Source organism: Phyllobates terribilis, unplaced genomic scaffold (assembly GCF_046119375.1).
Source record: "Phyllobates terribilis strain yellow unplaced genomic scaffold, ASM4611937v1 Scaffold_2__4_contigs__length_985480577, whole genome shotgun sequence".
NCBI classification, from domain to species: domain Eukaryota; kingdom Metazoa; phylum Chordata; class Amphibia; order Anura; family Dendrobatidae; genus Phyllobates; species Phyllobates terribilis.
The window spans coordinates 976244116-976364141 of NW_027362762.1; the positions used below are offsets into that span (position 1 = coordinate 976244116).

The window sequence follows — 120026 nt, forward strand, 5'->3', positions numbered from 1 at the left end:
CTCGCTATCACAGGATGTGACGGACGTCTCGCTATCACAGTAGGTGACGGACATCTTGCTATCACAGTAGGTGACGGACGTCTCGCTATCACAGTAGGTGACGGAAGTCTCGCTATCACAGGAGGTGACCGACATCTTGCTATCACAGAAGGTGACGGACGTCTCGCTATCACAGGAGATAACGGACTTCTCGCTATCACAGGAGGTGACGGACGTCTCGCTATCACAGGAGGTGACGGATGTCTCGCTATCACAGGAGATGACAGACATCTTATCACAGGAGGTGATGGACGTCTCGCTATCACAGGAGGTAACGGACGTCTTGCTATCACAGGAGGTGACGCATGTCTCGCTATCACAGGAGGTGACGGACATCTCGCTATCACAGGAGATGACAGACATCTTATCACAGGAGGTGACGGACGTCTCGCTATCACAGGAGGCGACGGACGTCTCGCTATCACAGGAGGTGACGGACATCTCGCTATCACAGGAGGTGACGGATGTCTCACTGTCACAGGAGATGACAGACATCTTATCACAGGAGGTGATGGATGTCTTGCTATCACAGGAGGTGATGGAAATTCTGTGCCTGGGATCTCTCCATACCAGGCACCACTGGGCAGAATAGGATCACTGGTTGGGAGGAGATTTACCGTGATACAGCCTGGAGCAGAGACAATGACTGGACTGGTACCAGTACTTCTCCTCCTTCTGAGTCTTGACATCACACCACAGGTCTCTGAACATCGAGACATTAAAGCGGAGAAACCCGGATAGAAGAGGCAATGAGGAGGAGCAAAAGAGAGGGAAAAGGAAAGAACACCAGGTACATCTGAATACAACCGTATACACCTGCCTCACATCAGGCCACCTGTAGACCCCTGTACACACTCACTTGGATCGGCGTGACGGTGGCATTACTGCTGGAGACCTCATTACTGGCGATACACCACAAGGTCTGCGGCTTATCCCCCATGGACACGTTGAGGTTCTGCTGGACGGACAGGCGGTGACTGACGTTTCGCCATTCATACTGCGCGGGTTCAGCACCATCCGAGGAGCAGGAGCACCGCAGCGTAACGTTGTTCCCCACAGTCGTGTTCTGTACAGAGATGTTACACACCGGATCTGGAGAAGACAAGAAAAGAAAGGGATCAGCTACTGCTAACCACAAGTACCGCGCCCGGCGGATATGCCGCAATAATATCCACACCAGATACTGACATATAGACAACATGCGCTTTATACTCAGAACACGTACAGGCGACTACATCACATACTGAGAAGCCGTCAGACCACAGCTCCTGTCCCTGGAATTTCGAGGGACGTGTGAGTCCATAGAATCGAGGCTGACCACTAACTTACTGGAGGTTATCGGTAGTGGAGCTGAGGTTAGAACACCATCCAAGAGGTTCATCTCACTCTGTGTCCATGATGATGCACTCCTACACAATCAGTGGGGGAGTCTCCATAGTGTCATAAGGAAGGTCCTCACCCCGCATAGAACTCGTCTCCAAAAAGAGCGCTCTTTCAGCACTGAAAATTCCAGATCCAGATCTGCAGATCACAGTCATCACAAAAAGCCTTGTAGGAAAGCAGGATTGAAAGTCCTGGATGGGAGATAAATGTCACTGTGGTGGCTAGCCTTGGCAATGTAAGTTCTGGAAGTGAAGGCTCCAGCAATAGTAGGTAGACTAGGGTTAAATCCTAGTACTACAGGTCCTGAGTAGGTGCACCTGGACAGTCATGACTAGAACCAGGCCATGTGATCACTGGTCAGTCAGCTGGAGGAGCTGAGCAGTGTCGGTTGTGTAGGAGCTGGAGAGAGACAAGCCAAAATTTCTCTGAGAAGAGACTGCACTGGCAGTGTGCATCAAAATGGCTGTTTTGTGTGACCGAACCGTGTATGAGTAGCCAGGGCCTGTTCTGTTTAGTTAGCGCCTGGACAAGGTCGGGATTTATGTATATGGTTTTGTTTTCGGTGCTGTCCAACCTGTTGATATAAACATCATTCCGTTTTCAGATACGAACTCAGTGGCTTCATGTTCAAGTGGCTGCCCGAGAGCATGAATCCCTACAGCCTCTTCTTTGGGGTCTGGCAGCTTTGAGACAATTTGATGGGCATTTATAACAGTCAAAAATTGAGAATAAGCATTTCTAAATTTTGTCCCTTTGCTGCGGACCTGCTGCCAGGATGGAGGTTTCACCGAACCCCCTCTGTTCCTTCTTTACTGCCATTGGCACAAGCCAGAGGACTCCATTGTCCCCCCGGCTGGTGATGGGACTTCTGACCTTAACCCTACAGGCCAACACGGACATAAAAGAGAAGAAAAATCAGCCCTCGACACTGTACATTGGCTTTCCACGACGATGACCCATTACTGTATCGTACAGATGCAAAAATATCGTTCCTGTGATCACTTCAGTCAATTCATCCATAACCGAAGTCTCAGTGTAACCTCCTGTCCAGCATGGAGAACCGACCTCAGACGCCCTCCACCTTCTCACTCTTGTACTATTCAACTTCTGCTCATAACCATGCGCCCGAATGCACAGAACAAAGCGTTCCCTGAACCCTTTCCTCCTGGACAATTTTCGGTTCTGCATGTTCTGTTTTTCTCTTCTTCCAGGAGCCATAACTTTTTCTCTCTCCCATAGTAATAGCTCTGCTTTCCGTCACCTGTCTCATCTATTGCATTATTTCTGTGCCCTATTGTGTATAAATATGTGACTCTTCAGATTATTCTATGCCTGATGAAGAGACCTGAGTAGCCTCGATGGCTTGGAACTTGTTACCATCTTTTCAGTTAGCCATTAAAAGGTATCAACCACTGAGGACTCTCAAATCTAAATATTTTTCTATGTACTGGCTTACACGGTACACAGATATATTTTTTCCCTGTCTTTCTCCATCTACATTGATTACATTCCAGGTACATATAATATTTGGATCCATTTTTTGTGCATTTTTTGGAGAGAGGTGCAAGGATCGGAAAAAACATTTCTTATAGTTCTTACTGAGGGGTCAATGTTCTACTTTGATAGATCAGACTTTTATGGATGGTGTGATCCCAAATAGGTTCATTTTTATAGGGGGTGAATTTATTTCTCATTTTAGAAAACCTTTTTTTTAACATTTTATTCCTTCTGTGATACTCTGATCACTAGTTGTTCTATACAGCACTGCAGGTCATAGTGTAAATCGCAGCCTCCAATGAAGCCCAAACTGTGACATTCCAGGAGGACCAAGATGGCAGCTGTGGGTGCATGATATAGAAACCAATGGTGCGGCTGCCGCTGTGTGCTACTGTGACCCCAGGATATGGGGCTGACGGTAATGTATTGATTGTGGTGTTTGTCCCAAATATGTGTGCAGCTGTACAACCGAGCTGGGGTGACCGCATGTGGGGGGCTATGAGCCGAGGTCCCTCCACACGCGGCTGGGGTCACATCTGTCTCTAACAGCCGCGGCCGCAGCTGAATTCTGTCTCTGGCGTCTCTGATAGCAGCATTTAAACAACGTCACAGCCAGTGCGAGCGTGCGCCAACACAATCGAAGGGGCGACAATGGGTCACCATGATAATAGGGAGCCGCCATCATGTTGCAATACTTGGTATTGCCGCGCATTGTACAAGTGTTCGGGTGCTCGCAGGTTCAGGTTTCCTGAGGGGACTAACAAAGGAAAAAATAGATATTTTTAAAAATTAAAAAATATAAACACTCAAATCAATCACCTTGGACCCCATTAAAAATAAAGAAAAAATTACAAATGTTTGTAAAAGTCTGATTAGTAAAATATAAAACTTTGCCTCATTCTTCAAGCAGAAGATTGACACCATCAGACAAAGCTTTTGCTACTGTCCTCCCACCTCTCCTCCTGCTCCCTCTTCGACCGCTTACAATCTGGCTTCCAACCGCACCATTCTACTGAAACTGCCCTGACTAAAGTCACCAACGACCTACTAACTATCAAATCCAAGCGACACTACTCTGTCCTCCTCCTCCTAGACCTGTCCTCCTCCTCCTGGACCTGTCATCTGCCTTCGACACAGTGGACCATTCCCTCTTACTACAGACTCTCTCATCTATCGGCATCACAGACTTGGCCCTATCCTGGATCTCCTCATACCTAACAGACAGGACATTCAGTGTCTCCCGCTCACACACCACCTCCTCATCTCGCCCCCTATCTGTCGGTGTCCCCCAAGGTTCAGTCCTAGGACCAGTGCTCTTCTCCATCTACACCTTCGGCCTGCAACAGCTCAGAGAGTCTCACGGCTTTTAGTATCACCTCTATGCTGACGACACACAGATCTACCTCTCTGGACCTGATATCTCCTCCCTACTAACCAGAATCCCACAATGTCTGTCCGCCATCTCATCCTTCTTCTCAGCTAGATTTCTAAAACTTAACATGGGCAAAACAGAATTCATCATCTTTCCACTGTCTTATTCAACCAACCCAACTGACCGATCTATCAACGTCAATGGCTGCCCACTCTCCCCAGTCCCTCAAGCTCACTGCCACGGGGTAACCCTGGACTTTGAACTCTCTTTCAAACCACATATCCAAGCCCTTTCCACTTCCTGCCGACTCCAACTTAAAAATATCTCACGGATCCGCACATTCCTCAGCCACGAATCTGCAAAAACACCAGTGCATGCCCTCATCATCTCCCGCCTTGACTACTGCAACCTCCAGCTCTGTTGCCTCCCTTCCAACACTCTCGCACCCCTCCAATCTATCCTAAACTCTGCTGCCCGACTAATCCACCTGTCCCCCCGCTTTTCCTCGGCCTCTGTCAATCCCTTCACTGGCTCCCCATTGCCCAGAGACTCCAGTTCAAAACCCTAACCATGGCATACAAAGCCATCCACAACCTGTCTCCTCCATACATCTGTGACCTAGTCTCCCGGTACTTACCTGCATGCAACCTCCGATCCTCACAAGATCTCCTTCTCTGCTCCCCTCTTATCTTCTCTTCCTACAATCACATACAAGATTTCTCCCGTGCTTCCCCCATACTCTGGAACTCTATCCCAACATACCAGACTCTCGCCTACCGTGGAAACCTTCAAAAGGAACCTGAAGACCTACCTCTTCCGACAAGCCTACAACCTGCATTAACCATCGGTCCACCATACCGCTGCACGACCAGCTCTACCCTCACCTACTGTATTCTCACCCATCCCCTGTAGATTGTGAGCCCTCGGGGGCAGGGTCCTCGCTCCACCATAACGCTGCATGACTCTACCCTCACCTACTGTATCCTCACCCATCCCTTGCAGATTGTGAGCCCTCGCGGGCAGGGTCCTGGCTCCACCATACCACTGCACCACCAGCTCTACCCTCACCTACTGTATCCTCACCCATCCCTTGCAGATTGTGAGCCCTCGCGGGCAGGGTCCTGGCTCCACCATACCACTGCACGACCAGCTCTACCCTCACCTACTGTATCCTCACCCATCCCCTGTAGACTGTGAGCGCTCGCAGGCAGGGTCCTCGCTCCACCATACCACTGCATTACCAGCTCTACCCTCACCTACTGTATCCTCACCCATCCCCTGTAGACTGTGATCCCTCGCGGGCAGGGTCCTCGCTCCACCATACCGCTGCACGACCAGCTCTACCCTCACCTACTGTATCCTCACCCATCCCCTGTAGACTGTGAGCCCTCGCGGGCAGGGTCCTCGCTCCACCATACCGCTGCACGACCAGCTCTACCCTCACCTACTGTATCCTCACCCATTCCTTGTAGACTGTGAGCCCTCGCGGGCAGGGTCCTCGCTCCTCCATACCGCTGCACGACCAGCTCTACCCTCACCTACTGTATCCTCATCCATCCCTTGTAGATTGTGAGCCTCGCGGGCAGGGTCCTCGCTCCACCATACCGCTGCATGACCAGCTCTACCCTCACCTACTGTATCCTCACCCATCCCCTGTAGACTGTGAGCCCTCGCGGGCAGGGTCCTCCCTCCAGCATACCACTGCACCACCAGCTCTACCCTCACCTACTGTATCCTCACCCATCCCTTGCAGATTGTGAGCCCTCGCGGGCAGGGTCCTCGCTCCACCATACCGCTCCACGACCAGCTCTACCCTCACCTACTGTATCCTCACCCATCCCTTGTAGATTGTGAGCCCTCGCGGGCAGGGTCCTCGCTCCACCATACCGCTCCACGACCAGCTCTACCCCCACCTACTGTATCCTCACCCATCCCCTGTAGACTGTGAGCCCTCGCGGGCAGGGTCCTCCCTCCAGCATACCACTGCACCACCAGCTCTACCCTCACCTACTGTATCCTCACCCATCCCTTGCAGATTGTGAGCCCTCGCGGGCAGGGTCCTCGCTCCACCATACCGCTGCACGACCAGCTCTACCCTCACCTACTGTATCCTCACCCATCCCCTGTAGATTGTGAGCCCTCGCGGGCAGGGTCCTCGCTCCACCATACCGCTGCACGACCAGCTCTACCCTCACCTACTGTATCCTCACCCATCCCCTGTAGACTGTGAGCCCTCGCGGGCAGGGTCCTCGCTCCACCATACCGCTCCACGACCAGCTCTACCCCTCACCTACTGTATCCTCACCCATCCCTTGTAGACTGTGAGCCCTCGCAGGCAGGGTCCTCTCTCCTCCTGTACCAGTCGCCGTCATGTTTTGTTCAAGATTATTGTAATTGTTCTTGTATTATACCCCTTTTTTCACATGTAAAGCGCTATGGAATAAATGGCACTATAATAATAAATAATAATAATATAAAAGTAACTAATCCCAATGGTGAACACTGCCAAAAAAATACAACAAAAAGTGATGAAGATGCTGTAAGTGGCCAAAACGGCATCAATGAGAAGGTCAGATCGACCTTCAGAGAACAAGGAACCAGCAAGCATCCCTCACAGAGCTCCAGTGATGGGAAGTAAAATGTTATGGGTGTCAGAAAATGGCGACACAAAACAATTCTCTGCTGCCAGTGGGCCCCGGTCCTCCTGCCATACTCTGCAATACCCAGAGGTGGAGTTACCGAGCCTTCTGCACCGCCATCTGACGCCTCCCCTGTCCTCTCTGCGTCACCATCATGGGTGCGTCACTGACTGTCCAGCCACGAGGGAACAGTAATGCCGGCATCACCCGACACATCCAGCACCATGTGCCCATCAGTGTGCCGGGAACCACGGAGATCCCACCCACACCAAGGATCCCACCCACATCAGGAATCTCACCCACACCAAGGATCCCACCCACATCAAGAATCTCACCCACACCAAGGATCCCACCCACACCAAGGATCCCACCCGCACCAAGGATCTCACCCACATCAGGAATCTCACCCGCACCAAGGATCCCACCCACATCAAGAATCTCACCCACACCAAGGATCTCACCCACACCAAGGATCCCACCCGCACCAAGGATCCCACCCACATCAGGAATCTCACCCACACCAAGGATCCCACCCACACCAAGGATCCCACCCGCACCAAGGATCCCACCCACATCAGGAATCTCACCCACACCAAGGATCCCACCCACAACAAGGATCCCACCCGCACCAAGGATCCCAACCACATCAGGAACCTCACCCATACCAAGGATCCCACTCACATCAGGGATCTCACCCACATCAGGGATCCCACCCACACTAAGGATCCCACACAGGGCACTGCGGGGATCCCACACACAACAGGCATTGGGCACCACGGGGATCCCACCCACACCCGATGTGAAGTGTGCAGTGCCATCCTGCTGCATATACAGTGACGGCACCAAATGCACACCACACAGCTCTTAATTCTGAGGATGTATAACCCCTTAGCGACCAGGGATATTTTTGTGGTTTCATTCATTTCCCCCCCTTCTTCTGAGAGCCATTACTTTTTTCTTTTCGTCCCCATCGCCGCGTCAGGATTGTTTTTTATGGGGCGAGTTGTAGTTTTGACTCCATTCATTTTACCATATAATGCACTGAAAATAAGGGAAAAAATCCAAGTGTGCTTTTATGGTAAAAACCGCAGTTCGGCCATTGTTTTTTGGGTTCTGTTTTTACATTGTCCATTGTGCGTTGAACATGAGCCGGGAAGGAGATTGTCAGAAGGGTTCCGGCGACACCACGGCGGCACCACGGCGGCATCTGTGTCACCCTGGCCTGGATGCCACAAAATGTAAATAAAGCTGTGTCTGAGAGCAAGGGGGAGGTTCTCTAGTCAGGGGAACATTAGCATGCAATGCCTCCTGTCTCAGGCCAGTAGGGGGAGCAGGCTGCCCCTATAAAAGCTGGTACTGGGGGCAGGGTTAGAGAGAACTTGATGGCCTGTCTCAGGACTGAGACTTGTCCCAGAGCAGAGCAGGGACAGACAGTTGCACTGCACCTAAGAGGAAGTGTGGCAGGAGGAGAGCCACAAGCCAGAGAGAAGAGGCGAAGAGAGCCTGTCTTGGCAGATAAGAGACTGACTTTACCAGACTTTGGTGTCTGAGGCTGGGAGGATTCCACATTCCCCAGCAGATAACCAGTCCGCAAGGGACTGTATATTCCTTGGCCTAAGAAGCCTGGAGGCCCTGCCACAACAGAAGGGACCAGCAGAGCCGTACAAGGCCGGGAGCAGAAAGGAACCCACGTCGCAGGCCATACAGGCGAGAATACACGGAAAGCTCGGAAACGTGGGCTGCTACCCTATAACGAGGAGATAGCCAGAAGGAGCATAGAAAGCACGGTAGGCCTACACCCTCACCCTGACCAGGGCCAATTTCCCCGTTTGCTCTCAGACATCCAGGTCCCCTCCTAGCCGGGACTGTTTGTGGGTCAGTTTACTTGTTCTAGTAAAGACCCTGGACTGCAACCTGTTGTCTGTGTGCTGCTTGCTCCTCCAGCACTATTAGCACTGGGACTCTCACTACCATCACTCCCACCATCCATTATACTGCCCTGGGGCCGCACCCTTCCCGTGGGGAGTCACACTACCCTAGCTGCACACCTCATCAGCCCCAGCGGTCTGCATGCAGCGGCGGTTCCTAATAACCGCAATCCACGGGTGGCGTAGTCGGACATTATCAGCAGAACGTAGCAGACTACCATTGGCCTGACCACCCTGAGCCACGGAACCGGGTCGCCACTGCTACACCCATCATCTCCCTATTGCCCGGATCCGAGTGCCCCACGGCCCAGGGGGCGAGTCAGCTTTGGCGTAGTCGGCAGGATTTCGTGCCCGCAACCACCGGGTACTGCGTGCCTGAAAAAGACTTTTGTAACTTACCTGTGGCGAAGTTTCTCGCCGTCCGGAGTCGTTTCCCGCCATCCGGAGCCGATTCCCGCCATCAGACGCCATCTTGGACCGTTTCCCGCCGTCTTCTGCCGTCTTCCCGCCATCCGCAGCTGCTTCCCGCCATCGGACGCCATCTTCAGGACGCCGAGCAGGAAGAAGAGGGGCGTGGACGTCAAAACCGCGCGAGATCCGAAGCTCCGCCCCACGCACCGACGCTGCGCAAGGTCCTGGAAGGGAGAGAGAGCAACGCTGACGTCATCAGGACGCGACGCAAGGTCCTCGTCCAGAGCAGCAGCAGCGGAGCCGCGGCCTACAGAAGAGGATCGTCGGAAGGTAGGCCACGCTTAACTAGGGGGGAGGAAGATGTCGGACACAGAGGCGCCCACTACCACCAACGCAGCTGCTGCAGCGGTGATGCCCTTTTCCCTGCCCTACATCCCTGGAGCGGCCTGGCTGCCCAAGTACTCAGGGGAGCCCCATGCCCTAACTGACTTCAAGGAAAGGCTGTACAGTTTGTTCCAGGTTTACCCCCTGACAGAGGAACAGAAGGTCAGCATACTGACAGGGCAGTTAACAGGCGCAGCCCAAAGGGAGGTAAAATCATGGCCCACTGAGGAGAAAAGGACTATGAAGGGTATTCTGGCCTGGCTGCGGGGTACCTTTGATACACGTACCTCCGCTGAGATTAAAATGAGGTTCTATGGATGTAAGCAGCGGGCACAGGACAGCATCAGAGACTATGCCCTAAATTTGCAGGAAGCCTTGAGAGCCATCAAACAAGCTGACCCTGGCAGTGTGCAGGAAACGGATAAGCTGCTAACAGAACAGTTTATAGAGGGTCTGCTGTCCAGCGCCCACAGGGCCCAGCTGCGCCTCATGTTCTTCCAGAACCCTGACCTGACCTTTGCCCAATTTAAGGACAGGGCCATAAGGGTGAATCTGCAACCAGTGGCGCTATAAACCCCCGGCGCCCTGCTCTCACCTACCACCAGGAGGCGGTGCCCTCCTCTATGGACCCCGTGGGGGCTGATGCACAGGCCCTGAACCAAGCCCCGTCGAAAGACCTGCACCACCAAGTCCAGGAGCTGACCAGGAGCGTTGCGGCGTTGACCAGGACCGTCCAGGCGTTACAAGTGGACCCGTCAAGACCCATCGAGCTGGCTTCAAGTCCGGAGGATGTCCCGTGGCGTCGACAGAGGAGGATCCCGTCGTTCCGAGGGAGGCCCACAGACCGCTACGCAGAGGATGGACAGCCCATTTGCCGTCGATGCAACCAGCCCGGACACATTTCCAGGTACTGTAATTTAAACGGGTCCAACCTGGGGCAGAGGGCCGACCCCCAGGCATAAGATCACCAGGCCCTTATAATTGGCGTGATAAGTACGTTGGGGGACGCCCGGTTTTACCCGTGGTGCTGGACGGTATCCCCATGAGCGCCTTGCTGGATACTGGGTCGCAAGTAACCACAATCCCTTATGTACTTTTTAAGCAGTATTGGACTGATGCTGATATCACACGGTATCCAGACAGTGACTTGAGCATCATCGCCAGTAATGGCTTGCCCGTGCCGCAGATGGGGTTCAAGGAGATGACCATTAAAATTGGTAAAGTTGAACTGCCGGCACAGGGAGTGATTATTGTGGACATTGACCGTTGTGAAAGTCACCCTAAAATAACTGTGGGTACTAATGTAATTGAAAATTGTCTTTCAGAGGTAAATGTAATTCTACAACAGGTGGCGGTGAATGCTAGTTCCAGCCAACAGAGAGTCCTCAACAAAGAGATAAAAGCCCTGATGAGACGGCAGCAGGTAGAACTGTCTGGTGGTGAGATCGGTAGCGTAAGACTGAGTGACTGTTAGAACCTTGCTCTTAGGTTTTTTCCTTTGCTGGTCACATGACCTTGTTGGCCTATTTAATCCTGCTCCGCCCTTCTGGCTTTGCTGGACTTCATTGTATATCTACTTTCTAGCTAGCCTGTGCTCTGTATCTTACTCTGTTAGTTTGCTTGGTCTACGGACCTCTATGTTCTATATATTTTGTTTGTTCGTCTGTCTGCTACTATTTCTGTTAGGAGGTGTCCCATTTTCCTCCCAATCCTTAGTACTTGTAGGGATTCCTTCCCCACATCTATAGGTCTCCGTACAGACTAGCTTAGGACTTTAGCAGGTCTGATCGCAGGATCAGGTTCCCTGTTACATCGTAGGGATTCAGGTGAGTTCTATCATAGGGACAGATCTCCTCTCTTTCCTTAGCTCTGGTAGCAGAACATAACAGTAAGTCCAGCCTGCAAATTCTCTAAGGAAAGATTTTTCTGTTCCATCATGGTGTCGGTTCAGGATTTGGCTCATCGCCTGCAGGGACTCTCTCTGGAGGTGGCCGAGCTCCGTCAGCACGTGAGTAACTGTCCTGGAGCACATTTCTTGGAGCCTAAGGTATGTTTGCCGGATTTATTTTTTGGTGAACACCGAGAATTTTTTTCATTTAAAAATGCTTGCTTATTGTATTTTCGTTTGAGACCCAAGTCCTCTGGGGATGAATCCCAGCGCATAGGGTTCATTATGTCACTTTTGCGCAAAGAGCCTCAGGAGTGGGCCTTTTCTTTGCAACCTAGTGATACATGCTTCAGATCAGTGGATAGTTTTTTTTCTGCTTTGGGGCTATTATATGATGATCCTGACCGTGTCTCATCAGCTGAGACTGAGTTGAGACGTTTGAAACAGGGATCAGGTAATGTGGAAAAATATTGTACTCATTTCCGTCGTTGGTCTACTCAAACAGGGTGGAACGATTCTGCTCTGAAAAGTCTATTTCTTGCTGGGCTCAATGAAAGGGTTAAAGACCTGCTAATTGCTTATCCTACACCTGAAGATTTGCAACAGGCTATGCAATTAGCTATACGGGTGGATAGGAGACTGCGTGCAAGGGTTAATGAGAGCAAAACCTCTGCTATGTCAGTTTCTGGTCATGAGAATGTGTGTACTAACAGTGGTGAACCGATGGAGATTGGAGCGATGGCACCTCGCTCTCAAGAAAAAGACCGTAGATTTTCTGAAGGCTTGTGTTTCTATTGCGGAAAATCTGGTCATTTGATTAAAGGCTGTGAGCTTCGTATGAAGAAAGAAAAAAAAATGGTCAGTCATGCCCGTATTGCCTGTTTAAATTCCAAGGGTGTATTTTTAGCTGCTTCCACGATTGCTCAGGAAAAATTAATGGAATTTCGGGTGTTTGTTGATTGTGGGTCTACTCTGAATGTAATTGATGGGGGATTCTTGGAAAGACTCAATTTAAAACCCGAACCTTTATCATCCCCCATTGCTGTGGTTTCGGTGGATGGTTCCCCTTTGAAGAATATTACTCTCAAGGTCTGTGAATTTCCCCTCACTATTAATGGTGTTCACCATGAGAAATTGGATTTGGTAGTGTTGAATAACTTGCCTTCTCCAGTAATATTGGGATTGCCCTGGTTAAAATTGCACAATCCTGTACTGGATTGGTCTACCAGTGAAATTAAATCCTGGAGCCATAAATGTTATGACAAGTGTTGTAACGGGCGTATTGCAGCTTTGGATAGGGGAGAATTGCCTGTTCCTATTCAGGATTTTTGGAGAGTTTTTTCTGAGAAGGAATCGCAGGTTTTGCCTCCCCATAGAGACTATGATTGTTCTATTGAATTTGTCCCTGGAGCGACTCTTCCTAAAAGTCGTTTATTTAACCTTACTATTCCTGAGAGGAAGGCTTTGGAGGAATACATACAGACAAGTTTGGCCGCCGGTCACATTAGGCCCTCTAAGTCTCCTGTGGCGGTTGGATTTTTTTTTGTAAAAAAAAAGGACGGCGGTTTACGTCCTTGTCTGGATTTTCGTGAGATTAACAAAATTACGGTACGCAATCCTTACCCACTGCCATTGATTCCTGATCTGTTTAACCAGTTAATGGGGGCCAAGTGGTTCTCTAAAATTGACCTTAAGGGGGCATACAATCTGTTGCGCATGAAGGAGGGTGATGAATGGAAGACTGCTTTTAACACTCCTGTGGGTCATTTTGAGAATCTGGTTATGCCTTTTGGTCTTACTAATGCTCCAGCATTTTTTCAGAATCTTATTAATGACATCCTTAGACCTTTGATCGGTAAAAATGTGGTTGTGTATTTGGATGACATTTTGATTTATTCGCCTGATCTGGAGTCTCATTGGCGGAGCGTGCGTGAGGTATTACAGTTATTAATGGACAATTCGCTTTTTGCTAAGCTGGAGAAATGTGAGTTCGCTGTACAGAGAATTAGTTTTTTGGGCTACATTATCTCCAGCGAAGGTTTTGAGATGGACCCGGTTAAAGTTCAGGCTGTGCAGGAATGGCCTAGGCCTATTGGTTTGAAATCGATACAGAGGTTTTTGGGTTTCGCCAATTACTACAGAAAATTCATAAAAAATTTTTCTAGTATTGTCAAACCTCTGACTGATCTCACCAGGAAAGGTGCTGATGCGGTTCAGTGGTCTTCTGAGGCCATTGAAGCTTTTGTGTATCTCAAGGAGAGGTTCACCTCTGCTCCCATCCTTATGCAGCCTGATGTTACTAGGCCGTTTTTGGTTGAGGTTGATGCTTCCTCTGTGGGGGTTGGCGCAGTATTGTCTCAGGATAACGGGGATGGATTACATCCCTGTGCCTTTTTTTCAAAAAAATTTTCGGAGACTGAATTGAATTACGATATTGGTAATCGGGAATTATTGGCTATTAAACTCGCATTTGAACACTGGCGCCACTTCTTGGAAGGTGCGGAATTTCCCGTTCAGGTTCTTACGGATCATAAAAATCTGATATATCTTGATGCTGCCAAGCGCCTGAATGCCCGTCAGGCTAGGTGGGCACTGTTTTTCTCGCGGTTTAATTTCTCCGTTACTTACATCCCTGGTACTAAGAATGTTAAGGCGGATGCCTTGTCTCGCAGTTTTTCTCCCATAGTCGGTGCTGAGAAAGAGGAGAACATTTTACAAGAAGGTGTTGTGATAGCTGCTTTGGACTCCGTTTTGGAAGATGAGATTCTTAAAGCACAGGAGAATGCCCCATCTAACACTCCTCATGGGAGGTTGTTTGTGCCTGGGACCTTTAGGAGAGATTTGTTTGTTGAGTGTCACGAATCTCGGTTGGCAGGTCATCCCGGAATCTCTGAGACCAAGAGACTGGTGGGTCGCAGTTTTTGGTGGCCTGGATGGCAGAAGGAAGTCATTAAGTGGGTGCGCCAATGTACTATATGTGCTAGATCTAAGTCCTCACATACTCCTGCTGCGGGGTTGCTTTGTCCTTTGGAGGTCCCCAGTGCTCCTTGGACACATTTGGCTATGGACTTTATAACTGACCTTCCCCCCTCTGAGGGTTTTACTGTCATCTGGGTGGTTGTGGACCGTTTTAGCAAGATGTGTCACTTGGTTCCCTTCGTCAAACTGCCCTGCGCTAAAACTCTCGCTAAGGCCTTTGTCAAAGAAATTGTCAGACTTCATGGCGTTCCTACTGACATTGTTTCTGATAGGGGTCCTCAGTTCGTGGCTCGTTTTTGGCGTGCCTTTTGTGACAGGTTGGGAGTTCATTTGTCGTTCTCGTCCGGATATCATCCTGAATCTAATGGCCAGAGAGAAAGGAAAAACCAGGATGTTGAGCAGTTCTTGCGTTGTTTTGTGGCAGACAATCAAGAGGGGTGGTCTGAGTTTCTGCCACTTGCTGAATTTGCTCTGAACAATCATACATCTTCTTCTGCTGGTTGTTCGCCTTTTTTTGTTGTTCTGGGAGACATCCGTCGTTTGGGTCGTTCTCCAAGTTGGGATCTGCCGTGCCTGAGGAGGAGAATTTTTCCGGTGATTTGGAAAGAGTTTGGACGGATGTGCGTGGTAATCTTCAGGAGGCCAACAGAAAATCTAAAGACTACTTTGATAGGAAACGACAGGAGGTTTTGTTCGCTGTTGGTGACATGGTTTGGTTGTCCTCTAGGAATCTGCGGTTGAGGATTCCTTCTAAGAAATTGGGTCCCAAGTTTGTAGGGCCCTTTAAGGTGCTTCAGGTTGTCAACCAATCTGCTGTTAGGTTGGAGGTTCCTACCTCCTGGAGAATTAATCCGGTCTTTTATGTCTCTCTGTTAAAAAAAGCTGTTGTGTCGGATGGTGACGCCTCTGCCTCTGTTCCTCCGGTGGTGGAGGACGGGGAATATGAAATTTCTCGCATCCTTGACTCTAGACGGTATAGAGGTAGTTTGCAGTATCTTGTGGCCTGGAAAGGTTTCGGTCCCGAGGATAACTCTTGGGTGAGGTCAGATGATGTTTCCGCGTCCAGACTTATCAGAGCGTTTCACAGGAGATTTCCTGATAAGCCTGGTCCTAGGGGATCCGGAGGATCCTCTTAGAAGGGGGGGTACTGTTAGAACCTTGCTGTTAGGTTTTTTTTCCTTTGCTGGTCACATGACCTTGTTGGCCTATTTAATCCTGCTCCGCCCTTCTGGCTTTGCTGGACTTCATTGTATATCTACTTTCTAGCTAGCCTGTGCTCTGTATCTATCTCTGTTAGTTTGCTTGGTCTTCGGACCTCTATGTTCTATCTATTTTGTTTGTTCGTCTGTCTGCTACTATTTCTGTTAGGAGGTGTCCCATATTCCTTCCAGTCCTTAGTACTTGTAGGGATTCCCTCCCCACATCTATAGGTCTTCGTACAGACTAGATTAGGACTTTAGCAGGTCTGATCGCAGGATCAGGTTCCCTGTTACATCGTAGGGATTCAGCTGAGTCCTATAGTAGGGACAGATCTCCTCTCTTTCCTTAGCTTTGGTAGCAGAACATAACAACTTCAGGCAGTGGCTGCTCAGAGACAGCAGGTAGGTGAGAGGTTTCTGCCTTCATGACCTCAAGGCAATCATGGTCACTCGAATCAGGGTACTCAAGGTCTTCTGAGGACCCCCCTAAGTCTTCAGAGCAGTCCCCCCCTTGACAGAGGAAGCAGAGTGGAGGGGTTCAAGACAGTACATCGCCGAAGAGCTATATTTTCTGGTAAAAGGAGCTCACATTGGATTCTGACACGACGTTGCATAGATAGATGGTTGTACTGGGTTTGTGCAAGGATAGCTTTCAAATCATGAGGGGCTAGTATAGTTGTAGGATGGCCAAGTACAACATCTGATGTTCTGTGGAGGAGTTCTGTAGCTGCCAGAACTGCTTTAAGACATGTTGGAGCTGTTTGCGCCACTGGATCCAATTTACTGGAATAATATTCGATGGGTCTCATGCGGCCTCCATGTTTTTTTATGCCAGAACTCCTGAGGCATGGCCACACGCTTCAGAGACGAATAGAAATAATGGAAATTCATAGTTGGGAATCCCCAGTGCAGGGGCTGAAATGATGAGTTATTTCAACTGGTCCATTGCATCTTCAGCTTCTTGGTCAAAATGCTGGTCAAGCTCAGAAGAGTGGACCTGATCATATAGAGGTTGCATGAGAGCTGACACATTAGGGATCCACTGCTTGCAGTATGTGACCAGGAAAGCTTGGAGATGGCACGGATGACAGTTTTCCGCTATTCAGTGAGATGCTTGGTACCTTGGGATATGCAATGACCTAAAAACACAACTTTGGTACAACACCATTGTAGCTTTCGCAGAGTAACTTTGCATCCGATGGTGACCAGAAATTGGAGCAAAGAATAGTTGAACCTGTGGCAAGTTTGGTCATTGGGACAACAGAGGAGTAGATCATCGACATATTGTATCAACGTGACTTCAGGGTTCTCACTCTTCCAGGGTTGGAGACAGGTAGTTAAGGCCAGTGTGAAGTGATGAGTAGCGTTCTGAGCATCTTGAGGCATAACGGTCCAGGTGTACTGTACTCCTCTGTGTGTAAAAGCAAAAATATACTGACAGTCTGGATGCAGAGGCACACTGAACAAGGCGTTTGCCAAGTTGATTACTGTAAAATGCGTTGCCTCAGGGGGAATTTCACTGAGTAATGTATGTGGATTTGGCACCACTGGGGCCTCCAGGATTGTAACTGCATTCACAGCTCTCAGATCTTGCACCATCCTAAATATATCCGGTTCTCCTCTTGCAGTTTTCTTCTTCACTGGAAACAATGGAATATTAGCAGGAGAAACACAGGGAATTAATGCTCCTTTCTTGAGTAATTCTTGGATCTGGGCATCTAATGATGCTTCTTGGGCTGCTTTCATTGGGTACTGTGGGAGTCTGGGAATCCGTGCACCTTCTTTCAGGAAAACTTGGACTGGCGGGACAGGCAGCCGGCCTATATCATCAGGACCTCGAGACCAGAGTTCAGGCAGTATCCAGTCAAGATAATACTGTGGTATGGCGGTTGTTGTTGTAAATTGGATGACACACAATGGGAGGGCATGTACCTCTGTTTGTTCCTCTAATGATAATGGAGTAGAGACATCTAGATGCATTCCATTCTCATCATATAATATCTGAGCATTTAACTTCTGGAGTAGATCTGCTCCCAACAAATTAAGCGGGCAGGTGTCTGAAACGAGCAATCTGGCCAGCGGCTTCTGTTCTTTCCCAATAGGCAATGGAAATGTTAGTCGGGACGAGTGTGGTTTTCCATCCACTCCCACACATGAAAGGAAATCATCAGATATAAGCGATTCATAGGGTAAATCTCTTGACCGTATTACTGATCTGGCTGCACCCGTGTCTACTAGGAAAGGTAAAGTTCTGTCCTTTACATCAATTTTGACAGTAGAAATCAGTCCAGATTTAGTGGGGAAGTTTTCAACTGAGGTCAAGGTGAGCACGGGTTTGCCACTGTCCTATGCGGGGTAATTCTGATCTTCCCCCGGTATGGTGGTGGGTCCCTGTTATTTTGGTACATCTGTTGCGGTGGCTGGTCTCTGTAATTCTGCACAGGTTCTCTTGGCGTTGTCTCATACTCTCTCTGTGGTGGCTGTCGTGATGGCTGTCTATACTCTTGGCGGGAGTACCGTGGATTCCCTTGGTAGCGTGGAGAATCTCTTCTTTCAAATTGCGGGTTGTAGGAGAGTGGCATCGAGCCTTAGAAAGGATTCCCTCTTTTCTCTGGACATCCTCTTCTGAAATGACCCGGTTGGTTACAACGGTAACAGATTGGTTCTCTTAGTCTTAAACTCGGTCCTAAGCTTTAGCAATGAGCAGTACCATTCGCGGGGACATGTCCACATATTCTGGTCTGGAGTCTGTAAGCATCGCTGAGATTTCCTCTCTGAGTCCTCTATAACAAATAAAATGACTAGCAGATTCTGTTGGATCCTCTGACCTTCATCGAACCCTTGATCCTTGAACAGAGTATAGATTCTGGTGTAAAAAAAATTTGACATTCTACCCTGATTCTTGAGTACAGTCCGATACACTGGTAGATGAGTCTGTGAGCCGCTCCTTGGCCCATTGCTGAAGTTGTTGACAAAAAGCTCCTCCTGATTGGTAAGTCTCCTTGTCTGAAACTTGGCTGTCATTCAGAACTACTTGAATTATTGGCCAGAAGGCATCTCCCGCTTTAATGCTAGTGATTTCATGAAGATCTTTCCAAGAGGCTGAATAAGTTTGTTGAATTTGTCTGATTCTTCTGTAGAACGCCATAGGGTGTCTGTCTGGGTCAGGTAGTTGTCTAATCACTCGATAAACTTGTGAAGGTGTGAATGCCACATATCTATTATGGTGATCTGGCACTGGAGATTCTGACTGAGAAGATGTTGAGGGAGATACTGGCAACACAGCAACTGGAGGGGAGTTAGTTTGTCCAGGAAATAGTTCATTCGGGTTATCTTGTGAGGTCATCTGGCGGCTGAGTGAGTCTGATCTAGCTGTGGCACTTTCCACAGCTCGGGTGAGAATTTGAGATTTATGATAGTCATTGCTGATTAGTCTTATCTCCTCCAACATAGTTAATCTTCTATACTCCCGTATAGCTTGGACTATCGCTTGGGCACAGGCTTGCATAGGAAATCCATACATTCCAGAACTTATAGCAGGAAGAGCAACAGAAGTAAGGTTCCTTGTTCCAACATAGTTCAGAATATTGTTGATTGTAGCTCTAAGTTGTGTCACACACTGATCATGATGATCGTCATCATACACATTCCAGGTGTAGTGTGTATTGCAGCCTGTATTCTGGGTGTGCCAAGATGGCCGCCACCAGAAGGAAGCACCCTACAGGAAGGGTGCGTTCCACTGGGAAGAAGCACACCCACTGACATCTGGTCAAAGGCCGGAGGTGATGTAATGGGTGTAGTAACATGGCCGCTGCAGGATGAGGATGGGGCACTAGTAGTGGCTTGGGTAGTAGCGAGGGGTGGGCCTCTTGGACGGGGCACGTGACATGCAACATAATCTGTTGACAATGGATTCTGCTGGCCACAATTAGAACACACCCAACAACAATTCATTATTGGGCAGTGGCGGAGGCATGGTGGTGGAGGGGAGGAACAGTGTGAGGTCTGGGACGTGGTGCCCCACATGCAAGAGAAGTATCTCTATTATCAGGATTCTGCTGACTGTAATTTGTACAGGTCCATCCCCCCCCCGTCCGCCATTATCGGGCGGTGGCTGAAGAACAGTATCTTTGTAATACACATAACATGGCGTCTTTCCCTTATTGTCTGTATTTTCTTCCTCCACCCACCCTTCTTTTGACAAATTCTCTGCTGTTCTGTATCAAGCCAAAGCTGTTTGTAACAATCCTTTATCTTTTAGCTTGCCCTTTTTCTTCTGCCATTCTAGTGGCTGTACCTTATCTGGTAGCTCGCATATTTTAGTTAACTGTTTAAGTTTCTGCACATACTTTTTCCCTTCTTTCGATAAACTCAGCGCAGCCTTTTTCCACATGTATTCACTTTGCAATGACCCATTATCTTCCAGTTTTCCCGTTTTCGCAAATTGCTGCATTCAACATCTCGTACTGTAATCTACCCCCCCGGGTACAACCCACACAATGACATTACTTTTTTGGTTTTCTCTATATATTTCCTTCCTTCTCTTCTAGCAACTATATCTTTGGGGTCCTGTCGTTCCTGATCGAGCGACCCCTGCGACACAAACAATGTCTTCAGTTTTTTCATGATTTTGGCTCCAAGCGTCCCGTCTCCTTAGACTTAGGATCAGACCAGGTAGTTGATACACAAATAGAATGGTAACAAGTCCCTACACTCCCTAACAAGCACTGAATTGATTCTTTTATGACTTAATGAAGCACTGAGCACCCGTGTCCTAGTGACGTCTTAATATACGACTTAACGTTGCAGTTGGCTCCCCGCGTATTCCACGTCTTAATAGAGGATTGGTTAACCCCGCGTGCCCGCGTCCTAATGACGTCTTAATACACGACTTATCAGTAACTTCACTCCCCGCGTGTCCCACGACTTAATACACGTCTTAATAGAGGATTGGTCTGCCCCGCGTGCCTGCATCCTAATGACGACTTAATACATGACTTATCAGCAACAACGTCACTCCCCGCGTGCCCGCGTTATAAGCAAAGAAATTTTCCTAAATTCTCAAGTGTATACGTGTACACCCCTGCATACAAAGATCGTTCTAATGGGACGGGACCCCTGATATACCACAGAGCAGCAGTTAGCCAGGAGCGACTACAAACCAGAGTTCTTGGAATCACACAGCCGGGACCCACCCAGTCACACGGGGCTGTCCGTAAGGGCCAATCTAGACACCATAAACTCACCAGAGACCGCTCAAAATATGAGTAAGTACTACGAATTCATTAAATCTGCAGACTTACCGTATTCAATGATGAGAGTTGATCAGGCTCTCGCTTTGAGCAGTCCCGGCTCGTCCGTAGGTGGTCCGGTGATGGGCACCCCGAGACCTAGAGTTCCCCTCGAGTATGATCTGAGTCACGGCACCATTTGTGAAGGTTTCACCAATTTAAGATACACCAGGTAACTGCTCTCCTCCAAATTAAAGATGTCCGAGTGCATGCAAAGAAGCTAATTAACCAAATCTGCTAATCTGGTTGAAAAACTTCACTCAGAGACTGAACCACGCAAATGCCGTACTTTATTACTTAGACATGGGGTTAAATAGCATTCTCCTTCTAGGTGGGATTAGTAACATTTATTGCTCTTTTCTGATAACTCGGCACACTGTAATTTGTTCATCTATGTATCTCCTGGCCTTAGTAACGCCTTAGGAATTCCGATGGTAGGGGGTGAGTTCGTCTCTCAGCGCCATCTTTGCCAACTCAACATGTATCTCTCTGTTATCAGCCATGAACATGCATACGTCATTCCCAGGAAATCATTTAGTTGTTCATGTCTACAATAAGAATAGAAGCTATTACTTATATATTCATTAACTACTAACATAATCCATGTGCATATACACATTTGCATACATACGTAAACATAGATTATTCCATCATCTCTATATTGATTCACACTGATTAGGTAAGCTATTAAAAGAAACTAATTGATTTTCTATAATATATATATTTTACCTTGACACTATGCTAATGACATATTATACTAAAGCCAGCTAGTTGTTGATTTACAAGAGCCCCCTGCTTTACCCACTATGTAAATTAATTAAATGCACAAACAATGAGACCTGAGCCCTGTGGAATAATACCCTCCCTAACCCTTGACCTGTGGATGTGTACTTGAAAAGGACAATTGTAACTACTTAAGGGACATATGCCTCTGTAGCAGTGAGAATTGAAAGAGAGACTGTACAAGGAGAATTAGTGATCAGTCAGACTCTTCGGGACATCAGCTTGGTAGCAAGGCTTGATCCAGAGAGACACAGATTTGGATTCTATATGATTCTGGCCTAAGGGTATATGGCCCTGACTGGAAGGATACAGATCTGTTCCATTGACCATCAGAGAACCCATGGATACATTCGGGGAGACCAAGTTGGGACGATGAAATCACCTGTCCCTGTGGATATGTTGTTTGGGGTTGCCAGGTGGGACACTCACAGAAAAAATCACACTAAGAAGAATTAAAATTCCCCCAAAAATTCAAGAAAAACCAGCAAAAAAGGGCAGCAGTGTTTATTTGCCCAGATCTTCAAAGCCAAATGTACTAACAGATGCAGCAGACCCACATAAAGATGGCGGATACACAGGTGCAAAATACTGATGAAACAATCACTCACAACCTACCATTTCATGGAGGGGGTGACTGCCTAGTATTAGAATTGCACAAAGATAGGCTTGTATAGGGTGCTGTTCACACTAGAGTAGTGCACAGTATCCGGCTTACAGCCTATTAGTTACGCCCATACTATTCGACTAGGCGGGCTGCCCGGTACTATCCAAGTGCACCCCTTGGGAACAGACACCCTAGTTTACAATGTGTGCATTAATGGGCTTGGGTGCACCCTGGAATAAAAGTGTGCAAAATTACATATATATACACTGTGTTCCAAATTATTATGCAAAAAGTGTTTCGGAGTGATAAGGGAAGAATTTTTTTGTTTGTCAGTTAAACTCATTGATGGTGATGTGTGTCAGGGCTCTTTATATCACTGTAAGCAATTGCAGACACCTGTGCTAATTAGTTTGGCAGGTGTGTCCAATGAAAGGCAAGACTACTTAAGAAGGCTGTCTCACATTATTAAGCAGCCTACATTTTCTGCCAAAATGGGAAAGAAAAAGGATGTGTCGGCTGCTGAGAAGCAACAAATTGTGGAGTGTTTAGGTCAAGGCATGACTACAATCAACATTGTGCGATGATCAGGATGAAGTGTCTTGGCAATCAAGAAGTATGTAGCTGATTCACAGTACACATGTGTGCGTGCTGATAAGGGAAAATTGAGGACTCTTTCCTACAGGCAATTACGTCAGGTTAAAAGAGCAGCGGCAAAAAAGCCTTGTCATAGCAGCAGACAAGTTTTTGAAGCTGCTGGTGCCTCCAAAGTCCCCCGAACAACAAGATGCAGGGTCCTTCAGAGGTTTGCAGCTGTGCATACGCCATCCTGTCGACCTCTATCCACTGCACACAAGCAGAAACGGCTCCAGTGGGACAAACAATACATGAAGACTGATTTCAAAACTGTTTTGTTCACAGATGAGTGCCGTGCAGCGCTCGATGGTCCAGATGGATGGAGTGGAGGATGGCTGGTTGATGGACACCCCACGCAAACACGGCTACAGCGCCAACAAGGAGGAGGTGGAGTAATGTTTTGGGCTGGAATCATGGGGAGAGAGATTGTCGGCCCCTTTAGGATCCCTGAAGGCGCTAAAGATGAACTCCATAATGTATGTGGATTTTCTCAAACAGCACTTCCTGCCATGGTTCAAGAAGAAGAACCGTGTATTTCACAGCAAGATCATTTTTCTGCATGATAATGCACCATCTCATGCTGCACATAAAACATCTGCATCTCTGGCTGATATGGGCATAAAAGGGGACAAACTTATGGTGTGACCCCCATGCTCCCCTGACCTCAACCCCATTCAGAACCTTTGGAGCATCATTAAAAGGAGTGTCTATGATGGCGGGAGGCAGTTCACATCTAAGCAACAGCTCTGGGAGGGTATTCTGCCCTCATGCAAAACAATTGAAGCAGAAACCATCCAAAACCTGACAAATTCAATGGACGAGAGAGTTCAGAAGCTCCTTTCGAACAAGGGGTCCTATGTGAAAATGTAACATCACCTAGAATAAAGTTTTGAGTTGAAAACTGTTTGATTTCAGTGTGTAATAACCGGCTAATGCTTATAATTTCACAAATGACCATTTTTTTGTTCTTTATTAAAATGAAAAGGTTGAAAACTCTGCTGTGCAGAATAATGTGGAACATGCATTGTGAGTGCAGTTTGAGTGTTTTATTTTTTTAAGAATATCCTGTTATCATCGGCAGTTTATACAAAAATCTTTCAATTGTACTCGAATAGTTATTGGACTGGAAAATTACAATGACTGCAATTCATATAGGTAATTTGGGAAAATCTGAGAAAATAGTATTTGCATAATAATTTGGAACACAGTGTAATATATGAGGCATTAGTTGATATTTTGGCCAAAATACGTAAGCTCATAACCCGCGTCAAGAGTCATTATGCGTATGAGTCCTACTCTAAACACTCACAGCAAAAACCACACTAAGAAGAATTAAAATTCCCCCCAAAAAGCACTACCCTAGTGTGAACAACACCCTATACAAGCCTATCTTTGTGCAATTCTAATACTAGGCAGTCACCCCCTCCATGAAATGGTAGGTTGTGAGTGATTGCTTCATCAGTATTTTACACCTGTGTATCCGCCATCTTTATATGGGTTTGCTGCATCTGTGGGTGCATTTGGCTTTGAAGATCTGGGCAGGTAAACACTGCTGCCCTTTTTTGCTGGTTGCAAGGTGGGATCCTCAGGTCGCCTGGAACCATGGAGACATTTGGAGAAGCCAGAATAGGACCAGCCGGTCATCTGCCCCATGGAAACTCTCGGAGAGGCCAGGGTGGGACCCTCGGGTCTCCTGGCCTTGTACGGTGATGGACTGTCCGCTTCCTAAGCTTGCTGCTACCTCCTCTCTGTGGGGGCCTGCCAGAAGCGGGGGGCCCCACTGGTTGAGGTATTCGGCCCTGGAAGTCCCAAAGTCTCAGCTGTTCTATCCCAGGCGGGCGGAGAAGGAAGGATGAGACTGTGTAATGTTCCACCATCTTGGTTATTTGCTGGGACTGTTCTATATGTTTATTGTCCGTTTGGTGGTTCAGTAAAGTATTACCGCGCTGTTTTACCCTCACCCTGTGCTGTCTGAAAAGTATTACACCCACAGACGATCCCGGGGCTTCACAGAAGTCGAGAGAAGTGACAGAGGAGGCAGAGAGGAGTCAGAGGGAAATGACAGAGGAGGCACATCTGAATACAGCCGTATACACCTGCCTCACATCAGGCCACCTGTAGACCCCCGTACACACTCACCTGGTGTTCGGGGGGGCACAGTGATGGTGACATTACTGCTGGAGACCTCATTACTGGCGATACACCACAAAGTCTGCGGCTTTTCCCCCATGGACACGGTGAGGTTCTGCTGGACGGACAGGCGGTGACTGACGTTTCGCCATTCATACTGCGCGGGTTCAGCGCCATCCGAGGAGCAGAAGCACCGCAGCGTAACGTTGTTCCCCACAGTCGTGTTCAGTACAGAGACGTTACACACCGGATCTGGAGAAGACAAGGAAAGAAAGGGATCAGCTCCTGCTAACCACATGTCCCGCGGCCGGCGGATGTTCGGTACTAATATCCACAAAAGAGAGCACAGCGGCTGGACACTGAATGCGGGGGTCTATGGGAATAGCGGAATTACTGCCGTATAGACGACATGTGCTTTATACTCCGCGCAGAACACGTACAGGTGACTACATCACATACTGAGGTGCCGTCGCACACGCTCCTGCCACCATGTCTCTTCTGAAAGTTCTCACGCTGCGAGCGGTGATGTCAGTAAGGTCACCGCCATTCAGAGGCCGTGAACTGCAGTAACCTTTGTGACATCACCGCTCGCAGCGTGAGATCCAGCAGTGGCTGCTGCTCCAGTTTATGGAGCTACGGTCTCTGAACGGGGCTCCATAGTCTGGACGAAGAAGACTGGGATCGCTGTGAGACCTCCATTTGGATTACAGCGGACCCTCTGGATTATTTATTTTTTTGGTAATAAATGGGTAAAAGAGGGTAATTGTCGGGAAATTCTTTTTACAAATAGAGGACTTTACTCTGTGTGTTTATTACTTTTGACTACATGGTTAGTAATGGGGGTGTCTTATAGACCCCTCTTCATTACTAACCCCTGGGCTTGATGTCAGCAAACATTACACAGGGCAAGTGGGAAGAGCGAGGCCAAGTGTCTGAATTGGCTAATCTAATGGATGCAATATTTCTGGAGCAGCTGAGGGCTGGTGTTATTATTCTGGGAAGGGGCCAATATCCATGGACCTTCCCAGCCTATTAATATCAGCCCCCAGCTGTCTGCTTAGTCTTTGCTGGTTATTAAAAAAGGGGGGACCCCATGTATTTTTTTTAGGATGCCCCCTTTTTAATAACCAGTAAAGGCAAAGCAGACTGCTGGGGGCTGATATTAATAGGCTGGGAAGTCCCATGGATATTGGCCCCTTCCCAGCATAATAAGACCAGCTCATAGCTGTCTGCTTTCTCTTGGCTGGTTATTAAAAATAAGGGGACCCTTTTTTACATTTATTCCAAAAATCTGTCGGATAAGCTGCACAGATCTTATTAAATGCCTGACGGCTATCTATCTCTCTCTGTCTGTCTCATTCTATCTATCTAGCCCATGTCTATCTATCTATATCTGTATATAACATTGCTTTATTAGTTTGAATATTAGCTTCAAATATCATAGAAAATGACAGTATGTAAAAGATGTTAAATACACCATGTATACAGATGTCATACGGATGCCAGCTGAGAAATATCGCATTGTCCTCGCCTGACACTCGTCCTACTTTTCTGAATCAGCATCAGAGCGAATGTTTATACGCCGGTGTGACTCCATCTTACAGTCGTTCCCTCATGATCCCGTGTCACCAGTGTGGGCTGTCAGGAACACGATGTGCTGGGCACACGATTACCAATCCGCATCTGCACTTCTACATCCTTGGGGGTCAACGGACTCTTCCGTGAATCCCACCGCTGTCATCAGACTCCACCGAGGCCAACTCCATAGAAAAGAGATTCTCAGAACCAGAACTGACAATGGCCTTACAAGCCCCCAAGCACAGACCCTTAATGTTTTACTGTCCACTCCTAGATTGCATTCTCGGATATGCTTCCGCCATCCAGGATGCCTAATGCCATCTCTGAAAGCTGCCCACCTGCGTTCCCTCATTACAAGACATATTGTGCTCATTACAAACCCGAACAAAGACCCCACGTAATGCTCAAACTTTAACCTAATTTTATTAGTTAACGGAGACATGAAAGCTTTTCACAAACTTATATTGAGCAGATTAACTCCAGAACTAACGTGAGTGAATACACTGGGACCAGGGGAGGATGGTGATAAGCCCAGACGAAGGCCAATGGTCTTTAATACGCATAAAAGAGAAAATCCTACTTGTGTTGTGGCGCCCCTGAAGGTTCGATCGCCACAGGGGTACTGCATCTCTTTAATGGGGTGTGGTATCTCTCCTTCGAGGTAAGGATGGTGCCGCTGTCAGGACCCCACCTTCGCACCCAACACTACACTTCTCCCACCTGCAGAGGGGGCTAATAGGCACCAGTGTGCTGCCCCATCCGGGATAAGTGGAGATGGGGGAACCAAAAGATAGGGGGAACCATGTAGTGGGTGAGGGTGGAGGACGCACATTTAGGTTACACTTAATAATTCATATTTTATAAACTGCCATCTTGGGCTCATGGTCTTTTGATTGTGATCTTCATCACTGAACGTGGCTTTCTGTGTGAACCTGCAGTTGATGGGGACACGGCCCTCGTACTCTGGCCTTGAGTCGAGGAGCGGGCAAGAGTCAACGGTTGTCTCTACCTGGTCAAGGTCCCTGCCCAAGAAGGCCTGGAGGGGAGCAGAGTAGTCAAGCTCCACAGGCAAAAGGATCCCAGGGGGATGCAGACGGAGTGGTATACGCCACCTGTCCTCACTATTCTGGCCCTGCCAGAGGGATTCCTGCTGCAAAAAGGGGTACCGGCCCCCGATATCTGACTTTGCTACTCTATGTCCCAGTCGGAGAAGCCCGGAGGCTCAGTGGATCCCACCGGGTAACGGAGAGGAGTCGCCACCCGTACCCTTGCTCTGAGCATAGTCCAGAGGGAGACCCGGCCATTCTACACACACGGACAGGAGACGACTTTGTTAGAACCCTCCTGTTAGTTTTTGCCATCTTGTGTTTTGCTGTCACGTGACCACCTGCCTTTATATTCCAGCTCCGCCCTTTTGGCTGTGCTGGACTTCAGTGTTATTTGCCTGTCTCTCTAGCCAGGTGCTTCGGTGCCTTTCTCTGTCAGTTTGCTTGGTCCTCTGGAACCTCTAGTACTTTTTGTCAGTTTGTCTTTTGTGTTCTGCAACAACTTCTGTTAGGAGGTGTCCTATTTTTGTCCCAGTCCTTAGTTCTTTTAGGGACCCCTCCCTTTATTCTATAGGTCTCCGTTCAGACTAGCCGAGGACGGAGGAGGGTCTGTTCACAAGGAACAGGCAGCCCGCTACATCGTAGGGATTCAGCTTAGTCTTACTGTAGGGACAGCTTTCCCCTATCTTTCCTTAGTGCATGTTGCAAATCATAATAGTAAGTCCAGCCCAAAAAAAACCAAAAGGAAAGAAATTCGGGGATCAGTATGCTTTCCATCCAGGAGTTGGCTCAACGCCTGCAGGGATTGTCTCTGGAGGTGGCCGACGTTCAGCAACACGTGAGTAGATGTCCTGGAGCGCATTTTGTGGAACCGATGGTAGGGCTGCCTGATATTTTTTATGGTAAACAGCAAGATTTTTTTCCTTTAAAAATGCTTGTTTGTTATATTTTCGTTTGAGACCGAGGTCCTCTGGGAATGAATCACAGCGCATTGGTTTTATTATGTCACTTTTGCGCAAAGAACCACAGGGGTGGGCCTTTCCTCTCCAACCTAATGATCCGTGTTTAAGTTCTGTTGAGGAATTTTTTTCTGCTATGGGGCTATTATATGACGATCCTGATCAAATCTCATCTGCTGAATCAGAACTTAGACGTTTGAATCAGGGGTCAGATGATGTTGAAATTTATAGCACACACTTCAGGAGATGGGCTTCAGAAGTTAAGTGGAATGATTCGGCGCTGAAAAGTTTATTTCTTGCTGGTCTGAGTGAAAGGGTTAAGGATTTGCTAATTGCATTCCCTGCACCTGAGACTCTGCAGGATGCTATGCAGTTAGCTGTTCATGTGGACAGGAGAATAAGGTCCAGGGTCAATGATGTAAAAACTCCTGTAACTTCAGGTCCTAGTTTCCAGAAAATCTGCTCTGACAGCGGAGAACCAATGGAGGTTGGGGAAATGTCACTCAGCTCTCAAGAAAGAGACCGGAGGTTCGCCGAAGGTTTGTGTCTTTATTGTGGTAAAGATGATCATTTAATTAAGTATTGTGAGCGTCGTTTAAGTAAAGAAAAAAAAAAAGGTCAGTTACGCCCGTATAGCTTGTTTACGCTCTGCAGGAGTATTTCTTTCTGGGAGTACTACTTTGCAGGGAGATTTGATTGAATTTCAGGTATTTGTGGATTGTGGTTTAACACTTAATGTGATTGATAAAGGGTTTTTGGAAAACCTTAAATTGAAATTCAAACCTTTGTCATCACCTATTTCTGTGGTTGCAATTGATAACACTCCCTTGAAATGTATTACTCACAAGGTTGCTGCATTTCCCCTCACTATCAATGGAGGTCACCAAGAAATGTTGGACTTTGTTGTATTAGATAATTTACCCTCTCCGGTCGTTCTAGGTTTGCCTTGGTTAAAACTGCACAATCCTTTACTGGACTGGTCTACTAATGTGATTAAGTCTTGGAGTCCGAAGTGCTATGATAAATGTTGCAATGGTCGCATTGCGGCGGTGGATAAAGGGGAATTGCCTGTACCTATTCAGGATTTTTGGAGGGTTTTTTCAGAGGAGGAGTCGCAGGTTTTACCTCCTCATAGGGATTATGATTGCGCCATTGAGTTTGTCCCTGGAGCTACTCTTCCCAAGAGTCGCTTGTTTAATCTGACTATCCCTGAGAGAAAAGCCTTGGAGGAGTACATACAGACTAGCCTGGCTGCTGGTCACATTAGACCTTCTAAGTCTCCTGTGGCAGTCTGATTCTTCTTTGTTAAAAAAAAGGACGGGGGTTTACGTCCATGTCTGGATTTTCGTGAAATTAATAAGATTACAGTAATCAATTCCTACCCATTGCCGTTAATTCCTGACTTGTTTAACCAGTTAGTGGGAGCCAAGTGGTTCTCTAAGATTGATCTCCGGGGGGCATACAATTTGTTACGTATAAAGGAGGGTGATGAATGGAAGACTGCTTTTAACACTCCGGTAGGTCATTTTGAGAATCTGGTTATGCCTTTTGGTCTTACTAATGCTCCCGTGTTTTTTCAGAATCTGATTAATGACATCCTGAGACCTCTGATTGGTAAGAATGTGGTTGTGTATTTGGATGACATTTTGATTTATTCGCCGGATCTGGAGTCTCATTGGTGGAGCGTGCGTGAGGTATTACAGTTATTAATGGACAATTCGCTTTTTGCTAAGCTGGAGAAATGTGAGTTCGCTGTACAGAGAATTAGTTTTTTGGGCTACATTATCTCCAGTGAGGGCTTTGAGATGGACCCGGTGAAGGTTCAGGCTGTACAGGAATGGCCTAGGCCTATTGGTTTGAAATCGATACAGAGGTTTTTGGGTTTTGCCAATTATTACAGGAAATTCACTAAGAATTTTTCTGTAATTGTTAAACCTCTAACCGATCTCACCAGGAAAGGTGCGAATACGGTCCAGTGGACTACTGAGACCATTGAAGCTTTTGTGTATCTCAAGGAGAAGTTCAGTTCTTCCCCCATCCTTATGCAGCCTGATGAGACCAAGCCTTTTTTAGTTGAGGTTGATGCTTCATCGGTGGGGATCGGAGCAGTTTTGTCTCAGGAGAACAAGGGTGGAGTACATCCCTGTGCCATCTTTTCAAAAAAAAATTCGGAAACCAAACTGAATTACGATGTTGGTAATCAGGAATTGCTGGCGATTAAACTCGCATTTGAACACTGGCGTCATCTCTTGGAAGGCGCTAGATTTCCTATTCAGGTTTTCACTGATCATAAGAATCTGATCAATCTTGATGCTGCCAAGCGCTTGAATGCCCGTCAGGCTAGGTGGGCACTTTTTTTTTGCGGTTTAATTTTTCTGTTACCTATATCCCTGGTACTAAGAATGTAAAAGCCGATGCTTTATCTCTCAGCTTTTCTCCTGCAGTCGGTGCCGAGGAGGAGGAGAGCATTTTACAGAAAGGAGTTGTGGTCGCGGCATTGGACTCCGTTTTGGAGAATGGGATTCTGAAAGCTCAGGAGAATGCCCCATCTAACACTCCTCATGGGAGGTTGTTCATGCCTAGAACCTTTAGGAGAGATTTGTTTGTGGAGTGTCATGAGTCTCGGTTGGCAGGTCATCCCGGAATTTCGGAGACAAGGAGACTGATCAGTCGCAGTTTTTGGTGGCCTGGATGGCAGAAGGAAGTCATTAAGTGGGTGCGTCAATGTACTATATGTGCTAGATCCAAGTCTTCGCATGCTCCTGCTGCGGGGTTGCTTTGCCCTCTGGAGGTTCCTAGTGCGCCTTGGACGCATCTCACTATGGATTTTATTACTGATCTTCCTGTGTCTGAGGGTTTTACTGTCATCTGGGTGGTCGTGGACAGTTTTAGTAAGATGTGTCATTTGGTTCCATTCATTAAGTTGCCCTGCTCCAAGACTCTCGCTAAGGCATTTGTTAAGGAGGTTGTCAAGCTCCATGGCGTTCCCACGGATATTGTTTCTGATAGGGGACCTCAGTTTGTGGCTCGTTTTTGGCGTGCCTTTTGTGACAGGTTGGGAGTCCATTTGTCATTTTCATCTGGGTATCATCCTGAGTCTAATGGACAGACTGAAAGAAAGAACCAGGATGTTGAGCAGTTCTTGCGTTGTTTTGTGGCGGACAATCAAGAGGGGTGGTCTGAGTTTCTGCCTCTCGCAGAATTTGCTCTTAACAATCATACATCCTCCTCTGCTGGGTGTTCTCCTTTTTTTTGTTGTACTGGGAGACATCCGTCTTTTGGTTCGTTCTCCAAATTGGGGTCGGCGGTGCCGGAGGAGGAGAATTTTTCCAGTGATTTGGAGAGAGTTTGGACTAATGTACGCTCGCAACCTTCAAGAGGCTAACAAGAAGTCCAAGAAGTATTTTGGCAGGAAACGTAAAGAGGTTTTGTTTACTGTGGGTGACATGGTTTGGTTGTCCTCGAAGAACCTGCGGTTGAGGATTCCCTCTAAAAAACTGGGTCCTAAGTTTGTGGGTCCATTTAAGGTGCTTCAGGTTGTTAACCCTTCTGCGGTTAGGTTGGAGGTCCCCACCTCCTGGAAGATTAATCCTGTGTTTCATGTTTCCTTGTTGGAAAAGGCTGACGTATCTGATAGGGACGCCACTGTCACTGTTCCCCCTGTGGTGGAAGACGGAGAATATGAAATTTCTCGTATCTTGAATTCTAGATGGCATAGAGGGAGATTACAGTATCTTGTCTCCTGGAAGGGTTTCGGTCCCGAAGACAACTCCTGGGTAAGGACGGATGATGTCTCTACTCCTAGGCTTGTTAAAGCTTTCCACAGGAGGTTTCCGGATAGGCCTGGGCCTGGAGGATCCTCATAGAAGAGGGGGTACTGTTAGAACCCTCCTGTTTGTTTTTCCCATCTTGTGTTTTGCTGTCACGTGACCATCTGCCTTTATTTTCCTGCTCCGCCCTTTTGGCTGTGCTGGACTTCAGTGTTTGACTGTTTCTCTAGACAGGTGCTTCGGTGCCTTTCTCTGTCAGTTTGCTTGGTTCTTCTGGGACCTCTAGTACTTTTTGTCAGTTTGTCTTTTTGTGTTCTGCAACAACTTCTGTTTAGGGGGTGTCCCATTTTTGTCCCAGTCCTTAGTTCTTTTAGGGACCCCTCCCTTAATTCTATAGGTCTCCGTTCAGACTAGCCGAGGACTAAGGCGGGTCTGTGCACTAGGAACAGGCAGCCCGCTACATCGTAGGGATTCAGCTTAGTCTTACTGTAGGGACAGTTCTCCCCTATCTTTCCTTAGTTTATGTTGCAGATCATAACAGACTTAATGTGAAGTCTAGGAACACTTTGGTGCGGGGTCCTGACTAAAACACCTGAATTACTCGGAGGTTGTCGGACCCCCGGTCCTGGTGGCCGCAGAGCCCCGTGAGGAGCAGGGTGAAGCCTTGCAGCTGCATGCTCTACCGTGAGTAAAAACCTTGGAAGTCGACCCCTATGGCCTCCGGTCCCTTTATTTCTGCACAGCACAGCACCAGAACTCCTCCACTACAACTCCCTCCATCCGCCTCTCTGCCCTGAGGCCCTGCTCCGCCTGTGGGGAGTAGCACCATCTCCGGCTGCCACTATGTCCCGCCTCAGAGGACTGCCGCAGCGCTGGTGGCCATCACCAGACACCACAGGTGGCGTAGTCAATATCACCACTCGATGAACACTAACCCTGAAAGCCCATTACACCCTTATAAATGTGACCGCCCTGGGCACGGAACGGGTCCAGGCCACGGCTACAACCCCCAATATCTGACCCGGCTCCGAGTAACCCCACTTCCCAGGGTGAGGGCTGTGAGCGTCACACAGTGTGATCTCTGATGAACAAACCTTCTACTGTCATGTGTCTGTGACTCCCATTCACTACTATGAGGACAGCGCAGCTCAGCGGTTCTGTACCTGCCGGCATGAGAGGATGGAATGGAGAAAAACTGCTAAACGACTCATCCTGTCCCCGTCTGTATCGCCCGGTGTAAGAGGGTCACTCACTGACCATCGATTGTCACTGGATATGTGCCACAATGTGCCAGTGTAATACCAGCTCCGGCCAGGAGCCATCACCGCGGCCCCGCACTCACCGAGCACCCGCACTCACCGAGCACCCGCACTCACCGCAGCCCCGCACTCACCGAGCACCCGCACTCACCGCAGCCCCGCACTCACCGAGCACCCGCACTCACCGCAGCCCCGCACTCACCGAGCACCCGCACTCACCGAGCACCGGCACTCACCGCAGCCCCGCACTCACCGAGCACCCGCACTCACCGAGCACCCGCCCTCACCGCAGCCCCGCACTCACCGAGCACCCGCACTCACCGAGCACCCGCACTCACCGCAGCCCCGCACTCACCGAGCACCCGCACTCACCGAGCACCCGCACTCACCGCAGCCCCGCACTCACCGCAGCCCCGCACTCACCGAGCACCGGCACTCACCGCAGCCCCGCACTCACCGAGCACCCGCACTCACCGAGCACCCGCACTCACCGCAGCCCCGCACTCACCGAGCACCCGCACTCACCGAGCACCCGCACTCACCGCAGCCCCGCACTCACCGAGCACCCGCACTCACCGAGCACCCGCACTCACAGAGCACCCGCACTCACCGAGCACTCACCGAGCACTCGCACTCACCGCAGCCCCGCACTCACCGCAGCCCCGCACTGACCGAGCACCCGCACTCACCGCAGCCCCGCACTCACCGAGCACCCGCACTCACCGAGCACCTGCACTCACCGCAGCCCCGCACTCACCGAGCACCCGCACTCACCGCGGCCCCGCACTCACCGCGGCCCCGCACTCACCGAGCACCCGCACTCACCGAGCACCCTCACTCATCGAGCACCCGCACTCACCGAGCACCCTCACTCATCGAGCACCCGCACTCACCGAGCACCCTCACTCATCGAGCACCCGCACTCACCGAGCACCCGCACTCACCGCAGCCCCGCACTCACCGAGCACCCGCACTCACCGAGCACCCGCACTCACAGAGCACCCGCACTCACCGAGCACTCACCGAGCACTCGCACTCACCGCAGCCCCGCACTCACCGCAGCCCCGCACTCACCGCAGCCCCGCACTCACCGAGCACCCGCACTCACCGCAGCCCCGCACTCACCGAGCACCCGCACTCACCGAGCACCCGCACTCACCGAGCACCTGCACTCACCGCAGCCCCGCACTCACCGAGCACCCGCACTCACCGCGGCCCCGCACTCACCGCGGCCCCGCACTCACCGAGCACCCGCACTCACCGAGCACCCTCACTCATCGAGCACCCACACTTACCGAGCACCCACACTCACCGCAACCCCACACTCAACGAGCACCCGCACTGACCTAGCATCCGCACTCACCACTGCCCCGCAATCACCGAGCACACGCACTCACCGCTGCCCCGCAATCACCGAGCACCCGCACTCACCGAGCACCCGCACTCACCACTGCCCCGCAATCACCGAGCACCCGCACTCACCGCTGCCCCGCAATCACCGAGCACCCGCACTCACCTAGCATCCGCACTCACCACTGCCCCGCAATCACCGAGCACCCGCACTCACCGCTGCCCCGCAATCACCGAGCACCTGCACTCACTGAGCACCCGCACTCAGTGAGCACCCGCACTCACCGTGGACCAGCACTCACCGAGCACCCGCACTCACTGAGCACCCGCACTCACCGTGGACCAGCACTTACCGAGCACCCGTACTCACTGAGCACCCGCACTCACCGTGGACCAGCACTCACCGAGCACCCGCACTCACCGAGCACCCGCACTCACCGAGCACCCGCACTCACCGAGCACCCGCACTCACTGAGCACCCGCAGACTGAAGAAGAGGTTCTGATATGTCCCATCGACCAGGAGCATGGCCTTGTATCTCCCGCTGTCCCCCGGAATCACGTCCAGGAGGGTGAAGGTCTTCTCCGCCAGATTTACGATAACCCTTTCCTTAATGTTATAGAACCTGTAGAAGTCCGGCTCCTTCCCCTCCTCCAGGTCCACGATCTTTATCTCATTCTTCAGCCAGTTGATCTCCGAAGGACGAACATTTACACTCGCTCTGAAGGTCACATTGCTGCCGGTGACTCCTGTAATCTGCTCGTCACCTAAAAGAAGAACATACAAGAGATCACAAATGTATCGACAAGCGACCATGGATGACCCCAGACTGTATGTGCGGATCTGACATTACTGATCCCGAGCTACATCCTGTATTATACCCCAGAGCTGCGCTCACTATTCTGCTGGTGCAGTCACTGTGTACATACATTACATTACTGATCCCGAGCTACATCCTGTATTATACTCCAGAGCTGCACTCACTATTCTGCTGGTGCAGTCACTGTGTACATACATTACATTACTGATCCTGAGTTACATCCTGTATTATACCCCAGAGCTGCACTCACTATTCTGCTGGTGCAGTCACTGTGTACATACATTACATTACTGATCCCGAGCTACATCCTGTATTATACCCCAGAGCTGCACTCACTATTCTGCTGGTGCAGTCACTGTGTACATACATTACATTACTGATCCTGAGTTACCTCCTGTATTATATTCCAGAGCTGCGCTCACTATTCTGCTGGTGCAGTCACTGTGTACATACATTACATTACTGATCCTGAGTTACATCCTGTATTATACTCCAGAGCTGCACTCACTATTCTGCTGGTGCAGTCACTGTGTACATACATTACATTACTGATCCTGAGTTACATCCTGTATTATACTCCAGAGCTGCACTCACTATTCTGCTGGTGCAGTCACTGTGTACATACATTACATTACTGATCCTGAGTTACATCCTGTATTATACTCAGGAGCTGCGCTCACTATTCTGCTGGTGCAGTCACTGTGTACATACATTACATTACTGATCCTGAGTTACATCCTGTATTATACTCCAGAGCTGCACTCACTATTCTGCTGGTGGAGTCACTGTGTACATACATTACATTACTGATCCTGAGATACATCCTGTATTATACTCCAGAGCTGCACTCACTATTCTGCTGGTGGAGTCACTGTGTACATACATTACATTACTGATCCTGAGTTACATCCTGTATTATACTCCAGAGCTGCACTCACTATTCTGCTGGTGCAGTCACTGTGTACATACATTACATTACTGATCCCGAGCTACATCCTGTATTATACCCCAGAGCTGCACTCACTATTCTGCTGGTGCAGTCACTGTGTACATACATTACATTACCGATACTGAGTTACCTCCTGTATTATATTCCAGAGCCGCACTCACTATTCTGCTGGTGCAGTCACTGTGTACATACATTACATTACTGATCCTGAGTTACATCCTGTATTATACTCCAGAGCTGCACTCACTATTCTGCTGGTGCAGTCACTGTGTATATACATTACATTACTGATCCTGAGTTACCTCCTGTATTATATTCCAGAGCTGCACTCACTATTCTGCTGGTGCAGTCACTGTGTACATACATTACATTACTGATCCTGAGTTACATCCTGTATTATACTCCGGAGCTGCACTCACTATTCTGCTGGTGCAGTCACTGTGTACATACATTACATTACTGATCCTGAGTTACCTCCTGTATTATACTCCAGAGCTGCACTCACTATTCTGCTGGTGCAGTCACTGTGTATATACATTACATTACTGATCCTGAGTTACCTCCTGTATTATACTCCAGAGCTGCACTCACTATTCTGCTGGTGCAGTCACTGTACATACATTATATTACTGATCCTGAGTTACATCCTGTATTATACTCCAGAGCTGCGCTCACTATTCTGCTGGTGTAGTCACTGTGTACATACATTACATTACTGATCCTGAGTTACATCCTGTATTATACCCCAGAGCTGCACTCATTATTCTGCTGGTGCAGTCACTGTGTACATACATTACATTACTGATCCTGAGTTACCTCCTGTATTATACTCCAGAGCTGCACTCACTATTCTGCTGGTGCAGTCACTGTGTACATACATTACATTATTGATCCTGAGTTACATCCTGTATTATACTCCAGAGCTGCACTCACTATTCTGCTGCTGCAGTCACTGTGTACATACATTATATTACTGATCCTGAGTTACATCCCGTATTATACTCCAGAGCTGCGCTCACTATTCTGCTGGTGCAGTCACTGTGTACATATATTACATTACTGATCCTGAGTTACATCCTGTATTATACCCCAGAGCTGCACTCACTATTCTGCTGGTGCAGTCACTGTGTACATACATTACATTACTGATCCTGAGTTACATCCTGTATTATACCCCAGAGCTGCACTCACTATTCTGCTGGTGCAGTCACTGTGTACATACATTATATTACTGATCCTGAGTTACATCCTGTATTATACCCCAGAGCTGCACTCACTATTCTGCTGGAGCAGTCACTGTGTACATACATTACATTACTGATCCTGAGTTACATCCTGTATTATACTCCAGAGCTGCACTCACTATTCTGCTGGTGCAGTCACTGTGTACATACATTACATTACTGATCCTGAGTTACCTCCTGTATTATACTCCAGAGCTGCACTCACTATTCTGCTGGTGCAGTCACTGTGTACATACATTACATTACTGATCCTGAGTTACCTCCTGTATTATACTCCGGAGCTGCGCTCACTATTCTGCTGGTGCAGTCACTGTGTACATACATTACATTACTGATCCTGAGTTACATCCTGTATTATACTCCAGAGCTGCACTCACTATTCTGCTGCTGCAGTCACTGTGTATATACATTACATTACTGATCCTGAGTTACCTCCTGTATTATACTCCAGAGCTGCACTCACTATTCTGCTGCTGCAGTCACTGTGTACATACATTACATTACTGATCATGAGTTACATCCTGTATTATACTCCAGAGCTGCACTCACTATTCTGCTGGTGCAGTCACTGTGTACATACATTACATTACTGATCCTGAGTTACCTCCTGCATTATACTCCAGAGCTGCACTCACTATTCTGCTGGTGCAGTCACTGTGTACATACATTACATTACTGATCCTGAGTTACATCCTGTATTATACTTCAGAGCTGCACTCACTATTCTGTTGGTGCAGTCACTGTGTACATACATTACATTACTGATCCTGAGTTACCTCCTGTATTATACTCCAGAGCTGCACTCACTATTCTGCTGGTGCAGTCACTGTGCACATACATTACATTACTGATCCTGAGTTACATCCTGTATTATACTCCAGAGCTGCACTCACTATTCTGCTGGTGCAGTCACTGTGTACATACATTACATTACTGATCCTGAGTTACCTCCTGTATTATACTCCAGAGCTGCACTCACTATTCTGTTGGTGCAGTCACTGTGTACATACATTACATTACTGATCCTGAGTTACCTCCTGCATTATACTCCAGAGCTGCACTCACTATTCTGCTGGTGCAGTCACTGTGTACATACATTATATTACTGATCCTGAGTTACCTCCTGTATTATACTCCAGAGCTGCACTCACTATTCTGCTGGTGCAGTCACTGTGTACATACATTACATTACTGATCCTGAGTTACATCCTGTATTATACTCCAGAGCTGCACTCACTATTCTGCTGGTGCAGTCACTGTGTACATACATTACATTACTGATCCTGAGTTACATCCTGTATTATATTCCAGAGCTGCACTCACTATTCTGCTGGTGCAGTCACTGTGTACATACATTACATTACTGATCCTGAGTTACCTCCTGTATTATACTCCAGAGCTGCACTCACTATTCTGTTGGTGCAGTCACTGTGTACATACATTACATTACTGATCCTGAGTTACCTCCTGTATTATACTCCAGAGCTGCACTCACTATTCTGCTGGTGCAGTCACTGTACATACATTACATTACTGATCCTGAGTTACATCCTGTATTATACTCCAGAGCTGCACTCACTATTCTGCTGGTGCAGTCACTGTGTACATACATTACATTACTGATCCTGAGTTACCTCCTGTATTATACTTCAGAGCTGCACTCACTATTCTGTTGGTGCAGTCACTGTGTACATACATTACATTACTGATCTGAGTTACCTCCTGTATTATCCCCCAGAGCTGCACTCACTATTCTGCTGGTGCAGTCACTGTGTACATACATTACATTACTGATCCTGAGTTACATCCTGTATTATACTCCAGAGCTGCGCTCACTATTCTGCTGGTGCAGTCAGTGTGTACATACATTACATTACTGATCCTGAGTTACATCCTGTATTATACCCCAGAGCTGCACTCACTATTCTGCTGGTGCAGTCACTGTGTACATACATTACATTACTGATCCTGAGTTACCTCCTGTATTATACTCCAGAGCTGCGCTCACTATTCTGCTGGTGCAGTCACTGTGTACATACATTACATTACTGATCCTGAGTTACATCCTGTATTATACTCCAGAGCTGCACTCACTATTCTGCTGGTGCAGTCACTGTGTACATACATTACATTACTGATCCTGAGTTACATCCTGTATTATACTCCAGAGCTGCGCTCACTATTCTGCTGGTGCAGTCACTGTACATACATTATATTACTGATCCTGAGTTACATCCCGTATTATACTCCAGAGCTGCGCTCACTATTCTGCTGGTGCAGTCACTGTGTACGTACATTACATTACTGATCCTGAGTTACATCCTGTATTATACTCCAGAGCTGCGCTCACTATTCTGCTGGTGCAGTCACTGTGTACATACATTATATTACTGATCCTGAGTTACATCCTGTATTATACCCCAGAGCTGCACTCACTATTCTGCTGGAGCAGTCACTGTGTACATACATTACATTACTGATCCTGAGTTACCTCCTGTATTATACTCCAGAGCTGAACTCACTATTCTGCTGGAGCAGTCACTGTGTACATACATTACATTACTGATCCTGAGTTACATCCTGTATTATACCCCAGAGCTGCACTCACTATTCTGCTGGAGCAGTCACTGTGTACATACATTACATTACTGATCCTGAGTTACCTCCTGTATTATACTCCAGAGCTGAACTCACTATTCTGCTGGAGCTGTCACTGTGTACATACATTACATTACTGATCCTGAGTTACATCCTGTATTATACTCCAGAGCTGCACTCACTATTCTGCTGGTGCAGTCACTGTGTACATACATTACATTACTGATCCTGAGTTACATCCTGTATTATACCCCAGAGCTGCACTCACTATTCTGCTGGTGCAGTCACTGTGTACATACATTACATTACTGATTCTGAGTTACATCCTGTATTATACTCCAGAGCTGCAATCACTATTCTGCTGGTGCTGTCACTGTGTACATACATTACATTACTGATCCTGAGTTACATCCAGTATTATACTGCAGAGCTGCACTCACTATTCTGCTGGTGCAGTCACTGTGTACATACATTACATTACTGATCCTGAGTTACATCCTGTATTATACCCCAGAGCTGCACTCACTATTCTGCTGGTGCAGTCACTGTGTACATACATTACATTACTGATCCTGAGTTACATCCAGTATTATACTGCAGAGCTGCACTCACTATTCTGCTGGTGCAGTCACTGTGTACATACATTATATTACTGATCCTGAGTTACATCCTGTATTATACCCCAGAGCTGCACTCACTATTCTGCTGGTGCAGTCACTGTGTACATACATTACATTACTGATCCTGAGTTACCTCCTGTATTATACTCCAGAGCTGCACTCACTATTCTGCTGGTGGAGTCACTGTGTACATACATTACATTACTGATCCTGAGTTACATCCTGTATTATACTCCAGAGCTGCACTCACTATTCTGCTGGTGCAGTCACTGTGTACATACATTACATTACTGATCCTGAGTTACCTCCTGTATTATACTCCAGAGCTGCACTCACTATTCTGCTGGTGCAGTCACTGTGTACATACATTACATTACAGATCCTGAGTTACATCCTGTATTATACTCCAGAGCTGCACTCACTATTCTGCTGGTGCAGTCACTGTGTACATACATTACATTACTGATCCTGAGTTACATCCTGTATTATACTCCAGAGCTGCACTCACTATTCTGCTGCTGCAGTCACTGGGTACATACATTACATTACTGATCCCGAGTTACCTCCTGTATTATACCCCAGAGCTGCACTCACTATTCTGCTGGTGCAGTCACTGTGTACATACATTACATTACTGATCCTGAGTTACCTCCTGTATTATACCCCAGAGCTGCACTCACTATTCTGCTGGTGCAGTCACTGTGTACATACATTACATTACTGATCCTGAGTTACATCCTGTATTATACTCCGGAGCTGCACTCACTATTCTGCTGGTGCAGTCACTGTGTACATACATTACATTACTGATCCTGAGTTACATCCTGTATTATACTCTGGAGCTGCACTCACTATTCTGCTGGTGCAATCACTGTGTACATACATTACATTACTGATCCTGAGTTACATCCTGTATTATACTCCAGAGCTGCACTCACTATTCTGCTGGTGCAGTCACTGTGTACATACATTACATTACTGATCCTGAGTTACATCCTGTATTATACTCAGGAGCTGCGCTCACTATTCTGCTGGTGCAGTCACTGTGTAAATACATTACATTACTGATCCTGAGTTACATCCTGTATTATACTCCAGAGCTGCACTCACTATTCTGCTGGTGCAGTCACTGTGTACATACATTACATTACTGATCCTGAGTTACATCCTGTATTATACTCCAGAGCTGCACTCACAATTCTGCTGGTGCAGTCACTGTGTACATACATTAGATTACTGATCCTGAGTTACCTCCTGTATTATACTCCAGAGCTGCACTCACTATTCTGCTGGTGCAGTCACCGTGTACATACATTACATTACTGATCCTGAGTTACCTCCTGTATTATACTCCAGAGCTGCACTCACTATTCTGCTGGTGCAGTCACTGTGTACATACATTACATTACTGATCCTGAGTTACATGCAGTATTATCCTCCAGAGCTGCGCTCACTATTCTGCTGGTGCAGTCCCTGTGTACATACATTACATTACTGATCCTGAGTTACCTCCTGATTATACTCCAGAGCTGCACTCACTATTCTGCTGGTGCAGTCACTGTGTACATACATTACATTACTGATCCTGAGTTACATCCTGTATTATACTCCAGAGCTGCACTCACTATTCTGCTGGTGCAGTCACTGTGTACATACATTACATTACTGATCATGAGTTACATCCTGTATTATGCTCCAGAGCTGCACTCACTATTCTGCTGGTGCAGTCACTGTGTACATACATTACATTACTGATCCTGAGTTACCTCCTGTATTATACTCCAGAGCTGCAATCACTATTCTGCTGGTGCTGTCACTGTGTACATACATTACATTACTGATCCTGAGTTACATCCTGTATTATACCCCAGAGCTGCACTCACTATTCTGCTGGTGCTGTCACTGTGTACATACATTACATTACTGATCCTGAGTTACATCCTATATTATACTCCAGAGCTGCACTCACTATTCTGCTGGTGCAGTCACTGTGTACATACATTACATTACTGATCCTGAGTTACCTCCTGTATTATACTCCAGAGCTGCAATCACTATTCTGCTGGTGCTGTCACTGTGTACATACATTACATTACTGATCCTGAGTTACCTCCTGTATTATACTCCAGAGCTGCACTCACTATTCTGCTGGTGCAGTCACTGTGTACACACATTACATTACTGATCCTGAGTTACATCCTGTATTATACCCCAGAGCTGCACTCACTATTCTGCTGGTGCTGTCACTGTGTACATACATTACATTACTGATCCTGAGTTACCTCCTGTATTATACTCCAGAGCTGCACTCACTATTCTGCTTTTGCAGTCACTGTGTACATACATTACATTACTGATCCTGAGTTACATCCTGTATTATACCCCAGAGCTGCACTCACTATTCTGCTGGCGCAGTCACTGTGTACATACATTACATTACTGATCCTGAGTTACATCCTGTATTATATTCCAGAGTTGCACTCACTATTCTGCTGGAGCAGTCACTGTGTACATACATTACATTACTGATCCTGAGATACATCCTGTATTATACCCCAGAGCTGCACTCACTATTCTGCTGGCGCAGTCACTGTGTACATACATTACATTACTGATCCTGAGTTACATCCTGTATTATATTCCAGAGTTGCACTCACTATTCTGCTGGAGCAGTCACTGTGTACATACATTACATTACTGATCCTGAGATACATCCTGTATTATACCCCAGAGCTGCACTCACTATTCTGCTGGTGCAGTCACTGTGTACATACATTACATTACTGATCCTGAGTTACCTCCTGTATTATACCCCAGAGCTGCACTCACTATTCTGCTGGTGCAGTCACTGTGTACATACATTACATTACTGATCCTGAGTCACATCCTGTATTATACTCCAGAGCTGCACTCACTATTCTGCTGGTGCAGTCACTGTGTACATACATTACATTACTGATCCTGAGTTACATCCTGTATTATACTCCAGAGCTGCAGTCACTATTCTGCTGGTGCAGTCACTGTGTACATACATTACATTACTGATCCTGAGTTACATCCTGTATTATACTGCAGAGCTGCACTCACTATTCTGCTGGTGGAGTCACTGTGTACATACATTACATTACTGATCCTGAGTTACATCCTGTATTATACTCCAGAGCTGCACTCACTATTCTGCTGGTGCAGTCACTGTGTACATACATTACATTACTGATCCTGAATTACATCCTGTATTATACTCCAGAGCTGCACTCACTATTCTGCTGGTGCAGTCACTGTGTACATACATTACATTACTGATCCTGAGTTACATCCTGTATTATACTCCAGAGCTGCACTCACTATTCTGCTGGTGCAGTCACTGTGTACATACATTACATTACTGATCCTGAGATACCTCCTGTATTATACCCCAGAGCTGCACTCACTATTCTGCTGGTGCAGTCACTGTGTACATACATTACATTACTGATCCTGAGTTACATCCTGTATTATACTCCAGAGCTGCACTCACTATTCTGCTGGTGCAGTCCCTGTGTACATACATTACATTACTGATCCTGAGTCACATCCTGTATTATACTCCAGAGCTGCACTCACTATTCTGCTGGTGCAGTCACTGTGTACATACATTACATTACTGATCCTGAGTCACATCCTGTATTATACTCCAGAGCTGCACTCACTATTCTGCTGGTGCAGTCACTGTGTACATACATTACATTACTGATCCTGAGTTACATCCTGTATTATACCCCAGAGCTGCAATCACTATTCTGCTGGTGCAGTCACTGTGTACATACATTACTGATCCTGAGTTACATCCTGTATTATACTCCAGAGCTGCACTCACTATTCTTCTGGTGCAGTCACTGTGTACATACATTACATTACTGATCCTGAGTTACATCCTGTATTATACTCCAGAGCTGCACTCACTATTCTGCTGGTGCAGTCACTGTGTACATACATTTCATTACTGATCCTGAATTACATCCTGTATTATACTCCAGAGCTGCACTCACTATTCTGCTGGTGCAGTCACTGTGTACATACATTACATTACTGATCCTGAGTTACATCCTGTATTATACTCCAGAGCTGCACTCACTATTCTGCTGGTGCAGTCACTGTGTACATACATTACATTACTGATCCTGAGTCACATCCTGTATTATACTCCAGAGCTGCACTCACTATTCTGCTGGTGCAGTCACTGTGTACATACATTACATTACTGATCCTGAGTTACATCCTGTATTATACCCCAGAGCTGCAATCACTATTCTGCTGGTGCAGTCACTGTGTACATACATTACTGATCCTGAGTTACATCCTGTATTATACTCCAGAGCTGCACTCACTATTCTTCTGGTGCAGTCACTGTGTACATACATTACATTACTGATCCTGAGTTACATCCTGTATTATACTCCAGAGCTGCACTCACTATTCTGCTGGTGCAGTCACTGTGTACATACATTTCATTACTGATCCTGAATTACATCCTGTATTATACTCCAGAGCTGCACTCACTATTCTGCTGGTGCAGTCACTGTGTACATACATTACATTACTGATCCTGAGTTACATCCTGTATTATACTCCAGAGCTGCACTCACTATTCTGCTGGTGCAGTCACTGTGTACATACATTTCATTACTGATCCTGAATTACATCCTGTATTATACTCCAGAGCTGCACTCACTATTCTGCTGGTGCAGTCACTGTGTACATACATTACATTACTGATCCTGAGTTACATCCTGTATTATACTCCAGAGCTGCACTCACTATTCTGCTGGTGCAGTCACTGTGTACATACATTACATTACTGATCCTGAGTTACCTCCTGTATTATACTGCAGAGCTGCACTCACTATTCTGCTGGTGGAGTCACTGTGTACATACATTACATTACTGATCCTGAGTTACATCCTGTATTATACTCCAGAGCTGCAGTCACTATTCTGCTGGTGCAGTCACTGTGTACATACATTACATTACTGATCCTGAGTTACCTTCTGTATTATACTCCAGAGCTGCACTCACTATTCTGCTGGTGCAGTCACTGTGTACATACATTACATTACTGATCCTGAGTTACCTTCTGTATTATACTCCAGAGCTGCACTCACTATTCTGCTGGTGCAGTCACTGTGTACATACATTACATTACTGATCCTGAGTTACATCCTGTATTATACTCCAGAGCTGCACTCACTATTCTGCTGGTGCAGTCACTGTGTACATACATTACATTACTGATCCTGAGTTACCTCCTGTATTATACCCCAGAGCTGCACTCACTATTCTGCTGGTGCAGTCACTGTGTACATACATTACATTACTGATCCTGAGTTACATCCTGTATTATACTCCAGAGCTGCACTCACTATTCTGCTGGTGCAGTCCCTGTGTACATACATTACATTACTGATCCTGAGTCACATCCTGTATTATACTCCAGAGCTGCACTCACTATTCTGCTGGTGCAGTCACTGTGTACATACATTACATTACTGATCCTGAGTCACATCCTGTATTATACTCCAGAGCTGCACTCACTATTCTGCTGGTGCAGTCACTGTGTACATACATTACATTACTGATCCTGAGTTACATCCTGTATTATACTCCAGAGCTGCACTCACTATTCTGCTGGTGCAGTCACTGTGTACATACATTACATTACTGATCCTGAGTTACCTCCTGTATTATACCCCAGAGCTGCACTCACTATTCTGCTGGTGCAGTCACTGTGTACATACATTACATTACTGATCCTGAGTTACATCCTGTATTATACTCCAGAGCTGCACTCACTATTCTGCTGGTGCAGTCCCTGTGTACATACATTACATTACTGATCCTGAGTCACATCCTGTATTATACTCCAGAGCAGCACTCACTATTCTGCTGGTGCAGTCACTGTGTACATACATTACATTACTGATCCTGAGTTACATCCTGTATTATACTCCAGAGCTGCACTCACTATTCTGCTGGTGCAGTCACTGTGTACATACATTATATTACTTATCCTGAGTTACCTCCTGTATTATATTCCAGAGCTGCACTCACTATTCTGCTGGTGCAGTCACTGTGTACATACATTACTGATCCTGAGTTACATCCTGTATTATACCCCAGAGCTGCACTCACTATTCTGCTGGTGCAGTCACTGTGTACATACATTACATTACTGATCCTGAGTTACATCCTGTATTATACTCCAGAGCTGCAATCACTATTCTGCTGGTGCAGTCACTGTGTACATACATTACATTACTGATCCTGAGTTACATCCTGTATTATATTCCAGAGCTGCACTCACTATTCTGCTGGTGCAGTCACTGTGTACATACATTACTGATCCTGAGTTACATCCTGTATTATACCCCAGAGCTGCACTCACTATTCTGCTGGTGCAGTCACTGTGTACATACATTACATTACTGATCCTGAGTTACATCCTGTATTATACTCCAGAGCTGCACTCACTATTCTGCTAGTGCAGTCACTGTGTACATACATTACATTACTGATCCTGAGATACATCCTGTATTATACTCCAGAGCTGCACTCACTATTCTGCTGGTGCAGTCACTGTGTACATACATTACATTACTGATCCTGAGTTACATCCTGTATTATACTCCAGAGCTGCACTCACTATTCTGCTGGTGCAGTCACTGTGTACATACATTACATTACTGATACTGAGTTACATCCTGTATCATACTCCAGAGCTGCACTCACTATTCTGCTGGTGCAGTCACTGTGTACATACATTACATTACTGATCCTGAGTTACCTCCTGTATTATACTCCAGAGCTGCACTCACTATTCTGCTGGTGCAGTCACTGTGTACATACATTACTGATCCTGAGTTACATCCTGTATTATACTCCAGAGCTGCACTCACTATTCTCCTGGTGCAGTCACTGTGTACATACATTACATTACTGATCCTGAGTTACATCCTGTATTATACTCCAGAGCTGCACTCACTATTCTGCTGGTGCAGTCACTGTGTACATACATTACATTACTGATCCTGAGTTACCTCCTGTATTATATTCCAGAGCTGCGCTCACTATTCTGCTGGTGCAGTCACTGTGTACATAGATTACATTACTGATCCTGAGTTACCTCCTGTATTATATTCCAGAGCTGCGCTCACTATTCTGCTGGTGCAGTCACTGTGTATATACATTACATTACTGATCCTGAGTTACCTCCTGCATTATACTCCAGAGCTGCGCTCACTATTCTGCTGGTGCAGTCACTGTGTACATACATTACATTACTGATCCTGAGTTACATCCTGTATTATACTCCAGAGCTGCACTCACTATTCTGCTGGTGCAGTCACTGTGTACATACATTACATTACTGATCCTGAGTTACATCCTGTATTATACTCCAGAGCTGCACTCACTATTCTGCTGGTGCAGTCCCTGTGTACATACATTACATTACTGATCCTGAGTCACATCCTGTATTATACTCCAGAGCTGCACTCACTATTCTGCTGGTGCAGTCACTGTGTACATACATTACATTACTGATCCTGAGTTACATCCTGTATTATACTCCAGAGCTGCACTCACTATTCTGCTGGTGCAGTCACTGTGTACATACATTACATTACTGATCCTGAGTTACCTCCTGTATTATACTCCAGAGCTGCACTCACTATTCTGCTGGTGCAGTCACTGTGTACATACATTACATTACTGATCCTGAGTTACCTCCTGCATTATACTCCAGAGCTGCACTCACTATTCTGCTGGTGCAGTCACTGTGTACATACATTACATTACTGATCCTGAGTTACATCCTGTATTATACTTCAGAGCTGCACTCACTATTCTGCTGGTGCAGTCACTGTGTACATACATTACATTACTGATCCTGAGTTACCTCCTGCATTATACTCCAGAGCTGCACTCACTATTCTGCTGGTGCAGTCACTGTGTACATACATTACATTACTGATCCTGAGTTACATCCTGTATTATACTCCAGAGCTGCACTCACTATTCTGCTGGTGCAGTCACTGTGTACATACATTACATTACTGATCCTGAGTTACATCCTGTATTATACTCCAGAGCTGCACTCACTATTCTGCTGGTGCAGTCACTGTGTACATACATTACATTACTGATCCTGAGTTACCTCCTGTATTATACTCCAGAGCTGCACTCACTATTCTGCTGGTGCAGCCACTGTGTACATACATTTCATTACTGATCCTGAATTACATCCTGTATTATACTCCAGAGCTGCACTCACTATTCTGCTGGTGCAGTCACTGTGTACATACATTACATTACTGATCCTGAGTTACATCCTGTATTATACTCCAGAGCTGCACTCACTATTCTGCTGGTGCAGTCACTGTGTACATACATTTCATTACTGATCCTGAATTACATCCTGTATTATACTCCAGAGCTGCACTCACTATTCTGCTGGTGCAGTCACTGTGTACATACATTACTGATCCCGAGTTACCTCCTGCATTATACTCCAGAGCTGCACTCACTATTCTGCTGGTGCAGTCACTGTGTACATACATTACATTACTGATCCTGAGTCACATCCTGTATTATACTCCAGAGCTGCACTCACTATTCTGCTGGTGCAGTCACTGTGTACATACATTACATTACTGATCCTGAGTTACATCCTGTATTATACTCCAGAGCTGCACTCACTATTCTGCTGGTGCAGTCACTGTGTACATACATTACATTACTGATCCTGAGTTACATCCAGTATTATACTGCAGAGCTGCACTCACTATTCTGCTGGTGCAGTCACTGTGTACATACATTACTGATCCTGAGTTACATCCTGTATTATACTCCAGAGCTGCACTCACTATTCTGCTGGTGCAGTCACTGTGTACATACATTACTGATCCTGAGTTACATCCTGTATTATACTCCAGAGCTGCACTCACTATTCTGCTGGTGCAGTCACTGTGTACATACATTACATTACTGATCCTGAGTTACATCCTGTATTATACCCCAGAGCTGCAATCACTATTCTGCTGGTGCAGTCACTGTGTACATACATTACTGATCCTGAGTTACATCCTGTATTATACTCCAGAGCTGCACTCACTATTCTGCTGGTGCAGTCACTGTGTACATACATTACATTACTGATCCTGAGTTACATCCTGTATTATACTCCAGAGCTGCACTCACTATTCTGCTGGTGCAGTCACTGTGTACATACATTTCATTACTGATCCTGAATTACATCCTGTATTATACTCCAGAGCTGCACTCACTATTCTGCTGGTGCAGTCACTGTGTACATACATTACATTACTGATCCTGAGTTACATCCTGTATTATACTCCAGAGCTGCACTCACTATTCTGCTGGTGCAGTCACTGTGTACATACATTTCATTACTGATCCTGAATTACATCCTGTATTATACTCCAGAGCTGCACTCACTATTCTGCAGGTGCAGTCACTGTGTACATACATTACATTACTGATCCTGAGTTACATCCTGTATTATACTGCAGAGCTGCACTCACTATTCTGCTGGTGCAGTCACTGTGTACATACATTACATTACTGATCCTGAGTTACATCCTGTATTATACTCCAGAGCTGCAGTCACTATTCTGCTGGTGCAGTCACTGTGTACATACATTACATTACTGATCCTGAGTTACATCCTGTATTATACTGCAGAGCTGCACTCACTATTCTGCTGGTGGAGTCACTGTGTACATACATTACATTACTGATCCTGAGTTACATCCTGTATTATACTCCAGAGCTGCAGTCACTATTCTGCTGGTGCAGTCACTGTGTACATACATTACATTACTGATCCTGAGTTACCTTCTGTATTATACTCCAGAGCTGCACTCACTATTCTGCTGGTGCAGTCACTGTGTACATACATTACATTACTGATCCTGAATTACATCCTGTATTATACTCCAGAGCTGCACTCACTATTCTGCTGGTGCAGTCACTGTGTACATACATTACATTACTGATCCTGAGTTACCTCCTGTATTATACCCCAGAGCTGCACTCACTATTCTGCTGGTGCAGTCACTGTGTACATACATTACATTACTGATCCTGAGTTACATCCTGTATTATACTCCAGAGCTGCACTCACTATTCTGCTGGTGCAGTCCCTGTGTACATACATTACATTACTGATCCTGAGTCACATCCTGTATTATACTCCAGAGCTGCACTCACTATTCTGCTGGTGCAGTCACTGTGTACATACATTACATTACTGATCCTGAGTTACATCCTGTATTATACTCCAGAGCTGCACTCACTATTCTGCTGGTGCAGTCACTGTGTACATACATTACATTACTGATCCTGAGTTACATCCTGTATTATACCCCAGAGCTGCACTCACTATTCTGCTGGTGCAGTCACTGTGTACATACATTACATTACTGATCCTGAGTTACATCCTGTATTATACTCCAGAGCTGCACTCACTATTCTGCTGGTGCAGTCACTGTGTACATACATTATATTACTGATCCTGAGTTACCTCCTGTATTATACTCCAGAGCTGCAATCACTATTCTGCTGGTGCAGTCACTGTGTACATACACTACATTACTGATCCTGAGTTACATCCTGTATTATACTCCAGAGCTGCACTCACTATTCTGCTGGTGCAGTCACTGTGTACATACATTACTGATCCTGAGTTACATCCTGTATTATACCCCAGAGCTGCACTCACTATTCTGCTGGTGCAGTCACTGTGTACATACATTACATTACTGATCCTGAGTTACATCCTGTATTATACTCCAGAGCTGCACTCACTATTCTGCTGGTGCAGTCACTGTGTACATACATTACATTACTGATCCTGAGATACATCCTGTATTATACTCCAGAGCTGCACTCACTATTCTGCTGGTGCAGTCACTGTGTACATACATTACATTACTGATCCTGAGTTACATCCTGTATTATACTCCAGAGCTGCACTCACTATTCTGCTGGTGCAGTCACTGTGTACATACATTACATTACTGATACTGAGTTACATCCTGTATCATACTCCAGAGCTGCACTCACTATTCTGCTGGTGCAGTCACTGTGTACATACATTACATTACTGATCCTGAGTTACCTCCTGTATTATACTCCAGAGCTGCACTCACTATTCTGCTGGTGCAGTCACTGTGTACATACATTACTGATCCTGAGTTACATCCTGTATTATACTCCAGAGCTGCACTCACTATTCTCCTGGTGCAGTCACTGTGTACATACATTACATTACTGATCCTGAGTTACATCCTGTATTATACTCCAGAGCTGCACTCACTATTCTGCTGGTGCAGTCACTGTGTACATACATTACATTACTGATCTTGAGTTACATCCTGTATTATACTCCAGAGCTGCACTCACTATTCTGCTGGTGCAGTCACTGTGTACATACATTACATTACTGATCCTGAGTTACCTCCTGTATTATATTCCAGAGCTGCGCTCACTATTCTGCTGGTGCAGTCACTGTGTATATACATTACATTACTGATCCTGAGTTACCTCCTGCATTATACTCCAGAGCTGCGCTCACTATTCTGCTGGTGCAGTCACTGTGTACATACATTACATTACTGATCCGGAGTTACATCCTGTATTATCCTCCAGAGCTGCACTCACTATTCTGCTGGTGCAGTAACTGTGTACATACATTACATTACTGATTCTGAGTTATATCCTGTATTATACTCCAGAGCTGCGCTCACTATTCTGCTGGTGCAGTCACTGTGTACATACATTACATTACTGATCCTGAGTTACATCCTGTATTATACTCCGGAGCTGCGCTCACTATTCTGCTGGTGCAGTCACTGTGTACATACATTACATTACTGATCCTGAGTTACATCCTGTATTATCCTCCAGAGCTGCACTCACTATTCTGCTGGTGCAGTCACTGTGTACATACATTACATTACTGATCCTGAGTTACCTCCTGCATTATACTCCAGAGCTGCGCTCACTATTCTGCTGGTGCAGTCACTGTGTACATACATTACATTACTGATCCTGAGTTACATCCTGTATTATACTCCAGAGCTGCACTCACTATTCTGCTGGTGCAGTCACTGTGTACATACATTACATTACTGATCCTGAGTTACATCCTGTATTATACCCCAGAGCTGCACTCACTATTCTGCTGGTGCAGTCACTGTGTATATATATTACATTACTGATCCTGAGTTACATCCTGTATTATACCCCAGAGCAGCACTCACTATTCTGCTGGTGCAGTCACTGGGTACATACATTACATTACTGATCCTGAGTTACCTCCTGTATTATACCCCAGAGCTGCACTCACTATTCTGCTGGTGCAGTCACTGTGTACATACATTACATTACTGATCCTGAGTTAATTTCTGTATTATACTCCAGAGCTTCGCTCACTATTCTGCTGGTGCAGTCACTGTGTACATACATTACATTACTGATCCTGAGTTATATCCTGTATTATACTCCAGAGCTGTACTCACTATTCTGCTGGTGCAGTCACTGTGTACATACATTACATTACTGATCCTGAGTTACATCCTCTATTATACTCCAGAGCTGCACTCACTATTCTGCTGGTGCAGTCACTGTGTACATACATTACATTACTGATCCTGAGTTACCTCTTGTATTATATTCCGGAGCTGCGCTCGCTATTCTGCTGGTGCAGTCACTGTGTACATACATTACATTACTGATCCTGAGTTACCTCCTGTATTATACTCCAGAGCTGCACTCACTATTCTGCTGGTGCAGTCACTGTATACATATATTACATTACTGATCCTGAGTTACATCCTGTATTATACTCCAGAGCTGCAATCACTATTCTGCTGGTGCAGTCACTGTGTACATACATTACATTACTGATCCTGAGTTACCTCCTGTATTATACTCCAGAGCTGCACTCACTATTCTGCTGGTGCAGTCACTGTGTACATACATTACATTACTGATCCTGAGTTACTTCCTGTATTATACTCCAGAGCTGCGCTCGCTATTCTGCTGGTGCAGTCACTGTGTACATACATTACATTACTGATCCTGAGTTACCTCCTGTATTATACTCCAGAGCTGCAATCACTATTTTGCTGGTGCAGTCACTGTATACATATATTACATTACTGATCCTGAGTTACATCCTGTATTATACTCCAGAGCTGCAATCACTATTCTGCTGGTGCAGTCACTGTGTACATACATTACATTACTGATCCTGAGTTACCTCCTGTATTATACTCCAGAGCTGCACTCACTATTCTGCTGGTGCAGTCACTGTGTACATACATTACATTACTGATCCTGAGTTACTTCCTGTATTATACCCCAGAGCTGCACTCACTATTCTGCTGGTGCAGTCACTGTATACATACATTATATTACTGATCCTGAGTTACATCCTGTATTATACTACAGAGCTGCACTCACTATTCTGCTGGAGCAGTCACTGTGTACATACATTACATTACTGATCCTGAGTTACTTCCTGTATTATACTCCAGAGCTGCACTCACTATTCTGCTGGTGCAGTCACTGTGTACATACATTATATTACTGATCCTGAGTTACATCCTGTATTATACTCCAGAGCTGCACTCACCATTCTGCTGGTGCAGTCACTGTGTACATACATTACATTACTGATCCTGAGTTACTTCCTGTATTATACTCCAGAGCTGCACTCACTATTCTGTTGGTGCAGTCACTGTATACATACATTATATTACTGATCCTGAGTTACATCCTGTATTATACTACAGAGCTGCACTCACTATTCTGCTGGTGCAGTCACTGTGTACATACATTACATTACTGATCCTGAGTTACCTCCTGTATTATACTCCAGAGCTGCACTCACTATTCTGCTGGTGCAGTCACTGTGTACATACATTACATTACTGATCCTGAGTTACCTCCTGTATTATACTCCAGAGCTGCACTCACTATTCTGCTGGTGCAGTCACTGTGTACATACATTACATTACTGATCCTGAGTTACATCCTGTATTATACCCCAGAGCTGCACTCACTATTCTGCTGGTGCAGTCACTGTGTATATATATTACATTACTGATCCTGAGTTACATCCTGTATTATACCCCAGAGCTGCACTCACTATTCTGCTGGTGCAGTCACTGTGTACATACATTACATTACTGATCCTGAGTTACATCCTGTATTATGCTCCAGAGCTGCACTCACTATTCTGCAGGTGGAGTCACTGTGTACATGCATTACATTACTGATTCTGAGTTACATCCTGTATTATACTCCAGAGCTGCACTCACTATTCTGCTGGTGCAGTCAATGTGTAGATACATTACATTACTGATCCTGAGTTACCTCCTGTATTATACTCCAGAGCTGCACTCACTATTCTGCTGGTGCAATCACTGTGTACATACATTACATTACTGATCCTGAGTTACATCCTGTATTATACTCCAGAGCTGCACTCACTATTCTGCTGGTGCAGTCACTGTGTACATACATTACTTTACTGATCCTGAGTTACATCCTGTATTATACTCCAGAGCTGCACTCACTATTCTCCTGGTGCAGTCACTGTGTACATACATTACATTACTGATCCTGAGTTACCTCCTGTATTATACTCCAGAGCTGCACTCACTATTCTGCTGGTGCAGTCACTGTGTACATACATTACATTACTGATCCTGAGTTACCTCCTGTATTATATTCCAGAGCTGCGCTCACTATTCTGCTGGTGCAGTCACTGTGTATATACATTACATTATTGATCCTGAGTTACCTCCTGCATTATACTCCAGAGCTGCGCTCACTATTCTGCTGGTGCAGTCACTGTGTGCATACATTACATTACTGATCCTGAGTTACATCCTGTATTATACTCCAGAGCTGCGCTCACTATTCTGCTGGTGCAGTCACTGTGTACATACATTACATTACTGATCCTGAGTTACATCCTGTATTATACTCCAGAGCTGCACTCACTATTCTGCTGGTGCAGTCACTGTATACATACATTACATTACTGATCCTGAGTTACCTCCTGCATTATACTCCAGAGCTGCGCTCACTATTCTGCTGGTGCAGTCACTGTGTACATACATTACATTACTGATCCTGAGTTACATCCTGTATTATACTCCAGAGCTGCACTCACTATTCTGCTGGTGCAGTCACTGTATACATATATTACATTACTGATCCTGAGTTACATCCTGTATTATACTCCAGAGCTGCGCTCACTATTCTGCTCGTGCAGTCACTGTGTACATACATTACATTACTGATCCTGAGTTACATCCTGTATTATACTCCAGAGCTGCACTCACTATTCTGCTGGTGCAGTCACTGTGTACATACATTACATTACTGATCCTGAGTTACATCCTGTATTATACTCCAGAGCTGCACTCACTATTCTGCTGGTGCAGTCACTGTGTACATACATTACATTACTGATCCTGAGTTACATCCTGTATTATACTCCAGAGCTGCACTCACTATTCTGCTGGTGCAGTCACTGTGTATATACATTACATTACTGATCCTGAGTTACATCCTGTATTATACTCCGGAGCTGCGCTCACTATTCTGCTGGTGCAGTCACTGTGTACATACATTACATTACTGATCCTGAGTTACATCCTGTATTATACTCCGGAGCTGCGCTCACTATTCTGCTGGTGCAGTCACTGTGTACATACATTACATTACTGATCCTGAGTTACATCCTGTATTATACTCCAGAGCTGCACTCACTATTCTGCTGGTGCAGTCACTGTGTACATACATTACATTACTGATCCTGAGTTACATCCTGTATTATACTCCAGAGCTGCACTCACTATTCTGCTGGTGCAGTCACTGTGTATATACATTACATTACTGATCCTGAGTTATATCCTGTATTATACTCCAGAGCTGCGCTCACTATTCTGCTGGTGCAGTCACTGTGTACATACATTACATTACTGATCCTGAGTTATATCCTGTATTATACTTCAGAGCTGCGCTCACTATTCTGCTGGTGCAGTCACTGTGTACATACATTACATTACTGATCCTGAGTTACATCCTGTATTATCCTCCAGAGCTGCACTCACTATTCTGCTGGTGCAGTCACTGTGTACATACATTACATTACTGATCCTGAGTTACCTCCTGCATTATACTCCAGAGCTGCGCTCACTATTCTGCTGGTGCAGTCACTGTGTACATACATTACATTACTGATCCTGAGTTACATCCTGTATTATACTCCAGAGCTGCACTCACTATTCTGCTGGTGCAGTCACTGTGTACATACATTACATTACTGATCCTGAGTTACATCCTGTATTATACTCCAGAGCTGCGCTCACTATTCTGCTGGTGCAGTCACTGTGTACATATATTACATTACTGATCCTGAGTTACCTCCTGCATTATACTCCAGAGCTGCGCTCACTATTCTGCTGGTGCAGTCACTGTATACATACATTACATTACTGATCCTGAGTTACATCCTCTATTATATTCCAGAGCTGCACTCACTATTCTGCTGGTGCAGTAACTGTGTACATATATTACATTACTGATCCTGAGTTACATCCTGTATTATACTCCAGAGCTGCACTCACTATTCTGCTGGTGCAGTCACTGTGTACATACATTACATTACTGATCCTGAGTTACATCCTGTATTATACTCCAGAGCTGCACTCACTATTCTGCTGGTGCAGTCACTGTGTATATACATTACATTACTGATCCTGAGTTACATCCTGTATTATACTCCAGAGCAGCACTCACTATTCTGCTGGTGCAGTCACTGGGTACATACATTACATTACTGATCCTGAGTTACCTCCTGTATTATACCCCAGAGCTGCACTCACTATTCTGCTGGTGCAGTCACTGTGTACATACATTACATTACTGATCCTGAGTTAATTTCTGTATTATACTCCAGAGCTTCGCTCACTATTCTGCTGGCGCAGTCACTGTGTACATACATTACATTACTGATCCTGACTCACATCCTGTATTATACTCCAGAGCTGTACTCACTATTCTGCTGGTGCAGTCAGTGTGTACATACATTACATTACTGATCCTGAGTTACATCCTGTATTATACTCCAGAGCTGCACTCACTATTCTGCTGGTGTAGTCACTGTGTACACACATTACATTACTGATCCTGAGTTACCTCCTGTATTATACTCCAGAGCTGCACTCACTATTCTGCTGGTGCAGTCACTGTGTACATATATTACATTACTGATCCTGAGTTACATCCTGTATTATACCCCAGAGCTGCACTCACTATTCTGCTGGTGCAGTCACTGTGTACATACATTACATTACTGATCCTGAGTTACATCCTGTATTATACTCCAGAGCTGCACTCACTATTCTGCTGGTGCAGTCACTGTGTACATATATTACATTACTGATCCTGAGTTACATCCTGTATTATACCCCAGAGCTGCACTCACTATTCTGCTGGTGCAGTCACTGTGTACATACATTACATTACTGATCCTGAGTTACCTCTTGTATTATATTCCGGAGCTGCGCTCGCTATTCTGCTGGTGCAGTCACTGTGTACATACATTACATTACTGATCCTGAGTTACCTCCTGTATTATACTCCAGAGCTGCACTCACTATTCTGCTGGTGCAGTCACTGTATACATATATTACATTACTGATCCTGAGTTACATCCTGTATTATACCCCAGAGCTGCACTCACTATTCTGTTGGTGCAGTCACTGTGTACATACATTACATTACTGATCCTGAGTTACATCCTGTATTATACTCCAGAGCTGCACTCACTATTCTGCTGGTGCAGTCACTGTATACATATATTACATTACTGATCCTGAGTTACATCCTGTATTATACTCCAGAGCTGCACTCACTATTCTGCTGGTGCAGTCACTGTGTACATACATTACATTACTGATCCGGAGTTACCTCCTGTATTATACTCCAGAGCTGCACTCACTATTCTGCTGGTGCAGTCACTGTGTACATACATTACATTACTGATCCTGAGTTACTTCCTGTATTATACTCCAGAGCTGCACTCACTATTCTGCTGGAGCAGTCACTGTGTGTATACATTACATTACTGATCCTGAGTTATATCCTGTATTATACTCCAGAGCTGCACTCACCATTCTGCTGGTGCAGTCACTGTGTACATACATTACATTACTGATCCTGAGTTACCTCCTCTATTATACTCCAGAGCTGCACTCACTATTCTGCTGGTGCAGTCACTGTGTTCATACATTACATTACTGATCCGGAGTTACATCCTGTATTATACTCCAGAGCTGCACTCACTATTCTGCTGGTGCAGTCACTGTGTACATACATTACATTACTGATCCTGAGTTACTTCCTGTATTATACTCCAGAGCTGCACTCACTATTCTGCTGGAGCAGTCACTGTGTGTATACATTACATTACTGATCCTGAGTTATATCCTGTATTATACTCCAGAGCTGCACTCACCATTCTGCTAGTGCAGTCACTGTGTACATACATTACATTACTGATCCTGAGTTACCTCCTGTATTATACTCCAGAGCTGCACTCACTATTCTGCTGGTGCAGTCACTGTGTACATACATTACATTACTGATCCTGAGTTACATCCTGTATTATACCCCAGAGCTGCACTCACTATTCTGCTGGTGCAGTCACTGTGTATATATATTACATTACTGATCCTGAGTTACATCCTGTATTATACCCCAGAGCTGCACTCACTATTCTGCTGGTGCAGTCACTGTGTACATACATTACATTACTGATCCTGAGTTACATCCTGTATTATGCTCCAGAGCTGCACTCACTATTCTGCAGGTGGAGTCACTGTGTACATACATTACATTACTGATCCTGAGTTACATCCTGTATTATACTTCAGAGCTGCACTCACTATTCTGCTGGTGCAGTCACTGTGTACATACATTACATTACTGATCCTGAGTTACATCCTGTATTATATTCCAGAGCTGCACTCACTATTCTGCTGGTGCAGTCACTGTGTACATACATTACATTACTGATCCTGAGTAACATCCTGTATTATACTCCAGAGCTGCACTCACTATTCTGCTGGTGCAGTCACTGTGTACATACATTACATTACTGATCCTGAGTTACCTCCTGTATTATTCTCCAGAGCTGCACTCACTATTCTGCTGGTGCAGTCACTGTGTACATACATTACATTACTGATCCTGAGTTACATCCTGTATTATACTCCAGAGCTGCACTCTCTATTCTGCTGGTGCAGTCACTGTGTACATACATTACATTACTGATCCTGAGTTACCTCCTGTATTATACTCCAGAGCTGCACTCACTATTCTGCTGGTGCAGTCACTGTGTACATACATTACATTACTGATCCTGAGTTACATCCTGTATTATACTCCAGAGCTGCACTCACTATTCTGCTGGTGCAGTCACTGTGTACATACATTATATTACTGATCCTGAGTTACGTCCTGTAACTCCAGAGCTGCACTCAACTTTATTTCTTGCTGGTTGCAGTCCACTGTGTACATACATTATATTACTGATCCTGAGTTACGTCTGTAGTGATACTCAGAGCTGCACTCACTATTCTGCTGGTGCAGTCACTGTGTACATACATTACATTACTGATCCTGAGTTACATCCTGTATTATACTCCAGAGCTGCACTCACTATTCTGCTGGTGCAGTCACTGTGTACATACATTACATTACTGATCCCTGAGCTACCTCCTGTATTATACTCCAGAGCTGCACTCACTATTCTGCTGGTGCAGTCACTGTGTACATACATTACATTACTGATCCTGAGTTACCTCCTTATTATACCCCAGAGCTGCACTCACTATTCTGCTGGTGCAGTCACTGTGTACATACATTACATTACTGATCCTGAGTTACATCCTGTATTATACTCTGGAGCTGCACTCACTATTCTGCTGGTGCAGTCACTGTGTACATGCATTACATTACTGATCCTGAGTTACATCCTGTATTATACTCCAGAGCTGCACTCACTATTCTGCTGGTGCAGGTCACTGTGTACATACATTACATACTGATCCTGAGTTACATCCTGTATGATACTCCAGAGCTGCACTCACTATTCTGCTGGTGCAGTCACTGTGTACATACATTACATTACTGATCCTGAGTTACATCCTGTTATTATACTCCAGAGCTGCACTCACTATTCTGCTGGTGCAGTCACTGTGTACATACATTACATTACTGATCCTGAGTTACATCCTGTATTATACTCCCAGAGCTGCACTCACTATTCTGCTGGTGCAGTCACTGTGTACATACATTACATTACTGATCCTGAGTTACATCCTGTATTATACCCCAGAGCTGCACTCACTATTCTGCTGGTGTAGTCACTGTGTACATACATTACATTACTGATCCTGAGTTACCTCCTGTATTATACTCCAGAGCTGCACTCACTATTCTGCTGGTGCAGTCACTGTGTACATACATTACATTACTGATCCTGAGTTACCTCCTGCATTATACTCCAGAGCTGCACTCACTATTCTGCTGGTGCAGTCACTGTGTACATACATTACATTACTGATCCTGAGTTACATCCTGTATTATACTTCAGAGCTGCACTCACTATTCTGCTGGTGCAGTCACTGTGTACATACATTACATTTCTGATCCTGAGTTACCTCCTGCATTATACTCCAGAGCTGCACTCACTATTCTGCTGGTGCAGTCACTGTGTACATACATTACATTACTGATCCTGAGTTACCTCCTGTATTATACTTCAGAGCTGCACTCTATTCTGTTGGTGCAGTCACTGTGTACATACATTACATTACTGATCCTGAGTTACCTCCTGCATTATACTTCAGAGCTGCACTCACTATTCTGCTGGTGCAGTCACTGTGTACGTACATTACATTACTGATCCTGAGTTACCTCCTGCATTATACTCCAGAGCTGCACTCACTTTCTGCTGGTGCAGTCACTGTGTACATACATTACATTACTGATCCTGAGTTACATCCTGTATTATACTCCAGAGCTGCACTCACTATTCTGCTGGTGCAGTCACTGTGTACATACATTACATTACTGATCCTGAGTTACATCCTGTATTATACTCCAGAGCTGCACTCTCTATTCTGCTGGTGCAGTCACTGTGTACATACATTACATTACTGATCCTGAGTTACCTCTGTATTATACTCCAGAGCTGCACTCACTATTCTGCTGGTGCAGTCACTGTGTACATACATTACATTACTGATCCTGAGTTACATCCTGTATTATACTCCAGAGCTGCACTCACTATTCTGCTGGTGCAGTCACTGTGTACATACATTACATTACTGATCCTGAGCTACCTCCTGTATTATACTCCAGAGCTGCACTCACTATTCTGCTGGTGCAGTCACTGTGTACATACATTACATTACTGATCCTGAGTTACCTCCTTTATTATACCCCAGAGCTGCACTCACTATTCTGCTGGTGCAGTCACTGTGTACATACATTACATTACTGATCCTGAGTTACATCCTGTATTATACTCCGGAGCTGCACTCTCTATTCTGCTGGTGCAGTCACTGTGTACATACATTACATTACTGATCCTGAGTTACATCCTGTATTATACTCCAGAGCTGCACTCACTATTCTGCTGGTGCAGTCACTGTGTACATGCATTACATTACTGATCCTGAGTTACATCCTGTATTATACTCCAGAGCTGCACTCACTATTCTGCTGGTGCAGTCACTGTGTACATACATTACATTACTGATCCTGAGTTACATCCTGTATTATACTCCAGAGCTGCACTCACTATTCTGCTGGTGCAGTCACTGTGTACATACATTACATTACTGATCCTGAGTTACATCCTGTATTATACCCCAGAGCTGCACTCACTATTCTGCTGGTGTAGTCACTGTGTACATACATTACATTACTGATCCTGAGTTACCTCCTGTATTATACTCCAGAGCTGCACTCACTATTCTGCTGGTGCAGTCACTGTGTACATACATTACATTACTGATCCTGAGTTACCTCCTGCATTATACTCCAGAGCTGCACTCACTATTCTGCTGGTGCAGTCACTGTGTACATACATTACATTACTGATCCTGAGTTACATCCTGTATTATACTTCAGAGCTGCACTCACTATTCTGCTGGTGCAGTCACTGTGTACATACATTACATTACTGATCCTGAGTTACCTCCTGTATTATACTCCAGAGCTGTACTCACTATTCTGCTGGTGCAGTCACTGTGTACATACATTACATTACTGATCCTGAGTTACATCCTGTATTATACTTCAGAGCTGCACTCACTATTCTGCTGGTGCAGTCACTGTGTACATACATTACATTACTGATCCTGAGTTACATCCTGTATTATACTCCAGAGCTGCACTCACTATTCTGCTGGTGCAGTCACTGTGTACATACATTACATTACTGATCCTGAGTTACATCCTGTATTATACTCCAGAGCTGCACTCACTATTCTGCTGGTGCAGTCACTGTGTACATACATTACATTACTGATCCTGAGTTACATCCTGTATTATACCCCAGAGCTGCACTCACTATTCTGCTGGTGTAGTCACTGTGTACATACATTACATTACTGATCCTGAGTTACCTCCTGTATTATACTCCAGAGCTGCACTCACTATTCTGCTGGTGCAGTCACTGTGTACATACATTACATTACTGATCCTGAGTTACCTCCTGCATTATACTCCAGAGCTGCACTCACTATTCTGCTGGTGCAGTCACTGTGTACATACATTACATTACTGATCCTGAGTTACATCCTGTATTATACTTCAGAGCTGCACTCACTATTCTGCTGGTGCAGTCACTGTGTACATACATTACATTTCTGATCCTGAGTTACCTCCTGCATTATACTCCAGAGCTGCACTCACTATTCTGCTGGTGCAGTCACTGTGTACATACATTACATTACTGATCCTGAGTTACCTCCTGTATTATACTTCAGAGCTGCACTCACTATTCTGTTGGTGCAGTCACTGTGTACATACATTACATTACTGATCCTGAGTTACCTCCTGCATTATACTTCAGAGCTGCACTCACTATTCTGCTGGTGCAGTCACTGTGTACGTACATTACATTACTGATCCTGAGTTACCTCCTGCATTATACTCCAGAGCTGCACTCACTATTCTGCTGGTGCAGTCACTGTGTACATACATTACATTACTGATCCTGAGTTACATCCTGTATTATACTCCAGAGCTGCACTCACTATTCTGCTGGTGCAGTCACTGTGTACATACATTACATTACTGATCCTGAGTTACATCCTGTATTATACTCCAGAGCTGCACTCTCTATTCTGCTGGTGCAGTCACTGTGTACATACATTACATTACTGATCCTGAGTTACCTCCTGTATTATACTCCAGAGCTGCACTCACTATTCTGCTGGTGCAGTCACTGTGTACATACATTACATTACTGATCCTGAGTTACATCCTGTATTATACTCCAGAGCTGCACTCACTATTCTGCTGGTGCAGTCACTGTGTACATACATTACATTACTGATCCTGAGCTACCTCCTGTATTATACTCCAGAGCTGCACTCACTATTCTGCTGGTGCAGTCACTGTGTACATACATTACATTACTGATCCTGAGTTACCTCCTTTATTATACCCCAGAGCTGCACTCACTATTCTGCTGGAGCAGTCACTGTGTACATACATTACATTACTGATCCTGAGTTACCTCCTTTATTATACCCCAGAGCTGCACTCACTATTCTGCTGGTGCAGTCACTGTGTACATACATTACATTACTGATCCTGAGTTACATCCTGTATTATACTCCGGAGCTGCACTCTCTATTCTGCTGGTGCAGTCACTGTGTACATACATTACATTACTGATCCTGAGTTACATCCTGTATTATACTCCAGAGCTGCACTCACTATTCTGCTGGTGCAGTCACTGTGTACATGCATTACATTACTGATCCTGAGTTACATCCTGTATTATACTCCAGAGCTGCACTCACTATTCTGCTGGTGCAGTCACTGTGTACATACATTACATTACTGATCCTGAGTTACATCCTGTATTATACTCCAGAGCTGCACTCACTATTCTGCTGGTGCAGTCACTGTGTACATACATTACATTACTGATCCTGAGTTACATCCTGTATTATACCCCAGAGCTGCACTCACTATTCTGCTGGTGTAGTCACTGTGTACATACATTACATTACTGATCCTGAGTTACCTCCTGTATTATACTCCAGAGCTGCACTCACTATTCTGCTGGTGCAGTCACTGTGTACATACATTACATTACTGATCCTGAGTTACCTCCTGCATTATACTCCAGAGCTGCACTCACTATTCTGCTGGTGCAGTCACTGTGTACATACATTACATTACTGATCCTGAGTTACATCCTGTATTATACTTCAGAGCTGCACTCACTATTCTGCTGGTGCAGTCACTGTGTACATACATTACATTACTGATCCTGAGTTACCTCCTGTATTATACTCCAGAGCTGTACTCACTATTCTGCTGGTGCAGTCACTGTGTACATACATTACATTACTGATCCTGAGTTACCTCCTGCATTATACTCCAGAGCTGCGCTCACTATTCTGCTGGGGCAGTCACTGTGTACATACATTACATTTCTGATCCTGAGTTACCTCCTGCATTATACTCCAGAGCTGCACTCACTATTCTGCTGGTGCAGTCACTGTGTACATACATTACATTACTGATCCTGAGTTACCTCCTGTATTATACTTCAGAGCTGCACTCACTATTCTGTTGGTGCAGTCACTGTGTACATACATTACATTACTGATCCTGAGTTACCTCCTGCATTATACTTCAGAGCTGCACTCACTATTCTGCTGGTGCAGTCACTGTGTACGTACATTACATTACTGATCCTGAGTTACCTCCTGCATTATACTCCAGAGCTGCACTCACTATTCTGCTGGTGCAGTCACTGTGTACATACATTACATTACTGATCCTGAGTTACATCCTGTATTATACTTCAGAGCTGCACTCACTATTCTGTTGGTGCAGTCACTGTGTACATACATTACATTACTGATCCTGAGTTACCTCCTGCATTATACTCCAGAGCTGCACTCACTATTCTGCTGGTGCAGTCACTGTGTACATACATTACATTACTGATCCTGAGTTACATCCTGTATTATACTTCAGAGCTGCACTCACTATTCTGTTGGTGCAGTCACTGTGTACATACATTACATTACTGATCCTGAGTTACCTCCTGTATTATACTCCAGAGCTGCACTCACTATTCTGCTGGTGCAGTCACTGTGTACATACATTACATTACTGATCCTGAGTTACATCCTGTATTATACTTCAGAGCTGCACTCACTATTCTGCTGGTGCAGTCACTGTGTACATACATTACATTACTGATCCTGAGTTACCTCCTGCATTATACTCCAGAGCTGCACTCACTATTCTGCTGGTGCAGTCACTGTGTATATACATTACATTACTGATCCTGAGTTACCTCCTGTATTATACTTCAGAGCTGCACTCACTATTCTGTTGGTGCAGTCACTGTGTACATACATTACATTACTGATCCTGAGTTACCTCCTGCATTATACTTCAGAGCTGCACTCACTATTCTGCTGGTGCAGTCACTGTGTACATACATTACATTACTGATCCTGAGTTACCTCCTGCATTATACTCCAGAGCTGCACTCACTATTCTGCTGGTGCAGTCACTGTGTACATACATTACATTACTGATCCTGAGTTACATCCTGTATTATACTTCAGAGCTGCACTCACTATTCTGTTGGTGCAGTCACTGTGTACATACATTACATTACTGATCCTGAGTTACCTCCTGCATTATACTCCAGAGCTGCACTCACTATTCTGCTGGTGCAGTCACTGTGTACATACATTACATTACTGATCCTGAGTTACCTCCTGCATTATACTCCAGAGCTGCACTCACTATTCTGCTGGTGCAGTCACTGTGTACATACATTACATTACTGATCCTGAGTTACATCCTGTATTATACTCCAGAGCTGCACTCACTATTCTGCTGGTGCAGTCACTGTGTACATACATTACATTACGGATCCTGAGTTACATCCTGTATTATCCTCCAGAGCTGCACTCACTATTCTGCTGGTGCAGTCACTGTGTACATACATTACATTACTGATCCTGAGTTACCTCCTGCATTATACTCCAGAGCTGCACTCACTATTCTGCTGGTGCAGTCACTGTGTACATACATTACATTACTGATCCTGAGTTACATTCTGTATTATACTCCAGAGCTGCACTCACTATTCTGCTGGTGCAGTCACTGTGTACATACATTACATTACTGATCCTGAGTTACATTCTGTATTATACTCCAGAGCTGCACTCACTATTCTGCTGGTGCAGTCACTGTGTACATACATTACATTACGGATCCTGAGTTACATCCTGTATTATCCTCCAGAGCTGCACTCACTATTCTGCTGGTGCAGTCACTGTGTACATACATTACATTACTGATCCTGAGTTACATCCTGTATTATACTCCAGAGCTGCACTCACTATTCTGCTGGTGCAGTCACTGTGTACATACATTACATTACTGATCCTGAGTTACATCCTGTATTATACTCCAGAGCTGCACTCACTATTCTGCTGGTGCAGTCACTGTGTACATACATTACATTACGGATCCTGAGTTACATCCTGTATTATCCTCCAGAGCTGCACTCACTATTCTGCTGGTGCAGTCACTGTGTACATACATTACATTACTGATCCTGACTTACCTCCTGCATTATACTCCAGAGCTGCACTCACTATTCTGCTGGTGCAGTCACTGTGTACATACATTACATTACTGATCCTGAGTTACATCCTGTATTATACTCCAGAGCTGCACTCACTATCTGCTGGTGCAGTCACTGTGTACATACATTACATTACTGATCCTGAGTTACATTCTGTATTATACTCCAGAGCTGCACTCACTATTCTGCTGGTGCAGTCACTGTGTACATACATTACATTACGGATCCTGAGTTACATCCTGTATTATCCTCCAGAGCTGCACTCACTATTCTGTTGGTGCAGTCACTGTGTACATACATTACATTACTGATCCTGAGTTACATCCTGTATTATTCTCCAGAGCTGCACTCACTATTCTGCTGGTGCAGTCACTGTGTACATACATTACATTACTGATCCTGAGTTACCTCCTGTATTATACTCCAGAGCTGCACTCACTATTCTGCTGGTGCAGTCACTGTGTACATACATTACATTACTGATCCTGAGTTACCTCCTGTATTATACTCCAGAGCTGCACTCACTATTCTGCTGGTGCAGTCACTGTGTACATACATTACATTACTGATCCTGAGTTACATCCTGTATTATACTCCAGAGCTGCACTCACTATTCTGCTGGTGCAGTCACTGTGTACATACATTACATTACTGATCCTGAGTTACCTCCTGCATTATACTCCAGAGCTGCACTCACTATTCTGCTGGTGCATTCACTGTGTACATGCATTACATTACTGATCCTGAGTTACCTCCTGTATTATACTCCAGAGCTGCACTCACTATTCTGCTGGTGCAGTCACTGTGTACATACATTACATTACTGATCCTGAGTTACATCCTGTATTATACTCCAGAGCTGCACTCACTATTCTGCTGGTGCAGTCACTGTGTACATACATTACATTACTGATCCTGAGTTACCTCCTGTATTATACTCCAGAGCTGCACTCACTATTCTGCTGGTTCAGTCACTGTGTACATACATTACATTACTGATCCTGAGTTCCCTCCTGTATTATACTCCACAGCTGCGCTCACTATTCTGTTGGTGCAGTCACTGTGTACATACATTACATTACTGATCCTGAGTTACATCCTGTATTATACTCCAGAGCTGCACTCACTATTCTGCTGGTGCAGTCACTGTGTACATACATTACATTACTGATCCTGAGTTACATCCTGTATTATACTCCAGAGCTGCACTCACTATTCTGCTGGTGCAGTCACTGTGTACATACATTACATTACTGATCCTGAGTTACATCCTGTATTATACTGCAGAGCTGCACTCACTATTCTGCTGGTGCAGTCACTGTGTACATACATTACATTACTGATCCTGAGTTACCTCCTGTATTATCCTCCAGAGCTGCGCTCACTATTCTGCTGGTTCAGTCACTGTGTACATACATTACATTACGGATCCTGAGTTCCCTCCTGTATTATACTCCAGAGCTGCGCTCACTATTCTGTTGGTGCAGTCACTGTGTACATACATTACATTACTGATCCTGAGTTACATCCTGTATTATACTCCAGAGCTGCACTCACTATTCTGCTGGTGCAGTCACTGTGTACATACATTACATTACTGATCCTGAGTTACATCCTGTATTATACTCCAGAGCTGCACTCACTATTCTGCTGGTGCAGTCACTGTGTACATACAATACATTACTGATCCTGAGTCACCTCCTGTATTATACTGCAGAGCTGCACTCACTATTCTGCTGGTGCAGTCACTGTGTACATACATTACATTACTGATCCTGAGTTACATCCTGTATTATACTCCAGAGCTGCACTCACTATTCTGCTGGTGCAGTCACTGTGTACATACATTACATTACTGATCCTGAGTTACATCCTGTATTATACTCCAGAGCTGCACTCACTATTCTGCTGGTGCAGTCACTGTGTACATACATTACATTACTGATCCTGAGTTACCTCCTGCATTATACTCCAGAGCTGCACTCACTATTCTGCTGGTGCATTCACTGTGTACATGCATTACATTACTGATCCTGAGTTACCTCCTGTATTATACTCCAGAGCTGCACTCACTATTCTGCTGGTGCAGTCACTGTGTACATACATTACATTACTGATCCTGAGTTACATCCTGTATTATACTCCAGAGCTGCACTCACTATTCTGCTGGTGCAGTCACTGTGTGCATACATTACATTACTGATCCTGAGTTACCTCCTGTATTATACTCCAGAGCTGCACTCACTATTCTGCTGGTGCAGTCACTGTGTGCATACATTACATTACTGATCCTGAGTTACATCCTGTATTATACTCCAGAGCTGCACTCACTATTCTGCTGGTGCAGTCACTGTGTACATACATTACATTACTGATCCTGAGTTACCTCCTGTATTATACTCCAGAGCTGCGCTCACTATTCTGCTGGTGGAGTCACTGTGTACATACATTACATTACTGATCCTTAGTTACCTCCTGTATTATATTCCAGAGCTGCACTCACTATTCTGCTGGTGCAGTCACTGTGTACATACATTACATTACTGATCCTGAGTTACCTCCTGTATTATACTCCAGAGCTGCACTCACTATTCTGCTGGTGCAGTCACTGTGTACATACATTACATTACTGATCCTGAGTTACATCCTGTATTATACTCCAGAGCTGCACTCACTATTCTGCTGGTGCAGTCACTGTGTACATACATTACATTACGGATCCTGAGTTACATCCTGTATTATCCTCCAGAGCTGCACTCACTATTCTGCTGGTGCAGTCACTGTGTACATACATTACATTACTGATCCTGACTTACCTCCTGCATTATACTCCAGAGCTGCACTCACTATTCTGCTGGTGCAGTCACTGTGTACATACATTACATTACTGATCCTGAGTTACATCCTGTATTATACTCCAGAGCTGCACTCACTATCTGCTGGTGCAGTCACTGTGTACATACATTACATTACTGATCCTGAGTTACATTCTGTATTATACTCCAGAGCTGCACTCACTATTCTGCTGGTGCAGTCACTGTGTACATACATTACATTACTGATCCTGAGTTACATTCTGTATTATACTCCAGAGCTGCACTCACTATTCTGCTGGTGCAGTCACTGTGTACATACATTACATTACGGATCCTGAGTTACATCCTGTATTATCCTCCAGAGCTGCACTCACTATTCTGTTGGTGCAGTCACTGTGTACATACATTACATTACTGATCCTGAGTTACATCCTGTATTATTCTCCAGAGCTGCACTCACTATTCTGCTGGTGCAGTCACTGTGTACATACATTACATTACTGATCCTGAGTTACCTCCTGTATTATACTCCAGAGCTGCACTCACTATTCTGCTGGTGCAGTCACTGTGTACATACATTACATTACTGATCCTGAGTTACCTCCTGTATTATACTCCAGAGCTGCACTCACTATTCTGCTGGTGCAGTCACTGTGTACATACATTACATTACTGATCCTGAGTTACATCCTGTATTATACTCCAGAGCTGCACTCACTATTCTGCTGGTGCAGTCACTGTGTACATACATTACATTACTGATCCTGAGTTACCTCCTGCATTATACTAAAGAGCTGCACTCACTATTCTGCTGGTGCATTCACTGTGTACATGCATTACATTACTGATCCTGAGTTACCTCCTGTATTATACTCCAGAGCTGCACTCACTATTCTGCTGGTGCAGTCACTGTGTACATACATTACATTACTGATCCTGAGTTACATCCTGTATTATACTCCAGAGCTGCACTCACTATTCTGCTGGTGCAGTCACTGTGTACATACATTACATTACTGATCCTGAGTTACCTCCTGTATTATACTCCAGAGCTGCGCTCACTATTCTGCTGGTGGAGTCACTGTGTACATACATTACATTACTGATCCTTAGTTACCTCCTGTATTATATTCCAGAGCTGCACTCACTATTCTGCTGGTGCAGTCACTGTGTACATACATTACATTACTGATCCTGAGTTACCTCCTGTATTATACTCCAGAGCTGCACTCACTATTCTGCTGGTGCAGTCACTGTGTACATACATTACATTACTGATCCTGAGTTACATCCTGTATTATACCCCAGAGCTGCACTCACTATTCTGCTGGTGCAGTCACTGTGTACATACATTACATTACTGATCCTGAGTTACATCCTGTATTATCCTCCAGAGCTGCACTCACTATTCTGCTGGTGCAGTCACTGTGTACATACATTACATTACTGATCCTGGGTTACCTCCTGTATTATACTGCAGAGCTGCACTCACTATTCTGCTGGTGTAGTCACTGTGTACATACATTACATTACTGTTCCTGAGTTACATCCTGTATTATACTCCAGAGCTGCACTCACTATTCTGCTGGTGCAGTCACTGTGTACATACATTACATTACTGATCCTGAGTTACATCCTGTATTATCCTCCAGAGCTGCACTCACTATTCTGCTGGTGCAGTCACTGTGTACATACATTACATTACTGATCCTGGGTTACCTCCTGTATTATACTGCAGAGCTGCACTCACTATTCTGCTGGTGTAGTCACTGTGTACATACATTACATTACTGTTCCTGAGTTACCTCCTGTATTATACTCCAGAGCTGCTCTCACTATTCTGCTGGTGCAGTCACTGTGTACATACATTACATTACTGATCCTGAGTTACATCCTGTATTATACTCCAGAGCTGCTCTCACTATTCTGCTGGTGCAGTCACTGTGTGCATACATTACATTACTGATCCTGAGTTACCTCCTGTATTATACCCCAGAGCTGCACTCACTATTCTGCTGGTGCAGTCACTGTGTACATACATTACATTACTGATCCTGATTTACCTCCTGTATTATACTCCAGAGCTGCACTCACTATTCTGCTGGTGCAGTCACTGTGTACATACATTACATTACTGATCCTGAGTTACCTCCTGTATTATACCCCAGAGCTGCACTCACTATTCTGCTGGTGCAGTCACTGTGTACATACATTACATTACTGATCCTGAGTTACCTCCTGTATTATACTCGAGCTGCACTCACTATTCTGCTGGTGCAGTCACTGTGTACATACATTACATTACTGATCCTGAGTTACATCCTGTATTATACTCCAGAGCTGCACTCACTATTCTGCTGGTGCAGTCACTGTGTACATACATTACATTACTGATCCTGAGTTACCTCCTGTATTATACCCCAGAGCTGCACTCACTATTCTGCTGGTGCAGTCACTGTGTACATACATTACATTACTGATCCTGATTTACCTCCTGTATTATACTCCAGAGCTGCACTCACTATTCTGCTGGTGCAGTCACTGTGTACATACATTACATTACTGATCCTGAGTTACCTCCTGTATTATACCCCAGAGCTGCACTCACTATTCTGCTGGTGCAGTCACTGTGTACATACATTACATTACTGATCCTGAGTTACCTCCTGTATTATACTCCAGAGCTGCACTCACTATTCTGCTGGTGCAGTCACTGTGTACATACATTACATTACTGATCCTGATTTACCTCCTGTATTATACTCCAGAGCTGCACTCACTATTCTGCTGGTACAGTCACTGTGTACATACATTACATTACTGATCCTGAGTTACCTCCTGTATTATACTCCAGAGCTGCACTCACTATTCTGCTGGTGCAGTCACTGTGTACATACATTACATTACTGATCCTGAGTTACCTCCTGTATTATACTCCAGAGCTGCACTCACTATTCTGCTGGTGGAGTCACTGTGTACATACATTACATTACTGATCCTGAGTTACATCCTGTATTATACTCCAGAGCTGCGCTCACTATTCTGCTGGTGCAGTCACTGTGTACATACATTACATTACTGATCCTGAGTTACCTCCTGTATTATACTCCAGAGCTGCGCTCACTATTCTGCTGGTGCAGTCACTGTGTACATACATTACATTACTGATCCTGAGTTACCTCCTGTATTATCCTCCAGAGCTGCGCTCACTATTCTGCTGGTGCAGTCACTGTGTACATACATTACATTACTGATCCTGAGTTCCCTCCTGTATTATACTCCAGAGCTGCGCTCACTATTCTGTTGGTGCAGTCACTGTGTACATACATTACATTACTGATCCTGAGTTACATCCTGTATTATACTCCAGAGCTGCACTCACTATTCTGCTGGTGCAGTCACTGTGTACATACATTACATTACTGATCCTGAGTTACCTCCTGTATTATACTCCAGAGCTGCACTCACTATTCTGCTGGTGCAGTCACTGTGTATATACATTACATTACTGATCCTGAGTTACCTCCTGTATTATACTCCAGAGCTGCGCTCACTATTCTGCTGGTGCAGTCACTGTGTACATACATTACATTACTGATCCTGAGTTACATCCTGTATTATACTCCAGAGCTGTACTCACTATTCTGCTGGTGCAGTCACTGTGTACATACATTACATTACTGATCCTGAGTTACATCCTGTATTATACTCCAGAGCTGCACTCACTATTCTGCTGGTGCAGTCACTGTGTAAATACATTACATTACTGATCCTGAGTTACCTCCTGTATTATCCTCCAGAGCTGCGCTCACTATTCTGTTGGTGCAGTCACTGTGTACATACATTACATTACTGATCCTGAGTTACATCCTGTATTATACTCCAGAGCTGCACTCACTATTCTGCTGGTGCAGTCACTGTGTACATACATTACATTACTGATCCTGAGTTACCTCCTGTATTATACTCCAGAGCTGCACTCACTATTCTGCTGGTTCAGTCACTGTGTACATACATTACATTACTGATCCTGAGTTCCCTCCTGTATTATACTCCAGAGCTGCGCTCACTATTCTGTTGGTGCAGTCACTGTGTACATACATTACATTACTGATCCTGAGTTACATCCTGTATTATACTCCAGAGCTGCACTCACTATTCTGCTGGTGCAGTCACTGTGTACATACATTACATTACTGATCCTGAGTTACATCCTGTATTATACTCCAGAGCTGCACTCACTATTCTGCTGGTGCAGTCACTGTGTACATACATTACATTACTGATCCTGAGTTACATCCTGTATTATACTGCAGAGCTGCACTCACTATTCTGCTGGTGCAGTCACTGTGTACATACATTACATTACTGATCCTGAGTTACCTCCTGTATTATCCTCCAGAGCTGCGCTCACTATTCTGCTGGTTCAGTCACTGTGTACATACATTACATTACGGATCCTGAGTTCCCTCCTGTATTATACTCCAGAGCTGCGCTCACTATTCTGTTGGTGCAGTCACTGTGTACATACATTACATTACTGATCCTGAGTTACATCCTGTATTATACTCCAGAGCTGCACTCACTATTCTGCTGGTGCAGTCACTGTGTACATACATTACATTACTGATCCTGAGTTACATCCTGTATTATACTCCAGAGCTGCACTCACTATTCTGCTGTTGCAGTCACTGTGTACATACAATACATTACTGATCCTGAGTCACCTCCTGTATTATACTGCAGAGCTGCACTCACTATTCTGCTGGTGCAGTCACTGTGTACATACATTACATTACTGATCCTGAGTTACATCCTGTATTATACTCCAGAGCTGCACTCACTATTCTGCTGGTGCAGTCACTGTGTACATACATTACATTACTGATCCTGAGTTACATCCTGTATTATACTCCAGAGCTGCACTCACTATTCTGCTGGTGCAGTCACTGTGTACATACATTACATTACTGATCCTGAGTTACCTCCTGCATTATACTCCAGAGCTGCACTCACTATTCTGCTGGTGCATTCACTGTGTACATGCATTACATTACTGATCCTGAGTTACCTCCTGTATTATACTCCAGAGCTGCACTCACTATTCTGCTGGTGCAGTCACTGTGTACATACATTACATTACTGATCCTGAGTTACATCCTGTATTATACTCCAGAGCTGCACTCACTATTCTGCTGGTGCAGTCACTGTGTGCATACATTACATTACTGATCCTGAGTTACCTCCTGTATTATACTCCAGAGCTGCACTCACTATTCTGCTGGTGCAGTCACTGTGTGCATACATTACATTACTGATCCTGAGTTACATCCTGTATTATACTCCAGAGCTGCACTCACTATTCTGCTGGTGCAGTCACTGTGTACATACATTACATTACTGATCCTGAGTTACCTCCTGTATTATACTCCAGAGCTGCGCTCACTATTCTGCTGGTGGAGTCACTGTGTACATACATTACATTACTGATCCTTAGTTACCTCCTGTATTATATTCCAGAGCTGCACTCACTATTCTGCTGGTGCAGTCACTGTGTACATACATTACATTACTGATCCTGAGTTACCTCCTGTATTATACTCCAGAGCTGCGCTCACTATTCTGCTGGTGGAGTCACTGTGTACATACATTACATTACTGATCCTTAGTTACCTCCTGTATTATATTCCAGAGCTGCACTCACTATTCTGCTGGTGCAGTCACTGTGTACATACATTACATTACTGATCCTGAGTTACCTCCTGTATTATACTCCAGAGCTGCTCTCACTATTCTGCTGGTGCAGTCACTGTGTACAAACATTACATTACTGATCCTTAGTTACCTCCTGTATTATATTCCAGAGCTGCACTCACTATTCTGCTGGTGCAGTCACTGTGTACAAACATTACATTACTGATCCTTAGTTACCTCCTGTATTATATTCCAGAGCTGCACTCACTATTCTGCTGGTGCAGTCACTGTGTACAAACATTACATTACTGATCCTTAGTTACCTCCTGTATTATATTCCAGAGCTGCACTCACTATTCTGCTGGTGCAGTCACTGTGTACAAACATTACATTACTGATCCTTAGTTACCTCCTGTATTATACTCCAGAGCTGCACTCACTATTCTGCTGGTGCAGTCACTGTGTACAAACATTACATTACTGATCCTTAGTTACCTCCTGTATTATATTCCAGAGCTGCACTCACTATTCTGCTGGTGCAGTCACTGTGTACATACATTACATTACTGATCCTGAGTTACCTCCTGTATTATACTCCAGAGCTGCACTCACTATTCTGCTGGTGCAGTCACTGTGTACATACATTACATTACTGATCCTGAGTTACATCCTGTATTATACTCCAGAGCTGCACTCACTATTCTGCTGGTGCAGTCACTGTGTACATACATTACATTACTGATCCTGAGTTACCTCCTGCATTATACTCCAGAGCTGCACTCACTATTCTGCTGGTGCATTCACTGTGTACATGCATTACATTACTGATCCTGAGTTACCTCCTGTATTATACTCCAGAGCTGCACTCACTATTCTGCTGGTGCAGTCACTGTGTACATACATTACATTACTGATCCTGAGTTACATCCTGTATTATACTCCAGAGCTGCACTCACTATTCTGCTGGTGCAGTCACTGTGTGCATACATTACATTACTGATCCTGAGTTACCTCCTGCATTATACTCCAGAGCTGCACTCACTATTCTGCTGGTGCAGTCACTGTGTACATTACATTACTGATCCTGAGTTACCTCCTGTATTATACTCCAGAGCTGCACTCACTATTCTGCTGGTGCAGTCACTGTGTACATACATTACATTACTGATCCTGAGTTACCTCCTGTATTATACTCCAGAGCTGCACTCACTATTCTGCTGGTGCAGTCACTGTGTACATACATTACATTACTGATCCTGAGTTACCTCCTGTATTATACTCCAGAGCTGCACTCACTATTCTGCTGGTGCAGTCACTGTGTACATACATTACATTACTGATCCTGAGTTACCTCCTGTATTATACTCCAGAGCTGCACTCACTATTCTGCTGGTGCAGTCACTGTGTGCATACATTACATTACTGATCCTGAGTTACATCCTGTATTATACTCCAGAGCTGCACTCACTATTCTGCTGGTGCAGTCACTGTGTACATACATTACATTACTGATCCTGAGTTACCTCCTGTATTATACTCCAGAGCTGCGCTCACTATTCTGCTGGTGCAGTCACTGTGTACATACATTACATTACTGATCCTGAGTTACATCCTGTATTATACTCCAGAGCTGCACTCACTATTCTGCTGGTGCAGTCACTGTGTACATACATTACATTACTGATCCTGATTTACCTCCTGTATTATACTCCAGAGCTGCACTCACTATTCTGCTGGTGCAGTCACTGTGTACATACATTACATTACTGATCCTGAGTTACATCCTGTATTATACTGCAGAGCTGCACTCACTATTCTGCTGGTGCAGTCACTGTGTACATACATTACATTACTGATCCTGAGTTACCTCCTGTATTATCCTCCAGAGCTGCGCTCACTATTCTGCTGGTTCAGTCACTGTGTACATACATTACATTACTGATCCTGAGTTACATCCTGTATTATACTCCAGAGCTGCACTCACTATTCTGCTGGTGGAGTCACTGTGTACATACATTACATTACTGATCCTGAGTTCCCTCCTGTATTATACTCCAGAGCTGCGCTCACTATTCTGTTGGTGCAGTCACTGTGTACATACATTACATTACTGATCCTGAGTTACATCCTGTATTATACTCCAGAGCTGCACTCACTATTCTGCTGGTGCAGTCACTGTGTACATACATTACATTACTGATCCTGAGTTACATCCTGTATTATACTCCAGAGCTGCACTCACTATTCTGCTGGTGCAGTCACTGTGTACATACAATACATTACTGATCCTGAGTCACCTCCTGTATTATACTGCAGAGCTGCACTCACTATTCTGCTGGTGCAGTCACTGTGTACATACATTACATTACTGATCCTGAGTTACCTCCTGTATTATACTCCAGAGCTGCACTCACTATTCTGCTGGTGCAGTCACTGTGTACATACATTACATTACTGATCCTGAGTTACCTCCTGTATTATACTCCAGAGCTGCACTCACTATTCTGCTGGTGCAGTCACTGTGTGCATACATTACATTACTGATCCTGAGTTACATCCTGTATTATACTCCAGAGCTGCACTCACTATTCTGCTGGTGCAGTCACTGTGTACATACATTACATTACTGATCCTGAGTTACCTCCTGTATTATACTCCAGAGCTGCGCTCACTATTCTGCTGGTGCAGTCACTGTGTACATACATTACATTACTGATCCTGAGTTACATCCTGTATTATACTCCAGAGCTGCACTCACTATTCTGCTGGTGCAGTCACTGTGTACATACATTACATTACTGATCCTGATTTACCTCCTGTATTATACTCCAGAGCTGCACTCACTATTCTGCTGGTGCAGTCACTGTGTACATACATTACATTACTGATCCTGAGTTACATCCTGTATTATACTGCAGAGCTGCACTCACTATTCTGCTGGTGCAGTCACTGTGTACATACATTACATTACTGATCCTGAGTTACCTCCTGTATTATCCTCCAGAGCTGCGCTCACTATTCTGCTGGTTCAGTCACTGTGTACATACATTACATTACTGATCCTGAGTTACATCCTGTATTATACTCCAGAGCTGCACTCACTATTCTGCTGGTGGAGTCACTGTGTACATACATTACATTACTGATCCTGAGTTCCCTCCTGTATTATACTCCAGAGCTGCGCTCACTATTCTGTTGGTGCAGTCACTGTGTACATACATTACATTACTGATCCTGAGTTACATCCTGTATTATACTCCAGAGCTGCACTCACTATTCTGCTGGTGCAGTCACTGTGTACATACATTACATTACTGATCCTGAGTTACATCCTGTATTATACTCCAGAGCTGCACTCACTATTCTGCTGGTGCAGTCACTGTGTACATACAATACATTACTGATCCTGAGTCACCTCCTGTATTATACTGCAGAGCTGCACTCACTATTCTGCTGGTGCAGTCACTGTGTACATACATTACATTACTGATCCTGAGTTACATCCTGTATTATACTCCAGAGCTGCGCTCACTATTCTGCTGGTGCAGTCACTGTGTACATACATTACATTACTGATCCTGAGTTACATCCTGTATTATACTCCAGAGCTGCACTCACTATTCTGCTGGTGCAGTCACTGTGTACATACATTACATTACTGATCCTGATTTACCTCCTGTATTATACTCCAGAGCTGCACTCACTATTCTGCTGGTGCAGTCACTGTGTACATACATTACATTACTGATCCTGAGTTACATCCTGTATTATACTGCAGAGCTGCACTCACTATTCTGCTGGTGCAGTCACTGTGTACATACATTACATTACTGATCCTGAGTTACCTCCTGTATTATCCTCCAGAGCTGCGCTCACTATTCTGCTGGTTCAGTCACTGTGTACATACATTACATTACTGATCCTGAGTTACATCCTGTATTATACTCCAGAGCTGCACTCACTATTCTGCTGGTGGAGTCACTGTGTACATACATTACATTACTGATCCTGAGTTCCCTCCTGTATTATACTCCAGAGCTGCGCTCACTATTCTGTTGGTGCAGTCACTGTGTACATACATTACATTACTGATCCTGAGTTACATCCTGTATTATACTCCAGAGCTGCACTCACTATTCTGCTGGTGCAGTCACTGTGTACATACATTACATTACTGATCCTGAGTTACATCCTGTATTATACTCCAGAGCTGCACTCACTATTCTGCTGGTGCAGTCACTGTGTACATACAATACATTACTGATCCTGAGTCACCTCCTGTATTATACTGCAGAGCTGCACTCACTATTCTGCTGGTGCAGTCACTGTGTACATACATTACATTACTGATCCTGAGTTACCTCCTGTATTATACTCCAGAGCTGCACTCACTATTCTGCTGGTGCAGTCACTGTGTACATACATTACATTACTGATCCTGAGTTACCTCCTGTATTATACTCCAGAGCTGCACTCACTATTCTGCTGGTGCAGTCACTGTGTGCATACATTACATTACTGATCCTGAGTTACATCCTGTATTATACTCCAGAGCTGCACTCACTATTCTGCTGGTGCAGTCACTGTGTACATACATTACATTACTGATCCTGAGTTACCTCCTGTATTATACTCCAGAGCTGCGCTCACTATTCTGCTGGTGCAGTCACTGTGTACATACATTACATTACTGATCCTGAGTTACATCCTGTATTATACTCCAGAGCTGCACTCACTATTCTGCTGGTGCAGTCACTGTGTACATACATTACATTACTGATCCTGATTTACCTCCTGTATTATACTCCAGAGCTGCACTCACTATTCTGCTGGTGCAGTCACTGTGTACATACATTACATTACTGATCCTGAGTTACATCCTGTATTATACTGCAGAGCTGCACTCACTATTCTGCTGGTGCAGTCACTGTGTACATACATTACATTACTGATCCTGAGTTACCTCCTGTATTATCCTCCAGAGCTGCGCTCACTATTCTGCTGGTTCAGTCACTGTGTACATACATTACATTACTGATCCTGAGTTACATCCTGTATTATACTCCAGAGCTGCACTCACTATTCTGCTGGTGGAGTCACTGTGTACATACATTACATTACTGATCCTGAGTTACCTCCTGTATTATACTCCAGAGCTGCACTCACTATTCTGCTGGTGCAGTCACTGTGTACATACATTACATTACTGATCCTGAGTTCCCTCCTGTATTATACTCCAGAGCTGCGCTCACTATTCTGTTGGTGCAGTCACTGTGTACATACATTACATTACTGATCCTGAGTTACATCCTGTATTATACTCCAGAGCTGCACTCACTATTCTGCTGGTGCAGTCACTGTGTACATACATTACATTACTGATCCTGAGTTACATCCTGTATTATACTCCAGAGCTGCACTCACTATTCTGCTGGTGCAGTCACTGTGTACATACAATACATTACTGATCCTGAGTCACCTCCTGTATTATACTGCAGAGCTGCACTCACTATTCTGCTGGTGCAGTCACTGTGTACATACATTACATTACTGATCCTGAGTTACATCCTGTATTATACTCCAGAGCTGCACTCACTATTCTGCTGGTGCATTCACTGTGTACATGCATTACATTACTGATCCTGAGTTACCTCCTGTATTATACTCCAGAGCTGCACTCACTATTCTGCTGGTGCAGTCACTGTGTACATACATTACATTACTGATCCTGAGTTACATCCTGTATTATACTCCAGAGCTGCACTCACTATTCTGCTGGTGCAGTCACTGTGTGCATACATTACATTACTGATCCTGAGTTACCTCCTGTATTATACTCCAGAGCTGCACTCACTATTCTGCTGGTGCAGTCACTGTGTGCATACATTACATTACTGATCCTGAGTTACATCCTGTATTATACTCCAGAGCTGCACTCACTATTCTGCTGGTGCAGTCACTGTGTACATACATTACATTACTGATCCTGAGTTACCTCCTGTATTATACTCCAGAGCTGCGCTCACTATTCTGCTGGTGGAGTCACTGTGTACATACATTACATTACTGATCCTTAGTTACCTCCTGTATTATATTCCAGAGCTGCACTCACTATTCTGCTGGTGCAGTCACTGTGTACATACATTACATTACTGATCCTGAGTTACCTCCTGTATTATACTCCAGAGCTGCGCTCACTATTCTGCTGGTGGAGTCACTGTGTACATACATTACATTACTGATCCTTAGTTACCTCCTGTATTATATTCCAGAGCTGCACTCACTATTCTGCTGGTGCAGTCACTGTGTACATACATTACATTACTGATCCTGAGTTACCTCCTGTATTATACTCCAGAGCTGCTCTCACTATTCTGCTGGTGCAGTCACTGTGTACAAACATTACATTACTGATCCTTAGTTACCTCCTGTATTATATTCCAGAGCTGCACTCACTATTCTGCTGGTGCAGTCACTGTGTACAAACATTACATTACTGATCCTTAGTTACCTCCTGTATTATACCCCAGAGCTGCACTCACTATTCTGCTGGTGCAGTCACTGTGTACAAACATTACATTACTGATCCTTAGTTACCTCCTGTATTATATTCCAGAGCTGCACTCACTATTCTGCTGGTGCAGTCACTGTGTACAAACATTACATTACTGATCCTTAGTTACCTCCTGTATTATATTCCAGAGCTGCACTCACTATTCTGCTGGTGCAGTCACTGTGTACAAACATTACATTACTGATCCTTAGTTACCTCCTGTATTATATTCCAGAGCTGCACTCACTATTCTGCTGGTGCAGTCACTGTGTACAAACATTACATTACTGATCCTTAGTTACCTCCTGTATTATATTCCAGAGCTGCACTCACTATTCTGCTGGTGCAGTCACTGTGTACAAACATTACATTACTGATCCTTAGTTACCTCCTGTATTATATTCCAGAGCTGCACTCACTATTCTGCTGGTGCAGTCACTGTGTACAAACATTACATTACTGATCCTTAGTTACCTCCTGTATTATACTCCAGAGCTGCACTCACTATTCTGCTGGTGCAGTCACTGTGTACAAACATTACATTACTGATCCTTAGTTACCTCCTGTATTATATTCCAGAGCTGCACTCACTATTCTGCTGGTGCAGTCACTGTGTACATACATTACATTACTGATCCTGAGTTACCTCCTGTATTATACTCCAGAGCTGCACTCACTATTCTGCTGGTGCAGTCACTGTGTACATACATTACATTACTGATCCTGAGTTACATCCTGTATTATACTCCAGAGCTGCACTCACTATTCTGCTGGTGCAGTCACTGTGTACATACATTACATTACTGATCCTGAGTTACCTCCTGCATTATACTCCAGAGCTGCACTCACTATTCTGCTGGTGCATTCACTGTGTACATGCATTACATTACTGATCCTGAGTTACCTCCTGTATTATACTCCAGAGCTGCACTCACTATTCTGCTGGTGCAGTCACTGTGTACATACATTACATTACTGATCCTGAGTTACATCCTGTATTATACTCCAGAGCTGCACTCACTATTCTGCTGGTGCAGTCACTGTGTACATACATTACATTACTGATCCTGAGTTACCTCCTGTATTATACTCCAGAGCTGCACTCACTATTCTGCTGGTGCAGTCACTGTGTACATACATTACATTACTGATCCTGAGTTACCTCCTGTATTATACTCCAGAGCTGCACTCACTATTCTGCTGGTGCAGTCACTGTGTACATACATTACATTACTGATCCTGAGTTACCTCCTGTATTATACTCCAGAGCTGCACTCACTATTCTGCTGGTGCAGTCACTGTGTACATACATTACATTACTGATCCTGAGTTACCTCCTGTATTATACTCCAGAGCTGCACTCACTATTCTGCTGGTGCAGTCACTGTGTACATACATTACATTACTGATCCTGAGTTACCTCCTGTATTATACTCCAGAGCTGCACTCACTATTCTGCTGGTGCAGTCACTGTGTGCATACATTACATTACTGATCCTGAGTTACATCCTGTATTATACTCCAGAGCTGCACTCACTATTCTGCTGGTGCAGTCACTGTGTACATACATTACATTACTGATCCTGAGTTACCTCCTGTATTATACTCCAGAGCTGCGCTCACTATTCTGCTGGTGCAGTCACTGTGTACATACATTACATTACTGATCCTGAGTTACATCCTGTATTAAACTCCAGAGCTGCACTCACTATTCTGCTGGTGCAGTCACTGTGTACATACATTACATTACTGATCCTGATTTACCTCCTGTATTATACTCCAGAGCTGCACTCACTATTCTGCTGGTGCAGTCACTGTGTACATACATTACATTACTGATCCTGAGTTACATCCTGTATTATACTGCAGAGCTGCACTCACTATTCTGCTGGTGCAGTCACTGTGTACATACATTACATTACTGATCCTGAGTTACCTCCTGTATTATCCTCCAGAGCTGCGCTCACTATTCTGCTGGTTCAGTCACTGTGTACATACATTACATTACTGATCCTGAGTTACATCCTGTATTATACTCCAGAGCTGCACTCACTATTCTGCTGGTGGAGTCACTGTGTACATACATTACATTACTGATCCTGAGTTCCCTCCTGTATTATACTCCAGAGCTGCGCTCACTATTCTGTTGGTGCAGTCACTGTGTACATACATTACATTACTGATCCTGAGTTACATCCTGTATTATACTCCAGAGCTGCACTCACTATTCTGCTGGTGCAGTCACTGTGTACATACATTACATTACTGATCCTGAGTTACATCCTGTATTATACTCCAGAGCTGCACTCACTATTCTGCTGGTGCAGTCACTGTGTACATACAATACATTACTGATCCTGAGTCACCTCCTGTATTATACTGCAGAGCTGCACTCACTATTCTGCTGGTGCAGTCACTGTGTACATACATTACATTACTGATCCTGAGTTACATCCTGTATTATACTCCAGAGCTGCACTCACTATTCTGCTGGTGCAGTCACTGTGTACATACATTACATTACTGATCCTGAGTTACATCCTGTATTATACTCCAGAGCTGCACTCACTATTCTGCTGGTGCAGTCACTGTGTACATACATTACATTACTGATCCTGAGTTACATCCTGTATTATACTCCAGAGCTGCACTCACTATTCTGCTGGTGCAGTCACTGTGTACATACATTACATTACTGATCCTGAGTTACCTCCTGCATTATACTCCAGAGCTGCACTCACTATTCTGCTGGTGCATTCACTGTGTACATGCATTACATTACTGATCCTGAGTTACCTCCTGTATTATACTCCAGAGCTGCACTCACTATTCTGCTGGTGCAGTCACTGTGTACATACATTACATTACTGATCCTGAGTTACATCCTGTATTATACTCCAGAGCTGCACTCACTATTCTGCTGGTGCAGTCACTGTGTGCATACATTACATTACTGATCCTGAGTTACCTCCTGTATTATACTCCAGAGCTGCACTCACTATTCTGCTGGTGCAGTCACTGTGTGCATACATTACATTACTGATCCTGAGTTACATCCTGTATTATACTCCAGAGCTGCACTCACTATTCTGCTGGTGCAGTCACTGTGTACATACATTACATTACTGATCCTGAGTTACCTCCTGTATTATACTCCAGAGCTGCGCTCACTATTCTGCTGGTGGAGTCACTGTGTACATACATTACATTACTGATCCTTAGTTACCTCCTGTATTATATTCCAGAGCTGCACTCACTATTCTGCTGGTGCAGTCACTGTGTACATACATTACATTACTGATCCTGAGTTACCTCCTGTATTATACTCCAGAGCTGCGCTCACTATTCTGCTGGTGGAGTCACTGTGTACATACATTACATTACTGATCCTTAGTTACCTCCTGTATTATATTCCAGAGCTGCACTCACTATTCTGCTGGTGCAGTCACTGTGTACATACATTACATTACTGATCCTGAGTTACCTCCTGTATTATACTCCAGAGCTGCTCTCACTATTCTGCTGGTGCAGTCACTGTGTACAAACATTACATTACTGATCCTTAGTTACCTCCTGTATTATATTCCAGAGCTGCACTCACTATTCTGCTGGTGCAGTCACTGTGTACAAACATTACATTACTGATCCTTAGTTACCTCCTGTATTATATTCCAGAGCTGCACTCACTATTCTGCTGGTGCAGTCACTGTGTACAAACATTACATTACTGATCCTTAGTTACCTCCTGTATTATACTCCAGAGCTGCACTCACTATTCTGCTGGTGCAGTCACTGTGTACAAACATTACATTACTGATCCTTAGTTACCTCCTGTATTATATTCCAGAGCTGCACTCACTATTCTGCTGGTGCAGTCACTGTGTACATACATTACATTACTGATCCTGAGTTACCTCCTGTATTATACTCCAGAGCTGCACTCACTATTCTGCTGGTGCAGTCACTGTGTACATACATTACATTACTGATCCTGAGTTACATCCTGTATTATACTCCAGAGCTGCACTCACTATTCTGCTGGTGCAGTCACTGTGTACATACATTACATTACTGATCCTGAGTTACCTCCTGCATTATACTCCAGAGCTGCACTCACTATTCTGCTGGTGCATTCACTGTGTACATGCATTACATTACTGATCCTGAGTTACCTCCTGTATTATACTCCAGAGCTGCACTCACTATTCTGCTGGTGCAGTCACTGTGTACATACATTACATTACTGATCCTGAGTTACATCCTGTATTATACTCCAGAGCTGCACTCACTATTCTGCTGGTGCAGTCACTGTGTGCATACATTACATTACTGATCCTGAGTTACCTCCTGCATTATACTCCAGAGCTGCACTCACTATTCTGCTGGTGCAGTCACTGTGTACATACATTACATTACTGATCCTGAGTTACCTCCTGTATTATACTCCAGAGCTGCACTCACTATTCTGCTGGTGCAGTCACTGTGTACATACATTACATTACTGATCCTGAGTTACCTCCTGTATTATACTCCAGAGCTGCACTCACTATTCTGCTGGTGCAGTCACTGTGTACATACTTTACATTACTGATCCTGAGTTACCTCCTGTATTATACTCCAGAGCTGCACTCACTATTCTGCTGGTGCAGTCACTGTGTACATACATTACATTACTGATCCTGAGTTACCTCCTGTATTATACTCCAGAGCTGCACTCACTATTCTGCTGGTGCAGTCACTGTGTGCATACATTACATTACTGATCCTGAGTTACATCCTGTATTATACTCCAGAGCTGCACTCACTATTCTGCTGGTGCAGTCACTGTGTACATACATTACATTACTGATCCTGAGTTACCTCCTGTATTATACTCCAGAGCTGCGCTCACTATTCTGCTGGTGCAGTCACTGTGTACATACATTACATTACTGATCCTGAGTTACATCCTGTATTATACTCCAGAGCTGCACTCACTATTCTGCTGGTGCAGTCACTGTGTACATACATTACATTACTGATCCTGATTTACCTCCTGTATTATACTCCAGAGCTGCACTCACTATTCTGCTGGTGGAGTCACTGTGTACATACATTACATTACTGATCCTGAGTTACATCCTGTATTATACTCCAGAGCTGCACTCACTATTCTGCTGGTGCAGTCACTGTGTACATACATTACATTACTGATTCTGAGTTACCTCCTGTATTATACTCCAGAGCTGCACTCACTATTCTGCTGGTGCAGTCACTGTGTACATACATTACATTACTGATCCTGAGTTACATCCTGTATTATACTCCAGCGCTGCACTCACTATTCTGCTGGAGCAGTCACTGTGTACATACATTACATTACTGATCCTGAGTCACCTCCTGTATTATACTCCAGAGCTGCACTCACTATTCTGCTGGTGCAGTCACTGTGTACATACATTACATTACTGATCCTGAGTTACATCCTGTATTATACTCCAGCGCTGCACTCACTATTCTGCTGGTGGAGTCACTGTGTACATACATTACATTACTGATTCTGAGTTACCTCCTGTATTATACTCCAGAGCTGCACTCACTATTCTGCTGGTGCAGTCACTGTGTACATACATTACATTACTGATCCTGAGTTACATCCTGTATTATACTCCAGAGCAGCACTCACTATTCTGCTGGTGCAGTCACTGTGTACATACATTACATTACTGATCCTGAGTTACCTCCTGTATTATACTCCAGAGCTGCACTCACTATTCTGCTGGTGCAGTCACTGTGTACATACATTACATTACTGATCCTGCATTATACTCCAGAGCTGCACTCACTATTCTGCTGGTGCAGTCACTGTGTACATACATTACATTACTGATCCTGATTTACCTCCTGTATTATACTCCAGAGCTGCACTCACTATTCTGCTGGTGCAGTCACTGTGTACATACATTACATTACTGATCCTGAGTTACATCCTGTATTATACTCCAGAGCTGCACTCACTATTCTGCTGGTGCAGTCACTGTGTACATACATTACATTACTGATCCTGATTTACCTCCTGTATTATACTCCAGAGCTGCACTCACTATTCTGCTGGTGGAGTCACTGTGTACATACATTACATTACTGATCCTGAGTTACATCCTGTATTATACTCCAGAGCTGCACTCACTATTCTGCTGGTGCAGTCACTGTGTACATACATTACATTACTGATTCTGAGTTACCTCCTGTATTATACTCCAGAGCTGCACTCACTATTCTGCTGGTGCAGTCACTGTGTACATACATTACATTACTGATCCTGAGTTACATCCTGTATTATACTCCAGAGCTGCACTCACTATTCTGCTGGTGCAGTCACTGTGTACATACATTACATTACTGATCCTGAGTCACCTCCTGTATTATACTCCAGAGCTGCACTCACTATTCTGCTGGTGCAGTCACTGTGTACATACATTACATTACTGATCCTGAGTTACCTCCTGTATTATACTCCAGAGCTGCACTCACTATTCTGCTGGTGCAGTCACTGTGTACATACATTACATTACTGATCCTGAGTTACATCCTGTATTATACTCCAGAGCTGCGCTCACTATTCTGCTGGTGCAGTCACTGTGTACATACATTACATTACTGATTCTGAGTTACCTCCTGTATTATACTCCAGAGCTGCACTCACTATTCTGCTGGTGCAGTCACTGTGTACATACATTACATTACTGATCCTGAGTTACATCCTGTATTATACTCCAGCGCTGCACTCACTATTCTGCTGGTGGAGTCACTGTGTACATACATTACATTACTGATCCTGAGTCACCTCCTGTATTATACCCCAGAGCTGCACTCACTATTCTGCTGGTGCAGTCACTGTGTACATACATTACATTACTGATCCTGAGTTACATCCTGTATTATACTCCAGAGCAGCACTCACTATTCTGCTGGTGCAGTCACTGTGTACATACATTACATTACTGATCCTGAGTTACATCCTGTATTATACTCCAGAGCTGCACTCACTATTCTGCTGGTGCAGTCACTGTGTACATACATTACATTACTGATCCTGAGTTACATCCTGTATTATACCCCAGAGCTGCACTCACTATTCTGCTGGTGGAGTCACTGTGTACATACATTACATTACTGATCCTGAGTTACCTCCTGTATTATACTCCAGAGCTGCACTCACTATTCTGCTGGTGCAGTCACTGTGTACATACATTACATTACTGATCCTGAGTTACATCCTGTATTATACTCCAGAGCTGCACTCACTATTCTGCTGGTGCAGTCACTGTGTACATACATTACATTACTGATCCTGAGTTACATCCTGTATTATACTCCAGAGCTGCACTCACTATTCTGCTGGTGCAGTCACTGTGTACATACATTACTGATCCTGAGTTACCTCCTGCATTATACTCCAGAGCTGCGTAAGACAGATGATAAATCATGGCATCATATACACAAAAATGCAGTGAGCAAAACACTTTACATATAATATTTCCTATAGAGACAAGTTACCAAAAGTGAAATGATGATTTTCATACTCCGCAGTCATAGAGGTAATCGGGCTATACCGACTTATCATAAAGCTACATTGTCATTTGTTGTCCAAAGTTGTCTACCCAATACTAGTAAAGAAACCTGCATCAATCAGAGTTAATAACAGTCACATACATGTGTGCACTGACTCCTAATCTATAAAGGATAAGTGCCTATTAGTTATATCAAAGCAGCACAACAGCGCAAAATACCCAACGCGCGTTGGAATCCCTATCACTACCTTCCTCATCCTGAGAGAGAATCTCCATCACCTTCCTTATCCTCAGCAAAGAATCTCCATTATATTCCTCATCCTGACCAGGGAAATTTCATCATCTTCCCCATCCTCACTAGGAAATATCCATCACATTCTGCATTCTGACCAGCGAATCTCCATCCCATTCCGCATCCTCACTAGGATAAATCCATCATATTCCGCATCTTCACCAGGGAATCTACATCATCCTCACTGTCTAGAGCCAACAGAGAGATCACACAGATTTCACCGCTGCCATTAGTATGTCAGAGAACAACATTCCGCTGCCTCCAATCACCAGGACAATTACGTAATTGACTGACAAGTGATGGACAAGGCTGCGGCTGCTTCCACTACTAGGCCTATTGAATAAGATACTAGCCCATCTTTCTGTGTCTCGGAAATGGCACGGATTGTAGTGGAGAGAAGCACTTCTTTTTGGGAAACGGTATAGCACCACAGCAAACTCTGTCTTCCAGGATTGACAAAAATTATATTATTTGTTTCTATGACTTCGGTGACTTATAAGAGGGCTAGTTATGGGACGTGGCTAGGTCTTTAGAAAATTATGGGATCCCAAACTTTCATGGTATCTTCGCCGCTGGAGGTCCCAGGTGGGAGATATTAATGTCATATTTCCCATCATGATTTCCGCTATCGATAGAAAACATAGCATGGATATTGTCATCCATCTGTCCAATATTAATTTGGAGGTGCTTCCGCGACCGCCTAGTGATGTAAGACAAGGCGCTACATTCGCCACTTCATCACAACGCCGAAAATATGTCTTTCATATCTGTCATATCTATGCTATTCATAAAAACCCCAATGACTGGAGTCTGAACTAAAGCATCCTGTGGCCTTCTGGACAAAAGGAGGCCAAGGGTCATGGGTTACCAGGGAAAAGTCATCACTCTTCCCATCTTCACCAGAGAATCCTCCAACACCTTCCTCATCCTCACCAAGGAATTTCCATCACCTTCTTTAACCTTCCCAAGGAATTTGCATAATCTTCCTCATCCTCACCAGGGAATCTTCATCACCTTCCTCATCCTCAACAGGGAATTTCTATCACTTTCCTCATACCACGAAAGGAATCTCCATCACCTTCCTCGTCCTCACTGGGGAACATTCATCACCCTCCTCATCCTCACCAGGAAATCTATATCACCTATCTTATCCTCCCCAGGGAATTTCAAACATCCCTCTCATTCTCATCTCAATCCCTATCACTTTCCTCATCCTGACAAGTAAATCTCCATCACCGTCTTCACCAGAGAATCTCCATCACCTCCCTCATCCTCAGCAGGGAATCTCCATCATCGTCCTCATCCTCAGCAGGGAATCTCCATCATCGTCCTCATCCTCAGCAGGGAATGTCAATCTCCTTCCTGATCCTCAACAGAAAATTTGCATCACCTTCTTCATCCTCACCAGGGAATTTCCAACACTCTCCTCATCCTCATTGAGGAATCCCTATCACCACTTTCCTCATCCAGACAAGTAAATCTCCATCGCCGTCTTCATCTTCACAAGGGAATTTCCATTACCTTCTTCATCCTCACCAGAGAATCTCCAACTCCTTCCTCATCCTTACTAGGAAATATCCATCAAGTTCTGCATCCTCACAAGGGATTCTCCATCATCCTTACCAGGTAACCTCCATCACATTCCTCATCCATAGCAGGAAGTTTCCATAACCCTCCTTATCCTCACCAGGGAACCTCCATCATCTGCCACATCCTCACCAGAGAATCTCTATAACCTTCCACATCCTCACCAGGGAATCCCGATCGCCTTCCTCATCCTCACCAGATAACCTCCATTACCTTCCACATCCTCACCAGGGAATATCCATCACCCTCCCCATCCTCACCAACCACAGAATCCCTCAACTCCTTCCTCTTCCTCACCCAGGAATTTCCATCACCTTCTTTATCCTCACTAGGGAATCTCCATCACCTTCCTCATCCTCACCAGGGAATCTCCATCACCTTCCGCATACTCATTATGAAAGGAATCTCCATCACCTTCCTCATCCTCACTGGAGTACCTTCAGCACCTTCCTCATCTTGACAAGGGAATCGTGACCTTTGTGAAGATCTGAGGTTGTGGGTTGTAATAATCACAGAGGCAGATTAACAATGCAACAATATTTTATTCCTTACATCCATTGTTTTACAACAATTCCAGGTAAGATACTCTCCCAACTTTTGGTTAGCCCACATATTTCGTATCTCCCGCTAGTGTAGTTTGTAGCCACAGTCCACGCTCCTCCAGATGATAGATAACACGACCAAAGCCCATGTATAGAGCAGAAATAGTCCTTAAGAAAGTTAATCAAATCCAGATGACAGATCCCATAATTGTAGCACGTGTGTCCAGACCAGCCGGCAACCGATCTCCAAATTCCATAGGCCATCCATCCATGGCTCCAGGACCTCAGCCAGGATCCTCTCCCTTCGATGTCACTCTCCAAACTCCCTCACTAGAACATGTGGCTTCTTCCCCCCTACATGGGATCAGCCCCCTGAATGGGCAGAAGTGTTCACACCCTCTCCCTTATATATATGCTTTTAGTTCAAATAATTAAGAATATTCCAGTAGCCCATCACCTGGGATTGCATGTGAGACCCCCTGTGGTGATGGCTTTCCTGGGTCTACTATCCCAATACACACATTGGGCTTAGTGTCTGGGAGAACAATGGCTTGAGGTCCCTGAGATACTGATGAGATTAATGGAATGATTGCTTTACATTTGCCTTTAGCAATCTCCTGACTGGCCTATGTATACATAAGATCCAGCCTGCACATCTTCCTCTGTTTACTGTCACTGAATGGAAACATTGCTTCCTGAGGCTGAACTCACGAACAAGCGAATGTCTAATAAAACACAGCAATAAGATTGATGTAACCGCTGCTCCATGCTGGAAAAAGTCTGCATCCCGTAGAGCAGCGAATTCCGCTCTATGGTCATTGGTCCAATAGTCTTCAGAACATGGGCAGTTCCTTACAACCTTCATTATCCTCACCAGGGAATCTCATTCAACCTCTTCATCCTCACCAGGAAATCTACATCACCTTCCTCATCCTCACCAGGGAATCTCCTTACCTTCCTCATCCTCACCAGGGAATCTCCTTACCTTCCTCATCCTCATCAGGAAATCTCAGTCACCCTCTTTATCCTTATCAGGAAATCTACATTACCTTCTTCATCCTCAAAAGGGAATCTCAATCACCTTTCTCATCTTGTATTAAGGGATGTATTAAGAGAAGCATACAGTCTAGATCACGTGAAGTCATTATCGGTCTTTACTCCTCTTTGGTCAGACCTCATCTGGATATTGTGTCCAGCTCTGGGCACCACATTTTAAAAAAAGACATCGAAAAACTGGAGCAAGTTCAGAGAAGAGCCATCAGGATGGTGAGCGGACTGCAAACTATGTCCTACAAGGAACAGTTAAAGGATCTGGGAATGTATAGCTGCAAAAGAGAAGACTGAGGAGACTTAATGTTACGGGTCCGGGTGGTGGAACTTCTGTGCTTCGGTGCAAGGAGGGACCAGAGACGGCTTAGGGTTAGGGTCGACTTCGTCAACCAGGGAGAGATCGGGCAGGTGGACCAGGTGCCACTCTGGGACTGACCTTGTGTGAGAGCAGGTGACTCCCACGGGTCAGATGACAGGAGCTGGCAGGTAACAGGCAGGTTCTCCGGGTAGGCAGGCTGGCGGGCACGACAGGTAACTGGCAGGTGCTCCAGGTAGGCTGGCTGGCGGGCACGACAGGTAACTGGCAGGTTGGTGGGCTGGACTGTTAGACAGACTGGCGGGCAGGACTGTTAGACAGACTGGCGGGCAGGACTGTTAGACAGACTGGCGGGCTGGACTGTTAGACAGACTGGCGAGACCTGAGGGCTGAGGAAAGTGTTAGCACACAAAACAACAACCTTGCACAGGCACCTCCATTTTGGAGGAGGTGCCTTGTGTAGGAGAAGTCCTCCAGCCGGGGACTCTTTTGGACGCTCGCGGCCCCTTTAAGAGGGAGGAACGCGCGCGTGCCCTAAGCACAGTGCCCGGGAAGCTGCGCGCGGTGCGCGCCACAGCAGCAGCGGGAAAGCAAGAAGACGCCGGACCGGGACCGCGGCGGTGAGGGGAACGGCGTTTCTGCCTCCTGCCGGGCAGGATGCTACAGTACCCCCTCCTTTACGCCCCCTCTTCTTTAGGCCCGCGAGAAATTTTTTAAGGAGATGAGGGGCATGAATGTTCTTCCTGGGCTCCCAAGATCTCTCCTCTGGGCCAAACCCCTTTCAATCCACAAGAAAGTAAGTCTTTCATTTTACCCTTTTGGTGGCCAGAATATTTTCTACCTCAAAGACTTCCTCAGCGGAGGCTGGAGCTGGGGTGGTACCTGGATCGTCAGAGAAAGAATTAAGGACAACCGTTTTGAGGAGAGACACGTGAAAGGAGTTGGGAATCCGTAAGGAGGCCGGGAGTTTCAGCTTGTAAACCATCGGATTAATTTGGTTCAGAACCTCAAACGGACAGATGAACCGTGGACCCAACTATAAGAAGGTATCTTGAGACGGACATATTTGGAGGAAAGCCAGACCTTGTCTCCCGGACGGAATTGAGGCGGATCCAGACGTCTCTTATCAGCATGTTTTTTCATCCGCTCAGAGGACTGAAGAAGTGCAGATCTAGTGTCTTCCCAAATAACCGAAAATTCACTGACGAGAGATTCCGTGGCAGGATTTTCCACTGAAGAGGAGACGGGAAACGGAATCCGGGGGTGTCGACTGTAGACCACAAAAAAGGGAGATTTAGTAGAAGACTCGCTCTCATGGTTGTTATAGGAGAACTCGGCCCAGGGAAGGAGCTCAACCCAATTGCTATGGTGAGCGTTGATGAAGTGCCGGAGGAAGCTGGTAAGGATCTGGTTGATACGTTCCACTTGACCATTGGATTGAGGATGATAAGCAGAAGAGAAATCCAAAGAGACAATCAGCAGCTTACACGTAGCTCTCCAGAAGCACGAAGTGAATTGAACTCCGCGATCCAAGACAATGTGGAGGGGTAGGCCATGGAGACGGAAGATGTGATGGATGAAGTCCTTAGCCAGCACAGATGCAGACGGAAGACCAGGCAGAGGGATGAAGTGGGCCATCTTAGAAAAGCGGTCGGCGACCACCCAAATGACAGTAAAGCCTGCAGAAACAGGGAGATCCGTGATAAAGTCCATTGCAATGTGGTGCCTCGGGGCGGAAGGCACGGGAAGAGGCAGAAGACGGACGGCTGGAAGGTGCCTGGGAACCTTGTTACGGGCACAAGAGGAACAAGCTGCGACAAAGTCCGCAACATCCTTTTGCAGGTCTTCCTCTGGCCAGCTTGACCGGCTAGTTTGGACGAATGGCCCCAGAGTAGAACCTTCTTTCGATCCGGAACCGCTACAAAGGTCTTACCGGGTAGAAGATGAGATAGGTCAAAAGGAGCAACAGTCATAACTTTGGAGGGGTCATTTATATGTAGAGGCCCTTCCTCTTGATCGGAAGACAGGAATGAGCGGGATAAAGCGTTAGCTTTAATGTTCTTGTCCGCTGGGCGGTAGTGCAGAGTGAAGCAGAATCGGGCAAAGAATAGAGACCACCTGGCCTGACGCGGATTTAGTCTTTGGGTGTTCTGCAAATAAGCGAAGTTCTTGTGGTCAGTGTAGATGACCACCGGGTGCAGTGTCCCCTCAAGTAAATAGCGCCATTCCTCCAGCGCTAATTTGATGGCCAGCAGATCTCCATCTCCTATGGAGTAGTTGTGCTCGGACGAGGAGAAGAACTTGGAGAAGAAGCTGCAGGTTACCATTCTCCCTGATGAGGATTTCTGGGTGAGCACTGCTCCGGCCCCGAAGGAGGATGCATCAACCTCCAGGAAGAACTGCTTGTTGCAATCTGGATGGTGTAGCACAGGAGCGGAGGAGAAGGCTGGTTTAAGGGAGACGAAGGCCTTCTCCGCTTCAGAAGTCCATACCCTGGGATTTGCTCCTTTACAGGTGAGCGCAGAGATGGCAGCAGTCCGGGAGGAGAAATGAGGAATAGAGAGGCGGTAATAGTTTGTGAAGCCCAGGAATCGCTGAATCGCCTTCAACCCCTCTGGTTGGGGCCACTTTAAGATGGCAGACACCTTCTCGGGATCCATCTGCAGACCAGTCTCGGAGATAATATAGCCCAGGAAGGGCAGAGAGGTCTGCTCAAAGAGGCATTTCTCGTATTTAGCGTATAGGCGATTCTTCCGGAGCCTCAGCAGAACCTGACGAACACCCCTCCGGTGGGAGGGCAGATCCGGAGACAAAACCAAGCTATCGTCCAGTTACACCACCACAAGAATACAGGAGTTCTCAGAAGATGTCGTTGACCAGCTCCTGGAAGATGGCTGGAGCATTACAGAGAACAAAGGGCATCACGCGGTATTCGTAGTAACCGTCCCGGGTGTTGAATACCGTCTTCCACTCGGCTCCCTGGCGAATCTGGACCAAATTGTACGCCCCACGAAGATCGAGCTTGGTGAAGATCTTCGCGCCTTTAAGGCGGTCAAACAGCTCCGAGATGAGAGGCAGGGGATACTTATTTTGATGGTGATCTGGTTAAGGCCCCTGTAATCGATACAGGGACATAGAGAGGCGTCTTTCTTCTTGACAAAGAAGAATCCTGCTCCAGCCGGAGAGGAGAATTTCTGGATAAATCCCCTAGCAAGATTCTCCTCAATGTATTCAGACATGTCACGGGTCTCGGCCAGGGACAAAGGTTAGCTTCGCCCACGGGGAGAAGCACCAGGTACCAGGTCGATGGGGTAATCATACGGCCTATGAGGTGGTAGCGTCTCAGCCTCCTTTTTGTCAAAGACATCCGCATAGGACCGGTAGGGCGCCGGCAGACCAGGTAGATTAGCCGGAGTAGACGGGGGTCGAGCAGAACAAACCGGAACCAGACAGGACTCATGGCATACCTGACCCCAACGGAGCACTTCACCAGATCTCCAATTCAGGACTGGCTCGTGTCTTTTTAACCAGGGTAGACCAAGCAAGAGGGAGTGAGAGAGACCGGACAGCACATGAAAGGAGATCTTCTCCGAGTGCAGCATTCCCACCTGAAGGGTTACAGGCTCAGTGACAAGCAAGATGGTCTCTGGGAGAAACTTCCCATCCACAGAGGCAACCGCCAATGGTTCAGCCAGCCATACGGTAGGAATCTGGTAACGCTCCACGACGGCCTGTTGAATGAGATTCCCAGCGGCTCCGGAATCCAGGTGGGCTGTCTCAAAGAAGCGGGTCTCACCACTGGTAATGGAAACAGACAGGGTCAAAGACGGAGAGGGTTTACTCTTGTCTAGGACGACCTCTCCGGGTGGTCCTAGACAGTGGAGTTTCCTGGCCTCGCCGGGCAGGAAAGGATCAGATGCTCTATACTGCCACAGTAAAAGCAACTCCCCTCGGCTCGGCGTGTCTCCAGGCGAGACTTGACCATCTTGGTTTGGTCAATTTGCATAGGCTAAGGTGAACATGCCCGGGGAATTGCTGGTTGCGAGGCTGACCTTTGGAGTGTTGGAGCGAGAGGCGGAAATCTTCTCTCCCAGGTAGTCTCCTTAGCACGTTCCAGAAAACGGATGTCAATGTGGGTAGCTAATGACACCAGGTCATCCAAGGTGGAAGGGACATATCGATATTCATGCTATAGTTACTTTTATAGTTACTTCATTTCTGTTGCTTGCTCCTAAAATCATGTTATTATTACTCCTTGCATAGCATACATTCTTTCATTCTTTTCTCCTGCTTCACATGCAATTTTCTCACAAGAACCTTTTCTCTCGGGAACATTCTATGAGACCCCCTGCTCCTGTTATCTAACTAATCTGAGCCGGGATGTACGACCTTGTAACTTTCCACCATGCACCGAACTAATGATAATATGACCATATGTGTATTTCCGTAATAATTGTACTAACATTGGTTCAAGCCTGTAGTATGACTGTAGGTGATTGGCTATTGATAAACTCAAAACAATATATAATGCTAAGTAAAATAAACGGGATTAGAGATTCTCCGGATCCTCCCATACAGAGCTCTGCCTCCGTCTGGCTTTCTGTTGAATTGTGCAATCAACCTTGTAACATAATTTGAAACTCACTTGGTCAACCGTGAAGGGTCATTGCTGCCCTCCCTCAACAGTCACGACCAGCTAGCTCATCTTTGATCTGTCCGGAAAGACCCTCCCAAAAGGTGGACACCAGGGCCTCATTGTTCCAGGCAAGTTCAGATACAAGGGTTCGAAAACGTATGGCATACTGGCCTACAGTGAGACTCCCTTGGCGGAGACGGAGAAGTGAGGAGGCAGTAGAAGATTTTCGTCCGGGCTCATCAAAGACCTTCCAGAAGGCAGCGAGGAAAGCCGGAATATCGGACACCAGGGGATCCCCTCTCTCCCACAGAGGGTTTAGCCATGCCAATGCCTCCCCGGTGAGGTGAGACATGATGAACGCCACCTTGGCCAGGTCGGAGGTGAACTGGTGTGCCAGGAGTTCAAAGTGCAGCGTGCACTGATTTAAGAAACCCCGACATAAGACGGGGTCACCACCAAAATGTGGAGGCGCAGAGAGTCGGGGTCCAAAGCTGGGTGCCACAGCGCCACCGGGTTGAGATGCTGCCGGAGCGGGTGCCACTCGGTTAGAGACAGACACAGTCGGGATGGACAGCGCGTCCAGGCGGGAGTTGACTGTCCGCAGATAGGACAGGATAGTATCCTGTTGGGACTTCTGGCGAGAGACCTCTTGATACAGGTCTGAGAGCGAAGGAGCCTAAGGTCCACTGGGTTCCATGGCCTGTGCAAACTGTTACGGGTCCGGGTGGTGGAACCTCTGTGCTTCGGTGCAAGGAGGGACCAGAGGGGCATAACTAAGTGCCTACTCGGACCGACCCAGGTCACACGGCGGCTCAGTTGACTCCGTGAACCAGGGAGGGACCGGGCAGGTAGACCAGGTGCCACTCTGGGACCGACCTTGTGTGAGAGCAGGTGACTCCCACGGGTCAGATGACAGGAGCTGACCAGTACAGTGGATGAGCATGGCAGGAAGGCTGATGGGTGGTCCGGGTAGATAAGCAGGCTGGTACGGCAGATAGCCAGACGGGTGATCCGGGCAGGCAAGCAGGCGGGCACAGCAGGTAACAGGCAGGTGCTCCGGGTAGGCATGCTGGCGGGCACGGCAGGTTACAGGCAGGTGCCCCAGGTAGGCTGGATGGCGGGCACGACAGGTAACTGGCAGGTTGGCGGGCTGGACTGTTAGACAAACTGGCGTGCTGGACTGTTAGACAGACTGGCGGGACCTGAGGGTTGAGGAAAGTGTTAGCACACAAAACAACAACCTTGCACAGGTGTGGCGCCCCTGAGGGTTCAGTCGCCACAGAGGTACTGCACCTCACCCAGAGGTGTGGTGTCTCCTTCTCTCAGGTAAGGAGGGAGTGCTGCCCGGTACCCCAACACCTGCACTCAACACTACACTGCGCCAGGCCGGCTGGAAGGGCAAGATGCAATGTGTTTTCCTGCTGAGCCCTGTCCCTGGCTGGAGTGCGGGGAACCAAAGGTAGGGGGAACCAGTAGTGGGTGTGGGTGGAGGAAGCAGTTTAGTGGAGCACCATGGTAGGAGATATATAATGGGAAGCCATCTTAGGGTGGCAGTTCAGACAGTAGGACAGTCAGTGGAAGACAGTCTGGGAGCAGAGTCTCTTTAGGAGCTCTGCCCCACAAGAGGGGCCCAGTCCTAGAGGCCCAGGACGGGAGCAGAGGAGTAGGCTCCGTTCTAAGGAAGGGATCCCAGGGGGTACGGCGAGTGCAGGACGGCACCCGTATGCCCCGAATCTGTCAGAAGACAGAGGGATCGTAGGCCGCAAGAAGGGGACCGGCCCCTGGTCCAGCCGTGTTACTCTACGTCTCGGCTGGGAAAACCGGAGGCTTCTCGCTTATATAGTCAGTTGTCGAAGCCGCATTCTAATCTCCGTGAAGGTCAAGCAGGTCCGGGAACTCGAACGTACAGGAGGGACTTCAGAGCACCCGAGCGGGATTGAGACTGGGCAGCGCAGGGCAGGAGGGAGAAGACCCAGCGTGAAGACGGTCTAGATAGGAACACAAGAAAGCGGGGTTCCGTCAGGTGCTCCTAATTTGCCTGAGGAAGAGCTGAACCCCTGCCTGGTGAACGCAGTGCGACGTGGGAGGCTGGCACCCGTACAGTGCACCAGTGGAACTGTCATAAAAACTGTGAGTAAAGACTCGGATGACTGCACTGCACTACCTCCGTCCCTTCTTTCATCGGTGCCATCTTTCCCTCCCTGCACTACAACGCCCAGCGCAACTCACACTTCCTACACTGCCCTGGAGCAAGCTCTACCTGTGGAGAGCCACACCATCCCTTCTGCACCAGTTCCAGAGGACTGCTTCGCAGCGGTGGCTCCCTTTAGCCGCAATCCAGAGGTGGCGTCACAAACTTTCCAAATCCCCTATAAATTAAAATTCCCATTTTTTACTGACCGCCCTGGGCCACGGACCGGGCCAGCCACCGTGATATCTCCCACCGGCATACGCAGAGGCCCGGCTGCCGAGTACTCCCAGGGCCCTGGGGGCGCGTCATGTCTTGGCATCACGAACAGGATTCCGTGCCCATTGCCACCGGGTACTGTGCGCTTTAAAAGACTGTGATACTCACTGTGGTGAAGGTTTCCTGCCATTCCCGAGATTTCCCGCCATTGTCTGCCATTTTCCTGTCGTCGAGCGGAAAGAAGAGGGGCATAACCGCGGGAATCGGAGAGGCGTAACCGCTGGAAGCGTGCGAAGCCTAAGACACGCCGCGCCCCTGACGTCGAACCAGGAAGCGTCAGGTCCTGGAAGGAGTCCAGTGGACGCTCTGACATCTGACGCGAGTGACACAAGGTCCTGGAAGAGGATCGTCGTCTGCGGAGCTGCAGCTTACCCGAAGAAAAGTAAAGGAGGTAGGCTACGGTTCACTAGGGGGGCGCAACCATGGCTGACGACCAGTGAGACGCCGGAGCACCGGATAACGCTCCTGATGCTCAACTCGTGCCCGGTGCTGCTCAGGCCGGAGCGGCCGCCCCACCAGCAGGGGTCGCGATTCCAGTCATGCCCATGGCCCTGCCGTACATCCCCAGAGCAAAATGGCTTCCCCAGTTCGACAGAGACATTTTTGTAAATCAGCGGGATGTCGAGCCCCACCTGGAACTGGGCCATCCCGACCGGAATCTATACTCTGGTGACCGAGTCACCTATACACGTCACCACGGGGAGCGCGGGTGGTACCGCGTCATCGAGGACACCCCCCCGCAGGACATACCGTATGACCCGGCTGGGTCAGGTAAAAATCAGCAGTACCCCAGGCGGGGACCCCATTACTAGGCCAGTAGTTGGGACTAACTGTAAATAGTCACCCGTAAGGGTAACACTAGTTGTTTGATGTGTGCATAATTACCCGTCAGGGTATACAGACTCCAGGCTGAGGACTGTGAACAGCCAGAAACTGATTGTGTAAATAGTTCTGCAATTCTTAAAGTGCACCCTATTGGTTTTATATTAGCAACCATGACCTCGGAAGAAAAACCCGTTTGGCATGACGGAAGATGTGGTCCACCACCAGGATCACCTATGCCCTGCAGCCATGCCCAGGGCCTACTTTGAGGGTTTGTGGACGGGTCCCTCATGCTGCTACCGTTGCACCCTGTTATGGAAATTTTATTGAAAAGTGCTCTTAGAATGTTTTGATTATAAGCCCAGGGCCCAGGGGGCGCGTCACACGCACCTCCATTTTGGAGGAGGTGCCTTATATAGGAGAAGTCCTCCGGCCATTAGCCGGGGACTCTTTAGGACGGCGCGAGTGGCTCCTTTAAGAGGGAGGGAGCGCGCTCGCCCTAGGCACAGTGCCAGGGAAGCTGAGCGCGATGCGCGCCACAGGAGCAATGAGGGAGCAGGAAGATGCTGGACCGGGACGGCGAGGGAAACGGCGTCTCCGCCCGGCAGGAGGCAAATACGCCGATGCTACACTTAATAGCTGTCTACAAATATTTGAAGGGCTGTCAGAGTGTAGAAGGATCATCTTTATTCTCATTTGCACAAGGAAAGACTAGAAGCAATGGGATGAAACTGAATGGAGGAGACACAGATTAGATATTAGAAAAAACTTTTTGACAGTGAGGAGATCAATGAGTGGAACAAGCGGCCACGAGAGGTGGTGAGTTCCCCTTCAATGGACGTCTTCAAACAGAGGCTGGACAGACATCTGTCTGAGATGATCTAGTGAATCCTGCTTTGAGCAGGGGGTTGGACCAGATGACCCAGGAGGTCCCTTCCAACTCTACCATTCTATGATTCTATGATTCTATGATTCTATGATCTTCAGTAGGGAATCTCCCTCACCTTTCTCATCCTAACAAGGGAATCTCTATCACCATCCTCAAATGCTGCGGACACTTTTCACTTCTGTGAAAAACTCTTAAATTTGGATATTTTTCTGGAGTGTTCATAGCTCAGTATTTCCCCAGTAGATTTTACTTGTGCAAATCCGCAGCAATTTCGTTCACTGTGTTTTTATCCCACTTAGATTTTACCATATGTAATGTAAAACATCACAGAAAATTCCTAATATGTTACCTAACAGGGACCCAGAACAGCAGAGGAAGGAAGCTGCACACACATGAGCCAGATTCACAGAGGAAGGAGGCACCTCACACAGGAGCCATGACCCAGATCCGCAGAGGAAGGAGGCACCTCACACAGGAGCCATGACCCAGACCGGCAGAGGAAGGAGACCACTCACATTGGAGCCAGGACCGAGATCCGCAGAGGAAGGAGGCACCTCACACAGGAGCCATGACCCAGACCGGCAGAGGAAGGAGACCACTCACATTGGAGCCAGGACCGAGATCCACAGAGGAAGGGGGCACCTCACACAGGAGCCATGACCCAGACCGGCAGAGGAAGGAGACCACTCACATTGGAGCCAGGACCCAGATCCACAGAGGAAGGAGGCACCTCACACAGGAGCCATGACCCAGACCGGCAGAGGAAGGAGACCACTCACATTGGAGCCAGGACCCAGATCCGCAGAGGAAGGGGCACCTCACACAGGAGCCATGACCCAGATCCACAGAGGAAGGAGGCACCTCACACAGGAGCCATGACCCAGACCGGCAGAGGAAGGAGACCACTCACATTGGAGCCAGGACCCAGATCCGCAGAGGAAGGAGGCACCTCACACAGGAGCCATGACCCAGACCGGCAGAGGAAGGAGACCACTCACATTGGAGCCAGGACCCAGATCCACAGAGGAAGGGGGCACCTCACACAGGAGCCATGACCCAGACCGGCAGAGGAAGGAGACCACTCACATTGGAGCCAGGACCCAGATCCACAGAGGAAGGAGGCACCTCACACAGGAGCCATGACCCAGACCGGCAGAGGAAGGAGACCACTCACATTGGAGCCAGGACCCAGATCCACAGAGGAAGGGGGCACCTCACACAGGAGCCATGACCCAGATCCACAGAGGAAGGAGGCACCTCACACAGGAGCCATGACCCAGACCGGCAGAGGAAGGAGACCACTCACATTGGAGCCATGACCCAGATCCGCAGAGGAAGGGGCACCTCACACAGGAGCCATGACCCAGATCCACAGAGGAAGGAGGCACCTCACACAGGAGCCATGACCCAGACCGGCAGAGGAAGGAGACCACTCACATTGGAGCCAGGACCCAGATCCGCAGAGGAAGGAGGCACCTCACACAGGAGCCATGACCCAGACCGGCAGAGGAAGGAGACCACTCACATTGGAGCCAGGACCCAGATCCGCAGAGGAAGGAGGCACCTCACACAGGAGCCATGACCCAGACCGGCAGAGGAAGGAGACCACTCACATTGGAGCCAGGACCCAGATCCACAGAGGAAGGGGGCACCTCACACAGGAGCCATGACCCAGATCCACAGAGGAAGGAGGCACCTCACACAGGAGCCATGACCCAGACCGGCAGAGGAAGGAGACCACTCACATTGGAGCCATGACCCAGATCCGCAGAGGAAGGGGCACCTCACACAGGAGCCATGACCCAGATCCGCAGAGGAAGGAGGCACCTCACACAGGAGCCATGACCCAGATCCGCAGAGGAAGGAGACCACTCACATTGGAGCCAGGACCCAGATCCACAGAGGAAGGGGGCACCTCACAAAGGAGCCATGACCCAGATAAGCAGAGGAAGGAGGCACCTCACACAGGAGCCATGACCCAGACCGGCAGAGGAAGGAGACCACTCACATTGGAGCCAGGACCCAGACCTGTAGAGGAAGGAGGTCGCTCACACAGGTACGTTGAGCCCCCTCTATCCCTCAGGTTCAGTCGCTCTTCCCCGCTCTTCTCTGGGCTCAGTCACTCCTCTTTCCCTCTCTCGCCGGGCTCAATCCCTACTTTTCCCCTCTCTCACCCAGCTTGGTCCCTTCTCTTCCCTTAGATCCATGATCTTCCACTCTGTTCCCCAAAAATGGTCACCCATCTTCCCCTCAGTCCCTTGGGCTCAATCACCACTTTTTCCTGAAGGCTCAGTCCCCACTCTTTCCCTCTCTCCCCAGGCTTGGTCCTAGTTCTTCCGCTTGTTTCCCCAGCTTGGTCTCTACTCTTCACCGCTATCTCCTGAGCTGTCACTACTCTTACCTTCTCTCCCCTAGACTCAGTCCCCAGTTTTTTACTCTCTTCCCTTGGCTTGGTCACCGCTCCTCGACTCTCTCCCTGGGCTTGGTCCGTGCTCATCTCCTCTGACTCCTGGACTCAATCCCTGCTCTTCCCTGATCTCTCCTAGGCTCGGTACCCCTGCTTCACGTTGCATCCCCGGCCTGGTCCTTCCTCTTCACCTCTCTCCTGCTTTGTCACATTCTTCCCCTTTCTCCATCGGGCTCAGTCCCCGTTTTTTCCTCTCTCCACTGAGACTAGTTCCTGCTCTTATCCTCTCTCCATCGTGCTTGATTCCCGCTCTCTCCCTCTATCTACTGGGCTCAGTTCCTAAATTTTCCACTCTCTTCATCGGTCTCAATCACCGCTCTTCTACTTTCTCCACTATGCTCGGTTACAGCTCTTTCCCTCTCCCCTGGGCTCAGTCCTCACTCTTCTCTTCTGTCTCCCGTGCTTAGCCCTCGTTCTTCCTCTCACTGCCCAACGCTTGGTCCCTGTTCTTCCCCTCTTTCCTTCAGGCTTGGCCCCCACTCTCTCTCTTCCCCAGGCTCATTTCTTTTCCTTCCACTTTTTCTCCCAGGTTCAGTCCTTACTCTTCCCCTCTTTACCCTGGCTTCGATCCCCACACTTCCCCTCTCTCCCCCAGATTTTATTCTCGCTCTTCCCTTCTCTCCCTCTGGCTTAGTTCCCTCTTTTCCACCCTCTCTCCAAGGCTCAGTCCCCACTTTTCCCCTATCTCCCCCTGCTCGGTCTTCACTCTTCTCTTGTCTTCCACACCTTTGGTTCCCATTCTTCCCCTCTTTCACATGAGATTGGTTCCTTCTCTTCCTCTCTTACCTAGGTTATTACCTGCTATTCCCCTCTCCTTTACCTTGGCTTGGTCCCGACTCTTTCCTGCTTCCAAGTTTTCCTCCATCTCTCACTGCTGCATCAGCAGAAGATGCTCAGCAGCAGGAGAAACGCAGCCTTGAGCTTCATCCTCAGCATCATGGGGCTGAGCTCCAGAGCAAGAAATTTTGAAAAGTATTTCCCCTGGGCTTGGTCCCCGCTATTCCCCTTGCTTTCCCCTGCTTGATCCCCACTCTTCACCTCTCTCTTCTGGGCTGTCACACTCTTAAACTCTTTCCATTGAGCTCGGACCCTGCTCTTCCCCTCTCTCCACTAGGCTTGGTTTCTGCTCTTTCACTCTCCCATAGGCTTGGTTTCCGCTTTTCCCTTCTGTCCTCTGGGCTTGGTCCCCATTCTTCCACTCACTGTCCCAGGCTCGGTCCCTGCTCTTCCATTCTCCATTGGACTTGGTCCCCAAGCTTCCTCTCTCTTCTCCGGACTTAGTCCTCACTCTTCCACTCTCTCCCCCACGCTTGGTTACGCTCTTTGGCTCTCTGCATCAGGCTTCATCCTCGCTCTTCCCCTCTCTCCACTGTCTCAGTTTCTGCTCTTCCACTCTCTCCATCGGTCTCAGTCCCCGCTCTTCCTCTCTCTCCGCTGGGCTTGGTTCTTGCTCTTCCCTTCTCTCCTGGGCTTGGTTCCTGCTCTTCTCTTCTGTTCCCGAGGTTTAGACCCCAATATTCTCCTCACTGCCCAAGGCTTGGTCTCCGCTCTTCTCCTTTTTATCGGACTCAGTCCCCACTCTTCCTTTCTCTTCCCCAGAGTAGTTTCTTTCTCAGATTCAGTCCCACCCTCACCATCTCTCCCCCAAGTTTGGTTCCTGCTCGTCCCCTATCAACCCCTACTCGGTCACTCTTCCCCATTCTTCTTTGAGCTAAGTCTCCACTCATCCCCTCTCTCACCTGGACGCAGTCCCTTCTCTTCCTCTCTCACCTGTGCTCAGTCCCTGCTATTCTCCTCTCCTTTACCCCAGCTTGGTCCCTGCTCTTTCCCGTTTCCCAGTTTTACTCCATCACTTACCCCGGCACCAGTAGACAATGCTCAGGAGCAGAAGATACACAGCTCTGAACTGCATTGTCACCATCATGCGGCCGAGTTCTGAAGCAGGAAATCCTGAAAAGGAAGCTGAGAGCAAAACACAATCGCTGAGAGAAACCGAAACTAATCTGTGAACCGTTATATGACAGAGAAGTGTAATATCCGGATGTATAATACCCAGGAGTGATATTATATGCTTATTATACACATGTGCGCTATAATCCCCTTGTGTGTGATATTGTATACTTCTCGTGGGTAGGTATCTGCCTGTATTTCTCAGGATTGAGGACAGTAGTCACAGTGATCGGCCAAGGAAGCTTAGTGCAGCAGATGAAACACATCATGTTACTTCCATTCGAAATCGGGAAATGTCCAGCAGTGCCATCAGCTCAGAACTAGCCGCAACCATTGGGACCAGTTATACCCATCTACGCCAGACTTATCTCCATCCAGCACATCGGGACGTCATTGGTCTGTGATTACACAGGAGCTGCCGGCAGCGTCTCCGGACTTGTCTCCATAGAGGACATGGCGACGTCATTGGTCGGTGATTACACAGGAGCTGCTGGCAGCGTCTCCGGACTTGTCTCCATCGAGGACATCGGCAACGTCATTGGTCGGTGATTACACAGGAGCTGCTGGCAGCGTCTCCGGACTTGTCTCCATCGAGGACATCATTGGTCTGTGATTACACAGGAGCTACCGGCAGCGTCTCCGGACTTTTCTCCATCGAGGACATCATTGGTCGGTGATTATGACGCGCCCAGAGGATGGGGACGACTCAGCGCCCGGGCCTTGTTGTTGCCTGACCTTGGGGGATGTCGTGGTGGTCGGCTCCCAGGCCCGTACCCTGGGGTCACTCTTAAAAAGAAGGGGGAAAGTTTATTTGGGAAAGGGGAATGTTCGTGACTCCACCTGTAGATTCTGGTGAGAATCACCAGCGCTGCAGTAGTCCTCTGAGGCCGGTGTCCTGGCAGCTAGATGGTGCGGCTCCCCACAGGGCCTCAGGGCAGCGTAGAAGAGGGGATGCAGGACAGTGGGTACCCAGCCGGGTCGGAGGAAGAATAGGCACACACACGATAGTTCACTTCAGTACCTTTACTGGTGGTGTTTCAGGCACGATCCAGGGCACTTTAGGGTGAAGGGTGCATTTCAGGACTCTCCCCAGTGAGCGGGCGTGGGGCCTCCTGTTCTTTGCCTTTCCATAATAAGTTTCTGACCTGCCTGGAGCTAGGCCTAACTTTGTCTCTGTCTTGCATCTGCTGATCCCGGTGATAGGGCCTTCTGTTGGAGTTCACACTCCCTGGTTTCTGGGCTTTTGGTAACTCCTGACCCTGGTACGTTGTCAGCGTTTGGGTTAACCTGGGACATATAGTTCGCCAGGGGTTCCGATTGTTTCTGCTGGTCCTAGAGATCCTTGCAGACACGGACCCGGTGTCCGGTATATGGTCTTGGGGGTGAGCTGGCTAAGCTCCTCTCCCCCCTATGTAGCTCGCTACTCCACTTGCCTTTGGCCATGCTCGGGGCCCTCACTAGGCTACACACAGCAGTAGGCCTCGCTACTCTTCACTGCTCTTATGGCATCGGCATGCTTTGTGCTCACTAACCTGAGCTCCCTGAGTCTGGACTGTGCTCCACTGCAGGATGGCTTCTGCAGGAGCTCCTCTCAACAGGCTTCCTTCTACAGACTGGATTCTCACAGACTGGAACTAGCTCTGTCCCTTGAGGAAACTGGACTTCAGACTTACTCCCGACCAGACTCCAGACTTGACTGACTGCCTAGCTCCACCTTGCCTATTTATATCCCTATCGGGCTCCCTCTGGTGGTCTGAGGTGGAAGGTGGAGGTGTGTGTATGCTGTGGGAGCCTCTTGTGGAGGAATCCGTCCATGCACCCCTCTAGGATCTGTGGCACCAATGCGCAGCAGGGCGCCACAATTATACAAGAGCTGCATGCAGCGTCTCCGGACTTGTCTCCATCGAGAGCATCGGGGACGTCATTGGTCGTGATTACACAGGAGCTGGAGAAATCTAGAGGAGGTGAAAATTGAATTTACATTTTTTCTCTTCACCCTGGAATTCCCATCATTCCACCAGTTTTACTTCTTGGTTTTAGAGATTCAATGATGAGGAGTTTATATAAATATCATTTACTTCTTATCACAATTCTATGATGCAGAATACTGGCGTGTCACTGCTGGATTTATGGAATTTTGATGCTTTTATGTGATTTCATCTCCTGGAGATACATCAGATGCCCAAATATCACTCTGGATATTTTGTTACAATGTTTCAATTCAGGTAAAATGTATCGATCACTAGTTCTTGTATTTTTCATTTAAAAGGAATCTGTCAGCAGGTTTTTGCTCTGTAATCTGAAGACAACAGGAGACAGAGGCTGAAATACAGAATTCAGGGATGTGTCACTTGTCACAATGCTGCTGCTGTTTACTAACCATGAAGGATTTATCACCAAGAGATTAACATTGCCGGACCACAGTAGTCCTGCAACGCCCCCCCTCCCCATGTTAAGCAGCTCACTGTCTATGGACTTTGTACATGGAGAGCCTGGTGCAGGTGGGGTCAGCTGTGGTCTGGGTGGGGTCTGCTGTGGTTTGGGTGGGATCAGCTGTGGTGTGGGTGGGGTCTGCTGTGGTTTGGGTGGGATCAGCTGTGGTGTGGACGGGGTCAGCTGTGGTCTGGGTGGGGTCAGCTGTGGTCTGGGCGAGATCAGCTGTGGTGTGGCCGTGGTCAACTGTGGTGTGGGCGGAGGCAGCTGTGGTCTGGGTGGGGTCAGCTGTGGTCTGGGTGTGGTCAGCTGTGGTGTGGGCGGAGGCAGCTGTGGTCTGGGTGGGGTCAGCTGTGGTTTGGGCGGGGTCAGCTGTGGTCTGGGTGTGGTCAGCTGTGGTGTGGGCGGAGGCAGCTGTGGTGTAGGCAGGGTCAGCTGTGGTGTGGGCGGAGGCAGCTGTGGTCTGGATGAGGTCAGCTGTGGTGTGGGCGGAGGCAGCTGTGGTGTAGACAGGGTCAGCTGTGGTCTGGGTGGGGTCAGCTGTGGTGTGGGCGGAGGCAGCTGTGGTCTGGGCGGGGTCAGCTGTGGTCTGGATGTGGTCAGCTGTGGTGTGGGCGGAGGCAGCTGTGGTGTAGACAGGGTCAGCTGTGGTCTGGGTGGGGTCAGCTGTGGTGTGGGCGGAGGCAGCTGTGGCCTGGGTGGGGTCAGCTGTGGTCTGGGCGGGGTCAGCTGTGGTCTGGGTGTGGTCAGCTGTGGTGTGGGTGGGGTCAGCTGTGGTGTGGGCAGGGTCAGCTGTGGTGTGGGCGGAGGCAGCTGTGGTCTGGGCGGGGTCAGCTGTGGTCTGGATGTGGTCAGCTGTGGTGTGGGTGGAGGCAGCTGTGGTGTAGACAGGGTCAGCTGTGGTCTGGGTGGGGTCAGCTGTGGTGTGGGCGGGGTCAGCTGTGGTCTGGGTGTGGTCAGCTGTGGTGTGGGCGGAGGCAGCTGTGGTGTAGACAGGGTCAGCTATGGTCTGGGCAGAGGCAGCTGTGGTGTGGGCGGGGTCAGCTGTGGTGTGGGCAGGGTCAGCTGTGGTGTGGGCGGAGGCAGCTGTGGTGTGGGCGGAGGCAGCTGTGGTCTGGGCGGGGTCAGCTGTGGTGTGGGCAGGGTCAGCTGTGGTGAGGGAGAAGGCACCTGTGGTCTGGGTTGGGTCAGCTGTGGTGTGGGTGGGGTCAGCTGTGGTGTGGGAGAGGTCAGCTGTGGTGTGGGAGGAGGCAGCTGTGGCCTGGGTGGGGTCACCTGTGGGCGGAGGCAGCTGTGGTCTGGGTGGGGTCAGCTGTGGTGTGGGCGGAGGCAGCTGTGGTCTGGGTGGGGTCAGCTGTGGTCTGGGCGGGGTCAGCTGTGGTCTGGGTGTGGTCAGCTGTGGTGTGGGCGGAGGCAGCTGTGGTCTGGGTGGGGTCAGCTGTGGTCTGGGCGGGGTCAGCTGTGGTCTGGGTGTGGTCAGCTGTGGTGTGGGCGTAGGCAGCTGTGGTGTAGGCAGGGTCAGCTGTGGTGTGGGCGGAGGCAGCTGTAGTCTGGGCGGGGTCAGCTGTGGTGTGGGCAGGGTCAGCTGTGGTGTGGGCGGAGGCAGCTGTGGTCTGGGCGGAGTCAGCTGTGGTCTGGATGTGGTCAGCTGTGGTGTGGGCGGAGGCAGCTGTGGTGTAGACAGGGTCAGCTGTGGTCTGGGTGGGGTCAGCTGTGGTGTGGGCGGAGGCAGCTGTGATCTGGGTGGGGTCAGCTGTGGTCTGGATGTGGTCAGCTGTGGTGTGGGTGGAGGCAGCTGTGGTGTAGACAGGGTCAGCTGTGGTCTGGGTGGGGTCAGCTGTGGTGTGGGCGGAGGCAGCTGTGGTCTGGGCGGGGTCAGCTGTGGTCTGGATGTGGTCAGCTGTGGTGTGGGCGGAGGCAGCTGTGGTGTAGACAGGGTCAGCTGTGGTCTGGGTGGGGTCAGCTGTGGTGTGGGCGGAGGCAGCTGTGGTCTGGGCGGAGGCAGCTGTGGTCTGGATGTGGTCAGCTGTGGTGTGGGCGGAGGCAGCTGTGGTCTGGGTGGGGTCAGCTGTGGTCTGGGCGGGGTCAGCTGTGGTCTGGGTGTGGTCAGCTGTGGTGTGGGTGGGGTCAGCTGTGGTGTGGGCAGGGTCAGCTGTGGTGTGGGCGGAGGCAGCTGTGGTCTGGGCGGGGTCAGCTGTGGTCTGGATGTGGTCAGCTGTGGTGTGGGCGGAGGCAGCTGTGGTGTAGACAGGGTCAGCTGTGGTCTGGGTGGGGTCAGCTGTGGTGTGGGCGGAGGCAGCTGTGGTCTGGGTGGGGTCAGCTGTGGTTTGGGCGGGGTCAGCTGTGGTCTGGGTGTGGGCGGAGGCAGCTGTGGTGTAGGCAGGGTCAGCTGTGGTGTGGGCGGAGGCAGCTGTAGTCTGGGCGGGGTCAGCTGTGGTGTGGGCAGGGTCAGCTGTGGTGTGGGTGGAGGTAGCTGTGGTCTGGGCGGGGTCAGCTGTGGTGTGGGCGGAGGCAGCTGTGGTGTAGACAGGGTCAGCTGTGGTCTGGGCAGAGGCAGCTGTGGTGTGGGCGGGGTCAGCTGTGGTGTGGGCAGGGTCAGCTGTGGTGTGGGCAGGGTCAGCTGTGGTGTGGGCGGAGGCAGCTGTGGTCTGGGCGGAGTCAGCTGTGGTCTGGATGTGGTCAGCTGTGGTGTGGGCGGAGGCAGCTGTGGTGTAGACAGGGTCAGCTGTGTTGTGGGTGTGGTCAGCTGTGGTGTGGGCGGAGGCAGCTTCCTCAGCTCTGCTTCATTCGAAATCTAAAAGCTCTGATTGTGTCAGAACGGCAGCACCCAGTAATCTAAGTGACACATCATTGGATTCGGCTTCTCTCTGCCCACATTACGCTGCTGTCAGGTGGGGTAGCAAAAACCTGCTGACAGATTCCCGTATCACAGAGATGAATCCAGAATATGGGGCACTTTAAAAAATATTTTTTTTTTCCTCAAACTTTTATGTTCTGAACCATTCAGCCTCTGCTGTAATCTCATGGATGACGTCCTTTCTAAACTGCGTCTTTGCCAGATGTTTTCTAGATATTATTTGGATGAGATCTCTATAAAGCCTTTTGAGAACCCGCTTCCTAATCCAGAACATCAGCTTTTTCTCTAAAACTACTGATCAGCTTTTTCTCTAAAACTACTGGACTAAGGGCAGTTTTGAATTCCCCGGGGAGATATTTTTCCTCCTTACTGATTCACGGACCGGCTGAATGGCTTTGAGAAACCACAGATCTGATTTTCCATTTTGAATACCTTTATAGCAGAATCTCCCTTGTGGCAGAATGAAGTCACTTCCGGTTGTTGGAGTAACAAGACTCCCGGTTCTGAGTTCTGCTAAAGTTGGAGCGTGACTTCAGGACAAAGTTCCCAGCTGCTCATGCCCCTATTTCTTCCTATCCGCTGATGGAGACTTTACCCATCTGACATGGCAGTGCGCGACTGTTCATGACTTCTGGAAAGCAGTCTTACGTTTTGCGAATCCCCCTCTTCACTAGCTCCAGATGTCCGCTCACCGGGCCCTATGGAGGAGGAATGGCCCCATTAAAACTGAGGAAAACTCCGTCCTGGCACATAAAACCATATATATTGGGCCGGCAAGAGCCTCAGATTGGATTAATATGGGGTACGCCGGCTTCATATTAAATTTCGGGTGCAGGACCCGTTCCTGTGAACTCCAGAAAGTCCGGTGTAAGTCTCCTCTGATGCACCCCAATCCTCAGGCCATGGGGCATTTGCAGTCCTCAGCAAGAACATGAAGTGACCCCCTCAACTCTTTATATCAATGTTTCATAAAAAATGTAAAACAATTGTAACATTTTAAACTATTACATTTTTTTTATGGTATAAAACATGAAAAATTAACAAAAAAGGATCGATATTTTCTTCTTTTACCCATCAGGGGGAGCAGCTGCTGACATTGATCATGTACACGTAGTGCAGTGCTGGCTCGCCTGATGGCTGCAGTAAATGGGGGCGGGGTCTGCTCATGTGCCTGATGTCTCCTCCCCTTCTGGGCGTTTGCGGCTGGACGGTAACGTTGAGGATCGCAGTGCAGATACTGGTTGTTGGTGACTGCAATATGATATGGAGATGTGGACCGTCACTGAGGACGACGGGCGGCTGCCCCTCCCCGCTGTGCGGTATAATCCTGCAGCGGATGGTAACACGATTCTTCAGGTCAGTGTGATGACGGCAATACCAAACATGTTTAGATTTTTTTTTTATTATTGAAAAAAAATCGGAAATTTTATTGCATTTTAAAGGAGATGACGTGATCAAACCACGACCCCCCTCTGCCGTCTCCTCCTATCTTACCAGCTTCTTCAGCCGCTGTAGTTGTATCTGTTCCTAGGGAAGACTATTCCTTGGGAGAGCTGGGTCCTTGGAAATTCTGTTCCTAGGTCAACCAGAGTTCCCAGAAACAGATAAAAGAGGTTGAAGATCCTAGTAACATAGTAAGGCCATGGTCCCACTATCAGTATCCGGTCAGTATTCGGTCAGTATTTGTTCTCAGGAGTGGGTGATAAATGCAGAATTGGTGACTTGTTTCTATTAGACCTTTTCTCTGATTGTTCCTCTCCTGACCGAAAAATACTGACCAAATACTGATAGTGGGGCAGTGGCCTAAGAGGTTCTGCAGGGTAGGAGGTGGTGTAGTTTGTGGTGCTTACTGTGATCAGAGCGGAGCAGTCACATCATTGCCGGCTGCGGCGAGCACCGGAGTAGCGAGCACTGGCCCAGGTATCAGGGTTGTGGTGGTGACTTCAGCCAGCGACCTGTTCTTACCGCTGGATGAAGTGACTGCTGCCCGGACACGTGCGCACCGCTCATTACTGTAATCACAGCCCTTCAGGCGGCAATGATGTGACTGCGCCGCTCGGATCACAGTAAGCAACTGATGGAATCTGAAGCCAAGCGCTGGGCTGCAAAAACATGGAGGCCGGCTCCACCTACAGCAGAGAACTGGGCATGACACCACAGGTCACACCTGATGTGGCTGCAGCACAAGCGGTAGGGTCGGGGGTCGGACGCAGTCGCCTATGCCCTGTGGCAGCCGTATTTGCTGTATGTGTCATGCTCTGACAATTATACACCAACAAAAAAAATGGCCGACCCCAGCGGATGAAGTTATAAATAATAAAAAAATTATATTGAAACAGTTAAAAATAAACACTTATAAATTAACATATTTTTTACATACATACAATTTTTATATTTAGCCTTGTTGTGTGCGGGGAACAAGACTGTTAGGGCTTGTACACATTTGCTTTTTTGACGCCAGTAAGATGAATGAGATTTCTAAAATCGCACCGTGTGAATGAGGTTTTATTACGTTGCGTTTGACCTCTAGTGCATTTTTATAGAAACACGGCCGGCCGCTGCTTTCAGTGTTTACCCGGCCGGCCGCTGCTTTCAGTGTTTACACGGCCGGCCGCGGCTTTCAGTGTTTACACGGCCGGCCGCGGCTTTCAGTGTTTACACGGCCGGCCGCTGCTTTCAGTGTTTACACGGCCGGCCGCGGCTTTCAGTGTTTACACGGCCGGCCGCTGCTTTCAGTGTTTACACCCCGGGCCGCGGCTTTCAGTGTTTACACGGCCGGCCGCTGCTTTCAGTGTTTACACCCCCGGCCGCTGCTTTCAGTGTTTACACCCCGGGCCGCGGCTTTCAGTGTTTACACGGCCGGCCGCTGCTTTCAGTGTTTACACCCCCGGCCGCTGCTTTCAGTGTTTACACGGCCGGCCGCTGCTTTCAGTGTTTACACCCCCGGCCGCTGCTTTCAGTGTTTACACGGCCGGCCGCTGCTTTCAGTGTTTACACCCCCGGCCGCTGCTTTCAGTGTTTACACCCCCGGCCGCTGCTTTCAGTGTTTACACCCCCGGCCGCTGCTTTCAGTGTTTACACCCCCGGCCGCTGCTTTCAGTGTTTACACCCCCGGCCGCTGCTTTCAGTGTTTACACGGCCGGCCGCTGCTTTCAGTGTTTACACGGCCGGCCGCTGCTTTCAGTGTTTACACGGCCGGCCGCTGCTTTCAGTGTTTACACAGCTGGCCGCTGCTTTCAGTGTTTACCCGGCCGGCCACTGCTTTCAGTGTTTACACCCCCGGCCGCTGCTTTCAGTGTTTACCCGGCCGGCCACTGCTTTCAGTGTTTACACCCCCGGCCGCTGCTTTCAGTGTTTACACCCCGGGCCGCTGCTTTCAGTGTTTACACCCCCGGCCGCTGCTTTCAGTGTTTACACGGCCGGCCGCTGCTTTCAGTGTTTACACGGCCGGCCGCTGCTTTCAGTGTTTACACGGCCGGCCGCTGCTTTTAGTGTTTACCCGGCCGGCCGCTGCTTTCAGTGTTTACACGGCCGGCCGCTGCTTTCAGTGTTTACACGGCCGGCCGCTGCTTTCAGTGTTTACACGGCCGGCCGCTGCTTTCAGTGTTTACACCCCCGGCCGCTGCTTTCAGTGTTTACACGGCCGGCCGCTGCTCTCAGTGTTTACACCCCCGGCCGCTGCTTTCAGTGTTTACACCCCCGGCCGCTGCTTTCAGTGTTTACACCCCCGGCCGCTGCTTTCAGTGTTTACACAGCCGGCCGCTGCTTTCAGTGTTTACACCCCCGGCCGCTGCTTTCAGTGTTTACACCCCCGGCCGCTGCTTTCAGTGTTTACACCCCCGGCCGCTGCTTTCAGTGTTTACACGGCCGGCCGCTGCTTTCAGTGTTTACACGGCCGGCCGCTGCTTTCAGTGTTTACACAGCTGGCCGCTGCTTTCAGTGTTTACCCGGCCGGCCGCTGCTTTCAGTGTTTACACCCCCGGCCGCTGCTTTCAGTGTTTACCCGGCCGGCCACTGCTTTCAGTGTTTACACCCCCGGCCGCTGCTTTCAGTGTTTACACCCCGGGCCGCTGCTTTCAGTGTTTACACCCCCGGCCGCTGCTTTCAGTGTTTACACGGCCGGCCGCTGCTTTCAGTGTTTACACGGCCGGCCGCTGCTTTCAGTGTTTACACGGCCGGCCGCTGCTTTTAGTGTTTACCCGGCCGGCCGCTGCTTTCAGTGTTTACACGGCCGGCCGCTGCTTTCAGTGTTTACACGGCCGGCCGCTGCTTTCAGTGTTTACACGGCCGGCCGCTGCTTTCAGTGTTTACACCCCCGGCCGCTGCTTTCAGTGTTTACACCCCCGGCCGCTGCTTTCAGTGTTTACACCCCCGGCCGCTGCTTTCAGTGTTTACACCCCCGGCCGCTGCTTTCAGTGTTTACACCCCCGGCCGCTGCTTTCAGTGTTTTCACTGCAGTTTTCCATAATGAGATTAAAATGGGTTTTACAAGTAGAAAAAAAAAAGCTGCGTGTGAACAAGCTGCACGGCGTGAGTGTTGCCTTCTGTATAACAGCTGCCTGAGATGTGATGTAACCCGCGCGGCCTGCAGCGCGACCTGGATGGACAAGTCTCTGATTTCTGACTTATTGATGGAACGATTGGTAATTAGAAAACTCTTCAATAAATAATCTCCCATTTCCTGAAAATAAATTCAACAAGGGCGAGCGAAGTCTCTCTGGTGACTTCATCCTCAGAGGTTTATTAAAGGGGTTGTCCGAAGACAAAAGGTGGATGTCATACTCAAGGTAACAATGTCACCACTTTTCTCACGTACTCCAATTAAACATTCTCTACTGTTCCCGCTCTACTCCAACGTCCGGGGTTTATTTTGTATTTTGTTTCCTTTCTTCCGATGATGTTTTGATGTAGTATCCCAGCATGCACTGGGGATCCCTTTGTACATCATCAGGGGACTGGGCTGCAGTCACCACCCTAAAATGAAGCGTCATCGGTGACGTCTGTTTTGGGTGCTGGGGTGGTCTCTGCTCTCCCTGCTCGCTGCGTTCTCTCCTTTTCAATCCATGTTGACAGTGCGCTCTCCTACTGGCTTGTCACTTCTCATTTGAGCCGTGATGGAGCGCACTGTCACTGCGCACTGAGAAGGAATATCTCATACAGAGAACGCGACTGAATTCACAACCAAGCCCAAGATGGAAACAGACGTCACGCAATGACGCTTCCTTTCAGGGTGAAGAAAGCAGCTGGAGAAGTGACCCGCTCCCCTGATGACGTCATGTTTGAGAATTCCCAGTGCATGCTGGGATACTAAACCAAACCATCATTGGAAATAAAAAAAAAAAAAGCTGGATGTAAAGTTATAGTGAAAGGAAGAGAATGTTTAGTTGAAGTACATGAGGAAGATAGTTACTTTATTACATTAAATAGACATTTAGGATGAAATTCACATTTGGTGATAGACAACGCTTTGATCGTGTACATACTGATGTCCAGGACGCCGGTACGGAGAGGGCATTCATGTCCTGTATGGAGTCTCCCCAATAACGGCATTAAGTATAAGTAAAGCTGCTGGTCTCGAGTACAAGCTCACGTCCAGGTGTCCTGCATAACCCTAATGACTGATCGCACCCCAGGAGGTCTGGAGAGCCACCACCACATCCAGTCCGCACCTGCTTCACACATGGTGGATGAAGGGCTCATGGTGGGGACTACATGAAATATCCAAGGACAATTATCTCCCTCCACTTCTGCCCATTAAGAAAGAGCAGAGGTGAGAGAATCCACCGGCAGACACATGAGGGATGATAGGACGGGCACCAATAACGATCAGCAGCTGCGATCATTGTCATCCCAGCGCTGCTACCAATCCATCATGGAAAGACCTTCATTGCCCCCTCATCTGGGTGTGACTAAGTCGGTAAGGCGCTGACACAGAGAGTAGCTGGCGAATGATTGTTCAGCAAACAGCGACATGGTGCAGCCAAGATCTCCTGTCCTCTGTATGCAAGAGCCTCTAACAGACCCCTCTGTTCCCACTCCTCCTCCTCCAGACTCCTGTTTCCCAATCCTCCTCCAGACTCCTTTGTCCTACTCCTCCAGACCCCTTTGTCCTCCTCCAGACCCCTCTATCAGCAGCTTATCTCCCGGTTAACAAAAGAATTGGCTGTTGGAAATCCAAGGTGCCGACTGCGACATTATCTGTTGGAGGAGAGGTAGTCTAAGGCTATGTGCCCACGATGCAGAAATGCTCCGGATTTTTCCTGAGCGTTTCTGCATCTCCCTGGCAGAAAAAAAGCATACGGATTGTGCGTGCGGATTGTGCGTGCGGATTGTGCGTGCGGATTGTACGTGCGGATTGTGCGTGCGGATTGTGCGTGCGGATTGTGCGTGCGGATTGTGCGTGCGGATTGTGCGTGCGGATTGTGCGTGCGGATTGTACGTGCGGATTGTGCGTGCGGATTGTGCGTGCGGATTGTGCGTGCGGATTGTGCGTGCGGATTGTGCGTGCGGATTGTACGTGCGGATTGTACGTGCGGATTGTACGTGCGGATTGTATGTGCGGATTGTACGTGCGGATTGTGCGTGCGGATTGTGCGTGCGGATTGTGCGTGCGGATTGTACATGTGTTTTCCTGCCAGGGACATGCGGGGTGACAAGAGATTTTAGCATCACTTGGAAAGTGCTTGACAACTTGGTCACACTATATAAATCCATGCAACCGGCAACCGGCATAT

The 120026-nt window shown here is 47.1% G+C and overlaps 1 protein-coding gene across 1 annotated transcript; it reads right to left on the reverse strand.

Annotated features, from left to right (window-relative positions):
• Nucleotides 1-21274: 21274 nt before the first annotated feature.
• Nucleotides 21275-108050, reverse strand: LOC141241328 (lymphocyte function-associated antigen 3-like). The gene is made up of 4 exons (XM_073668747.1): nt 107910-108050; nt 35595-35888; nt 25170-25412; nt 21275-21558 (listed from the first exon to the last, which is right to left on the reverse strand). Exons 1-4 carry the CDS (start codon nt 107974-107976, stop codon nt 21545-21547), a joined length of 618 nt encoding a protein of 205 aa, XP_073524848.1. The 5' UTR covers nt 107977-108050; the 3' UTR covers nt 21275-21544.
• Between the last annotated feature and the right edge of the window lie 11976 nt (nt 108051-120026).

Bases quoted from the DNA above. Each gene is read 5' to 3' on its own strand.
- LOC141241328 (XM_073668747.1), bottom strand. From the start codon at position 107,976: ATGATGGTGACAATGCAGTTCAGAGCTGTGTATCTTCTGCTCCTGAGC. The intron at 35,889-107,909 runs GTAAGTGATGGA...TTCTTCTTTTAG, and splicing joins CATTGTCTACTGGTGCCGGG to GTGACGAGCAGATTACAGGA. The intron at 25,413-35,594 runs GTGAGTGCGGGT...TGTCTTCTCCAG, and splicing joins CTTCAGTCTGCGGGTGCTCA to ATCCGGTGTGTAACGTCTCT.